Here is a 144,179-nt window from a genome sequence, read left to right as displayed (position 1 = left end):
AATATTCCGATTCTAAAAGATTCCCAATAATGATTTAAAAAGTAATCATGGTTCAAAACTTTTTCAAGTCTCATTTTGTGGATTTTTCTTGGAAGACTCTCTCCAGATTTTCCTCGATGTTCTGCCATGCAAACACATTTCCAGGAAGGTACATTTGTAGGATCTCTTGAGCTGGACGTCTCTGACGCAGTCCTAGCTGTTGAAAATGTCCTGATTTATACCCCAAAACATCGGATTATTTCATTGACTTTAATATTATCAAAATGTGAAGTTCACACCTGATTTTGATTTCGGATCTTGATTCATAATTTAAGCTGATGGAAATCGAGCTCTGGTGGTTGTTTCAAACAGATATCACATTGTTCCCTTGGTCAGAACAGGTTGTTCTGTGTCCTTGCAAGCTTTTCAACTCTTTTTTTCACACAACGTTCATAACAATACACTAGTCCAGGGTCTGGAGTTTTATATGCCTTTTACATTTTCTGAGATATCCAGCACTTATATTCCTGTAATATGAATTGTTTATCGGTATGTATTTCCACGATTTCTGTAGCCTCCTTATGTCTAACATATCCTCGGCGAACAGACTTCGCAAACTGAGCTGTTCCACCTTGCTTGAATCCCTCTAAATACTTTCTCTTCATCTAATCGTCCAAATGTCTTATAAAATAATGTAACAGTACCTCTACATACCAGTTGCTCTAGCAGTGGATTCCATGTGCAAGCCATCCTCTGTGTGAAAAGGATGTCTTGTCATGCGATGTAAATCTTACGAGGTGTGGACTCCCGGATCCAAGGGAAAAAGAACTTTGCTGTTCGTCTTATCGAGAACACTCTTGATTTTATGAATCTCTATAAAGTCATCTTCGTCCTCCGATGCTGCAGTACGACAAGGCAAAGCCGACACAGTCTCTGCTCGTTATATTAAAAATCCAGTCCTGAGTACATGTAGACTCTTTATTGCATGAGGCCAGACAGAGTCGAATGTTATCCAGCCGCTAGAAACATCACCGAATCTCAAATTATTAATGCTTGGTCATATAGTTTCGGAAAAGGTATCGTCCTCTTCACATATGGAGAGTGAACATTTGGTCTCGCTGTCTCCACAATAAAAAATGACGTGAAAAATTCGTTTAATGCCTCTTCCATCTGCTGAGCTCAAAAGCAATATCAACCTCCTTGATCTTTCAGGTAATATTTTTCGCGTTGTTCTCTTGCCAGATATGTACTTGGAGACCCTCTTTGGATTATCTTCAGCCCTGGCAGATTAAATTATCTCATATCCCCTCTTTCCTTCCTGGTCTGCACTTTATTGACGTCGCTACAAGAAATTCACTTGAACCCTGTTGTCTGTCTAATATAGAATACTCTTTCGATTTGATTTGTTCCTCAACACCTTTTTTCAATAATGGTCACGTCTTATGAGTGACCAGCCTGACAAATTCAGCTCAGGTTGACAGCATATCTGCCACTGGGAAAATGTTCGTCTGTGATTAAAGTTGGAACAACAGAGCATTAAAAATGCATTACAGAATAAAATGGATTCCGCATGGCTTTGAGCAGATGAAATCAGACCTAACACGTTTCCAAGTATTTTCAGATCGTCACAAGCACAATACATAAAGGGGAATGCAGTAAATGGAATATATCTGAATTTCTAAAATATTCAGAAAGGTGTTTTATAGGATCGCACTTCACAAGCATAGAACCATGAACCAACACAGTTGGGGGTATGTATTAGTAGAGGATTGGGGAATGAATGGAGAGGCGAGGTAATGAGGGCATTTTCATGATATTAAGTTGTAACTTGCAGATTCCCGGAGCCAACAATATTGGTGCCACAGCTGTTGACAACATGTACTAATCACTTGTACAACATAAGTTAATGGACTGTTGCTCAGTTTGGAGATGACACAAAATAGATATGGATGCAAGTAATGTGGGCGGCACAGCAACATTTTGGACGGACAGAATTAGGATAAACAAGTGGACAGAAACGTAGCAGCATATAACATGCAAAAAAAAGAGGTTTATGCGTTTTGGCAGGTATAAATATTAAGTGGGGAAATACACAGCACAAAGCATCAGCATACAGAGCACTTCGCTTCCTTGCACATGAAATATGAAAAGGTAGCATCCAGTTTCAGCAGGTAATCGGAAAGTTAAATAATTTTGTTTCACTTTATTTAAACGGAATGGAGACATATGTATTTTTTTTTCCAAAATGCACATGGCATTAGTCAGATCAGAGCTGGATTAATTTGAACAAATTTAGTCCCCCTATTTTAGGAATACCAGTTTCGGGGAAATTTAACAAAAATCATCCTAGATATGGGAGGATATTCTCGGGAGATGAAACTGAGAATATTGCCCCTATACTCATTGGAGTGTAGAATAATGTAGCAAGACTTTACTGAGATACATTAGATTATGAGGGACATGATAGGATAACTTAGGAGAGAATGATTCGCCTTGTCTGAGAATCGAAGACCAGAGAACATAATCTCAGAGTAAGTACTCACCTATTTAAGAAAGATGTTGAGGAATTTCTTTCTCTTCGAGCCGACTGAATATGTGAAAATATTTACTGCAGGCCGCTGTAGAAATTGGCAGCTCAGTGTATCCAAGATTACACTGAGATTAGGGAGGGAGGTAAAAAAGGAAGGGGTGTGGCGTTGCTAATTAGAAATGGTATAATGTCTTCAGAAAAGCAGTTCGAGGGGGATCTGCCTTTGGAGGTAGTATGGGCTGAAGTCAGAAATAGGAAAGGAACAGTCACCTTGTTGGGTGTTTACTATAGGTCCGTCAATAGCAGCAGAGATGTGGAGAAACAGATTGGGAAACAGATTTTGGAAAAGTACAGAAGCCACAAGGTAGTAGTCATGGGCGATTTCAACTTCCCAAATATTGATTGGAATTTCTTTAGATCAAGTAGATTGGACGGGGCGGTGTTTGTGCAGTGCTTCCAGGAAGCTTCTCTAACTCAGTATGTACATTTTACGACCAGAGGGGAAGCCATATTGGATTTGGTACTCGGTAACGAACCGGGACAAGTGATGGGCTTGTTAGTGGGTGAGCATTTTGGTGATGGTGACCACAATTCTGTGACTTTCACATTGGTTATGGAGAGAGATAGGTGCATGCAACAGGGTAGGTTTATCAATTGGGGGAAGGGTAAATACGATGCTGCAAGATAGGATCTGAGGAGCATAAGTTGGGAGCAGAGGATGTCAGGGAACGATGTCATTGAAATGTGGAACTTTTTCAAGGAACAGATACGACGTGTGCTTGACATGTATGTACCTGTCAGGCAGGAAAGAGATGGTCGTGTGACGGAACCTTGGTTGATGAGGGAGTTTGAATATCTAGTAAAGAGGAAGAAGGAGGCTTAGATAAGGCTGAGGAAACAAGGTTCAGACAGAGCAGTGGAGGGATACAGGATAGCTAGGAGGGAGCTGAAAAAAGGGATTAGGAGAGCTAAGAGAGGGCATCTTTGGCGGGTACGATCAAGGATAAACCCAAGGCCTTTTATGCGTATGGGAGAAACATGAGAATGATGAGAACAAGGGTAGGTCAGATCAAGGACAGTAGTGGGAGACTGTATATTGAGTCGGAAGAGATAGGAGAGGTCTTGAATGAATACTTTTCTTCAGTATTTACAAATGAGAGGGACCATATTGTTGAAGAGGAGAGTGTGAAACGGACTGTTAAGCGAGAGGAGATACTTGTTAGGAAGGAAGGTGTGTTGGGCATTTTGAAAAACTTGAGGAAAGACAAGTCCCGCGGGCCTGACGGGATATATTCTAGGATTATGTGGGAAGCAAGAGAGGAAATTGCAGAGCCGTTGCCAATTATCTTTTCGTCTTCACTGTCAACTGGGGTGGTACCAGGGGACTGGAGAGTGGCGAATGTTGTGGCCCTGTTCAAAAAAGGGAATAGGGATAACCCCGGGAATTACAGGACAGTTAGTCTTACTTCTGTGGTAGGCAAAGTAATGGAAAGGGTACTGAGGGATAGGATTTATGAGTATCTGGAAAGACACTGCTCGATTAGGGACAGCCAGCACGGATTTGTGAGGGGTAGGTCTTGCTTTACGAGTCTTATTGAATTCTTTGAGGAGGTGACCAATCATGTGGATGAGTGTAGAGCAGTGGATGTAGTGTACATGGATTTTAGTAAGGCATTTGATAAGGTTCCCCATGGAAGGCTTATGCGGAAAGTCAGGAGGCATGGGATAGAGGGAAATTTGGCCAGTTGGATAGAGAACTGGCTGACCGCTCGAAGTCAAAGAGTGGTGGTAGATGGTAAATATTCCACCTGGATCCCAGTTACAAGTGGAGCTCCGCAGGGATCAGTTCTGGGTCCTCTGCTGTTTGTAATTTTTATTAATGACGTGGAAGAGGGAGTCGAAGGGTGGGTCAGTAAATTTGCAGACGATACGAAGATAGGTGGAGTTGTGGATAGTGAGGAAGGCTGTTGTCGGCTGCAGAGGGACTTAGATATGATGCAGAGCTGGGCTGAGGAGTGGCAGATGGAGTTCAACCCTGCCAAGTGTGAGGTTGTCCTTTTTGGAAGGACAAATAAGAATGCAGTATAAAAGGTTAACGGTAGTGTTCTTAGTAAGGTGGAGGAGCAAAGGGATCTTGGGGTCTATGTTCATAGCTCTTTGAAAATTGCCACTCAGGTGGATAGAGCTTGTAAGAAGGCCTATGGTGTATTAGCGTTCATTAGCAGAGGGATTGACTTCAAGAGTCGTGAGGTGATGTTGCAGCTGTACAGGACCTTGGTAAGGCCACATTTGGAGTATTGTGTGCAGTTCTGGTCGCCTTACTTTAGGAAAGATGTGGAAGCTTTGGAGAGGGTGCAGAGGATATTTACCAGGATGTTGCCTGGAATGGAGAATAGGTCGTGCGAGGATAGGTTGAGAGTGCGAGATCATTTCTCATTGGAACGGCGAAGGATGAGGGGTGACTTGATAGAGGTTTATAAGATGATCAGGGAAATAGATAGACTAGACAGTCAGAGACTTTTCCCCCGGGTACAACAGAGTGTTACAAGAGGATATCAATTTAAGGTGAAGGGTGGAAGGTATGGGGGGTATGTCAGGGGTAGGTTCTTTACCCAGAGAATGGTGGGGGCATGGAATGCGCTGCCTGTGGGAGTGGCAGAGTCAGAATCATTGGTGACCTTTATGCGGCATTTGGCTATATACATGGATAGGTGCTTAAGCTAGGACAAATGTTCAGCACAACATTGTGGGCCGAAGGGCCTGTTCTGTGCTGTATTGTTCTATGTTCTGTGTTCTAAGACTGTCAGAAACAGATTTTAATCAGCAAGGTATTCAAAGGTTAGGTGCTATTGCAGGAACTTGAATCTGAGGATTATCAGATCAGCTGCAGTCGCACTGAATGGTGAGAGCAGACTGCACAGGTTTAATTGACGACTTCTGCTCTTGCATCTTATTATCTTTCCTTTCTGGACTTTCAATTACTTCTGTTTTTCCTTTATCAATGAATTTACTGGGCATTAGAAGAAGAAGGTTTACAGTGCGAAGGCTAAAATCCAAATATCACTTCAGTATCTGATGGTGTTGTCCAGTTGATTGTTGCCTGACTATGATTCGCTTTTGAACATGAAAGGGAAAAGCATCATTCACCGTGTGGAGAAACTGTACACGTGTTGTACGTGTGGGCAGGGCTTCACCAGATCATCTGCCTAGTCAGAACATAAATACAGTCAGACGAGGGAAAGACCATTCGTCTGTTTCGTGTGTGGGACAGAATTCACTTGATCCACTACGTTGTTATAACAACAGCAAGTCTGCCTAGCGGAAATGTTTTTTAAATGCCCTGAACGTGGGAAGCGGCTTAAAATCTCTGAGAATCTGTTGACCCATCAATATGTTGACACAGATGAGAAACTTCATTTGCTCCCAAACTGGGCCTGGATTAAAGTGGTTAATTGGACTCTCTGTGCACGCGCCATCTCACTGTGGGGCGAGGCTGTTCACCTGCACTGGTGTGGGAGGAGATTTTATGTAAAATCCAACCTACTGAAACAACAGCAAGTTCACAAGGGAACAAAGTGCCTGGTTGTTACTGTGCTTCATCGTGTGTCAAAGTCTCAACCAAAAGTTTTGGTTTGAATTCCAGCTTACTGTGGAGCTATTCCATAGAGTTTAATGTATAGGAAAGGATTAGAAGGTTACGGGGCAATGGCAGGAAGATGGGGTTAGTCTGAATGCACATTTTGGTTGGAATGGGCCAGTTTGGACCAAAGAGTCTGCCTCTGTGCTTTAGGACTCTATGACTCTCACAACCATTGCTTGTCTCCCACTGAATGTCATATTGTACTTTCCCAATTCACTGGAGCGAATTCACTGACCCTCCACCCTGCAGGCTTCCCTGATGTTTGACAATCATGTTCAACATTCGATATTATATGCAGATGCCGTGTAAAATGCAACCTATTAATTTCACATTTCCTGAGAACAAGATTATTAATTAGTCCTTCTGAGCACACATCAGCAAATCCAAACTAACCTTGTCTCTAGTTTGGATTACAACATACTCTTCCAGCTGCCTAATACACACTTCTGTAATTTATTTTTCACAGCATGAGCAGTCACTTAGTTTATGCAGTTTAGATGTAACGTGAGATAATTCAGTATTCCTGCAGCACCAACAATACCAATTTTCCACAGCATAAGATATACAAAATTTGCACGACAATTTTACTAGGCAGAACACACCAATGCCTGTTTCTCATTGCTAAGATCCTCCAAAACCGATTCTGTGGGATCTGAGGGACAGGGTCAGTGGCATTATTAGTGACAGACTTAGAGAAGACGTTCATTGAGGCTCACCACGACGCTGAGATGATCTGAAGAAATGTCCAGGACGTTCTGTATCCTCGTTCTACCAGGATAAGTATAACCGTATTCTCTCTGCTCCCTCACACTCACTGTATATCTGTTATCGCACCTACCCCCGAACAAGGCTTACGCTCTATCTCCAAATAAAGTTCATGCATTTCCAATCTCACTGTTGAATTCAGCACCTTTCTTCCATTATTTTGTCTGTCGCCCATGCAATACACCCGCACCAATAACACCTTATGGATTCTGCACTGTGGACTGACTCCGTCCAGACACCTCACCGTTCAGCAACCCTCCCACCCCCAAAAACCACCTAAAACAGTACGAACAGCTCATTCCCCATTTCCCTTTCTCCCATTCCAGGATAAACAGCCTTGAACAAGACAGAAAGGGCCAAGCCAGGTGGTGGAGTGTCCGATATCCGTTCCCTTTCCCCCCCTCCCCTCTCCCCGCCATGTTGGTAGGACCCTTGCACGAGCTGGAGAGGACCGAGTGAATCGTATGGAGATTCTGTAATATCCACATCCTACCAACTGAGTAAGAAGCAATGTTTTATGGATGGCAATTCTCACTTTAACCGCTCTGTCTTTTCCGCAACTTCTTTCCCTCCCAAAACAACAAATATCTCATTGCAGAAAGATGCAGACACAGAAATACTGAGAGACATATGTAAACACCACAATATACTAACACTCACAGCACATGCAATGAAATGGACCCGCACACATGTGGAGGCATACAGAGACATACACAGTCACAAACAGACTTAAACAGATAAAACGCAGAGGCAAATACATGGAAGAACAAATGTATACACACAAATACACAAACACATGAACAAACACACACGCACGCATGCAGATACACAGAAACGCAGGCACTTGTGTCTCTAAGCCAGAGATAGATAGGTTTTTGATGAATAAGGGTACAAAGGGTTACCGAGAGAAGTCACTAGAATGATGTTGAGAAACCTCGAAGCCAATATTAAATGACATTCAGCTTCGATGTACCCAATTGCCTAATTCTGCTCCCTTTTTTAATGCTCGTGTGGTGTTATGCTATCTGGTATTCTCTTCCTGGAACAGGAGCAGCGTATGAGTTTAATACACATTTGATTGGAAAGAGTCAGTGGTGATGTTGGACAGGTTTAGGGGGCTGTATAAGTCTATTCCTAATTATTCTGTCCTTATGTTTCAAAAAAGGTGACAATTTGATGTTAGTTTAACACAGTTTTAAAATGAGTCCTGCAATGAAATAAGGACGCTCCTTTTCCTTTCGTGTTATGCTATCTGTGGTGCCCTTTTCCTCAGGGAGCACTAAAGACGCATTTTTTTAAGCTATTCAAGGCTGACCTCGAATGATCTTTCCTGGACAGGAGAGTCAATGTTTATTGGGAACAGACCAGAGACAGGTGGTCAGAACATTCAGATCAGCCATGAGCATTCTCAATGGTGCAGCCGAATGACCAACTTCTGTTCCGATCCATGAAGTTAGTCTGCAGATGTAGCAAGTGGTATGAAATGGTGTTGTTTCTGGGAAAGGGTATCCGGTTTAATCGGAGAAATGTTTTACTGCATCTGGACAGCGAGACTGCAGATGCTGGAGGTCAGAGTCGAAAAGTGTTGCCCTGGAAAAGCACAGCAGGTCAGGCAGCATCCGAGGAACAGGACAGTCAATGTTTCGGGCATAAGCCCTTCATCAGGAATGTGCCCGAAACATGCCTCTCCTTCTCCCTGTACACACGTTCCTGGGAGGCCTTTTGATAAGAAGCATTACCAGTTTAGGTATTGGATGCGAAATCTTTTAGAACCATACACGATTTTGTGAAAAAATTAACTGGATACATATTTTACCTTGTTAGACGTTTGAAACTACAGAATAAATGTTAAGAATAAAATGTGTTGATTGATAAAATTGCATAGGCGTGTACTGCACCTTTTAAAGAGAGTAAAAGTTGGCAAGGACTTAACAAACACAGAGCATGCTGAAATTTTTTTTCAAAAAGTAACATTTGACTCAAAGAAACAGTTGAGCTGAGTGCTGTGGTATACAACAAATTCGATTTAGGCCGATCAGTTTAACTTACGCCCAAAGAAACCAAAATCCAAACGAATTTGAATTTTAATGCTATAAAACCAATGAGACATTCTGGTGTTTTGTGGTATAAAATCGGGCATTTTAAACAGTTAGCCAGGGCGGCAAAAAGCACTAATAAATGCAGACTGCCTGCAGAATCACTCTTTGAAAGGTACCTGTTTCTATGAAATCTGTGCAGTTGAAGACCGAAGAAAAGACCCGGGAAAACCTACAGATGAAGATTCACAGGAAAATCGACATAACTCACTTGGGGTTTTGAAGTTCGATTTTTTTTTGTAAATCTTAATCGGGTGGTTTTATTGGATCAGTATATTGCTGTCGAGTAGGAAGTAGATAAACTGATCAGACCAGGATGAGTACAGTGTAGAAAGTTGTTGTTTAATGTTCTCTTTTTTTTTCTTGGAGTGAAAGAATAAACTATTATTGCTTTCGATAGATAGTGAGATTTGGTCATTCTTCCTCACTCACACTTTTAAAGACTATGAGGCGAGGTGATTTTTTTTCTGTTTGGTTTAAATTAGCAGAAGGGCTTCACACTCTGTCGTAACATTTATTTTAAGCAGATATGATGAAGACATCAACCGATTTCTTAAAATTATGCAGACACATGTAAACATGCCATGAAATTATGCAGCTGGGATTTTGTTGTTTTTTTTGCCCAGAAAAGGCACTGTGTCCAACAGCAGTAATGATGCATTTGTATACAGGATCTTATCATCCATTGCACAGAATTTTCAAGGAAATCACAAGTGGTGCTTTTTGGTGTTCAGTTGGCATTATTGCATATTTTAACACAGGGAGGGATAAAAATGTTACCTGCCACAGAAGCAGCAGCCTCGTGCCCCCCTCCCTCATTTTCTTCCACCTGACGAGAAAAAAATCCTGCGTCATCTTTACCAATCGCGTAGGTTTCCTGATGAAAGATTCTTTGGCATCTTTCCACTATCTGATGTAAAGTGAATTGAACCAAATCCAACTGTTCCAGGGAGATAGCCCATTACAAGCAGCTTGTGTGAGTGGAAGAACTTCAGCGGACCGAACAACATTTGGGACATTCTGTCATCTTTCCATTTGTTAAGAGGTCAGCTATTAAAGAACTCTGGAAAGCTTTCTTTTTTGTTTTGTCTTAAAATGTGTGTGTTCATGTGTGCATGCAGCGGCACGTTTGTGTGTTTGTCACATTTCTCTAGAAGGTGATCCAGGCTGATACTTATATCATTGGCCTTATCAGTAAACTTTGAAATTTCTTGTAACCAGTGGATGAGTGTGACTGCAAAAGGAATCAGTGACCCTGTAACATTGTTTGGAACACGAATGAGAAATTCTGAAAGAGCTGTAAAAGTGGGAATTCCCTTTCCCAGAAGTATGTGATGTCTAGGTGTTTGTATTGAACAGAGAAATGAATGAATGGAAATGGTACATACAGAAAAGTGCTGCTAAGGTCACAACCAGATCAGCTACGAACTTAGTACCTGGTACAGCAGTGGCGAAGTGGTTAATGACCCACTCCTGCTCCTCACTCAAATGTTCCAATGTTCTATTCAGCCCCTCACAGGAACATATGGAGGCAACTTGCGCCAAATACCTGGTTCACAGTAACATAGGATATCATTCAGTTCCTCCAGACTGACACACACACAGTATGGTGTGGGTTGGAAAATGTTATTGGGTAATACAAGCTGGGTTTGAAAGAGGCCTCTGGTCTCTTTACAGAGCGTTTCCACTCTGCAACCTGTGGTTCATTTGTTGGTCATGTCGTGGACCCAGATTCACTGTGAATACAACCCACAGACATCACTCAGAGATGATACACAAGATAATTTGCGCTCGCTGACTGCAACATTCAGGAAAATTACAACCGTTAACTTTCCAGATACAGGATATGACAACATAAGGAACAGGATTAGTTAATTCGGCCAGACAATCCTGCTGTGCCATTGTATACCATGATGGCTGATCCACTGTTGGTAGCAATTCCATTCAATTCCCAATTCTTCACACCCTGCAACAAAATGAAAGTGGGCAAAATCCAATCTACCTCCACTGTAACTACTTTCAGTGATCTAGATCCCCGAACTCTATCATCCAGATAGTTCCTGACATGCATTGCCATCAGTGAGAAGAAAACACACCCCACACAGACACAATGACCTATTGAGTTCAAAAGAGATGAACACAGGAGCCCAGCTAAGAGTGGCAGACCCTGATATCAAGGCAGGAGTTGACTCAATGTGGTATCAAGGAACGCTGACTAAATTAAACTTAGTGGGCATCAGCCACAATATCTCTTCTGGTTGGGGTCATCCATAGCACAACGGAAGATATGTGTGATTTGTGGACATCAATCCTTTCAGTTCCAGGACATCACTTCAAGACATCCTCAGGGGAGCTTCCTTAGCACAAACAGCTCCAGCTGCTGCATCAATACTTTCCACCACCATAAGATCAGAAGATGTGATGGTCACTGAAGATCAGACAATATTCAGAATATTTTGTACACTGTCAGCTCCTGAACCAGTCTGCGTCCATATGCAGCAAGACCCGGACAACATTCAGGCTTGTGCTGTTAAAGTGTCGGTAACATTCATGATACAGCAAGGCCAGATACTGCACATTTCCACAGTAAAAATAGGAGCTCATTCAGCATCTCAATGTGGTTGCACCCGGATATGAGGAAGTAATTCAGGCCATTGAAACGAATGAACAAGAAGAGGGACAAACCATTCAATCCTTCTGCCTGTTCCACAAGAAAAGAAGCAGCCTCGTCAGTGTATCTAACTGCTAAACAGGAACGTGAAAAGTCCAATCAGACCCTTGAGCGTGTTCCATGCGACATGGACGAGAACATTCATCCCCTCAAGGGCTTATGCAGAAAAAGGAGGATGTCATTGATGCTCCAACGTGACAAACAAAAGGAGCAGAGACTGCACTCAGAGACGGCTCCATGATGTTCCTCGTAGCCCCATTGCATGTGGAACGTGTGCCATTTTAACATAGTTTCTTGGCAGTGCGGAGAGAAGCCAAATATTTTGTGCAAAGTCTCAAGGACACATCTTCCCCCTCCGAGAAGACAGACCCATGTTCTCCATCCAGGACAGAAGCAGTTGGGAATAGTTAACTGTTTTAGTGTGAAGGTATTTTGGCTGCTCTCGGGATTGTGGGTAACATGACGTTCTGTGCAGAATCACACATACCGAATGCACTATATTAATGTCGGAGACTGTATGCAAAGCCTGAACATGTCTCTGTCAATCGACATGGAGAGTGGGGCTGAAGGAGGAGAAACGTTCTCAGAGGCACTTAAACTATCGAGAATTATAACCCGCATAAAAAAACCAAACAATGGAATTTATTACTTTCTTAGTGTCTGTTTAGAACATAATGAGTGATTGTCCATTCCCCTCAAGTTTCAATGCAATCACCTCTTATTCTCTCACAGAGCTACAGATTAATCTTCACTCACTCCTCATGGTACCATGATCCCAGTGATTAGTCTGTTGACACTCTTTCACACTCTCTCTGTGACGAGAAGATCATTCCCTATAAAGGAGAGAAAATCTGCCCACAATACCCTAAATACTGCCTCAACAACACTCTCAGAGATGATCATAATAATTCCCTTACCTCACTTTGCCGTCTCTGTTTCTTTCCGGTGGTGTGAAAAAGCCATTCCTTCTCTATGCCCTGAGACTGACGTGAAATTTACAAGTTCCTTACGTCTGTACATCAACATCAATAAAGCCACCACCAGAGATGGAGATGAACATCACTCTTGTGAAGAACTTCAAAGAAATAGAATACACCTAAACCAAGGAATGGTCACCTCCCCCAGTGGAAATGAGCTGTGGGAATATGGTAAACAGGCAGAGGGAGGAGCTCTCTTTCCTTTGTTCTTCCCTCACGGGATGTGTGCAGCCCTGGTCAGACCAGCATGTTATACCGATCTGAAACTGAGTGGCTGGTTCAACTGTTCCACAGGACAGTAAAGAGTAAACTACATTGCTGTGGGATTGCAGTCACACTGAGACCTGTCCAGGCAAGGATGACCCATTGTCTTCTCATAAGGACATGAGGCAAGCAGATGGACTTTTTCTCACAAATGATAATGGTTTCATTTTAATTATATCAATTTCTTTCATGAGATGTCAATGGATTATTATTCGATGGCAGTAGGTGAAGCGTCATGGACTTGAGCACTATACACTGTCTTACATCTGACAGATTCTGTGCAGAGAACAAGTTAAACATCTCAAATGCAATTATTTTGTAGTGGACATGTGGTTTGAAGAGATTTGAAGAAACAGCTGTATCGGATTTAACAAAAACACAAACGATGGTTCATTCAGGAATTGCACTGAGGCTGAGGAGACGACTGGGATATCATAATGGTGGTATTGGACAGGATTGGTGGGTGGGGAGGATATGGAAATGTAAATTTGTGCAGGACCGAAAGGATTATGGAGTTTGAGTTCCTTCTCGCATATCAGTGAGTAATTTGTAAATAGTAATTTGCTTTATATATTTTATAAGGAAAGGAACTTTTGATTGGAACTGAAGACATTGATTGCCATTTCCTAATATTTACATATCATGAGCAGAAATTCAGTTCGACCCAGTTTAACAGTCAAAGAGAATGACTTACTAAGAACACCAACTATAGTGAGGATGGGTTAGTAACCACCTTGAATAATCCAAAGGATTTCCTGGATCCGCCATGCTAATGATATCCAAGGCTGAGAAAGAAAGTAAAGACCCAAGGATAAACTCCTGTTCATTGGGGGAACATTCAAGTCTAATGCTCTCAGATTCTGATCCATTGTTGGAACATTCGAGTGTAATGTTCTCAGATTCTGATCTCTCCTCCCTTCCCTTTGGAGCTGCTGATCCCTGTTAGTGCTGTCGGTAATACTCCCTCTCACACTATCGGATGATACATTGACAGAGCCCATTTATCGTATAACGATGGAACCCTCCACTGGGATAATTAGAATCCACAGAGATTGACAAGAATCACAGTCGGTGAACAATTAGCTCCAGTTAAACCCTTTCAATTCAATATTAATTTTATTAAAATTCAAAATAACGTTTAAAATTTTCACAGTCCGCATGGGATATGTTGGAGTGACTGTGGGAATGGATGTTGGAGATGGCAGATTGTTTGTGTGCAATCATTCAATCTGCCTTGGATATGAGAGCAATGACAGAGAATTGTTGGAACATAAACGAGTTTCTCCATTTATCAATAGAAATGATAGCCTGAAATTATTGATCAGTGATTATATTGATGAATTAACTTTGATAGCCCAAAATCTGATGGGAAAATGTGCTTAATATAACATGGATTATAACAGGCAAACTGCGTGGATATGTTAACAGAGAATTGTACATGACAAATACAATTCAGATTGTTATTTGAGGATGAGAAGGGGCAAGTAAGGGTCATGCTGTTGATGTTATTGATGTCAATGAACTCTGATAAAGTATAATTTATTAGACTTCAATTACTGTGTGATTATGACATTGGGGAGGAGACAGAAATCAGAGAGAATTGGAGGAAATGGCTGCTGCGACTGGAGGGAGAGAAAATGATATTGCCAGTCATCAGTATTGGAACGTGCCTCTTTATAAATCATTAGGTCAGAATCATGATGCAGCTATAATAAGGGATGAGGAGAGCCAACATTAACCATAAGATCAGAAGACATAGGAGCAGAAATGTGGCCTTTCCGCCCATTGAGACTGCTCCGCCATTTGATTATTTCTGTTAAGCTTCTCAACATCACTCTCCCCCTTTCTCCCCATAATCCTTGGTCTCCTTGACAATCAAGAACCTATCGAGCTCAGTCTTAAATATACATAATGACCTGGTCTCTCCAGCTTCTGTGGCCGTGAATTCCATAGATCCCCGACTCTCTGGCTGAAGAAGTTTCTCCTTATCTCTGTTCTAAAAGGTCTTCCCTTTATGCTGGAATCTAGAGTCCTAGTCTCTCCTATCAATAGAAACATCTTTCCAACATCTTGTCTGTCCACGTCATTCAGTATTTGGTAAGTTTCAATTAGATTCCCCAGATAATTCTAAACTCCATCATATACTGACCCCGAGTCCTTAAATGTTACACATATGTTAAGCTTTTCATTCGAAAACCATTCCTATGAATCTTCTCTGAAAATCCTCCAGTGTCAGAAAATCCTTCCTGAGATACGGGGCCGAAAACTGCACACAGTGCTCCAAATATAGTCTGACCAGAGCCTTATACAGCCTCAGAAGTATATCCCTGCTTTTATATTCAAACCCTTTTGAAATGAATAGCTTCATTGTGTTTGCTTCCCTTACTAGTGACAACCTGCAAGTCGACCTTGAGAGACTCCTGGACGAGAACTCCCAAGTCTCTGCACTTCAGACTTCTGATTTTACTCTTAATATTGAAAATATTCCATGCCTCTTATCTTTCTGGCAAAGAGCACGACCACACACTTTCGCGGACTGTACTCTATTGACCAGCTCTTTACCCAATCTCCCAAACTGCCCACATCCTTCTGCAGGCGAAGGTGAGGACTGCAGATGCAAGAGATCACAGCCCAAAAGTGTGGTGCTAGAAAAGCACAGCCGGTCGGGCAACATCCGAGGAGCAGGAGGTGTGACGTTTCAGGCATAAGCTCTTTGTCAGGATTGAGGAGGGTGGGCGAAACGGTGCTGAAAGATAAATAGGAGAGGCTGAGGCTGGGGGGATGGTAGCGTGGAATGCGATAGTTCGACGAAGGTGGATCGTGATCGTGAAGGACAGGGAAGATGGAGAGATTGGACAATTCAAAGGGACAGTGCGAAGTTGGAGTGTTCGATTTGAGATAAGGTGCGGAAGGTGAGATGAGGAAATTGGTGAAATTGACATTGATACCATGTGGTTGCACGGTCCCAGGGTGGAAGATGAGATGTTGTTCCTCCAGGTGTTCGGTGACTTGGGTTTGGCAGTGGAGCAGACCCAAGACTGGCATGTCTTTGGCGGATTGGGAGGGAGAGTTTAAGTTTTCGGCCATAGGGTGGCAGGGTCATTGTGTGTGTGTGTGTGTGTGTGTGTGTGTGTGTGTGTGTGTGTGTGTGTGTGTGTGTTTGTGTGTGTGTGTGTGTCCCAGTGATGCTCCCTGAAACGTTCCAAAATTTGACATCCTGTCTCCTCAATGTAAAGGAGACAGGGAACAATGGACAAAGTACAATGTCTACGGGGTGTGGAAGGATCCTTTGGGGCCTTTGATGGAGTTGAGAGGGAAGGTGTGGGCGCGCATTTTACACAACTTGGGATGGCAAGGGAAGGTGCTGGGAGTGGATGATGGCTTGGTTTGGGAGTTGGGGCGTGGACCTAATGAGGGAGTTGTGGAGGGAATGCTCTCCGCAGAATGCTGATCGGGGTGGGGAGAGAAATATATCTCTGGTGGTGGGGTCTGACTGGAGGTGGCAGAAATAGTTGAGGATGATGATTCTATCTGGAGGTTGGTGGGGTGGAACTTAAGGATCATGGCAGTCTATCCTTGTTGTGGTAGGAAGGGTGGGGTTCAAGTACAGAGGTTTGGGAAGCTGAGGAGAATCGGTGGAGCAACTTTCCACAAGCTCACTACCTCTTCAATGCTATCTGACCCTCTTCATATCTTTGTACTGTCTGAACATCAAGCTGTCGGTGGCATGGTGGCTTAGTGGTTAGTACAGTCTCAGGGACACGGGCTCGATTCCCACTTCGGGTCAATGCGAGTTTGGAGTTTGTGTATTCTCCCCATATCTGTGTGGGTTCCCTGTGGGTGTTCTGGTTTCCTGCTGCAGTCCAAACATGTGCAGATTAGGTGAAATGGGTATGTTAAATTGCCCAGATATTACGTTCTTAGTCAGCAGAAAATGGGTCTGCTTGGACTACTCTTCGGAGGGTTAGTGTAGGACTTATTTTGCCAAAAGGCCTGTTTCCACACTCTAGTGATTCTAATACTAAAAATTAGCCAAAGTGCCCTCTGTTCCTTCATCTAGATCGTTAGCTGTATAAGGTGAAATTTGGTGCTCCCAACACTGAGCCTTGTGGCAATGCTTGTCACTGACTGCCATCGTGAGATGGCACATTTTACGCTTAATCTCTGATGGCTTCAATCGATGCTAGCACGTTGCCTCTGACACAATGGGTCCCCTTTCTCTATAACCTCCAGTGTAGCAATTTGTCAAAGGACGTCTTGAGGTGTTGGTAGATAATATCCATTGGCTCTCCTAATCTGCTCAGTACTTCCTCAAAACATTCTAGTATGTTTGTCAGGCATGACTGCTCCTTGATGAAACCAGGCTAACTCTGCCCTATTTTACCATCTACATCCAAGTATTCAGAAATCCCATCCTTCATGATGGATTTCAGAATCTTACCCACAACTGAGGTTAGGTTAATCAGTCTGTAATTTTCTGTCTTCTGCCTTAATCCCTTGTTAAACGGGGTGTCACGTTAGGGATTTTCCAGTCCACTTTGCCCTTTCCTGATTCTCGTCATTCCTGAAGGATCACAACTAACGCTTGCACTACACCTTCAGCTATCTCCCTTACAAGGCTTGGGTGTAGTCCATCTGGTCCAGATTATTTATCTGCATTCTGGCTGTTCAGTTTTCTAACCCGTTCTCTTTGGTGATGACCACCATACTCTGTTCTTCCCCTCACTCTGTTGATTTTTTTGGGAAAGTAATCCTGTCTTCCACTGTGAAGACTGACGCAAAGTTCCTCAGCCATTCCTTTGTTCCCCACCACGACCTCTCTGGCATAATTTCCAATATCTACTTTTGCCTCTCTTTTGCACTTTATATATCTAAGTGGCTCGCTTACCTCATTATTTAATTTTCTCCCTCCTGAAACATTTTTGTTGCCCTCTGTTGGTCTTTATAAGCTTCCCAATACTTTGGTTTCACACTGCCCTTCACCACATTATATAATTCTCTCCTTTGCTTTGATGCTATCCCTAACTTCCCGCGTCAGCCATGGTTGCCTCATCCTCCCTGTACCATGCCTCTTTGTCCTTGCAATGTATCTCTGCTGTGTCTCCTAAATTACTCTTAGAGCCTCCTGCCATTGCTGTTCTACTGTCTTTTCTGCAAGGCTACTCTCCCAGTCAATTCTACCCAACTTCTCCCTTATGCCTCTGCAGTTGCCTTTATTCAGCTGAAGTACTGTTGCCTCTGATTCTATCTTCTGCCTCTGAAATTGTAGTATAAATTCAATCATGCTATCATCGCTGCTTCCGACGGCTTGCGTCAATTTAAGATCCCTTATCTAGTCTGCCTCTTTGCACAACACTAAATCCAGTATTGCCTGTTCCCTCGTGGATTGCACCACAAGCTACTCAAAAAAAAAATCTTGTAGATATTTCATGAATTTCTTTTCTTACAATCCACTACCAATCTGATTTTCCCATTCCCCCCTGAATATTGACATCGCCCATGATCACTGCAACCTTGCTTTTCCTACACATCTTTTCTATCTCCTGATATATCTGATGGCCCAGCTCCTCACTACTGTTTGGAGGCCTGTATAAGACACCAACTGTCGTTGCTTTAACATTGTGCTTCCTCAATTTTACATGTGCAGATGCTGCACCATCTGACCCTATGTTATTTCTTGCTATTGATTTAATTTCATTTCTTACCGATAAGGCAACCCCACCTCATCAGCCCACCAGCGTATCTTTTGGATAGGGTGCATATCCTGGAATATTTAGCTCCCAAACCTGATCCCCTTGCAGCTATATCTCCGTGATGCCCATCACGCCATACCTGCCAATTTCGTTCTGGGTCACGAATTCATTTACCCTATTCCTCATACTGCATGCATTCAGATATAATGCTGTCAGTCCTGTATTAACCATCTCTCTTCTCATTGTCATTCATATTCCAGTGTGCTTGAAGTTTGTTTGTTAATCATTTCTAGATACTCTATGCTATTTATGTCTGTGATGGAGATTTTAATAATCTATCCTGAATTCTGCACTCTTACCTCCTCTTTTAATTCAGGTTTCTAATTACCCCTATAACTGATTCCCGTTCCCCCACTCCTATTCCATTTACATTTCTGTCTATCGCCCTAGTTAAGCGATTCATTCGGACCCTGGTCCCAACATGGATCTGATAAAGGCTGTCCCATCAGAACAGGTACTTTCTTCCCCAGAAATGATATGCGTTTATTCAACACAAAATACAGGGTCACAATGATTTTCTCGACAAACCAAAATATGAAATGTACAAAGAGATAAGATTGTTCAAATACCCTCATGATATCGAGCTGTATGAAGTGAAATGTGGATTACTAAACCATGGAAGTGGGGTGCAAACCTTTTCAGTCATTACTTGACCCATAGCTGAGATGCTGATTTCCCCTCTGACAGTGATCCCCCTCACTGAGATTCTCTCGCTCATTCTCTCGCACAGTGTCTCAGGGGGTTATCAGTTCCTGCTACCATTGGTACAGTCCACCTTCTCTCTGGAGCCAGTCAATTGGTCTATTGGATTCTGTTTAGCTGTCAGCCACTCAACTCTGTGATATTATAGAAGATAAATGATCTGGGATCACAACCAGTATCACCATGTTACTCACATGGTATGGCTCCCAAACAAAGACCTTTTGGTCCAGGGGAAATGTTTAAATAAAACTTCCATGTTCTGTCTATGTCTCCTCATGCTGTCTCCTGATCTACCTAATTTCATCCCCATTTCACACCCCTTCATTTCTCACTCACTCTGTCACTCCGTTTTCTCTCCTCTCCGTTCATCTCCCTTCACATTCTTTCTTTCTATTCATTCTCTCTCTCTCTCTCTCTGTCTATCTCCAATAACCCTCTCTGCTTTCTGATTGCATAGTTGGAGAGTTCGTGAATGTACGAAGGACTGAATGGTTTCCGTCTGTGCTGTATTAATTCTGTGGTGCTCTGACCCACAATAAAAATATTAGTTGCCTGTGGAGCCAATCTGATTCAGTGAAGGACACAGGTCACAATCATCCATTATCTCTTTCTGTTCTCTGGTATACAGCGACTTCGAAATATCTGTTCAAATAAAATAGATTGAAATTCGAACAGTCGAGAGGACGTTCGCCAGATGATATTGCAATCAGGATTTAATAAACAGTTGCCACATACAAAATGTGGATTTGTCTGATAGCTACTCCTCCCAATTAACACTCCCTAGCTCCTGCCTGATACTGACATAACTTGCCTTACTCCAATTCCATAGCTTCTCAAAAGGTCCTGACTTATGCATGTTCTTAGCTATCTTAAAACTGAAGGAGTTTCCAAAATGATTCCTCAATGCTGTCCCCCTGAAATGTCAGTCAACTGTGCAGGCTCATTACCCAATACGAGGTCCAGTATGGCCCTTCCTGGAGTGGACTACCCACATACAGATTCAAGTAACCCGCTTGGATGCACCAAATTCTGCCCCGTCTAAGCCAATTGCTCTAAGGGAGTCCCAGTTAATATTGGGGATTTTGAAGTCAATCACTATGACAACTCTGTTTTTATTACACCTTTCCATAACTGGTTCACACATTTGTTCTCAAAGCCTCAGTGGCTGTTGAACGGACTATAGTATCATCCGAACACAGTAATTGCATCAATCTTATTTTTGTACTCTACTCATATTGCATCAGTGGATGAGCCCTCCAGTACGACCTCTCTGAGTGCAAATGCAACATGATCCCTGATTAGTAATAAAACTCCTCCACCTCTTTTACCTTCCTTTATATCTCATCTAACACTGGAATGTTGAACGCCCAGTCCTGTCCCTCTCCAAACTAAATGCCTGTAATAACTGCAACATCATGGTTCCATGTTTTGAATCAGGCTGTAAGCTCATCTGCCTTACCTGTAATAATCATTGCATTGACATAAACACACTTCAGCCCAATGCCATCAGATCCTGAGTCGATAGGGTATACACAAGAAGGACAGGATGGACCTTAATTGGCAGCAGTCTCCGATATGGGGATCATTGGGATTTGCAGGTCGGTAGGATGTTCGCAAGAAGAACGGGATGGACCTGAACTGACAGCAATCTCCTGGCAGGCAGGTTTGCTGTTGTCAAACAGGAGGGTTTAAGCTAGTGTGGTCGTTGGGGGGAGGGGGAAACAGTGGGTACCAGAGCCGTAGGTCCACAAGTAGACGACTGAGGCGGGGTTGGTGACTAATCCCAGTACAACTAAGACCAACAACAAACAGACAGAGGTTACTGAACACAATGAGCCTGGCAGTCTGAAGTGCACTGATTATAATGTGAGGAGTATGACAGGCAAGACGCATGAACGTGGAGCTTGGGTGACTATATATCAATGCTATGTTAATATTATAGAGATTTGTTTGAGAGATGGACTTGGGAATCCCAATGATAAACATATCGGAAGTGCTGCCTCCTCTACCAGTTCTTTACCATGCCTCCTCTACCATGTATTTAACTCTACCTCCATCCTATTCCTAACCTCATTGGCGCATTGAATAATCTTGTCGCATGAAAATGTAAATATCACTTCAGCACAACTCCGGCAATTACATTGTCTTTAAAATGGACAGACTTGACAATAAATACTTAAGAGTGAGTTCATTAACTGGGAAAGAGGAGTCCTCTGAATCAGTCCAGTGATTACAGGATCTGATATCTGTCACCTCCACCAAGCCTGCTTGACAACAACCTCCATTTTTCCAGACCGGCGGGGAGAGGAGGAGGAGTGAAGCGAGGGCTGATGGGAAGGTTAGGGCTTAATTTATATCTGTCCTGTGGCTATACCGAGATACTACACGTATATCTCCCTAACGCCCCCCTCCACTAACCAGAAGAAAACGATCCTGTAAGGTAAGGCTTTTATATCTTATCCATCCTTTTCATTTATTTAAGTGCATTGTTTGGTTTTAGTTAGTTCATATAAAGTTAAGCTTACAATGGCAGGGGACCTCAGACACGTGCCCTGTGACTATTGCTTGATGTGGGAGCTTAGGAACGTGTCTGTCGTTCCTGACTCTTACACTTGCAAGAAATGTGTCCAGCTGCAGCTGTTGTTTGACTGCATGATGGCTCTGCAGCTGCGGATGGACTCACTGTGGAGTATCCACGATGCAGAGGAGGGAGTGGATAGCACATTTCGTGAACTGGTCACACCGCAGGTTAGGATTGCTGAGCGAGACAGTGAATGTCTCCAGCTACCACATGATGCAGAAATAACACATCCCCCGACCCACCATCGTTATTGAATTTAGCTAGCACTGAATTTGTTTTTTTTTTCTTTTTAAATGTTTTTATATCTCTACTTATGCAACTTGTAACCAATAGATGAACAAAATTCAATTTAAGGCAGATTCATATTTCGCAGAGTCCCAATTAGCCAATCAAATCACATCCTTCCATGTCAAACTTGCACATTATCATCTGAAAGAATTCTGCCAGACTTGTCAGCGTGACCTCTCCTTGACGAAGTCATGCTGACTCAGCCCTATTTTACTATACACCTCCAAATACTGCATTACAAAGGCCCAGTTTTGCAGCGAAATATCCCAGGCCAAGCCATATCCAGCTGCTTCATCAATGTCCTTCCGTCCACCATAAGTTCAAAAGTGGGAATGTACAATGACAAATGTGCAATTAATGCCACCCACACCTCATCAGTTTAAATTTAACGTAGCACAATCCATTAGAGATTGAGCAACTTTAGATTTAGTCCGAGCAATGAGAAAGTCTAATTGCCAGGCCCCAAGGGATCTTTCCATATCGCCACAAATTCACCTGCACTCCACACATATCATTTACTGCATCCGCTGCACCCGATGTGGACTATTCTATATTGGGGAGACAGGCCGCCTACTTGCGGAACGTTTCAGAGAACACCTCTGGGACACCCGGACCAACCAACCCAACCACCCCGTGGCAAAACACTTCAAATACCCCCGCCCCCCACTCCACCAAGGACATGCAGGTCCTTGGACTCCTCCATCGCCAGACCATAGCAACATGACGGCTGGAGGAAGAGCGCCTCACCTTCCGCATAGGAACCCTCCAACCACAAGGGATGAACTCAGATTTCTCCAGTTGCCTCATTTCCCCTCACCCCACCTTGTTTCAGTCCCAACCCTCGAACTCAGCACCACCTTCCTAACCTGCAATCTTCTTCCTGTCCTCTCCGCCCCCACCCCCACTCTGGCCTATCACCCTCATCTTAACCTCCTTCCACCTATCGCATTTCCAACGCCCCTCCCGCAAGTCCCTCCTCCCTACTTTTTATCTGAGCCTGCTTGGCACACTTTCCTCATTCCTGAAGAAGGGCTTATGCCCGAAACGTCGATTCTCCTGCTCCTTGGATGCTGCCTGACCTGCTGCGCTTTTTCAGCAACACATTTTCATCCTAAATTATTCACAAGGTTTATAAATAAAACATGCAGAGCTGGCAGAGCGTACGTAAAAGGAGAGTTCAGCTCTGTGTTCAAAATGCTACTTCAGACTCCCTCAGAAATGACCTTAACTACATCACTCTGTACATTCCCCCCAAAATAAGAACAGCAAGAGATTGTCCCACTAATTCCATCGCTGTGAGCATCATGTGGGGAGGAATACAATCTCCAAGGTTACACAGCATCCTGGCTTGAATCAATATCATTGTCCCTTCACTGTCACTTGTTTCGAATTCTGTGGCTCTCTTTGAAACATATCAGTTAGTGTCCCTGCACCACGAGGATCACTGGGGTTCACCACCATATTCTGAATGGAAATTAGACATAGGCAATAAATGCTGGTCTTGCTAACGGAATTCACCTTACAAGAACAACTGACAGGAATCTGCTCAATTAACGGCACCCATTCTAACCGATCTGATTTCTAACGCAGTTTTAATGAGGCTTTTACTTTGACCTAAGCATCTGATCTTTCTGTAACTCCATGAAACTTCCACGAGTGCTTTCTCAGTGCTGATTAAAAATCACATTTGCAAGTTGTGCTCATCATTCTGAAAGGGAGAGCCTTTTTTGCATTTGACAATGCTTTCATTATTTTTTCAGTATCTAACGGCAATAGCAACAAAGAAAGTAAGATCAGGAGTAAGTGATTGGACAACTTGAACCAAGTCTGCAATGTGATAAGATCATGGATGATCTGATTGTGGCTATGCCCTATAACTTTAATTCATAATTCATAGCCAATAAACTGTCTGACTGTGTCTTAGAATATTCATTGTCGTACCTTTCATCACTCTCTGGGAGGGAAGTTCCCACAGACGAAGAACCCTTTGAGATGGTTAAAACAATCACCAACTCCTTCACTGGGATATTCTCCAGTTTCCAGGAGTCCATCCATTTCTGGAAATCTCTCGCACAAATTGAAATATTGTTTCAGCATTCAACTTGAATAGACTACTCAGAATATTATGGGTTTAAAAGGGATCATGCATCATTTGCCTAAACCCCAACTGATCCAAGGCCAATCTGACAATGTTCGTCCAGAGATAAATGCTCCTCACAGGAATCAGTTGAATGAATCTTCTCTGGACTGCTTTTTATGTCATTGGGCCCTCAGCTCTCCTAATGTGGTCTCACCGTACCCTACAAAACTGTAGGATATCTTCCCTACTCCTGAATGTATTCTCTTTCAAAAGGTTTGAAAATTTATATCGCCTCCCTATGATGTGCACGCACTGTGATTTTTTTTGTTATCCAGGTGTCTGATTCCTCTGTGCCTCAGCTTTGCGATCTCTCCATTGGATTAATGCACTTTTTTTCATTCAAATCACCAATCTATTCAAACACAGACACATGTTTCCTGCTATGCCCCATATACCAATATATCATTCACTTGACCCACTTCGAACTCTCTATAATATAACGAAGTGGAGGTCAACATCCATCTGATAATTAAAAGCAATGCACCCAGCGAAGAGAGTGTGACAAGTGATGTAACCCACCTCCTTTTTGACAACCCAGTTTGTTATAAAGGAATGGTTCAATGAAATGGAATCCTTTCACGCATTCTGTAATTAACACGTACTATTTGCTTGTCTAGGGGTGACACCGTGGCTCAGGGGCTAGCACTGCTGCCTCATAGTGCCAAAGACCCAGGCTTGATTCCAACCTCGGGCAACTGTCTATGTGGAGTTATCACAGTCTACTCGTGTCTGCGTGGGCTCAAACACGTGCTCCTGTTTCCTCTCACAATCCAATGATGTGCAGGTTACTTAAATTGGGCATTCCAAATTGCCCGTAGTGTTCATGGATATGTAAGTTAGGTGCGTTAGTCAGGGGTAAATATAGTCAATAGTGTAGAGGAATGCATCTGAGTGGTCTACTCTTTGGAGGGTCAGTGTGATCCTTGTTCGTCCGAAGGACCTGTTTCCCTACCTACATATTCTATGATTCTAACTTTAACACTGAACAAATCACTTACAAACTGAACAATCTCTCTGTAACTAATTACGTTTTCCGGAAAAAAATCAAGATTTTCCTGATATGCTGTTTCACTAATGCAGATTCCACTGATAAATCCATTATTACTAAGAGTAAAATTAAAACTTAGTCTCTCAAAGTTCATCCAGTATGGACTGTCTTGAAATTTCTGTATCTTATTCCCTCGTCTTTCTCTGTCTGAAATGCCTTCTCAGTTGTTTTCTGGTTTCAAGAATATTTGCTCAGCGTGTTGTGTACCTTTATTGATGGATAGAGCTTTTTAGGCAGAGCATGGAGATTTTTTGTGAGACCCCAATATTTCTTTCACAGATGACACTTCCCTGTCATCGTTTTTTGAGCTGGCAGTGGACTCTTCCCCTCTGTCCAATTGCCTCTCTGTTATATATATCTCCTTGACACAAGAAAATCTTAGTATATGATTGGTTTCATATTGTTAACGCTAAAATGGATCCTTAATCTCCAAGTGCCGTTTTAAGTTAATTGGCAGCATTTGAACTGTTGCCTGGATAAAAGTGCTGTTTGGGCCTGAAAACTGAACGGGTTTGATCCATTCTGTCAATTTGGGCACCTGGAAACTGCTTACCCACAGACATTTGTTCTTCTGTTTAATCACCGAAAAGCACCGAACCTTGTCAAAGGTCATCATGGTATTGCCCAAAATTTTGCAAGTTCACCGTTTTTACGCACCAATAGACTGATATGCACACGGATACCTCCACCTCGATAATAATAGTCCGATCAAAAAATCCTGATCAAGATTTTTAAAAAACTCTTATTTCAAAACCAGTCAGCTGTCGATTCTTCTCCATATTCCTTTCTTCTTTTCTTATTCTGGGGGATTCTGCTTCCCTGGTCTTTGGTTGATAAAGGTCCCTGTCAGAGAGCAAATCTTTCTGCTGCCAGGCTGGACTTGTTAGCGGCTTGCTGCTCTTTGCCGCTCTGACCAACTATTCAAAATGTTTGATATTTATACCCCAAAAGTTTGGATTGTTTCATTGGTTTTAATATTTTAAAAACACTAAATACAAACTTGATTAGCATTTGGCATCTTGGCACATTATTTAAACTGATTGGCTGAATCTGAATTTGAATTTGTCTCATAGCAACCAAGATCCTGCTAGCTGTTTGGCCAAATATTACATTTTTAATTGTTCCAGTACTCTGGCCAGCCTTTCAACTCTCTTGAAGGTATAGTACACTTAAAAATTCATAACACTGTCCACCCTATCTAACCCTCTGATTATCTAATGTAGATCAATTCAGACAGCTCTCATCCTTCTTCTCTCGAATGAAAACAGCGACAACTACCTCAGACTTTCCTTATAAGACCTTTTCTCAAAATCAGGCAACATTCTTGTAAATTTCTTTTGATCCCTTTCCAAACGTTCCACGTCCTTCCTGTAATGCAGCAAGCAGAAATATACAGTACTGCAAGTGCAGCCACATCGGAGTTTTGTGCACCTGCAGTATGATCATGTGGTTCCAAAATTCTATCCCTCTTCCAATAAAAACTAACATACAGTACGCCTTCTTAACAAGCCTATTAAACAGATTGGCAACATTGAGTGATCTACGTACATTGACACTGAGATCTCTCTTCTCATGGACATTGCCAAGAATCTTACCATTGGCCCAGTACTCTTTATTCATTTTGTTACTTCCAAAATGAATCACCTCACACTCTTGCACATTAAACTGAAGTTGCCACCTCTCAGCCCAGCTCTGTAGCTTACCTATGTCCCTCTGTAACCTGCAACATCCTTCACCAGTATCCACACTTCACCAACCTTAGTATCATCATTAAATTTACTAACACATCATTTTATGCCCTCATCTAGGTAATTTATTAAAATCACAAACAGCAGTAATCCCAACAAGTTCCTCTGTAGGAACTACAGTTTTTAGTGTAGTCTGTGAAAACAGAAAACATTGCTTTTGTGCCTCTGCCATTTTTGAGTTTTTCATCATTATCTTGTCAGTTTCATCATGCAAAGAGCCATCACTTAGTTTCACTCTGTGATTCTTTTTTATCTACTAGTGAAAGCTAATGGTATCAGTATATATGTATCTGTTCATTTCTTGTCATAGCTTCTTTTAATTTTGTGTGCTAACCTTTTGCTGATTTTTTTTGTTGTTTTCATTAATTCACAGGAAGAGGGCATTGCTGCGTAGGCCGGTATTTATTGCCTATCCTTGATTTCCCAGAGGACAGTTAGGAGTTATCTACATTGCTGTGGGTCTGGAGTCACATATCGGCCAGACCAGCGAAGGATGGCAGTTTCCTTCCCCATAGGACATTAGTGAAACAGACATTAGCTTCTCCTGACGATCTATTCATGTTCACCATCAGTTTGTTAATCCCAAATTTGAATTCAAATTCCACCATCTGCCATAGCAAGATTCGAATCCAGCTCCCCAGAACATTATCTGGGTCTCTCGATGAGCGGTTTAGCTGTAATGCACTAGGCCACCGCCTTACCCAATCCCCGAAGCATGACTAACTTGTGCAGTATGATTTGCCCTAGTTTTTGCCGTCATGCTGTCATTAAATTCCTTATCAAGATATGGATAAATTTTCTCTGTCATGCTATTCCTCTTCTCTCACAAATATACTTTACTTGAGACGTATTTAGTATCCCCTTAGGTATTTGCCAAATTTCTTCATCTGTCCGGCCTTTGACTGTTCCACACCCCCACACCTGCCCCCCCCACCCCCCCACCCCAACCACCACCAACACCTTCCTTAGGCCACTGTAAGTATTATTACCCAACACTAAGGCTCTCGTATGTGACTCTTTCTCACCAGTATGTTGTGGTCATTCTTTCCAAGAGGATTCTTTCCTGCAAGATCCTTTTTCATTCCTTGCTTATATCAAATCTAAAGTACCCTGCTCTCTGGTTAGCTCCATGACATGTGTTCTGAGAAACAATCCTTCATATACTCTATGATTTGTACTTGGAGCCTACCCTTTGCCAAGTTGATTAATTGATTCAATATGCACATTTATCCCACCGTTGTTCCCTTGTCACGAACCCTCATCATTTCCGAACTCAGAAGTACTTTGGGGAGACGGTGGCTGAAAATTACTCTTCCAAAGAGGTTTCTTCAGTTGCTTTTTATTTGCAGCTGGACTGAATTTAATTTGTTCCCTTGTGCCAATATAATTTCTTAATATAGCCTTGATATCATCCTTCACCAATACACCAATTCCACCTCCTTTACCTTCATGTCTATCCTTTCGGAATACGGAGTACCCATGGACAGTTCACTGTCCAGTCCTGATCTTCCTGTAACCATGTTACAATCATCCTTATCAGGCCATACCCATTTATCTCAGGACCTACTGCCAGCTCATCAATCTTGTTCCAAATACTGTGTGCTTTTAGGCCTAAGGATTTTAAATAAGTCTTTTTCGATTTATTTTTCCCCGTTAATTGTTTGAGTACGAGCTTCCTGATCTCAAACACCTCACTCCTTCACGAACCCCATACATTCCATCTTCATTTGTTAATCGCTGACATACATCTCTATCATTTATTCCAATCTCCAACTCACATTTTGGACTGATTTGATTCCTTCTCGCAGCATGGTTATGAGACTGGCTGTGCCTGATGTCCTACTTACCTCGACATTCTGCTCTGTTCCTGACCTGCTGCTTTGTTTCCCAGCCTCCTGGTTTATTAGTTTAAATCCACCCAATTTGCACGAGAAAATCTCCCCACTAGGATGTTGGTGTTCATCCAGTTAAGATGCAATCTCTCCATTTCTTAAAGCCCCCACCTGTCCTGGAAGAGGGCCCAATAATCCAGAAATCTGAAACTGTCGCCCCTGAACTAGCTCTTTCACCATATGTTAATCGTTACCTAATCCTTACCTCTTTTACACGAGGCACTGGGTGTAATTCAGACATTACAGAGAATTGTTTTTTTTTCTCTCTCTCTCTCACACATACACACACACACACACACACCCTTCATTACTTTGAAGAAGAATACCTGGAACCTTATAAATAATCAGAATGATAAGTGGAATGAAGAAATTAGTTAAAGGTAGGATGCGAGAAATTAGAGTAATTAAATTACTCCTGATTGATCAGAACAGACGAAGATGTGAACTTATTGCAGTGATCAAAATTATGAAAAAAAGGGTAAAATAAGAATACTTCGTTTCTCTTAGCTGGCATTACAGCATCCCATTTTCAAGATCATCGGCACAAGACCTTGGAGTGAGATAAGGCAAAAGCTGTTTACTGAGAGAGTTGTTAGGATTTGGAATGCCCTACCTGGGAGATTTTTAAAGAAGACTCAAGAGGGAACTGGATATATATTTGAACGTTCCGAAATTAAAGGGCAACAGTGATAGACGTGGCAAATGGGAGGATTTGGGAGACATTTCACAAGCTGATGCATACACAGTGGCCAAATAGCCTCCTTGTGTACATTACAGTTCTGGACTCTATCATGTACAGATGCAAGTCAAAGCCAGTATCAGATTATTTCCAGCTGTAAATGTTGGCAAATATCTGATCATTTTGCTGCAGCATAACCATTTATAATGCAAGTATTGCAAATCCAGCTTGATGATGAAGTCTAATTAGTACTCAGCGCACGAATATTTTAAATTTTGTATCCCAACAGATAAAACAAATATTTCCTTTGCTTTGCCACAAACCTCTTTTGAAAATGTCTAACTGTTCACTCACATGGTTATGTTCTTCATTCTTTTTCACATTTCACATTAATACCATTCATTCTAAAAATTGCAAGGTTTCAAATTGTTGTTCACTTCAATTTAATAACACAAATCATTTATTTAATCTAATATTCTCTGTTCATATTGAATTATTGTCATTTTTCAATTGTTGGAAAAGAACTGAAGCTCGCACATTCAGTGAGAAATTAAACTGATCGATTATGTATAAATATGTAAGAACGCAATTTCTATATGACTGTTCAATCGTTTTCTCACTCGAAAAATACAATCATTCAGACGCCAACGACTTTCCAAATGTTGGAGCAACAATGTATACAATTGAATACTGACAATGAGTAAGTAATTGTAGCGAGTTTTGAGAAGATTTGTAGCTCAGGTTGAAGTTTTGGATGTAGGCTTCTTTGCTGAGCTGGGAGGTTCATTTCGAGATGTTTTACCATCTTCATCTTCAGTGGGCCTCAGGGGAACCAACGCTGAATATTCCTGCTTTCTATTTATATGTTTGAGTTTCTTTGGGTTGGTCATGTCATTTCCTGTGGTGAAGTCACATCCTGCTCCTTTTCTCAGGGATGATAGTTGAGGTCTAACTCGTGTTTTTGTTGATAGACTTCAGGTTGAAATGTCATGCTTCTAGGCATTCTCGTGCGTGCCTCTATTTAGGTTTGTCCTAGGATGGATGTGTTGTCCCAGTTGAAGTGATGTTCTTACTCATCCGTTTGTGAGAATACTAGAGAGAGGATGATGTATTTTTGTGGTTACTTGATGTTCATGCATGTAAAAGCATGTAATTGTGATCAGCACTATAGTCAGATAACATGTTCTTTGTTCGGTATTAAATAAAACATACAATCTTTATTTTTGTATCATAAAATGTTGGCAGGAAAGTATCTTTTAGGCTGATGTTATATTTATGGAACTAATTGTTTTCAGAGGTGATGCAATTATTGTTTGGTTGAATAATGATATTTCACACTTTTGTGAATCACAATTCACGAGCATAGCAAATATCTGATTTTTTCAGATCAGATTGCAATCATAACCTACATTGAAAAAAGACTTTAAAAGATTTGAATTCAGTCACAGCTGCCTGTGATACTGGGTAAGACATTTGTCTGCTCTTAAATGAATCCAGAGAGCTTCCACCTGGGTCACGGCAGTCATTCAAACATTATTTCACAACAAATTATTTCGACTCCATCTTCGGTCTGAGCCTTGACTGGGGGCAGATGAATGGACATGGAATGTCAGAATCACATCGCACAAGTTAATTATGGTGATGATATCTGGCCTGCCTCCCAAACTCCAAGCTATTTGGACCAGACACTAGGTAAAGATGTTAACAAGGTGACAGTATTCTGCAGCACATTGTGTCTCTCAAATAAAGCTCCAAAACCGTGTCCAATAAATGTCACCTTCACATTCACCAGTATACAATTGTACAAAATTGTACATCTCTGTTGATGGAGAAAAATTAATACATGGGTCAACCAACAAAATCTATCTGAAGAACACAGCAGCAAATGACAGGTCCAGAATCACCTTAATAACAGAACTGATCTCACACACATCACTCTCTCACACATTCAACAATTGAAAAGAATCCACATGCTGAGTGAAACATAGAACAGTACAGTGCAGACCCTTTGGCCTTGACGTCCTGCCGACTCTTTATCCTACTCTAACATCAGACTAACCTACATACCCTTCATTATGCTATCATTCAATTGCCTATCCAATGGTCTCTTAATATATCCCCAATGCAGCTGACTCTACTACAGTTGCCAGCAGTACATTCCAACCATCCACCATTCTCTGTGAAAGGAACCTACCTTTGACATCTCCATTCAACCTTCCTCCACTTACCTTTAGGTTTTTCTCCCTGATGATAGATATTTGCACCATGGGAAAAAGTATCTGGCTATCCACTCTATCTTTGCCTCTCGTCATCTTATACACCTCTATCAAGTCATCTCTCATCCTCCTTTGAATTCATCAAATGCAACTTTCCTGAACTAAGTAATGGAGAAAGTGAGAACTGCAGATCCTGATGAACTGCTGATGCCCAAAGCTTTGACTCTCCTGTTCCTCAGATGCTGCCCCACTGGCTGTGCTTTGCCAGCGCCACATGTTTCGACTCTGATCCCCAGTACCTGCAGTTCTCACTTTCTCCATTACTTAGAGCTCTCCCCTCTGCACACTGAACAGGGAATTAATCAGCAGAAACCCATTGCATGTGAAGCTGCCTGCTTAATTCTGGGAAGTTGCATTTGATGAATACATTTATTAAAAGAGAAATTACAATTCATTCCCAGAGTTACAGTTTTTGTTCATGAATTGGGCAGCGTGAGAACAAACAATGAATGACTAAAGAACTCCGCATTATAGAGTATTCTAGGTGTTATATTCCAGGCTGGATGTCGTTTACTTTAATGCTGGGAATATCGGATAAACAGATGTGATAACGGAATGAGGTGAAATCGGGAAGTGTGACATTTTTTGCCTTCACAGAGATGTGTTTGAGGGAGGTCAGAGCTGACAACTGAATATCCTGTGATACAAGATCTATAGGCACGACACGAGCCGTGGTAAAAGAGGAAGTGAGGTGGCATTACTAATTGTGGAGTTAGTTCCTGCAGTAAGAATGATCTAATGAGGCTTGGTGGTTAGAGCTCAGGATCAAAACCATGAAGACACACCGCTGGGGATAAATTATAGACTCTCAAACAAAAGAAAGTACAGGAGCTGATATAGAACCAATTTACTGAGGTGTGCTAATACAATAATAGGATCATTATATTCAGGCATTTCACTTCCAAACATTCATTCGGGCAGTGATAACATTTTTAAGAGGGGACAGATGCCTTGAAATTTATTCCTGGGAGCTTGTTATATCAACGTGTAGCAGATACAACAATGGGCGGGGCTGTGCTGGGCCTCACCGTGGGGAACGAAGCCAGTCAGATGTTGCAGCAGGGTTGGGGTGAGCATGAAAGGACCAGTGACCGTGACTCCTATGTTTTGGGTTTGCTGAGGAAAAGACCCAAACATGTTTTAAAAATAAAAGCTTTTTGGATTTGGGAGACCGATTTTATGAAAAAATATGACAGGATCTGGCCAAAGTGCAGATGCTTCTGGGTGCAACTGTAGCAGAACAGCGTGGGGCGCGAGTTAGGGGGTCACTTGAGCAAAATATAATTGATGACAGTGTCGGCCCAGCATGTTAAACCGAAGATGAATTTTAGGAATACAAGCCCAGAGAACCTCGGGTGTCGACACATTTTCGAACAGAATTAAAAAGGAAAAAGAAGCTTAAAGTAGTTACAAAGTGAGCAGGTCAACGGAGGTCCGAAAAGAATATAAAAAGTGTAGGGCAAAACTTAAAAAGTCAGTAGAAGAACAGAAGTGGTGGCGGGGAGTTAAAACATTCGAGGGTAGAGAAGAGCAAGAATTCAAAGACATTCTTTCGGGTTATTAAGGGGAAGAGGATAACGCGGGAGAGAATGGGGAATATTCGGGACCAAGGGGGCAGCCTGTGCACGGAGCCAGAGAATATGTTAAACACTGACTTTCTTCCGATCTTCTGTTTGAAGAAGGAGTTCCTGGATTCAAGGAGAGTGACCGTGTGATCCTTGAGTGAATTGATACAGAAGCTGACAATGAATTGGAAGTTTTTGCGGGATAGAGAGTAGGCAAATACACAGACCAGGATGAGCTGTATCTTAGGCTGACGTGAGGAGATTACAGTCTCTTAACTTTCATTTCTGTTTCGCCTCTGGCCACAGAGAAGGTGTGATAGGACAGGATAACATCTAATATTGGATACAACTTTCAAACAGAGTGCTAGAAATACCGCATGGGGTTAAAGACCACCAAGTCTCACATCAGTGAGAGGGAAATCATTTTCGAAAATTCTTCGGGCTGTTGAGGCTGGCTCAGTAAACATCTTTAGGATTGAGGCAGACTGATTTTATGGGGAAAATATAGACAAGTGGAATGGGGGATTATCAAAATCGTTCTCACCTAATTGAGTGGAAAAGCAGACTCAGTGAGCGGATTAACATATTGTTGTCCCTCTGTCGAATTGTATCATTTTTACAATAGCCTTGTATTCACTGGAACTTCAAACTCTCTCGCTGTGGAGTGGGACACAGTTTGGAATGCAGTCGACGGATTCAAGGAATTAATAAATGCAGTACTCTTAAACAGAAAGGATCAAGGGACTGTGACAACGCAGATTGGCTGTCGGGGTGAAGATTAGCATCAGCACAGTTAGCACTACCAGAAGGAAAATCTCAGTAAGACATCTTCCAAGGCCAATCAGTGATCTTGGATGGAGAGCAGGTAGTCAGCAGCCAGGTGTCAAGGAGTGCTTAATGCCCAAATGCTACATCACTGCAGTGTCTCCCTCCTTCCCTAACCAAAACTAAATGTGAAGGGGTAGAGAGACATGCGGTTGGTAGCAGAGTCAGTAGTAATGTTTGGCTCAAGAGGTTTTGGACAGCAGCAGCTCAGCGAAAACTACAGGCAAGCTCAAATAAAGTCCTTTCAACTTTAGTCTTGCAGCAATGGAGATGGCAGTTAGGACTGTTGAACGTTCCTCCTACGGGATGTGGGGAGCTCAGGGAAATTCCCACAGTCCCTGGTAACTACACGTGTGGAAAATGTACCCAGCCGCAACTCCTGGGAGACCGTGTTCGGGAGCTGGACCTGGATGCACTCACGATCATCTGAGATATTGAGAACTTCATAGATAAGAGCTTCCGTGCTGTGGTCACACCCAAGACTCGCTCCAATCATGTTTCTGTAATGACTATAATATCCCCGTCCTGCGTTAAGATCCATGCTATGAGTACATCAGGCTTACCTATCTGTCCTGTTGAATTTAAATAAAGGCAATTTAATCCAACAGGAGTCCTTACTCCCTGTTGTGTTCAAGACAAAGAGGAAGTTGGTGACCACCTGGAATGGCGAACGGAGTAGGCAGAGAATGCAGGAATCCCCCATGGCAATTCCCCGCGAAAACAAGTACACCGTTTTGGATACTGTTCAGGGGAAATACATTCCAGGGGAAAGCAGCAGTAGCCAGGTTGATGACACTACCATTGACTCTGGGCACTACCATTGATTTAAACTATATTGGCGAGGAGCAATACCATCATGATCAGGGAGGCAAGAACGAGGCTGGTAGGAGATACAGTAATCAGAAACAATAAAGTGAAGAGACAGGTCAGGCTGGAACATGATAAGGAGTAAGGAATGCCTGTTGGATTAAACTACTTTTATTTCTGTGCAAGAGGGTTGGCAGGTAAGACCAATAAATTAATGGCGTGGATAGGAACATGGGATTGGGATAATATAGCCTTTATAGAAACATGGCTAAGCGAGGGTCAGGACTGGCAGCTTCACGCATCAGGTACAGGTACTTTAGGCGGGACAGGGATGGTGGAAGGAGGGGAGGAGGAGTTGAATTTTTGATTAAGGGGATTATCACAGCAGTAATCAGAGATAAAATAACTGACCAATCATCCAGTGAGGCTTCGCGGGTGGAGCTAAGAAGTAGGAAGTGGATGATGATGCCACCGGGGTTGTACTATAGGCCTCCAAATAGTCAACGTGAATTTGAGTAACAAATATGCAGGGAGAAGGGAGACATGCAGGAGCAATATGGTCATAAGAGTGGATTTTAATTTTTGTAACAGACTGAGACTGCCAGAGCGGGAAGGGATTTGATGGAGTGGAATCCGATAAGTGAATTCAGGAAAGTTTCCTCCAGCAGTATGTAGAGGGTCCTACTTGGGAAGGGGCAAAACTCGAACAACTCTTGGGAAACAGAGCAGGACAGGTGACTGAGGTGACAGTGGGGGAGCACTTTAGGACCAGTAACCATCGTCCTATTAATTTACAAATAGCTATGGAGAGGGACAAAGCTGGTTCACAGGCTCAAGTTCGAAATTGGGACAAGGGGAATGTTGATGGGATTGGACAGGATCTTGCAGGGGTCGACTGGAGTAATTTGTTTGCAGGAAATGGCCCCCTGGCTAGTGGGAAATGCTCCTCTTCAAATCGCCCTGCCCCCACCCAGGAAGAGGACATGTCCATGCGCCTCGCTGTACCTTGCCCCCAATAAAGATGGTGGCCATAACCCAGGACCTATCATTGCCTGAGGGCCACAGACATTTTCCCATTTGCTGCAAACGTGGGAGCAAGAGTTTCCAATTCAGGACTAGCGACCTGTACAGAGTGGAATTAAACCCCTCCCAGTCTAAACTGATACATTTAATTCGGTTTCCGCTGCCACTCCCCCTTTCCCGTTTCCACCTCCTTCACACACCAAGTGTCATTCCGGTACCTGTGACCCTTCCTTAGATCCGATTGTAGGAATTCTAAATTTTCCCAGCCACAGTGTGGAAACAGGGCCATCGGCCCAACAAGCTCACACCCACCCTAACCCATTCCCCGACCCTATTACTCTACATTTCCCCTGACTAATGCACCTAAACTATGCATCCCAGAACACTACGGGAAATGTAGCTTGGCCAATTTAATGAACCTGCATATCTCTGGACTGCAGAAGATAGCGGATAAAGAGTAAATAATAGGTTGAGATGGAGTGCAAAGAGAGACAGGAATATTTGGAAAGACAAAGGAGTGAATTACGATCTGGCTGGGGGGGTGCATAGCTGTTAATGGAGGAGACAGGAACCTGTGTCTGGCAGCATTTCAGTGGAGGTGGTGGAAATGGTGGCTGATGATCTACGTTCTGCTGCAAAAAAGACCCTGAGCTTCCAGTTGCTTGCTCTTTAACACACGAGCCTGTTCCCTGGGCAACATCTCTGTCTCAAGCTTACTGCAGTGTTCCAGTGAAACTTGATGCAAGCTGGCAGAACCCTCCAGAACATACCAAATTACCTCCTCTTTCAAGGATTCACAATTTCCCCTCCCATGTGGTCAACAATGTTCTCCAGTGTATCTCCTCCACTTCCTGCACCTCTACTCTTGAACCCCACACCTCTAACCGCAACAAGGATAGAACCCCTCCAGTCCTCACCTTCCACCCAGATACAACACATCATCCTCTGCCAGTTCCACCACCTACAATCAGACCGTACCATCAGAGCTATATTTCCCTTCCCACCCCTTTCAGCATTCCACAAAGACCATTTCCTCTGCGACTCCCTCATTAGATCCATGCTCCCCACCAACCCACCCTCCACTCCCAGCACCTTTGATTGCCAGTTCAAGAGGTGTAAAACCTGTGCCCACACCTTCCCCTCACGTCAATCACGGCACCAAAGGATCCTCCCACATCCAGCAGAGATTTCCCTGCACGTCCAGATACCTCACCTATTTTATCCTTTGCTCTCGATGTGGTCTCCTCTACACTGGGGAGTCAGGACGCCAACTTGATTCAGAGAACATTTCTGGAACACATGCACCAAACAACTCCACCACCCTGTGTCCGACCACTTCAACGCCCTCTCCCACTCCACCAAGGACATGCAGGTTCTGGGCTGCCTCCATCGCTAAATCCCAGCCATCCGACGCCTGGAAGAATAACAGCTTGTCTTCCACCTTGGGACCCTTCAACCACACGGTATCAAGGTTTGCTCACCTCCCCTCGCCCCACCTTCTCTCAGATCCAACCCTCCAACTCGACACTGGCCTCTTGAACTGTCCCACCTGTCCATCTTCCTTCCCAATTATCCACCCCACCCTCTCATCATTACCTCCCATCTACATCGACCTATTGCCTTCAGAGTTCCCATCCCACCAACCCCACACACCCCTCTTATTTACCTCTCAGCCCTCTTACCTTTGGAGAGCTGATGAGTTAAGCAGCCTCCTTTCTGCATTAACAATTGTGAACATTTCATTCTGAGCCCTCTAAGGGAATATCAGGGCAGGGTTTGTAAAGAGGTCAGATTGAATGAGGGTCTCAGTGAACAAAAGTGAGACACAGATACAGAGGTTTTGTGATGGATTGAATCAAATGTTATCAATTTGCACGGCTGCCAGCATTACAGCAGTTACAGATGAGAGTGATCAAGAGAGTGGAATTAGAGCAGCAAATAAATCTTAAACATTTATGCAGCTAAAGGGGATGCTGGGTAAAGATACCACAGTTAGTGCTGATTTCATTCCAGACACACCAGCCAGGGCACACATTCTTGCTGTGTCTACCATATTGATCTCTTTAAGATTTCTGTTCATTTGAAGTGTTTCATGTTTAGATAGTCCAGAGAAGACAGTTTCATTCTCCTCAACTTCTTCTGCCAAGGCAATGCTGCTGTTAGAATTCAAGTCACAATGGCATGTTACTGGCTACTTCAAGGACTGGAACTGGCAATTGAGACTGAAAGGTTACTGTATAAAATATCTTCGATTGTATTGCCAGATTGCCAGACACATGAGGGGCTTTAAGAAAAATAACTTAAATGATGGGCACTGAGTGTCAGAGTGCCTACTGTTGTGGGGACATTCTGTTCAGATACAATCTATTGGTAATTGTTAGAATTGACTTATCCTGGCTCCAGAGAAGTGGGCAGAGCATTATAACGGTCATCGAAGATGGGAACAAATTTCCCAGAGGTTACAAATCGTAAATGACAGAGTAGGCATGAGTTCTGCTGGTAAAGTGTATAAATTTATTCAAAATGGCTCCAATTTACTTTCAGAAAACAAGTGAGAGAAAAGCACATTACTGAGGTGCATTAGTCCAAATTTAGAAATTCAGGAGAGCTGAAGGGAGAGCTGGTGTTGGGAGTTGTAGTAATGATAGGGAAAAACTTGTTTCACAGATAGAGAGAGAGTTCACGATGAAAAACTCAGCTTTAACATCACATCAACTGCAGAATCGTCCAATTCTGCAGGTCCTGCTCCTTATCAGTAATATAAAAGGGGAAAGCATCATTCCTAGCTCAGAGAAATCATTCCCATGTTAGGCAGCTGGTCGAATATTTAACCGGTCATGTGATCTGGGAAGACACCAATGTAACGGGACCAGGGCGAAGCTGTGTAAATGTGGGGACTGTGGGAAGAAATTTACTTACCCCTCCCAGTGGGACACTCACTGACACAGTCACACTGGGGAGAGGCTGTTCACCTGCCTCACGTATGGGAAGGGATTTACTCGATCTTACAATCTACTGAGGCACCAGAGGGGGCACAATGGATTTAGATCCTTCACCTGCTCCGTGTGTGGGAAAGGATTCACTCAGTCCTCTGATCTGCTGAAACACCAGTGAGCTCACTCTGGAGAATGACCATTCACTTGCTCCCAATGTGGGGAGAGATTCACTCAAATGCACCACCTGCTGAGACCCCAGTGAGCCCACACAGGGGGAGAGGCCATTCAGATGGTCAGTGTGTGAGAGGGGATTCAGTGATTCATCCTGACTCCCTGAGACCCCAGTGAGCCCACACAGGGGAGAGGCCATTCAGATGGTCAGTGTGTGAGAGGGGATTCAGTGATTCATCCTGACTCCCTGAGACCCCAGTGAGCCCACACAGGGGAGAGGCCATTCAGATGGTCAGGGTGTGAGGGGGGATTCAGTGATTCATCCTGACCCCCTGAGACCCCAGTGAGCCCACACAGGGGAGAGGCCATTCAGATGGTCAGTGTGGGAGAGGGGATTCAGTGATTCATCCTGACCCCCTGAGACCCCAGTGAGCCCACACAGGGCAGAGACCATTCAGATGGTCAGTGTGTGAGAGGGGATTCAGTGATTCATCCTGACCCCCTGAGACACCAGCTGGTTCACACTGGGTAGGAGCTGTTTCCCTCTCTGTGTGACAAGGGATTTGCTGAGACTCAACATGACTGAGAGCCCAGTGAGTGTACACAGGGAAGTTGTCATCCCCCTGCTCCGTGTGGGGTAGAGTTCACACATCACTGCAGGACTCGGATTCTGCAGTTACTGTCCATCAGAGTCAGGAGTGGACCTGGTACATGATGACACTGCTGGAGTATTGATGTTGTTGTTGTTAACCACATTAACTGGGCTTGAGGTTACTGAATTTATATTGCCACTTTCTGAACCTCAGGATGTCTCTCTGGGCAGTAAGTCTCCACAAACAGCAATGTGACAAGGAGCAGGATTCATCTGTATTGATTTAAAATGTGATCATAGCACTGCTGTTTCACAGCACCAGGTAAAGGTTTGGAGTCCAGCCTTGGTCAACGGCCTATGTGGGGTATCCACATTCTCCCCAAAATAGTGTAGGTCCCCTCCATGTGCGCTGGTTTTCTCCCACAATTCAAAGATATGCAGGTTAGGTGGATCGGTCGTCATAAATTGTCCACAGTGTTCAGAATTTGCAGACTAAGTGAATCAGCCATGGGAAATGCAGTGTTACAGGGATGGAGTGCTCTGGGCGGGATGTTCTTCAGATGGTTGGTGGGATTTGATGGACCAATGCTCTCCTTCTACACTGTAGGGATTATATTCTATGATTGAGGATAAAGAATATTCTCAGGGTCTCCTTGGAGGAGGAGCATGTGGAGTGTTTCAATGCTCTCTATGCCATTAGATAGAGGTGGGCACCGCAGGGGATACAGTGCATTATCTCCACCGCCACCACCACCCCCTCACCCCCAACTCTACTTTGATTTAGTCCCTTCCCACTCTGTCACTTGTAATGGTTTGTTTTGCCCATAATGGGCTTTGTTTGTAAATATTCAACTGATGACACTGGTGTGCTCCTGCTGGTGATTATACGTCAACAAAAAGCAAAATACTGGAATAATGATGTTGATGGTGGGAAGGTTGCTCAGCTGGGTGAGATAACACTTCTGGGTCAGAGAAATGGGAGAAAAATGCTTCACAGCTCACAGAACGAGAACTGAAAGTAGTTAAATCAAACCAAAGGTTCAGAGAGGCAAGGAATATTTCCCTGGAGTTTGAGGAACTGAAAAGTGATGGGGTCCGGGAGTAGACAGGATTTTGTTTAAAGGGCATTTGAAATTTTAAAAACTGTTATATGCCGATAGTTTCCATTCTTAAAGTTTTATTTATTGTGGAATAAACTTGTACTTTAAAAAAAAAACAAATTCACAAACCTTGCGTTAAAGACAAATGTTAAATAAAATCCATCAAACCACCCCTCACTGAAAACTGAGGTGGAAGTGCAATCTCCTGCAGAATCCCTGCCCTGACTACTTCTTCCTACCCGGGCTCCATGGCTATATACATACCTGGGAGATAGCAGCAGGAAAAGGCCATTCAATCTTTGAATCTGGCTCCACCATTCAATGGGAAACAGCTGACCATCCAGCTCAGTCTCCTGTTCCTGCTGTGTTCCAATCCCCTTTCATGACTTTACCTTGAAGAACAATATTTCAGTCCTCCTTGGGCTTCACTGCCTTTTATACCAGCGATGTTGCTGTGTTACTGTGTGGGTGTAGGCAGGGTTAATGTGATGGTGATCTTCCTGGAGGACACACTCAGCGTCCCTCATCATCCTGCAGTAACATCAACTGGGTTTCAGCAACTAAAGATAGAACCCATTTCCAGGATATGGGCATCACTGGCTCAGCCAGCATTTATACCCCATCACTAGGTACCATTGAGAAGATGGTCGTGAGCTGCTTTCTTGAACCATTCGCAGTCCATTTGGCGCAGATAGACCAACAATGCTGGGAGGGAGAGTGTTGCAGGATTTTGGCCAAATGATTTTCCATCTTTGGTTCTTCAAATGCTGGTTAACTTAATCATAATCTGCACATGATTTTGAGATTTCAGTCTGCAAATCTTCACTATCTAGCACCCTGTGTAAAGGAATATGTACAGATTAGAAATTCAGAACAGACTATTCTAGTTTCTCTGGAATATCTTTTTCCCCTTTCTTCCCCCAAAGCTGTAACCCTCCAGCCCACTTACTCTCTCCCACCATTCTGACTCTGCTGCCCCTAATATACACCCTCCTCATTCTCATGGAGTTACTGATAAACAGATCCATGCCACCACTTCCCATCCCTGGTTAGACTCTGCACCCTTTCTGGGTTCACTTCCTTTCCCTTCAGTTGCTGCAAGTCAATAATGTAAGAGCAGAATGAAACAGACGGAAACAGAAAGGGAGGTGGCAGATCCTGGACAGAAGAGGAACCTTCAGTCTGGGAGAATGGATCAGATTCTTCATTGTTTCCCATTAGTTTATTCCCAGCATGACAATAAACTGGGGATGGAGAGTGGTCCCACGAGAGTGTAGTGACACTTTGACCCCCCAATTGATCAATAATACAAACAGATACGTTCCTCCTCTAGCCAATCACGGTGTGAAATACTTTCCCCTAATTACCCCAAAACATGTGCTCCAAAACCCGCCCACATTCTGTACATATACAGTGCTGGGTTTTCCAGTACACCCGTGGTTCCTGCCTCAGGAATTATGGGAGTTGCAGTCCCCATGAAGTCACTGGAGCCCTGTCTCTGGAAAGTGAATGAAACGTGTGGGGTGGAAGGGTCTTATGTATAGGATCCCCATTCTGACAGACAGGACATATGGCTTGTCACTGGATTTTACTGAGACATCTGGTTAGACAACCCAATTTTTGACGTAAGGAATATAGATTCAGTCAATTGCGGGGTGGAGGGATCAATAAGGGGAAGCAGTTTTAGGCAGAGCTGGCTCAGTGGCTCGCCCCTCTGCCTCACATCTTCAGAGACCCTGGTTTGATTCAAGCCTTAGGTGACCGTGTGGAGTTTACATGTTCTCCCAGTGGCTGCATGGTTTTGTTCTGTGTGCCAGTTTCTTCCCAAGTCCCAAGATGTGCAGGTTAGGTGGATTCGCCATGCTAAACCACAGTGTCCATGCATGTGTAGGTTAAGCCATTAACCATGGGAAATACTGGGAATGGGTGAGTCTGAATGGGCTGCTCATTATAGGATTGGTGTGGACTCGATGGATGAATACCCTGCTTCTGTACTGTAGGGATTCTATTCTAGTCTCATGAAGAAGAATGTACCTATCTCGATGTGTTGTGAATCTGAGGAATTCCCTATTCAAAACAAAGTGGATGCCAAGACAATGAGCAAATTTAATGGACAAATACAGATTTTTAATTTGCAATGAGCTGAAGGGTGAGAGAGAGAGAGAGAGCAGTCGGGAAAATCCAGCTGAGACCGAGGTGAGCTCAATCATCATGGTATTAAATGGTGGAGTTGATTCGAAGGGCTGCATTGCCTCTCCTGTGCCCAGGGCTTATCTTCTTACGGTAATAACTGGAAAGCTGAATCCAAAACTCACCACCTTCACCAAAGGAGATTTTCAGAAAATGTAGGATCGTCAAGTGGAATAGTATTCAAAACTGAGATAGTGAGGAAGTGTGTACAAGATAATGATTTTGCAATTTTAAACTGAGGGGTAACAATGATTTATGGTTATAGACTGTGTAGTACATTCACACCGTCCAGAATACTCTGTGGTGAATATCTATTCTGTAATTTATTACAAAGCCAAGGTCAATGATAATGAAAATAAAAACACCCAGGAAACAGCGCCTCACCTCGTAATCTGACAAAAGACATGTGATAAATCTGGTTGAATTTAGAACACAGATGGAAAGCGGGTAGATTAAATCCAGTCCGAAGATCCTGTGCTAAAACAAAGAAGACTACAATAGGATGAGGCAGGAGTTGGTAATGTAGACTGGGATCAAAGACTTTACAGTGGGATAGTTGACAGACAGTGGAGGAATATCAAAGCAATTTTTCGAAGTGCTCAGCAAAAGTATATATCAGTGAAAAGGAAGGACTGTCGGAAAAGGAGTAATCTGCCATGGGTGTCTAAGGAAATAAGGGAGTCTATCAAATTGAAATAGAAGGCATACAAATTGGCAAAGACCAAGGAGAAATTAGGAGATTAGAAAAACTTCAAAGGTCAACTGAAAGCTTGATGGGATTGGGTGAAAATAGTGATGAGTAGCAATGCCCAGGGCCAGAATAGCAGTTTACACTGTTAGAGGGAAACCTATTGTTTGGTGAACATATGGCCTCTGTAATTGTTGAAGCATTTAACAGTTACCAGAGAGATAATCCTGATCACGTTAAAAATCACAGCACACTCCAAAAGCTTGTACTTCCAAATAAACCTGTCGGACTATAACCTGGTGTTGTGTGGTTTTTAACTTTGTCCACCCCACCCCAACTCCGGCTCCTCCACATCAGAATCCTGATAGACAGCCCCACTGAAACTGAAGCGCCGGTCAGGTACTTGAGGGAGCCACGGGGGTGTGGGGGAGGGGTGTGTGGTTTAACCACAGAGTTGAACTGAACTAGACTTTTTAAACTGTTGTTGCCATGGAGATAATCATGAGAGACAGTCTCTATGCAAAGTCAGAAATCACAAAGGTAGAAGAATGGGAGCCGTACATCGAACCTGATGCTGCCGAAAGGCGTTTTGCACGTAAAATACCCAGGTAACTACCATGTCTCATCAATAAATACTCAAAGAAGACCTCTCAGAGTTCTGTGCCTTGTAATTCCTATCCAGCAGGGTTCAGGAAGATGAGGACACAGCAGTCAGTCTTCACAATGGAGGATACGAAGAACATGCCAGTAATTGATAACGAGACTGAGGAAGGTGAGGACCTAGATAATAACCATTATCGTGAAAGACTTAGAGCTGGGCAAGGTAATGGAGTTAAAGGTACACAAGTCTCATTGCCCTGATGGAATACATCCCAGGATACCAACAGAGTTCATGGGAGAAATAGCAAATGCACTTAGTTACAGCATCCTACAGCAGAGACAGGCCCTTTGGCCCAAAATGGCCCATGCTGATCAGAATGTCCATCCACGCTGACCCCATTTCCCTGCACTTGGCTCATCTTCCTCTGAAACTTTCCTATCCATGTATTTGTCCAAATGCCTTTTACATGTTGTTAGTGTACCCGCCTCAACCACTTCCACTGGCAGCTCATTCCATATGCATACCACCCTCTGTGTAAAACAGTTGCCCCTCAGCTTCCCTTTTATTCTTTCTCCTCTAACCTTAAACTGATGCCCTCCAGTCCTTGGTTCCCTGGGAAAAAGACGGAGTGCATTCACCTTACCCACGCCTCTCATGATCTTATACACTTCTATAAAATATTCCCCCCCGGTTTCCTCTGCTCTAAACAAAAAAGCCCTCACTTGTCCAACCTCTCCCTGTAACTCAGACCCCTGAGCCCTGGCATCATCCTTGGAAATTTCTTCAGCACCATTTCCAGTTTAATAACTGAAACCTACACTGCATTCATCACATTTCCAGTGTTTCCTCATGGCAATGGAACTGACGGGACGCCAATGGATTACAATCAATGATCGATAATTTACCCCATTACAACAATCCCATTTTCATAGCTTCGTCCATGATGCAGGAATCCTTTTGTCTTCTGGTTTCATGGTTAATTGTCCTCATACAAATCCAGTGGCTTAACTGTTCCTGGGAAACGTGCCATGATTTTTCAGACTTTCAAAAACAAATGAAATCTCTCTCCACACTCACCATGCTGACATGGACTTGGCTGTGTCTCAGTAATTTTTTCCCAGTCACACTGAGATTTGAAATATTCGCCCACGGACAGAATGCACACCTTTCCATCCAGATGAAAAGGCCAATGATATTCAGATTGGCAGGGATCAAGTAACTGTCATCTCTGAAAATGAAATTCAATTTGTATTTCTCATCTGCAAATCCACCCTTCCAGTACCATACAACAGAGAAAACTGAAAGTGCTGGAAATCCTCAGCAGGTCTGGCAGCATCTGAAATGCTGACGGATGCAGGAAACATTGCAGCCTTGAAGAAGTGGTTAGATTACCACACCAGGTACGTGCGCTTGATGGCCAGTTTGTACAAGATGGGGGCATTGTGTTCAACAGTTTCATACCAGAGACTCTGACCTCATTTGATTCCATGTTTCTCTGCGATTCCCTCTTTTCTGAAGCATGTAGGAGTGGGAAGCAATGGAGAATGTAAATGATGGGTGATCTTCCTCGTGAGAGGATTCGTGTACAGTAGCAGGCATCCATTTCTGGAAGGGCCTTGGTGAGACCACACCTGGAGTACTGTGTATACCTTTGTTCCCCTTTCCCAAGGAAGGCTCTCCTGGTTATTGAGAGAGTAAAGGAAGGTCACCAGCCTGAGTCCTGGGATGCGCAGATAGTCAAGGGCTGCAGATGCTAGAAGTCAGAGTCTATACAATGTGGATCTGGGGAAGTGCAGTAGGTCAGGCTGCATTGCAGGAGCAGGAAGGTTGATGTTTTGGGTCGGAACCCTTTGTCAGCCCTGATGAATCGTCCTGACCCGAAATGTCACGTTTCCAGCCCCATCGTATTCATGCTGGTCATCAAGCACCTATTAATTCTAGTCCCACGTTCTGGCGCTCAGCGTGTAACCGACATTGTAGTGCCTGGTGTGATCATCTAAACACTTCTTCAAGGCTGCTATTTTCCTGCATCTGTCACCATTTTGGATGCTGCCCGACCTACTGAGGATCTCCAGCACTTTTTGTTTTTATTGTAGATTCCCCCCATTTTGCTCAAGCACGTAGAGTCAGAGAGCTGTACAGCTCCGTATTTTGCTGACTATAATTCCTGGCATGGTAGGACTGATGGATGAAGAGGGACTCAATCCTCATTTCATCCTCCTTTCCTTTGGCTTTCTGTGCCGCTAACTACATCACTAATATTCTACCTCCCATTCCCTGTCCTGAATCTGACCCATCTAAGCCTACACTTTAGTTCCCATCCCCATGTTAGACTAGTTGAAACCGCACCAATGGGACTGGCAAAAGCCTCCACCAGGAGATTTCTCCCAGCTCTGCCCAGGGGTAACCGGTCAGGCTGGTACAGGACCCACCCAGAAACGGTCCCAGTGCCTGAAGAATCTAAAACCTTCTGTGGTCCACCATTTCACCAGTCACACCTCCAACTGATCTGTCCTCTTATTCCTGCTCTCACTAGCACATGGCACTGTCAGTAAGTCTGATATTATTTTATTTCAGGAGCTACATTTTACTGTATCCCTGATCTCCCTATATCCAGCTTTCAGGACCTCATCCCTTTGTTTAGTGATGTCATTGGTATCGGTGTGTTCCACAACCACTGACTTTACCCTCCAGCTCCAGAATGTCCTGCAGCTGCTCCATGATAATCGTGGATCCTGGCACCAGGGTGGGAACATACCATCCTGGATTCATGTCTGTGGCCACAGAAGTGCCTGCCTGTACCCCTGAACATTGAATCCCCTGTCACTATAGCCCTGCCACTGTCTTTCCTCCGGTTCTGTACAGCAGAGCTATCTGTGGTATCATGAACCTGACTGTTGCTGATTTCCCGAGAAGCCACTCCACGCATTCACCCCCAACAGAATCCCAACCAGGATTCAGTACCTTTTTGAGAAGTGGATGATCACTGGGGATTCCTGCCCTGCCTTCCTGAGCCTTTTATTTGGTTTGATGGTCACCCATCCCCTTTGTGCCTGTGTAACCCTCACCTTGCAGTGTGACGAACTCACTAAATGTGCTGTCCATAACATTCTCAGATGCTCCACAGTGAGTCCACTCATAACTCCAGGTCTGAAAAGCAGTTTCCCAGCAGCTACACGTGGGCCCACTTCCTGCACACATAGCCGTCAGGGACACAAAGTATCCCTTATTTCCCACATTGTACAAGAGATGCACACCACGGGTCTGAGGGCTCCTGTCACAACGTCTCTCTAGATTCAGCTAATTAATCCCATTAAGAGAATTTAAAAGAGCTTTCAACCTTCCTTCACTTCAAACACTTCCAATATATATCAAAAGCCCCAATCTTTACTTAAGCTGATAAGTTTTTAAAATATAACGTAACAAATACTCTGCAGGTATCACTTCCAAATTGGCTGCTTCCATTGGGACCATGTGAACACTCCGTGCAGACCCGTCATTTTCATTGTCTGGTCACACCTACACTGCCCTCAGCCTCCTGTCCTGTTCCAATGCATCTCAATGGGAGCTCAGGAACTGCATCTCATCTTTCAGCTCAGCCCTTTGTAACCCCAGAGTCAACATGGACCTCAGCAGTTTCTGGATGAACAGACAGTTGTCAGAACCTGGAACATTCCACCTGAAAATGTGCTGGAATTTGAGTTCACAAAGAATTTTAATGAGAATTTTGCAGGGAGTTGAAAATTAGGAGTTTACAGGTTAACATCATGAAGTGAGTGATTGGGACTAAATCTGACAGTTCCTGCAAAAAGACTAGGTATAATCTGGATAAATCTGTGCTCCCACTCAGGCCAAATCGCCCATGGGGATCCAACCACAAATTTGAACATCTTTCTGCAATGTTGCTTCACAGACGTATTGGAGATATTTTCCCAGAGACAGAACAGACAGCCCTTTCTCTTTCCACAGTAAAATGCTAATGATATTCAGATCCTGATGACTCCACTGAGTGCAGAAATCTGCTATTTTGAGATCCCGTCCTCAATTATTCTCATTTAATATCCAATAAAAAGAATTCACAAAACAAATCTCAGCCAGTGCAGGATGAATTGAAAAGACAAATATTTCTCTGGTATGTGTCTGATGTGGAAACACTCCTCTTCAAATCCTCCCCCACCCAGGAAGAGGACATGTCCATGCACCTTGCTGTACCGTGCGCCCAATAAAAATGGCGGCCATAACCCAGGACCTTTCACTGACTGAGTCCCACAGCCGTTTTCCCATTTGCTGTAAACATGGGACCAAGAGTTTCTAATTCAGGACTAACACCATGTACAGACGTGTAAATAAAACCTCCCAGTCTAAACTGAATCATTTTCTCCCGGTTTCCGCTGCCACTCCCCCTTCCCAGTTTCCGGCTCCTGCACACACCAAGGGCCATTCCGGGTCCAGTGACCCTTCCTCAAAACCGATAGCAGCTGGGAAAATTAGACTCCCTACAGTGTGGAAACAGGCCATTCGGTCCAACAAATCCACACTGACCCTCTGAAGAGTATCCCACCCAGACCCATTCCGCTACTCTGTTATTCTAAATTTCTCCTGAACAACGCATCTCACCTACACATCCCTGAACACGACGGGAAATTTAGCTTGGCCAATTCACTTAACCTACACATCTTTGGACTGCAGGGGATGGTATAAAAGAGTAAATAATAGGAGGGATGGAGCGACCCTTCAACAACATGGCAACATTTCCTCATTTCCTCTCCCCGACCTTATCTCAGATCCAACCCTCCAACTCAGCACCGCCCTCAAACTGTGCCATCTGTCCATCTTCCTTCCCAATTATACACTCCACCCTCTCACCATTACCCCCACCTGCATTTTCCTATCGCCTTCCCAACTACCTTCCCACCAGCCCTATACACCCATCCTATTATCTGTCCTCTTCCCCACCCTCACATTCCTGAAGAAGTGCTTCGGCCCAATATGTCAATTCGCCTTCTCCTTGCATACTGCCTGACCTGCTGTGCACATCCAGCGCCACACTTTAACACAAGCTGGAAGAACATCACCTCATCTTGTACCTGGGGATCCTTCAGCCCTCTGGCCTCAATATTGGATTCCATAATTTTAGGTCCGAAGTCTCCTACGTACTAGTGTCCTAGCCCCCATCCCATAGACCAGGCCCTGTAATTATATCGCCTGCAATTACACACTACCTGTGGTTAGTCACTAACAGTCTCCATAAACAGCTATTCACCCTCCCCCAGCCAGATCGTTATCCACTCCTTTGTCCAACTGCTCCCATCGCGTTCTTTGGAATCTATCATCACCTATCATTTACTCCTTAACCCCTACCTTCTGCATATAAACCGACATTGTTTCTCAGGAACATCAGTTGTGACGAAGGGTCATTGGATCAGAAATGTTCACTTTGACTTCTCTTCACAGATGCTGCCAGACCTGCTGAGTATTTTCAGGATCTTCTGGTTGTTGTTTCTGATTTACAGCATCCGCAATTCCTTTGGTTTTCATTTACTGGGAGTTTGTAATTCAGGTCCAGGAGCCAACAGCGTGTGTTTATCAACCCACCCAGTACACAAACTCAATTTCTCTCCCAGTCTCTGCTGTCTCTCCCACTCCCTTCACACTCACTGGGTGTCCCCTCACAGTGACATTGCACCTGCACAGCTCATGGTCACATGTTGGCCTGCTGGCCACACCCCTCATTCACTCCCATTGGCGGGAGGATTACACCAACTCCCCTATTGGTCTGAAGCTGCCATCAATCAGCCAGGTCCCATTGTGACTTGAGTGGGAGGAGGCTGAGGGGTGATCTCAGAGGTTTATAAAATCATGAGGGGCGTGGATGGGATACAGAGACAAGGTCTTTTCCCTGGGGTTAGGAAGTCCAGAACGTGGGGGCATAGGTTTAAGGGGAGAGGAGAATGATACAAAAGAGACCCAAGGGGCAACCTTTTTCATGTGTGTGTATGGAATCTACCGTCAGGGAAGTGGTGTAACGAGACAAGCTTTCACCATCTGAAAGGCAGCTGGATGGGTATATGAATAGGAAGGGCGTAGAGTGATATGGGCCAACTGCTGTCAGATAGGACTAGATTAGGTTGGGATATCTGGTCGGTGTGGACGAGTTTGACTAAAGGGTCTGTTTCCTTGCTGTACATGACTGTGGCTCTGCCCTGGGATGAGCTTCATCATTCAGTGAATGAGGCAGTATCACAGAGCACAGGGGCTGGGGGCTATTCAGCCCATTGGAGCTGTACTTTCTTCCTCTGGAGATGCTGCCAATCTGCACTTACTCCACTCCTATTTACCAGTAGCCCTCCACATTTATCCTCAAATAGTTAAATTCCAAATCTGTTTTGACAAGAACAAAAGCTGCATCCAGCTGTGATTCAAACTGTTCTAGATGCTCAGAACCAACTGAGTAAAATAACCTTCACATTTTTAACCTGCATTATTTGCCAATTACCTGAAAGTAGTTACTAAAAATTGTGACAATAATTTCTCTCTGTGTCTCGGTAAATTAAATATCCTGGAAACAAATCTGTTTCTGGTTGAAATCACTGCTTAAGCTTCTCAGCTCCAAGGAAAATTGTCAGGTCTTTTGCTAACTCTCCATAAAAGAGAAATCTATCATAATTTTAATTTATTTGTGTCATAGAGATGCACAGCACAGAAACAGACACTTCGGTCCAACTCGTCAATGCCGCCCAGATATCCTAAATTAATCTTGTCCCATTTGCCAACACTTGGCCTATATCCTTCTAAGTTTCCTAAACACGTACCCAATCAGATGCCTTTTAAATGTAATCGTACCAGCCTCCACACGACCTCAGGCAGCTCATTCCATACACGTACCATATTCAGCTTGAAAACATTGCTCTTTAGATCGCATTTAAATCTTTTCCCTCACACCTCCCGTCTGTGCTCTCTGGTTTTGGACTCCCCTAACCTGGGAATAAGACCCTGGCTGTTCACCCTAACCATGTCCTTCACGATTTATCAACCTCGAAGGTCAGCTCTCAGCATCCAATGCTCCAGTGAAAACAGCCCGAGCCTATTCAGCCTCTCTGTATGGGTCAAACCCTCAACCCTGGAAACATCTTTGCACATCTTTTCTGAATCCTTTCAAGTTTTATAATATCATTCCGATAGCAGGGAGACCAGGACTGAAAGCAGAATTCCAAAAATGGCTGAATCAATGTCCTGTACAGCTGCAAAATAATGTCGCAACTCCGATACATAATGCACAGACCAATAAAGGCAAGTTAACCAAACGCTTTCTTCACCACCCTGCCTATTCCACTTTCAAAGAACTATGAACCTGCACCTCAACATCTCTTTGTTCAGCAACACTCCCCAGGCCCTTCCCTGATTTGTTTTTCCAAAATGCAGCACCTCACATTTATCTGAATTCCACTCCATCTGCCCCTCCTCAGCCCAGTTGATTGAAGTCTCATTGTACTCGGAGGTAACTTTCTTCCCTGTCCACTGCATCTCCAATTTTGGTGTCGATGTAAAGTCACTAATCATAGCTCAGATATTCACATAGAAATCATTTATATAAATGATGAAAAGCAGTGGACCCAACACCAATCCTTACACCATATTGCTCATCACAGGCCTCCAGTCCGAAAAGCAACCCTCCACCACTATCCTCTGTATCCAATTTTCCAGCCAATTTTGTATAATTTGTTAACCGGTCTGTTATGTTGAATCTGTTGAACATCTTTCTGAAGACCAAGTTAGTGATTTCCATGCACAAAGCCATGCTGACTATCCCGAATTATTTCTTGCCTTTCCAATTACATCCAAATCCTGTCCCTGAGAAGCCCTTCCAACAACTTGCCTGTCTTCAGGCTCACTGGTGTATTGTTCCCTGGACTTTCCTCATCACCTTTCTCAAATAATGGCGCCCGTCTTACAGCACCTCACCTGTGGCTATTGGTGATACAAATATCTCAGCGAGGGGCCCGGCAATCACTTCCCTAACTTCCCACAAAGTTCTGGGACACACCTGATCAGGTCCCAGGGATTTATTCAGCTTTATGTATTATAAGATATCCAGTACCTCATTCTCTGTAATATGGAAACTTGTCAAGTTATCCCTATTTATTTTTCCAAACTGTCTCACTTCCACATCCTCTAAGTAAAAGCTGACATGAAATCCTCCCACCTCCGATGGTTCCACAGACAGCCTTGCTGATCTTTGAGGGTCCCTAATCTCTGCCTGGTTACTCTTTTGTCCTAGGCGTATTTGTCGAATCTCTTTGGGTTCTCCCTTAAACCTATTTCCCAAAGCTATCTCATGTCGCCTTTTAGCCCTCATGGTTTCCCCCGACTATACTCCTACTGCCCTTTTACTCCTGGAAGGATTCACGCAAACCCAGCTGTCTGTACCTGCCATATCCCTCCTTCATTTTCTTGACCAGGCCCTCAATTTCTCTCGACAGGCAGCATTCCTTACACCTCCCAGCCTTGGCCTTAACAAGAACATACTGTCTGTGTACTCTCGTTATTGCAGGCCTATGGATGCAAAGGCAGATGAGGACAGAGAAGCAATCATTCTCAGTAAAGAGGTGGTGCTGGGAAAGATAACAGTCTAAAGGTAGATGGGTCGTCTGGCCGTGATGGAGTGCATCCCAGGGGACTATAACAGATGGCAGAGGCTAAATAGCAAACGCACTCGTGATAATTCACTAAAATGTGCTGGACTCTGGGACGGTTCTGACAGATTAGATAGCTGCAAATGTGATGCCAATATTTTAAAATGGACCTGTTAGCATAACTTCTGTAGTGGGGGAAATGCTCGATCGCTCAAGGAAGAAATAGTGAGCTATCTGGATCGAAATTGTCTCAGAGCAGACACAGCATCGATTCATGAAAGGTAGACAACACTAAGCTGAGTGGTAGAGCAATGTGTGCAGAGGCCAATGTAAGTCTGCAGAGGGATACGGATAGGTTAAGTGAGTGGGTCAGGGTCGAACAGATGGAGGACAATGTTGGGAAATGTGAGGTCATCCATTTTGGTCGGACGAACAGCGAACTGATGAAATACAGCAGTCTGCTGTGCAGAGGGAGCTGGGTTTCCTTGTACATGAATCAGAGGAAGTTGGTTTGAAGGTGCAGCAGGTAAATAAGACAGTGAAGGGAATATTGTCCTTCATTGCTAGAGGGATGGTTATGCTGCAGCTGTACAGGGTGCTGGAGGGGCCACACCTGGAGTACTGTGTACAGGTTTGGTCTCCTTACTTCAGGAAGGATGCACTGGCACTGGAGAGGGTGCAGAGAAGGATCACTAGTTTGAGTCAGGATTTCAGAGGGTTGACGTATGCGGAGAGATTGAGAAAACTAGTTCTATACTCATCGGAATTTCGAAGTATGGGGGGTTGGATAGGAAAAAAATTGCAATTATGAAGGGAGTAGATAAACTAGAAGCAGGGAGGTGATTTCCACTGGGGACGGAGCAAACTAGGGAGCAGAGAGTCAAAATAAGGGGATATCAGATTTAGTACTGAGTTCAGGATGGACTTCTTCAGATAAATCTGTGAATCTGTGGAATTTGCTGCTGAGTGCAGCAGTTGACGTTATCAATTTGACTATCGTTAGGTCAAAAGGTAGATTTGTGAGCAGGAAAGGAATTAAGGGTTATGGTGAGAGAACAGGAAAGTGGAGCTGAGGCCATGAAAAGATCAGCCCTGATCTTATTGAATGGCAGAGCAGGCTTGAGGGGCCAGGTAGCCTACTCCTGCTCCTATTCCTTCTGTTCTTATGTTCCCACTTTCCAGCTGTCCCTTTACCTGGGAATAGCAAAGAAATATTGAAAGTTCTCGCCTTGTACCGTCAAAATTCGAATTGTCCAATTTAGGACACCATTTAGATCTGGTTTATTATTTTCTGTAACTATTTTAAAACTAGTAGAATTATCAGAGAATCCGGAGAGTGTGGAAGCAGGCCATTCGGCCCATCACATCCACACTGACCCTCAAAGCCTCCTACCTTAAACCTGTAACGCTGCATTTCCCATGGCTAATCCACCTCGCGTGCACATCCCTGAACAATATGGGCAATTCAGCCTGGAATATCCACCCAACCTGCATATCTTTAGATAGTGGGAGGAAACCACAGCAAACAGACGAAACCCACACAGGTAATAACAACAAGGTGATCATCCCTTTCTTATTTCCCAGGTCAACCTAAATAACTTCGCTGGACGTAATCTCAGAATATCCTCCCTCAGCACAACTGTAATGCTACCCCTAATGAAAAAGGCCACTCTGCCTCCTCTCATGTCCCCCTTTCTATCCTTCCTCTTGCATCGATACCCTGGAACATTACGCTGCCAGTCCTACCCATCTCTGAGCAACGTTTCTGTAATACTCATGATATCTCAGTGCCACATTCAAAACCATACCCTGAGCCCATCTGCCTTCCCTGTCAGGCCTCTTGTTTTGAAGCAAATGCAGTGTAACTTGTCAGTTCTACCTGGTTCTGTGCCTTACCCTTGCCTGGCTTGACTGTCTGACTTCTGAACTGTACCAGCCTCAGACTTACCTCTTTTCTCACTATCTCTTTGAGTTTACCCACACTCCCTCACTGGTTTAATGACTCCTGAGTAGCACGAGCAAATCTCCCTGCCTGGATATCTGACACCTTCCAATTCAGGTACAATCCATCCTTCTTATGCACATCAACTCTACTCAAGAGGAGATTACAATGATCAAAAGATGTGAATCCTTCTGCCCTACACCAGCTCCTTAGCCAATCATTCATCTCCTCCATCCTGCTATTCCTAGTCTCACGAGCATGTAGCACCTGGAGTAACCACATATTATGACCGAGGACCTGGTTTATTATATTCCAGGCTAATTTGCTATATTCTCTCATCAGGATCTTTTCCCCTTCTTATGTCATTGGTACCAATGTACAATGACCTCCCACTGGTCATTCTTTCCTTTGAGAATATTCTGCTACCTGTCCGAAACATCCTTGACCCTAGCACCAGGGAGGTACCACCCCATTCTGATGACTCACTGTCAGCTGCAGAAACAGCAGTCTGTGCCCGACTAGAAAGTCCCTTGTCATCCTTGAGCGTTTGGAATCTGATAGACCTCTCATTATAGTGGAGCCAATCTCAGTATCAGTCACTTGGCTGTCAGTGCAACATTCCCTCAAAGTCTATGATAACCTACATTATCCAAAACAGTAAACTTGTTTGAGATGGGGATAGCCACAGGAGACCCATGGCTGAAAAAATGTGTTGCTGGAAAAGCGCAGAAGGTCAGGCAGCATTAAAGGAGCAGGAGAATCGACGTTTCGGGCAGAAGCACTTTTCGAGCAAAACATTTTTCAGCTCTGATCTCCAGCATCTGCAGTCCTCACTTTCTCCACAGGAGACTCATGCTCTACCTACCTCCCTCTCCTACCTTTCCGAGAGGGAACCCATCTACCTGACTGTATCTGCAGTTTTCCGGCCTGAAACTGCCACCTATCACACACCCTGACTCTTGTAAATTCTTCATTACCATTAACCACCGCTCCATCTGATCCATGTGATCTAATAGGATTTGCATCACTTCCTGCAGGCTATCATCAGGATCATTCAAACTCCCCCTACTCTCCTCCAGGAAGCGCACATCACTGTACAAATGGCCATCTCTGCACCTTAATCTGTAGACCCATAAAAAGGCAGAGTCTTACAGCTTTACAAAAGACTACTCTCGAATACATTGGTACCTGTGTTTTACATTTAAAACATTCAACCAAAACATCATAACAGAGGCACTTAAACTCGTAAACACTCACCCTACTGAATGTTCCGGATTTTAAAAGTAAAGCAGAGTAAGATTTACCTTTTAATAGACTGAAACCCACTGAGCTGATCCCCGGCTGCGAGTCACAGACATACAGCACGGAAACAGACCCTTCAGTCAAACTCTTCCATACCGACCAGATATCCAAACCTAATCTCGTCCCATTTGCCAGCACTTGGTCGATATGCCTCTAAACCCTTCGTATTCATATACCCATCCAGATGCCTAATAAATGTTGCAATTGTAGCAGCCTTCACAACTCCCTCTGGCAGCTCGTTCCATAAACGCAACACCGTCGCATGAAAACGTTACCCCTTAGGTCCGTTTTACATCTTTTCCCTCTCATGCTAAATCTATGCCCTCTAGTTCTAGACTCCCTCACTCCAGTGAAGGTACCTTGTCTATCTATCTGATGCATGCTCATGATTTGATCAACCTCTGAGATCACTCCTCAGCCTTTGACACTCCAGGGAAAACAGCCCAAGCCTGTACAGCCTCTCCCTAGATCTCAAACTCTCCAACCCTGGCAAGATCCTTATAAATCGTTTGTGAACCTTTCAACTTACACAACGTCCTTGTGCTAGGTGGAGAACAGAATTGCGCACAATATTGCAAGAGTGGCCAGACCAATGTCCTGAACAGCTGCAACATGACCTCCCAACTCTCGTACTCAATACGCTGACCAATAAAGGAAATCTTACCAAACACCTTCACGAACCTATCTACCTGTGCTTCTAATTTCAAGGAGCTATGAACCTGCACATCAAGGTCTCTTTGTTCAGCAATACTCCCCAGGACCTGACCATGATGTGTATCAGTCCTGCGAAGCTTTGCTTTTCCAAAATGCAGCACCTCGCACTTATCTGAATTGAACTCCATCTGCCACTGCTCAGCCCATTTGCCCATCTGATCAAAATCCCATTGAAATTGGAGGTAACCTTCTTCAGTGTCCACTACACCTCCAATTTTGGTGCTATCTACAAACTTACTAACTATACCTCCTGTGTTCACATCCAAATCATTTATATAAATGATGAAAAGTAGTGGACCCAGCACCGATCCTTGTCGAACGCCTTCCTGAAGTCCATATAGATCACATCTACTGCTCTTCCCTCCTCAATCCTCTTTGTTACTTCTTAAAAACCAGATCGAGTATGTGACACATGATTTCCCATGCAGAAAGTTATGCTGACTATCCTTAATCAGTCTGTGCTTTTCCAAATACACGCAAATCCTGTCGCTCAGGGCTCCCTCCAACACCTAGTCTAGCACAGCGTCTGTAGTTCCCGGGTTTGTCCAAACCGCTCTATTCACCAAAGCGGTGTCCTGTCCCCTTTTTGCCTTTCTGATTTTACTCTGAAGTATGCTCCTCTTGCCTTTATACTCGAAGGATGTTTGTGATTTTTGGATTGGAATAAATGCAAAATATTACATCTTTGTAAAACTAACGAGGGCAGGAATTACACTGATTAAAAGTTGGGCCTCGGATCGTGATTTGGAACAAAGAGACCGAGGGGTTCAGATCTTTGAACTATGTGTCACATGCAGACAGGGTGGTTCAGAAGGGCTTTAGCACATTTGCCTTCATTGCTCAGATTTTTGAATATAAGAGTTGGGACGTTATGTTGAGGTTGTACAGGATGTCGCGGAGGCCTCTTCTGGAATTCTGGAATACTGTCCCCAGTTCTAGTTGTGCTGTTATAGGAGGAATATTATTAAATCGGAGCAGGTTCAGAAGAGATTTACCAGGATGGTAATGGGAACGGAGGGATTTAATTATAAGCAGAGTCTGGAGAGGCTGGGTCCTTTTTCACTGGGGCACAGGAGGCTGAGGGGTGATCTTATGAGAGGTTTATAAAATCCTGAAGAGTTTCAGTAATGTGAATAGCAGATGCCCTTTCCAGGAGGGCCGCGATTCAAGATTGGGGACATACTTTTTAACGTGAGAAAAGGAAGGCTTTAAAAAGAATTTCTGGATTTTATTTTTGGTTTCTGCACACAGAGTGGTTCACACGTGGAATAAACTTGCAGAGGACATGGTAGCTGTGAATATATTTACAATTTCAGTGTGGCACAGTGGCTCAATGGTTAGCACTGCTACCTCTCAGCGCCAGGGACACAGGCTCAATTCCTGTATTGGGTGACTGTCCATGTGGAGTTTGCATATTCTTCCCCATGACAGCGCGGGTTCCTCCAGGTGCTGCCGTTTCCTCCCACAATCCACAGATGTACAGGGTAGGTGAACTGGGCGTGCTCAATTGCCCATAGTGTTCAGGAATGATTGGGTTGAGTGAATTAGTCAGGGTTAATTGTAGAGCAAAAGGGTAGGGGAATGGGATTCTATTAGGAAAAAAACATTTGGACCCGTATATCAATAGGGAATGCTAGGATGGACTTGGACCAAGTGGAGGCAGGTGCGATTAGTTCAGTTCGAATTTATGGTCGACACGGACTGGTTGGACCACAGGGTCTGTGTCGATGCTGTGTAACTTTCTGACTCGTTATCTCTGTAAATTCCTCTCTGTTTGGAACTCTCCCTATCAGTGCCACCCCATCCAGCCTTACAAATCCTCCTCATCTCTGTAAGTCCACTCCAGCCTCAAAATCAAAAGAACCTCTATCACAAATATCTCTATCTCTGTAACATCCTCCATCCTCACAATCCTTTCCAACTTGCATCTCCTCCAGCTTCATTATCCTCCCCATGTCTAATCCCCTCCAGTCTCTCAAAGCTCTGCTATATGTGCCTTTCTTTATTTCCAGCTTTCAGGATGCCCAATGTTTATTTCTCACTTGATGATTGCCCTTTACAATTCCTGCGCTGAGCTTCTGAATTTGCTTTTAAACCTCTGTGTCTCACTTTCCTTCCAAACATATCGACCAATCACGTGTCATCTATTCTAGTATCACCTTTTCTGACCTGATGTCCAATGGAGCCTGTCATATTCCTATAATAAACATCTCAGTGGTCTACAGAACAGAAAAACGCTCTGGTGGTCCATCAGGTCTGTGAAAAAGAAAACTACCACCATACTACTATCCTCATCTATTTTCCAGTACTTATGGAAAAGTGTCAACTATCATGGCACAGCAAGTGCACACTAAATACATCTCAAATGTTTTGGGGATTTGTGTCTCCCACCCTCACAGACAGTGAGGTTTAGTGCAACTGGTGCTCGATGATGACATCACCCACAGGAACACAGAGCAGCTGGGTCTGTGCAAACCAGAGATCGCCCACACATTGGGAAGGATGGCAGGGTCCCTGAGAGGGGGCACAGGAGAGTTACCAGGATGGCTCAAGGAATGGGGGATTTTAGTTCCAGGGACATGGGTGTTGTTAATACAGATGGACTCCCATTCTCAACCTCTCCCCTTGCCTGGGCTGTGTTAACCTTCAGGTTAAACCACCACCAGACATCTCTCCCTAATGAGAGAGCATCCCTATGGTCTGGTAGGACAATGCTGACTTTACCTTTTACACAGTGATGGCACTGTGCATCGGGGGTGGAGAGAGGAAATGCTGAAGGTGGTGGATGGGACACCGCTCAGGCACAGTGCTTTGTCCTGGAGGATGTTCGCTTTCTTTAATACTGTTGAGGGCTGCACTGATGAAGGCAAGTGGAGAATGTTCCAACACGATCCTGACGTGTGCCTTATAGAGAGCAAACAGACATTGGGGAATCAGGGGTTTGGGAAAACAGATTGTTCTCCTTGCAGCAAAGGAAATTGAGGGGAGCTGAGAGACAAGTGCTTTCAAAACATATACATCAGGATGTTAAACCTTACACTCATCAACTCATCATAAAAGGATGACTGGACATATATTGAAGATTTTGGGGAGATCTATTGACAGGACGGTTTGATTCAAAGGAGAATTTTTATGCAGAAAATGGAATTGAGCTGGAACAAAATACTCACACACAGTGCAAATATCCAGGTCCTGATGAATGGAGTAATTCAATCAGAGTTTGGCGTTACAATGACTGAGATTCCTATCTGAACATCCACCTGTAGTATCCTGTAGTACAAGTTTATAAAATCTGTCACTGTCAGTTCAGGTTAGAAACTCACACCATCCCCTCCTCCTGGTCCAGGATGACTGTACACATTACCCCTTGTGGAGATCAGCAATCAGTTCAGGGGGAAATCTGTGTGGGTTTCTATGAGTTTCCACCTTGGGACTTCATGTGACTGAACAGGGCAGATCTTTGACACATGGGACAAACTGTTTATAATCCTTTTGGAAGTTTACTGTTCTACATTTTCTAGGAGATTCCCCTCTCATTCTTCTAAATCTTTCCAGGGAGCACCGGGCAGTGGGAAGCATGCTGAGTTGCTGTCAGTGAGATGCGGAGAGCAGGATTTGCTTCCTTTTCTTACCTTCCGTGCTGCCACTGTGCCTCATCAATAAGACATGGAGGGTGAAAGGCTCATGCAGCTTGATGGGCAAGTTGTCTCCATTCTGACCAATGGGCAGCAAGATCCTCCCAGTCACTCCAAAGAGTCTCTCTGAAAACACAGCAAATCAGCATGCTTCCCACTGTCTGGAGCTCCCTGGAAAGATTTAGAAGAATGAGGGGGGAATCTCCTAGAAAATGTAGAACAGTAAACTTCCAAAAGGATTATAAACAGTTTAAAGAGAGGGATTCGGAGAAGTGGACAAGTTGGTAAATGGAGCATAACTTGGGATAATGTGAAGTTGTTCATTTTGGAGGAGGTAATAAAAGAACAGAGGACTATTTAAATGGTGGAAACTGTAGGAACCTGCAACACAAAAGGGACCGGGGGTAACTGTGCAGGAAACACAGAAAGCTAGCACACAGTTACAACTGGTCATCAGGAAGGGAGATGAAACGTTGTTCCTTGTTTGAAGGGATTTGCAGTATAAGAGTTGGGTGTATATACCTGAGAGCCACATTATATAGTGCGAGTGAGACCACATATGGAGTAATGAGAGAAGGTTTGGTCCCTTTATTTAAGGAAATACATCACTTCATCGGAAACATTCAGAGAAGATTGACTGGGATGATCCCTGGTTTGCAGGGACTCTCTTTGAAGAAAAGGCTGAAGAAGTTGGGACTTGACTCATTGGATTTGGGGAAGAATGAGAGGGGATCTTATTGAAACATATAGGCTTATTAAGGGGTATGACAGTGTAAATACTGAGAGGATGTGTCCCATCATGAGGGAACCTGGAACCAGTCTCTGGGTCAGTTACAGAATCAAGGGTTCTGTTTTAGATTTGTCAACATTAATGCAACACAGACATGGGTAAGGGGTTTCAGTAGCAATGGAGCTGGGGTGAGGTGGAGAAAAGCAACATTTTAGAGATTGGAATTCCTGGTGTTTGCGATTATGTAGATGTCTGATTAGAAGGTCACTTTGGGGTCAGGATATGAGAGCAATATTGTGAAGTTCTGCCTCAGGCATTTCCCAGTAAGAGGGAGGGGCTCAGCAGTAAGGGAAAGGAATAGCAACTGAAGGCAATGGGTTTAACCATTGCAGTGTTTCATTGGAGGAAATTGCAGCCAATCGAGTTGTAGGCGTTTGGTAAGCAGTTTGATGAATGGGTAACAGTGGAGCAATGGAGAGGGATGATCGGGAGAGAGAGCTGGGCATTGTCAGTGTACATGTGAAACCAATACGATGTCACCTCCTGGCAGTGTATAGGTGAGATACAGGAGGGAACAAAGATAGATCCTGGATGGACACCACATACGAGGAATTCAGAAAGGAAAGGGAGAGTGGAGATGGAGCAGGATTTTCCAACAACCTTGAGGTCAAATATTAGTTCTTAGCAGAATTAGAGAGAAGGACATAACCAGAAAAGACAGACAGAACAAGGAACAATATTTGTGAATTGGGGAGGGGGAGTGATGGGGAGGAGCCCGACTCCAAAACTGCTATTTCTACATCAGTGACATCACCCAACTCCACCCTAGTCTCAGCTCATTTACTGAAATACTCATCCAGCCCTGTGTTATCTCCAGACTTCGTTATCCAAACACAGTCCTGGCCAGCCTCCCACATTCAACTTACATCTAGGCTCAAGAGTATCTAAAACCCTACTGCCCAAGTGCTCACTTGTACCAAAACTTGTTGATCCATCAAAAGGCTCCTATTAACAAGCAACAATTTAATATTCTCTCCCTTGATGCAATTCCTGGCTGTGAACATCCCTGTCTCCCTGCACCACACAACCTGAGAGACCCCGATAACTAATTTTCTTTCAGACTCCCAAAGATGCATTTATTCATTGCTTCACCGGTCTGGCTGTTTCGACACGGTCAAGGGAACACTGTCTGGAATTCGCACCCTGACCCTCTCAGACTTGCTTTCCTCCTTTAAGGTATTCCTGAAAACCTGCTTATTTGGCAATACTTTTGATCACCTGACCCAATATCCCCATCAGAATGGGGACATGTCAGAAATTCTCAATTTCTGTGAAATTATAAAAATACAAACCGTTGTTGATTTGCACACACATTGTCAACTCTTCACTGTCGCTGAGTGAATAATCTGCAACATCTCTTACCCAAGTTAATTGTGGGAGCACATTCACCACACGAACTGCAGCTGGACAAGGAAGTCAAACATCACCCTCTCCACAGGCAATGGGACTCTGGCATTAATCACTGGTGTCTGTGGAGGGAGAAACACATAGTTGATATTTCAGGGAGTGCTAAATGCATTACAGGAAGTGAGAATGTTGCAGAATTTGATGGTCAGAAATGGAAGGAAAATGCACTCTTTTGTTGAAAAAAAGAATTATTCACTATCCCAAGATACTGTGGAAAATTTAGTCCGTTTAGAGAGCAGCACATTGTCAGGGGTTGGGCAGCAGAGGAAAATTAACTTACAAAAGGTCTGTGAAAGTAACAGTAAAACACTAAACAAGCCAAACTGCCTGTGCCCAAAGACTTTAACTCCCCTTCCCGCTCCACCAAAGATATGCAGGTCCTGGGCCACCTCCACCGCCAAATCCCAGGCATCTGATGCCTGGACGAAGAACGCCTCATCATCTGTGTTCAGATCCTCCAACCACATGGGATCAATGTGGATTTCACCAGTTTCCTCATTTTCACTCCCCCACCTTATCCCAGATCCAGCCTTTCAACTCGGCACTGCCCTCTTGAGCTGTCCTACGTTTCCATCTTCCTTCCCACCAATCGGCTGCTGCCTGACCTGCTGTGCTTTTCCAGCATCACACTCTTTGACATTGAAAACATCCTGACTCTGACACTGTGTAAATCCTGCCCTATCACTCCCTACCAAGGAAGGCTGCGCATGCGTCCCCCTACAGCTTGCCCCTCTCAAAGTTGGCGGCCACACACGTGTCCCGTGGATCACTGCCCCCAATAAAGATGGCGGTGATCACTCACACCTTTCACCATTTGAAGCATTTTGCCATTTGCCACAAACACGGGCCTGGGATTTTCTAATTTGTGTTTTCCGATGTGCACTAAGTTCTGTAAAACGTCTCAGCCCGTTCCATTAAAATTTCCTTCTCTTCCTGGTCAATATGTCTTTCCTTAACCATGCCCTGCACCTTCACACATTTCCAATGCCTTGGTCACAACATCACAGTGCTGCCAGTGAAGCTTATCACGTGGTATCACTTTATTCCTGATGAAGGGCTTTTGACCGAAACGTCAATTTCACTGCTCCTTGGATGCTGCCTGAACTGCTGTTCTCTTCCAGCACCACTAATCCAGAAGCTTATCACGTGGGTGAGTGTAGCCACACCCCTCATTCACTCAGACCAACCGGCACGACCTTGTCTTCCAGCCCCATCCCCATCCTCTTATTGGTCCTGTACTGAGATCAATCACCAGAGGCCCTTTGTGGGTTGGAGCATGCTCAGTGCTTCCTGCTTTTGCTGCTGTTCATCAGGTATAAGAGAGAGTGTTCATTCCTGTTTCTCCTCATGTCAGACATTAACAACAACGACCTGCATTGGATGGAGCCTTTCGCACTGACAATTCTGCTAAAGTGCTTCACGAATGCTGGAAACATTGATTAAAGAGAACAACTTTAAGGAGGAGTACAGAGGGGGTTGGGAAGGATATTGAAGAGTTTTTTAGATCAGACAAACCGTCTAAAGAGCCACCCACCCAGACCCATTTCCCTACATCTAACACTACGGGCAATTTAGCGTGGCCAATTCACCTAACCTGTACATTTTTGGACTGTGGGAGGAAACCGGAGCACCCGGAGGAAACCCACGCAGACACTGGGAGAATGTGCAAACTCCACAGAGACAGTTGCCTGAGTTAGGAATAGAACCCAGGTCTCTGGCGCTGAGAGGCGGCAGTGCTAACCACTATACCACCGTGCCGCCCATCTGCAGCTGTCCTCTGCAGCTCCAATCATGGAGTGATGTCTGTGGGAAACAGCTTACAACGGAGACAGTTAGTGGCTGACCATAGTTTAACAACCCCATGTCCTAGCCCCCCTACCCCCACACACCAGACCTTGTTCTCACAGCCTGCCATTACATACTACCAATGGTTAACCACTAACAGGCTCCAGTAACAGCTAGTCGCCCTCCCCCAGCCAGATCGTTATCCACTCCCTTCTTCTCGCTCTATCCCCACCTATCCTTTAATCCTTACATCCTCCCCTAAACCCTACCTGCTGCATGTAAACCAACATTTTTTCTCTCATTATCAGTTCTGAGGAAGGGACACTGGGTCTGAAACTTTAACTCTGATTTCTCATCACAGATGCTGCCAGACCTGCTGAGCTTTTCCAGAACCTCCTGGTTGTTGTTTCTGATTTACATCTTCCACAGTTCTTTTGGTTTTTATTTACCGGGAGTAATTCAGGTCCCACAGCCTCTGTCCCAGTCTCTGCTGTCTCTCCCAACCCCAAACAGTGACACTGCACCTGCACAGCTCATCGACAGGTGTCATCTTGCTGCCACACACCTCATTCACTCTTATTGGCTGCAGGACCACACAGACTCTCCTCCCATTGGTCTGGAGCTGCCGTCAATCAGCCAGGCCCCATTGTGATGAGAGTGGAGGGCTCCTCCCTGTCTCTGCCCTGGGATGAGCTTCATCATTCACAGTGAATGGGACAGTATCACAGATACACACATCACAGGGCCTGGGGGCTATTCAGCCCATTGGGGCTGGACTCTCTCCCTCTGGAGATGCTGCAAATCTGTCCCAATTCCCCTTCTATTTGCCCACAGCCCCGCAAATCTTTCCTTAAAAATTAAAATTCCAAGTCTCTTTCAGAATGCCTGCTGAATCTGTGTCGTTCAGACTGTTCCAGATGCTCAGAACTTACCGAGTAAAATAGTGTTCACATTTTCACTTTGTATTATTTGCCAATTACTTGAAAGTAGTTACTAAAAGTTGGGACAGTGTTAACAATTCCTCTCTCTCCACAAATTCAAGACCTTGGAACCAAATCTGCACCAGGTCAAAATCACTGCTTCACCTTCTCAGCTCCAAGGACAATTATCTGTGCTGCAGCTTGCTCTCCACAAAAGAGGAACGCATCTTAGTTTATTAACGTCATAGACATATACAGCACAGAAACAGAACTTCGGTCCAATTCGTCCATGCCAACTAGGAATCCTAAACTACTGGAGTCCCATTTGCCAGCTATTGGCCTGCATCCATCAAAACCCTTCCTGTTCACGTACCCAATCGGATGCCTTTTAAATGTTGTGATTTTATCAGCCTCCACTACTGCATCTGGCAGCTCATTCCATACACACACCACACTCAGCTTGAAAACGTTGCCCTTAGATTCCTTTTAAATCGTTGCCCTCTCAACCATGTGCTCTAGCTTTGGACCCACCTAACCTCAGGAAAAAGAACCCCGGCTGCTCACCTTATCCATGCCCCTCGTGATTTTATAAACCTCCATGAAGTCACCTCTCAGTCTTGGACTCTCCAGGGAAATTAACCCCAGCCTATTCAGCCGCTCCCTGTAGCCCAAATCCTCCAAACCTGGCAACGTTTTGTAAATCTTGTCTGAACCTTTTCACGTATCACAACATCCTTTCCAGAACAGGGAAATTCAAACTGAAAACAGAATACGAGAAGTGGCTTAATCAATGTCTTTTAAATGTTGTAATTGTACTAGCCTCCACCCCTTCCCTTGGCAGCTCACTCCAAACATGCACTGCCCTCAAACTGTCCAACTCTGGCAAAGTCCTTGCAAACATTTTCTGAAATGTTTCAAGTTTCACAACATCATTCCTGGAACAGGTAGATTGGAACTGAAAACGGAATTCCAGAAGAGGCTTAATCAATGTCTAGTACAGCCACAACATGACGGAGAGCATAACAAAGACTGCATTCACTCCCTTACCTACATGTGACTCTACTTTCAAGGAACTATGTACCTGCACTCCAAGGTCTCTTTGCTCAGCAACACTCCCCAGGACCTTACCAGTAAGTGTATACGTCCTGCCCTGATTGGCCTTTACAAAATCCAACAGCTAACATTTATCGAAATTTAACTCTATCTGCTATTCCTTGCTCCACTGGCCCATCTGATCAAGATCCTGTTGTATTCTGAACTAACCTTCTTCGCTGTCAACTACACCTCCAATTTTGGTTTCTTGTGTAAAGCTACTAACCATACCTCATATATTCACATCCAAGTCATTTATTTAAGTACCCAATAATCGATCCTTGTTGCACACTGCTGCTCACAGACCTCCAGTCCACAAAGCAAATCTCCATCATCACCCTCTGTCTCCTACCATGAAGCCAGTTTTGTACCCAAATGGCTTGTTCTCCCTTCATTCCATGTTATCTAACCCTGCTAACCAGTCTGCTTTGTGGAACCTTGTCGAATGTCCATATAAACAATGTTCACAGCCTGGTTTAATCAATTTTCTTTGTCACTTCAAAACACTCACTCAAGTTAGTGAGACACGATTGTGCACGTACAAAGCCACAGTGACAACAGTCAATGAGTATTCCTTACTTTTCCAAATAGATGGACATCCTGTCCCTCAGAATCCCTTCCAACAACTTGCCTGCCACTGACTTCAGGCTCACTATTCTCTTGTTCCATGGCCTCTCCTTATCACCTTTTTAAAATAATGGCACCTCAGCTGTCGCTATCAATGATACAAATACCTCAGGAGAGGCCCAACAATCACTTTCCTAGATTTCCAGACAGTTCCGGGATACATCCGATCAGGTCCCAGGGCTTTATCTACCTTGATGCGATTCAAGACGTCCAGGAACACCTCCACTGTAACATGGATACTTTTCAAGTTCTCTCTGTTTATTTCCCCAAATTCTCGAGATTCCATATCTTTCTCCAGTAAAAAGGACGTGAAATATTTGCATATCTTTCCCACCCCCCGGTGGTTCCATAGACAGCCTCGTTAATCTTTAAGGGGTCCTATTCTCTGGTCCAGTTCAACTTTTGTCTGTGATATATTTGTTTAATCTCTTTGATTTCTACTTAAACCATTTCCTGAAGCTATTTCATGTCAAACAGCATCAGCAGCAAGCAACAGAGGTAAACAAATCCCACAACCAATAGATCAGATCGGAGCTCTGCAGTTCAGCCACACCCAGTTGTGAACGGTGATGGACAATTGAACAACTCTCTGGAGAAAACATCACAGATATCCCCACCCTTACTGATGGAGGGGTCTCACACAACCACGCACCAGATAAGATGACAGCATTTGCAGCAATCTGCAGCCAGAAGTGCAAAGTGGGATGATCCATCTCAGCCTTCTCCAGTGGTTTCTAACATCACAGATGTGAGTTTTAAGCCTGTATGTTTCAGTGCGAATAACATCAAGAAATGGTTAAGTAGTGCAAAGGCTACGGGCCCGACCAATATTCTGGCAATAATACTGATGGTTTGAGCTCCAGAACTTACCACCCACCAAGCCAGGTACCGCTCCAGCACTGGCATCTACCGACAATGTGGAACATTGCCCAGGAATATTCAACACAAAAACACAGGGCAACCCAACCCAGGCAATTTCCATCTATCAGTCCACACTCGATCAGCAGTAAAGTGATGGAAGATGTCATCGACAGGGCTATCAAGCAGCTGCTGCTCAGCAACAGCCAGCTGAGTGACACTCATTTTAGGCTCCACCAGGGCCACTCAGCTCCCGATTGTGTTACTGCCCTGATTCACAACCTGGCAACTAACTGAATCCCAGAGGCGAGGTGTGGGTGACAGCCCAGTCCCACTCCAAGACTACGATTTCTAGTTGTGTAAAACCCTTGTCTCAGCTCATACACTCTCATCCACCCTGTGTTATCTCCAGACTTCAGTATCCAAACACACTCCTGGCCAGCTTCCCACATTCAATCTCCCTGTAATCTTAAAAACTAAATCTCTGCTGCCCAAGTACTCCCTCGTACCAAAACTTGTCGATCCATCAAAAGGCTCCTATTCATAATCAACAACATAGAGCCAAAGAGATGTACAGCATGAAAAACAGATCCTTCAATCCAACCCGTCCATGCCGACCAGATATTCCAACCCAATTCCGTCCCACCTGCCAGCATCCGGCCCACATCCCTCAATTTAAAATTCTCACCCTTGATTTAATTCCTGGTTGTGATCATCCCTAGCTCGCTGCATCTCACATCCTTGAAGATCTCGACAACCCATTCTGTTCGAGACTCCCAATGACCTGTTAATTGATTACTTCACCTGTGTGGCTGCTTTTACAGTTGCCAAAGCAACATTTTCTGAAATTCGCAGCCAAAACCTCACAGGTCTGCTTTCCTCCTTTAAGACATTCCTCAAAGCCTGCTTATTTGGCAATGCTTTTGGTCACCTGACCTAATATCATCCTTCTCTGGCCTCATGTCTAAAGTTCCCAATAATATTTTTGTGAAATTATAAGCAGGATAATAAAACTACAAACTGTTCTTGATGTGGACATTACCTTCAAATCATCACTGTTGCTGTAATGAATACTCTGTAATGTCTCTTACCCAACCACATTGTGGGAGCACCTTCACCACTGCAGCTGTACAAGAAAGTCAAACATCACCCTCTCAACAAGCAACAGGGCTTTGGCATTAATCACTGGTTTCTGTGGAAGGAGAAACACAGTTGATGTTTCAGGGAGTGCAAAACAGATGACAGGGAATGAAAATGGTGCAGAATGTGATCGTCAGAAATGGAAGGAAAATACACTTGCTTATTGGAAAAATGAATTCTTGACTGTCAAAGATTTTCCAGAAAAAAATTAATAAGCAGCACATGGTCAGGGGCTGGGCGGCAGAGAAAAATTAACTTACAAAAATGTCTGTAAAAGTAATTGTAAAATACTAAACAGACCCAAAATACACCCATTGTTCGGTACTGAGCAAGCTAGATATTGACAAAGTGGTCATAAGGGAGCCCAGAGATGAAGCAAAGCTGTATAAGCTGTTATGATCCCACAGTCATCGAGATGTATAGCACCGACACAGACCCTTCGGTTTAACTCATCCATGCCAACAAGGTATCCGAACCTAATCCATTCCCATTTGTCAGCACTTGGCCCATATCCCTGTAAACGCTTCCCAATCATATCATATGTCCATTTAGATGCCTTCAACAAGTTTTAATTGTACTAGCCTCCACCACTTTCTCTGGCAGCTCATTCCACTCACTGCATGAAAGAGTTGCCCTTCAGCCCCCTTTGAATTTTTGCCCCGTTCACCCTAAAGCAATGTCCTCTACTTTTGGAGACCACTACTCCAGGGAAAACATCTTGTTCATTTACCCTGTTCATGCTCCTCATGATTGTATAAACCTCCATAACATCACCGCTCAGCCAATGGCACTCCAGGGAAAACAGCCCCAGCCTTTTACGCCTCACCCTATAGCTCAAATCCTCCAACCCTAACAACATCCTTGTAAGTCTTTTTTGAAACCTTTCAAGTTTCACAGCACCCTTCTGATTGGAGGCAGGCCAGAACTGCACACAATATTCCAAAAGTGGCCGAACGAATGTCCTGTACAGCAACATGACCTCCCACATCCTATACTCAATGCTCTAACCAATAAAGGAAAATATACTGAACACCTTCTTCATCATCCTATCTACCTGCAAATTGACTTGCAAGGACTATGATCGTGCAGTCCAAGGTCTCTTTGTTCCGCAAGGGTCTCCAGGGCCTTGCCATTCAGTGTATAAGTCCTGGGCTGAAAAACGTGTTGCTGGAAAAGCACAGCAGGTCAGGCAGCATCCAAAGATCAGGAGAATCGACGTTTCGGACATGAGCCCTTCTTCAGGAATCCTGAAGAAGGGTTCATGCCCGAAATGTCGATTCTCCTGATCTTTGGATGCTGCTTGACCTGCTGTGATTTTCCAGCAACACATTTTTCAGCTCTGATCTCCAGTATCTGCAGTCTTCACTTTCCCCTAGTGTATAAGTCCTGCCCTGACTTGCTTTTCCAAAACGCAGCACCACACATTTATCTAAATTAATCCGTATCTGATCAATATCTCACTGTAACCTGAGGTAACCTTTTTCACTATGCACAATACCTCCAATTTTGAATGACATGCAAACTCAGTTACGACAGCAAGTCATTTAAATGAATGACAAAACAAATCCAGAAATAAACATCCATTACTCTGAGTGTGAATGTGTTCTGTGTAAATCCTGCCCAATGACTCTGTACCAGAGAAAGGCTGCACATGCGCCATGCTGCACCTTTCCCCCTACAAAGATGGCGGCCGCACACGTGTCCACTGAATCGTTGCCCCGAATAAAGATGGCGGCGCTCACTCAGGCCTGCAGCCGCGCTGAGGCAATTCCCCGTTTACTACAAACACGGGACTGGGTTCTTCAAATTTGTGTTTTCCGACGTGCACAACATGTTTGTAAAACCTCTCCGCTCATAGTAACACAGTTTTTCTCCCGTTTCCCTCTGTTTATTTATTTCTTTCCTTACCGTATCCTTTCGCTCCATAACTTCCCGATCATTCATTACAGCGACTCTCCTCCGCGCGCGAGGGTGATCACGTGGTTTAGTCTAGTTCTGCCTCTAGTTCACTTTGATTGGTTGGAGGACCACCCTCCCGCCAGGTGTCCCATAAAACATCACGAGGGGTATCTTGGTAATTGATTACTCTACTGGTGACTTAATTTTCCTATTTTCTTGCAAACCATCTCTTTAATTGTGAGCATCAGAAAAGGCTTTGTTTTGCCAGCAAGAAATAAATATGTGATTAACCTTTGTTCGTTTCATGTATAAGAACACTGAGACTCCTCTGCACCGCACTTCTTTTTTTATCGATCGATTTTAACACTCGTGTGTCTTTTGATTCTTCCCAACAAAGTATATGACCTCGCATTCCCTACATGAAACTGCATCTGCCAAGAATACTCTAATTGTTGGAGGGAATCCTGAGGAACAGAATGTACATGTATTTGGAAAGGCAAGGACTGATTCGAGATTATTAACATGGCTTTGTGCGTGGGAAATCATGTCTCACAAACTTGATAATTTTTTTGAAGAAGTAACAAAGAAGATTGATGAGGGCAGAGCAGTAAATGTGATCCATACGGTCTTCAGTAAGGTGTTCAATAATGTTTCCCATGGGAGACTGATTGGCAAGGTTAGATCTCATGTAACAGCAGTGGACCTAACACCAACCCTTGTGTTACGGCGCCAGGACCTAAACTCCAAGAAGAACATGTTACATCAACTACAACACTGTTTTCTGTTGGCAAGCCAATTACTGATCAAAGCTGGAAACTCTCCCATAATTCCATTCCTCCGCATTTTGTATAAAAGCCTATTGTGGAGAAACTTATCGAACAACTTGCTGAAACCCATATACACCACATCAACCGGGTTACTGTCATCTACCTGTTTGGTCACTTTGTCAAAAAAGTCAACGAGATTCGTTAAGCAAGGCCTAACCATCACAAAACTGTGCTGACTGTCCCTGATCAGATTATTCTTTGCGAGATGGTCATAAATCCTATCTATAATAACCTTTTTCCAACACGTTACCAACAACTGCAGTGAATTCACTGGTCTGTAATTATCAGGGTTGTCTCTACGAAACCTTTTGCACAAGAGAACAACATATGCTATGCTCCATTCCACGGGCTCTATTCCTGTAGACAACGATGATTTGACGATCAATTCCAAAGGCTCATCAATGTCTTCCCTTGCTTCCCAGAAGGTTCCTAGGACAGATCCCATCCGGACCAGGGGACTTGTCTGTTTTCACAATCTTCAGTATTTCTATTACCTAATCCTTGTGAACCTCAATCTCTACTACACTAGACGCAAGTATCTCTGTATCTTCCTCGCCAACGTTTTCATTTCTATATCGAACACTGTCGAAAAATATTAATTTAGTGCTTCCCCTATCTCCTCTGACTCCACACAAAACTTCCCACTATTATCCTTGATTGTCCCAAATTTAACTCTCGTCATTCTTAGAGATAATGCTTTAAATACAGAACATTTCTGATGAAGAACTCGAATTTCCCAAGTCTAATCAAATTACCGGTCTGGTTTGCAAGATAAGCGTTCTGAACATCGAGTAGAAATTGTTCCAGCGGGAAAGCATTCACAACGTACGTCAGCAGGACACGAACCGACGTGGGGAAACCCCAAAGAACTTCTCATCATTCAGCTTAACCACGCGGCCATGACGACAGACAAAGCTGCATCGTTGAGCAGTGACCAAATCAGCCGATATCTCATTGAAAGCTGTCGCTGACTTGATGAGTTAAATGCTTCCACCTCCTTTCATACCTTTGCTGTCATTTGTAAGGTGCGAGACACCAATGTAAAAGAAGAAAAGCACAATGTTTGGAAAAGATATTTGCAGCAAACTGAGTCAAAATTATTTATTGAAAGGAAAATCACACTTGGCAATTTGCTAGACCTCTTTGCGAACATGACCAGCAGAGGTAATCAAGGGAGCTATTGATCTGAGTATTCTTGGCCATGAAACAAACAAAGGTTAGTGACATATTCATTTCTCTTTTTAGCGAACGAAATGGTCTTTCCTGATGGTTACAATGAAAGAGTTGGTTCCCAATAAAAGACAGAGATTAAGTCGCTTGTAGATAAACTTCAATGTGATACGATTCACTTTCAGCCCCTAATTACCCCAGAGATGGAGGGGGTGAGTTACTTTTCTTCAATTTTCTTGAATTGGGAACCAGCGACACTGAAGGAACTAGGCAAAAGTGAGGACTGCAGATGCTGGAAGCCTGATTTTAGATCAGAAAATTTTGGAAAAGCACAGCAGCATCCGAGGAGCAGGAAAGTCGATGTTTCTGTTGCCAGTCTTTCTGCGTTCCGCAATCAATTTTCGTTTTTGGCTCAGATTTCCAGCAACTGCAGCTATTCGTATTATGTTAACATTCATAATGTTTTGGACAAAACCAATGACCTGCTAGCATCGGAAAATCGGCAGAAGTACTGGTACACCGACATGTTAGCTGAACAATACCAGCATTCCATGAGCCGGAATACGATCCGGGCCACGGTTCTGAGAGTATGGAATCCTCACAAGTAAATAACAAGACAAGGCGATAGATACTGTCGTATTTGGTGTAAATAAAACACCCTTTATGAACATTTTCCTTGCAGATTATTTTCAACTTGTCTTCGTAGATGTACAAAGTGGGAAAAGGCCATTCCACCTGTGTGCATCGCGGCTAATCAGAGAGCCAATCATTCCAGTCGCAGTTTCCAACTTTGGCCCAAAGTCCCGTGTGTTCTAATGTTCCCAGTGCAAATGTCAATGACTTTATCCTGTGTTCTTAAATGGCACAATAATGGGGCAGATGTGTGACCTTTGCACAGCGACTTGTAACTCTTTTGAGGAACTTATGCTCATTTTCACCCACAAAGGGAGACACACAGAAAGATACCCCCAAAGCGACAGAGGTCTCCGTTGTGGTGAGCTGGAATTTGAAATGGATAATAGGACAAATGCAAGTTCCAAATGTGGAAGCACAGAAGCGACGTCCCGGCCGGACATCACAGGGGACCGTCAACGTGGGGCACGGTTAAAGTCAGACATTCCCCTCAAGCCAGGTAGGACTCGAACCTACAATCTTCTGATCCGAAGTCAGACGCGTTATCCATTACGCCACTGGCCCAACAGACACGCACACCGCTGGCAGAATGTCGATATGTAATGCCATTGACTTTCACGGAATCAGAATTAAAAAGGTGAACAAGCAGTGAAGAAAATCACCAACACTGCTTCACTTCGAAGTTTCCAATTTGTGAAGCAGTGACTTTCACTGGCAAAGGAGAAACATTTGTCCTCAGCTGCCTGCTTCGGGGTCGCCTCCTTCTCTGCTGGAAGTTTCCATCGTTTTATTCGCAGTCCCGACGCGAATTCATGATCCACTCCAGTGAAAACCTGTCATGGTGTCGTCTAAGCAAGACCCTGCCGAAACTCTGCGAGAGACATCTGGTCATTTCGAGCTCAGGATGTGGAATTAGACGAGCTGCGTGACACCTTTTATTGGCGCCGCCACTTCACTGCAAATTAGCGGCTCAAAACGAGCCGTTGTTAGCATCAGCTTGATTTGTACCTTCCTGTCGTGCATTTGCTGAACAACATCAGATAGATCCCGTCCGGCCCAGCTGACTTATCTATTTTCACACTCTGCAGTATTTCTAATATCTCTTCCATGTGAACCTCAATCTCTTCTGGTCTAGACGCAAGTATCTCTCTATCTTCCTCGCCAACATTTTCATTATCTATAGCGAACTCTGTCGAAAAATATTTATTTAGTGCTTCCTCTATCTCCACTTACTCCACATACGACTTCCCACTATTATCCTTGATTGTCCCAAATTTAACTCTCGTCATTCTTTTAGTGCTCACATACCTATCGAAAGCCTTAGGGTTAACCCTGATCCTATCTGCCAACAACTTCTCATGTCTCCTCCTGGTTCTTCTCAGCTCTCTTTTTAGGTCTTTCCTGATATCGTTGGAACCCTCGAGCGCTCGAACTGAGTTTTCACGTTTTCTCCTAACATAAGACTTCTTGTTCTTCTTGACCAGGGTTTCCACTAGCTTAGTAAAGCACGGCTCACGCGTTCTATATCTTACTCCCTCCCTGACAGGTACATACTTATCTAGGACACACAGGAGCTTTTCCTTGAATAACCTCCACATTTTTAATGTGCTCACCCCCTACAGTTTCCTACCCCACTCTACGATTCCTAAATCTTACCTCATTGCATCGTGATTTCCCTTCCACCAGCTGAAACTCTTGCTCCGTGGAGTACACCTATCCCTTTCCATCACGAAAGTAAACCTGAGAGAATTGTGATCGCTGTCTCCACAGTGCTCACCTACTTCCAAATCTAAAACCTGGCCAGGCTCACTACCCAGTACTAAATCGAAAGTGGCTTCTTCCCTTGAAGGCATGTCTACATACTGTGTCAGGAAGCCCTCCCGCACACAGTGGACAAAAACTGACCCATCTATAGTACTCGTACTGTAGTGATCTCAGTCAATATTTGGATACTGTCTTGAGTGTTCCAGAGTTTTTCATTATCCCACAGTCCAGATGAAGTTTGTATTCCTCGCGTACGGGAGCGAGAATTCTTTCAATGTCTCAGATCAGTTCCTGTGCCGAGAAGATCAGAGTCAATGTCCCTTCCTCTACTCGGACTGACAATTTACACTTCTTGTATCTCCTATGATTCCATTTCCCAAAGGGTTTCTCAAGATTTCCAAAGCTGGAGCCTAAATTATACGGTTTGCTTCCTAATCATTTTTCCAACTGCCAACTGACAATATTTTCACAGTAACTCTTCACAATCCTCTGGCTTGCACAATGTCCAGGGATGAGAAGTCCCGTTTGGTGGAGAGAGTTCCTAGGCTGGTGAGTTTCACTTTGGAACAAAGATGGTTAAGTGGCAATTTCCTGCGGTCGTTTGTAATGATGGGAGAGGGAGCGGTGGGGAATGAGCACTCTGACGAGCAGGAGGAAGTGTTGCCAATGACCAGAGTCAGAGAACAGAGGACAAGGGATGAAAGGAATCTAATGAAAAGCAGCACTTCTGCTCAGGGCGTTCAATAACAACTGCAGAAACCCGATGTGTCGAGCAGTGTATCTGGAAAGAGAAACAGAGATCATGTTTTAAACGTGGAGCATTTCTGATGAAGAACTCGAGTTTCTCAAGTCTAATCAAATTACAGGCCTGGTTTGCAAAACAGGCTTTCTGAACTTTGAATAGTTCCAGCAGGAAAGCGTTCATAACGTAGTCAGCAGGATTCGAACCTACGTGGGGAAAACCCAATGGATTTCTAATCCATCGCCTTAACCACTCGGCCATGACTACAGACAGCACCGCCCCCTGAGCATTGACCAAATCAGCCGTGATCTCATTGAAAGCTGCCGCTGACTTGAGTTACATGTTTCCATCTCCATTCATACCTTTGCTGTCATTTGTAAGGTGCGAGACACCAATGTAAAAGAAGAAAAGCACAAAGTTAGGACAAGATATTTGCAGCAAAATTGGTTCAACATTATTTCTTGAAAGGAAAATCACACTTGGCAATTTGCTAGACCGCTTTGCGAACATGACCAGCAGAGGTAATCAAGGGAGCTATTGATCTGAGTATTCTTGGCCATGAAACAAACAAAGGTTAGTGACATATTCATTTCTCTTTTTAGCGAACGAAATGGTCTTTCCTGATGGTTACAATGAAAGAGATGGTTCCCAATAAAAGACAGAGATTAAGTCGCTTGTAGATACACTTCAATGTGATACGATTCACTTTCAGCCCCTAATTACCCCAGAGATGGAGGGGGTGAGTTACTTTTCTTCACTCTTCAACTCGACAGCATGGAGGTACAGACATGAAACCGCTAGAGATGGAGTTCTTGAATTGGGAACCAGCGACACTGAAGGAACGAGGCAAAAGTGAGGACTGCAGTTGCTGGAAACCTGATTTTAGATCAGAAAATTTTGGAAAAGCACAGCAGCATCCGAGGAGCAGGAAAGTCGATGTTTCTGTTGCCAGTCTTTCTGCGTTCCGCAATCAATTTTCGTTTTTGGCTCAGATTTCCAGCAACTGCAGCTATTCGTATTATGTTAACATTCATAATGTTTTGGACAAAACCAATGACCTGCTAGCATCGGAAAATCGGCAGAAGTACTGGTACACCGACATGTTAGCTGAACAATACCAGCATTCCATGAGCCGGAATACGATCCGGGCCACGGTTCTGAGAGTATGGAATCCTCACAAGTAAATAACAAGACAAGGCGATAGATACTGTCGTATTTGGTGTAAATAAAACACACTTTATGAACATTTTCAACTTGTCTTCGTAGATGTACAAAGTGGGAAAAGGCCATTCCACCTGTGTGCATCGCGGCTAATCAGAGAGCCAATCATTCCAGTCGCAGTTTCCAACTTTGGCCCAAAGTCTCGTGTGTTCTAATGTTCCCAGTGCAAATGTCAATGACTTTATCCTGTGTTCTTAAATGGCACAATAATGGGGCAGATGTGTGACCTTTGCACAGCGACTTGTAACTCTTTTGAGGAACTTATGCTCATTTTCACCCACAAAGGGAGACACACAGAAAGATACCCCCAAAGCGACAGAGGTCTCCGTCGTGGTGAGCTGGAATTTGAAATGGATAATAGGACAAATGCAAGTTTCAAATGTGGAAGCACAGAAGCGACGTCCCGGCAGGACATCACAGGGGAGCGTCAACGTGGGGCACGGTTAAAGTCAGACATTCCCCTCGAGCCAGGTAGGACTCGAACCTACAATCTTCTGATCCGAGGTCAGACGCGTTATCCATTACGCCACTGGCCCAACAGACACGCACACCGCTGGCAGAATGTCGATATGTAATGCCATTGACTTTCACGGAATCAGAATTAAAAAGGTGAACAAGCAGCGAAGAAAATCACCAACACTGCTTCACTTCGAAGTTTCCAATTTGTGAAGCAGTGACTTTCACTGGCAAAGGAGAAACATTTGTCCTCAGCTGCCTGCTTCGGGGTCGCCTCCTTCTCTGCTGGAAGTTTCCATCGTTTTATTCGCAGTCCCGACGCGAATTCATGATCCACTCCAGTGAAAACCTGTCATGGTGTCGTCTAAGCAAGACCCTGCCGAAACTCTGCGAGAGACATCTGGTCATTTCGAGCTCAGGATGTGGAATTAGACGAGCTGCGTGACACCTTTTATTGGCGCCGCCACTTCACTGCAAATTAGCGGCTCAAAACGAGCCGTTGTTAGCATCAGCTTGATTTGTACCTTCCTGTCGTGCATTTGCTGAACAACATCAGATAGATCCCGTCCGGCCCAGCTGACTTATCTATTTTCACACTCTGCAGTATTTCTAATATCTCTTCCATGTGAACCTCAATCTCTTCTGGTCTAGACGCAAGTATCTCTCTATCTTCCTCGCCAACATTTTCATTATCTATAGCGAACTCTGTCGAAAAATATTTATTTAGTGCTTCCTCTATCTCCACTTACTCCACATACGACTTCCCACTATTATCCTTGATTGTCCCAAATTTAACTCTCGTCATTCTTTTAGTGCTCACATACCTATGGAAAGCCTTAGGGTTAACCCTGATCCTATCTGCCAACAACTTCTCATGTCTCCTCCTGGTTCTTCTCAGCTCTCTTTTTAGGTCTTTCCTGATATCGTTGGAACCCTCGAGCGCTCGAACTGAGTTTTCACGTTTTCTCCTAACATAAGACTTCTTGTTCTTCTTGACCAGGGTTTCCACTAGCTTAGTAAAGCACGGCTCACGCGTTCTATATCTTACTCCCTCCCTGACAGGTACATACTTATCTAGGACACACAGGAGCTTTTCCTTGAATAACCTCCACATTTTTAATGTGCTCACCCCCTACAGTTTCCTACCCCACTCTACGATTCCTAAATCTTACCTCATTGCATCGTGATTTCCCTTCCACCAGCTGAAACTCTTGCTCCGTGGAGTACACCTATCCCTTTCCATCACGAAAGTAAACCTGAGAGAATTGTGATCGCTGTCTCCACAGTGCTCACCTACTTCCAAATCTAAAACCTGGCCAGGCTCACTACCCAGTACTAAATCGAAAGTGGCTTCTTCCTTTGAAGGCATGTCTACATACAGTGTCAGGAAGCCCTCCCGCACACAGTGGACAAAAACTGACCCATCTATAGTACTCGTACTGTAGTGCTCTCAGTCAATATTTGGATACTGTCTTGAGTGTTCCAGAGTTTTTCATTATCCCACAGTCCAGATGAAGTTTGTATTCCTCGCGTACGGGAGCGAGAATTCTTTCAATGTCTCAGATCAGTTCCTGTGCCGAGAAGATCAGAGTCAATGTCCCTTCCTCTACTCGGACTGACAATTTACACTTCTTGTATCTCCTATGATTCCATTTCCCAAAGGGTTTCTCAAGATTTCCAAAGCTGGAGCCTAAATTATATGGTTTGCTTCCTAATCATTTTTCCAACTGCCAACTGACAATATTTTCACAGTAACTCTTCACAATCCTCTGGCTTGCACAATGTCCAGGGATGAGAAGTCCCGTTTGGTGGAGAGAGTTCCTAGGCTGGTGAGTTTCACTTTGGCACAAAGATGGTTAAGTGGCAATTTCCTGCGGTCGTTTGTAATGATGGGAGAGGGAGCGGTGGGGAATGAGCACTCTGACGAGCAGGAGGAAGTGTTGCCAATGACCAGAGTCAGAGAACAGAGGACAAGGGATGAAAGGAATCTAATGAAAAGCAGCACTTCTGAAAGAGCGTTCAATAAAACTGCAGAAACCCGATGTGTCGAGCAGTGTATCTGGAAAGAGAAACAGAGATCATGTTTTAAATGTGGAGCATTTCTGATGAAGAACTCGAGTTTCTCAAGTCTCATCAAATTACAGGCCTGGTTTGCAAAACAGGCTTTCTGAACTTTGAATAGTTCCAGCAGGAAAGCGTTCACAACGTAGTCAGCAGGATTCGAACCTACGTGGGGAAACCCCAATGGATTTCTAATCCATCGCCTTAACCACTCGGCCATGACTACAGACAGCACCGCCCCCTGAGCATTGACCAAATCAGCCGTGATCTCATTGAAAGCTGCTGCTGACTTGAGTTACATGTTTCCATCTCCATTCATACCTTTGCTGTCATTTGTAAGGTGCGAGACACCAATGTAAAAGAAGAAAAGCACAAAGTTAGGACAAGATATTTGCAGCAAAATTCGTTCAACATTATTTTTTGAAAGGAAAATCACACTTGGCAATTTGCTAGACCGCTTTGCGAACATGACCAGCAGAGGTAATCAAGGGAGCTATTGATCTGAGTATTCTTGGCCATGAAACAAACAAAGGTTAGTGACATATTCATTTCTCTTTTTAGCGAACGAAATGGTCTTTCCTGATGGTTACAATGAAAGAGATGGTTCCCAATAAAAGACAGAGATTAAGTCGCTTGTAGATACACTTCAATGTGATACGATTCACTTTCAGCCCCTAATTACCCCAGAGATGGAGGGGGTGAGTTACTTTTCTTCACTCTTCAACTCGACAGCATGGAGGTACAGACATGAAACCGCTAGAGATGGAGTTCTTGAATTGGGAACCAGCGACACTGAAGGAACTAGGCAAAAGTGAGGACTGCAGTTGCTGGAAACCTGATTTTAGATCAGAAAATTTTGGAAAAGCACAGCAGCATCCGAGGAGCAGGAAAGTCGATGTTTCTGTTGCCAGTCTTTCTGCGTTCCGCAATCAATTTTCGTTTTTGGCTCAGATTTCCAGCAGCTGCAGCTATTCGTATTATGTTAACATTCATAATGTTTTGGACAAAACCAATGACCTGCTAGCATCGGAAAATCGGCAGAAGTACTGGTACACCGACATGTTAGCTGAACAATACCAGCATTCCATGAGCCGGAATACGATCCGGGCCACGGTTCTGAGAGTATGGAATCCTCACAAGTAAATAACAAGACAAGGCGATAGATACTGTCGTATTTGGTGTAAATAAAACACACTTTATGAACATTTTCAACTTGTCTTCGTAGATGTACAAAGTGGGAAAAGGCCATTCCACCTGTGTGCATCGCGGCTAATCAGAGAGCCAATCATTCCAGTCGCAGTTTCCAACTTTGGCCCAAAGTCTCGTGTGTTCTAATGTTCCCAGTGCAAATGTCAATGACTTTATCCTGTGTTCTTAAATGGCACAATAATGGGGCAGATGTGTGACCTTTGCACAGCGACTTGTAACTCTTTTGAGGAACTTATGCTCATTTTCACCCACAAAGGGAGACACACAGAAAGATACCCCCAAAGCGACAGAGGTCTCCGTCGTGGTGAGCTGGAATTTGAAATGGATAATAGGACAAATGCAAGTTTCAAATGTGGAAGCACAGAAGCGACGTCCCGGCAGGACATCACAGGGGAGCGTCAACGTGGGGCACGGTTAAAGTCAGACATTCCCCTCGAGCCAGGTAGGACTCGAACCTACAATCTTCTGATCCGAGGTCAGACGCGTTATCCATTACGCCACTGGCCCAACAGACACGCACACCGCTGGCAGAATGTCGATATGTAATGCCATTGACTTTCACGGAATCAGAATTAAAAAGGTGAACAAGCAGCGAAGAAAATCACCAACACTGCTTCACTTCGAAGTTTCCAATTTGTGAAGCAGTGACTTTCACTGGCAAAGGAGAAACATTTGTCCTCAGCTGCCTGCTTCGGGGTCGCCTCCTTCTCTGCTGGAAGTTTCCATCGTTTTATTCGCAGTCCCGACGCGAATTCATGATCCACTCCAGTGAAAACCTGTCATGGTGTCGTCTAAGCAAGACCCTGCCGAAACTCTGCGAGAGACATCTGGTCATTTCGAGCTCAGGATGTGGAATTAGACGAGCTGCGTGACACCTTTTATTGGCGCCGCCACTTCACTGCAAATTAGCGGCTCAAAACGAGCCGTTGTTAGCATCAGCTTGATTTGTACCTTCCTGTCGTGCATTTGCTGAACAACATCAGATAGATCCCGTCCGGCCCAGCTGACTTATCTATTTTCACACTCTGCAGTATTTCTAATATCTCTTCCATGTGAACCTCAATCTCTTCTGGTCTAGACGCAAGTATCTCTCTATCTTCCTCGCCAACATTTTCATTATCTATAGCGAACTCTGTCGAAAAATATTTATTTAGTGCTTCCTCTATCTCCACTTACTCCACATACGACTTCCCACTATTATCCTTGATTGTCCCAAATTTAACTCTCGTCATTCTTTTAGTGCTCACATACCTATGGAAAGCCTTAGGGTTAACCCTGATCCTATCTGCCAACAACTTCTCATGTCTCCTCCTGGTTCTTCTCAGCTCTCTTTTTAGGTCTTTCCTGATATCGTTGGAACCCTCGAGCGCTCGAACTGAGTTTTCACGTTTTCTCCTAACATAAGACTTCTTGTTCTTCTTGACCAGGGTTTCCACTAGCTTAGTAAAGCACGGCTCACGCGTTCTATATCTTACTCCCTCCCTGACAGGTACATACTTATCTAGGACACACAGGAGCTTTTCCTTGAATAACCTCCACATTTTTAATGTGCTCACCCCCTACAGTTTCCTACCCCACTCTACGATTCCTAAATCTTACCTCATTGCATCGTGATTTCCCTTCCACCAGCTGAAACTCTTGCTCCGTGGAGTACACCTGTCCCTTTCCATCACGAAAGTAAACCTGAGAGAATTGTGATCGCTGTCTCCACAGTGCTCACCTACTTCCAAATCTAAAACCTGGCCAGGCTCATTACCCAGTACTAAATCGAAAGTGGCTTCTTCCCTTCAAGGCATGTCTACATACTGTGTCAGGAAGCCCTCCCGCACACAGTGGACAAAAACTGACCCATCTATAGTACTCGTACTGTAGTGATCTCAGTCAATATTTGGATACTGTCTTGAGTGTTCCAGAGTTTTTCATTATCCCACAGTCCAGATGAAGTTTGTATTCCTCGCGTACGGGAGCGAGAATTCTTTCAATGTCTCAGATCAGTTCCTGTGCCGAGAAGATCAGAGTCAATGTCCCTTCCTCTACTCGGACTGACAATTTACACTTCTTGTATCTCCTATGATTCCATTTCCCAAAGGGTTTCTCAAGATTTCCAAAGCTGGAGCCTAAATTATACGGTTTGCTTCCTAATCATTTTTCCAACTGCCAACTGACAATATTTTCACAGTAACTCTTCACAATCCTCTGGCTTGCACAATGTCCAGGGATGAGAAGTCCCGTTTGGTGGAGAGAGTTCCTAGGCTGGTGAGTTTCACTTTGGAACAAAGATGGTTAAGTGGCAATTTCCTGCGGTCGTTTGTAATGATGGGAGAGGGAGCGGTGGGGAATGAGCACTCTGACGAGCAGGAGGAAGTGTTGCCAATGACCAGAGTCAGAGAACAGAGGACAAGGGATGAAAGGAATCTAATGAAAAGCAGCACTTCTGAAAGAGCGTTCAATAACAACTGCAGAAACCCGATGTGTCGAGCAGTGTATCTGGAAAGAGAAACAGAGATCATGTTTTAAACGTGGAGCATTTCTGATGAAGAACTCGAGTTTCTCAAGTCTAATCAAATTACAGGCCTGGTTTGCAAAACAGGCTTTCTGAACTTTGAATAGTTCCAGCAGGAAAGCGTTCATAACGTAGTCAGCAGGATTCGAACCTACGTGGGGAAAACCCAATGGATTTCTAATCCATCGCCTTAACCACTCGGCCATGACTACAGACAGCACCGCTCCCTGAGCATTGACCAAATCAGCCGTGATCTCATTGAAAGCTGCCGCTGACTTGAGTTACATGTTTCCATCTCCATTCATACCTTTGCTGTCATTTGTAAGGTGCGAGACACCAATGTAAAAGAAGAAAAGCACAAAGTTAGGACAAGATATTTGCAGCAAAATTGGTTCAACATTATTTATTGAAAGGAAAATCACACTTGGCAATTTGCTAGACCGCTTTGCGAACATGACCAGCAGAGGTAATCAAGGGAGCTATTGATCTGAGTATTCTTGGCCATGAAACAAACAAAGGTTAGTGACATATTCATTTCTCTTTTTAGCGAACGAAATGGTCTTTCCTGATGGTTACAATGAAAGAGATGGTTCCCAATAAAAGACAGAGATTAAGTCGCTTGTAGATACACTTCAATGTGATACGATTCACTTTCAGCCCCTAATTACCCCAGAGATGGAGGGGGTGAGTTACTTTTCTTCACTCTTCAACTCGACAGCATGGAGGTACAGACATGAAACCGCTAGAGATGGAGTTCTTGAATTGGGAACCAGCGACACTGAAGGAACGAGGCAAAAGTGAGGACTGCAGTTGCTGGAAACCTGATTTTAGATCAGAAAATTTTGGAAAAGCACAGCAGCATCCGAGGAGCAGGAAAGTCGATGTTTCTGTTGCCAGTCTTTCTGCGTTCCGCAATCAATTTTCGTTTTTGGCTCAGATTTCCAGCAACTGCAGCTATTCGTATTATGTTAACATTCATAATGTTTTGGACAAAACCAATGACCTGCTAGCATCGGAAAATCGGCAGAAGTACTGGTACACCGACATGTTAGCTGAACAATACCAGCATTCCATGAGCCGGAATACGATCCGGGCCACGGTTCTGAGAGTATGGAATCCTCACAAGTAAATAACAAGACAAGGCGATAGATACTGTCGTATTTGGTGTAAATAAAACACACTTTATGAACATTTTCAACTTGTCTTCGTAGATGTACAAAGTGGGAAAAGGCCATTCCACCTGTGTGCATCGCGGCTAATCAGAGAGCCAATCATTCCAGTCGCAGTTTCCAACTTTGGCCCAAAGTCTCGTGTGTTCTAATGTTCCCAGTGCAAATGTCAATGACTTTATCCTGTGTTCTTAAATGGCACAATAATGGGGCAGATGTGTGACCTTTGCACAGCGACTTGTAACTCTTTTGAGGAACTTATGCTCATTTTCACCCACAAAGGGAGACACACAGAAAGATACCCCCAAAGCGACAGAGGTCTCCGTTGTGGTGAGCTGGAATTTGAAATGGATAATAGGACAAATGCAAGTTTCAAATGTGGAAGCACAGAAGCGACGTCCCGGCAGGACATCACAGGGGAGCGTCAACGTGGGGCACGGTTAAAGTCAGACATTCCCCTCGAGCCAGGGAGGACTCGAACCTACAATCTTCTGATCCGAAGTCAGACGCGTTATCCATTACGCCACTGGCCCAACAGACACGCACACCGCTGGCAGAATGTCGATATGTAATGCCATTGACTTTCACGGAATCAGAATTAAAAAGGTGAACAAGCAGCGAAGAAAATCACCAACACTGCTTCACTTCGAAGTTTCCAATTTGTGAAGCAGTGACTTTCACTGGCAAAGGAGAAACATTTGTCCTCAGCTGCCTGCTTCGGGGTCGCCTCCTTCTCTGCTGGAAGTTTCCATCGTTTTATTCGCAGTCCCGACGCGAATTCATGATCCACTCCAGTGAAAACCTGTCATGGTGTCGTCTAAGCAAGACCCTGCCGAAACTCTGCGAGAGACATCTGGTCATTTCGAGCTCAGGATGTGGAATTAGACGAGCTGCGTGACACCTTTTATTGGCGCCGCCACTTCACTGCAAATTAGCGGCTCAAAACGAGCCGTTGTTAGCATCAGCTTGATTTGTACCTTCCTGTCGTGCATTTGCTGAACAACATCAGATAGATCCCGTCCGGCCCAGCTGACTTATCTATTTTCACACTCTGCAGTATTTCTAATATCTCTTCCATGTGAACCTCAATCTCTTCTGGTCTAGACGCAAGTATCTCTGTATCTTCCTCGCCAACATTTTCATTATCTATAGAGAACTCTGTCGAAAAATATTTATTTAGTGCTTCCTCTATCTCCACTGACTCCACATACGACTTCCCACTATTATCCTTGATTGTCCCAAATTTAACTCTCGTCATTCTTTTAGTGCTCACATACCTATGGAAAGCCTTAGGGTTAACCCTGATCCTATCTGCCAACAACTTCTCATGTCTCCTCCTGGTTCTTCTCAGCTCTCTTTTTAGGTCTTTCCTGATATCGTTGGAACCCTTGAGCGCTCGAACTGAGTTTTCACGTTTTCTCCTAACATAAGACTTCTTGTTCTTCTTGACCAGGGTTTCCACTAGCTTAGTAAAGCACGGCTCACGCGTTCTATATCTTACTCCCTCCCTGACAGGTACATACTTATCTAGGACACACAGGAGCTTTTCCTTGAATAACCTCCACATTTTTAATGTGCTCACCCCCTACAGTTTCCTACCCCACTCTACGATTCCTAAATCTTACCTCATTGCATCGTGATTTCCCTTCCACCAGCTGAAACTCTTGCTCCGTGGAGTACACCTGTCCCTTTCCATCACGAAAGTAAACCTGAGAGAATTGTGATCGCTGTCTCCACAGTGCTCACCTACTTCCAAATCTAAAACCTGGCCAGGCTCATTACCCAGTACTAAATCGAATGTGGCTTCTTCCCTTCAAGGCATGTCTACATACTGTGTCAGGAAGCCCTCCCGCACACAGTGGACAAAAACTGACCCATCTATAGTACTCGTACTGTAGTGATCTCAGTCAATATTTGGATACTGTCTTGAGTGTTCCAGAGTTTTTCATTATCCCACAGTCCAGATGAAGTTTGTATTCCTCGCGTACGGGAGCGAGAATTCTTTCAATGTCTCAGATCAGTTCCTGTGCCGAGAAGATCAGAGTCAATGTCCCTTCCTCTACTCGGACTGACAATTTACACTTCTTGTATCTCCTATGATTCCATTTCCCAAAGGGTTTCTCAAGATTTCCAAAGCTGGAGCCTAAATTATACGGTTTGCTTCCTAATCATTTTTCCAACTGCCAACTGACAATATTTTCACAGTAACTCTTCACAATCCTCTGGCTTGCACAATGTCCAGGGATGAGAAGTCCCGTTTGGTGGAGAGAGTTCCTAGGCTGGTGAGTTTCACTTTGGAACAAAGATGGTTAAGTGGCAATTTCCTGCGGTCGTTTGTAATGATGGGAGAGGGAGCGGTGGGGAATGAGCACTCTGACGAGCAGGAGGAAGTGTTGCCAATGACCAGAGTCAGAGAACAGAGGACAAGGGATGAAAGGAATCTAATGAAAAGCAGCACTTCTGAAAGAGCGTTCAATAACAACTGCAGAAACCCGATGTGTCGAGCAGTGTATCTGGAAAGAGAAACAGAGATCATGTTTTAAATGTGGAGCATTTCTGATGAAGAACTCGAGTTTCTCAAGTCTAATCAAATTACAGGCCTGGTTTGCAAAACAGGCTTTCTGAACTTTGAATAGTTCCAGCAGGAAAGCGTTCATAACGTAGTCAGCAGGATTCGAACCTACGTGGGGAAAACCCAATGGATTTCCAATCCATCGCCTTAACCACTCGGCCATGACTACAGACCGCACCGCCCCCTGAGCATTGACCAAATCAGCCGTGATCTCATTGAAAGCTGCCGCTGACTTGAGTTACATGTTTCCATCTCCATTCATACCTTTGCTGTCATTTGTAAGGTGCGAGACACCAATGTAAAAGAAGAAAAGCACAAAGTTAGGACAAGATATTTGCAGCAAAATTGGTTCAACATTATTTATTGAAAGGAAAATCACACTTGGCAATTTGCTAGACCGCTTTGCGAACATGACCAGCAGAGGTAAGCAAGGGAGCTATTGATCTGAGTATTCTTGGCCATGAAACAAACAAAGGTTAGTGACATATTCATTTCTCTTTTTAGCGAACGAAATGGTCTTTCTTGATGGTTACAATGAAAGAGATGGTTCCCAATAAAAGACAGAGATTAAGTCGCTTGTAGATACACTTCAATGTGATACGATTCACTTTCAGCCCCTAATTACCCCAGAGATGGAGGGGGTGAGTTACTTTTCTTCACTCTTCAACTCGACAGCATGGAGGTACAGACATGAAACCGCTAGAGATGGAGTTCTTGAATTGGGAACCAGCGACACTGAAGGAACGAGGCAAAAGTGAGGACTGCAGTTGCTGGAAACCTGATTTTAGATCAGAAAATTTTGGAAAAGCACAGCAGCATCCGAGGAGCAGGAAAGTCGATGTTTCTGTTGCCAGTCTTTCTGCGTTCCGCAATCAATTTTCGTTTTTGGCTCAGATTTCCAGCAACTGCAGCTATTCGTATTATGTTAACATTCATAATGTTTTGGACAAAACCAATGACCTGCTAGCATCGGAAAATCGGCAGAAGTACTGGTACACCGACATGTTAGCTGAACAATACCAGCATTCCATGAGCCGGAATACGATCCGGGCCACGGTTCTGAGAGTATGGAATCCTCACAAGTAAATAACAAGACAAGGCGATAGATACTGTCGTATTTGGTGTAAATAAAACACACTTTATGAACATTTTCAACTTGTCTTCGTAGATGTACAAAGTGGGAAAAGGCCATTCCACCTGTGTGCATCGCGGCTAATCAGAGAGCCAATCATTCCAGTCGCAGTTTCCAACTTTGGCCCAAAGTCTCGTGTGTTCTAATGTTCCCAGTGCAAATGTCAATGACTTTATCCTGTGTTCTTAAATGGCACAATAATGGGGCAGATGTGTGACCTTTGCACAGCGACTTGTAACTCTTTTGAGGAACTTATGCTCATTTTCACCCACAAAGGGAGACACACAGAAAGATACCCCCAAAGCGACAGAGGTCTCCGTTGTGGTGAGCTGGAATTTGAAATGGATAATAGGACAAATGCAAGTTTCAAATGTGGAAGCACAGAAGCGACGTCCCGGCAGGACATCACAGGGGAGCGTCAACGTGGGGCACGGTTAAAGTCAGACATTCCCCTCGAGCCAGGTAGGACTCGAACCTACAATCTTCTGATCCGAAGTCAGACGCGTTATCCATTACGCCACTGGCCCAACAGACACGCACACCGCTGGCAGAATGTCGATATGTAATGCCATTGACTTTCACGGAATCAGAATTAAAAAGGTGAACAAGCAGCGAAGAAAATCACCAACACTGCTTCACTTCGAAGTTTCCAATTTGTGAAGCAGTGACTTTCACTGGCAAAGGAGAAACATTTGTCCTCAGCTGCCTGCTTCGGGGTCGCCTCCTTCTCTGCTGGAAGTTTCCATCGTTTTATTCGCAGTCCCGACGCGAATTCATGATCCACTCCAGTGAAAACCTGTCATGGTGTCGTCTAAGCAAGACCCTGCCGAAACTCTGCGAGAGACATCTGGTCATTTCGAGCTCAGGATGTGGAATTAGACGAGCTGCGTGACACCTTTTATTGGCGCCGCCACTTCACTGCAAATTAGCGGCTCAAAACGAGCCGTTGTTAGCATCAGCTTGATTTGTACCTTCCTGTCGTGCATTTGCTGAACAACATCAGATAGATCCCGTCCGGCCCAGCTGACTTATCTATTTTCACACTCTGCAGTATTTCTAATATCTCTTCCATGTGAACCTCAATCTCTTCTGGTCTAGACGCAAGTATCTCTCTATCTTCCTCGCCAACATTTTCATTATCTATAGCGAACTCTGTCGAAAAATATTTATTTAGTGCTTCCTCTATCTCCACTGACTCCACATACGACTTCCCACTATTATCCTTGATTGTCCCAAATTTAACTCTCGTCATTCTTTTAGTGCTCACATACCTATGGAAAGCCTTAGGGTTAACCCTGATCCTATCTGCCAACAACTTCTCATGTCTCCTCCTGGTTCTTCTCAGCTCTCTTTTTAGGTCTTTCCTGATATCGTTGGAACCCTCGAGCGCTCGAACTGAGTTTTCACGTTTTCTCCTAACATAAGACTTCTTGTTCTTCTTGACCAGGGTTTCCACTAGCTTAGTAAAGCACGGCTCACGCGTTCTATATCTTACTCCCTCCCTGACAGGTACATACTTATCTAGGACACACAGGAGCTTTTCCTTGAATAACCTCCACATTTTTAATGTGCTCACCCCCTACAGTTTCCTACCCCACTCTACGATTCCTAAATCTTACCTCATTGCATCGTGATTTCCCTTCCACCAGCTGAAACTCTTGCTCCGTGGAGTACACCTATCCCTTTCCATCACGAAAGTAAACCTGAGAGAATTGTGATCGCTGTCTCCACAGTGCTCACCTACTTCCAAATCTAAAACCTGGCCAGGCTCACTACCCAGTACTAAATCGAAAGTGGCTTCTTCCCTTGAAGGCATGTCTACATACTGTGTCAGGAAGCCCTCCCGCACACAGTGGACAAAAACTGACCCATCTATAGTACTCGTACTGTAGTGATCTCAGTCAATATTTGGATACTGTCTTGAGTGTTCCAGAGTTTTTCATTATCCCACAGTCCAGATGAAGTTTGTATTCCTCGCGTACGGGAGCGAGAATTCTTTCAATGTCTCAGATCAGTTCCTGTGCCGAGAAGATCAGAGTCAATGTCCCTTCCTCTACTCGGACTGACAATTTACACTTCTTGTATCTCCTATGATTCCATTTCCCAAAGGGTTTCTCAAGATTTCCAAAGCTGGAGCCTAAATTATATGGTTTGCTTCCTAATCATTTTTCCAACTGCCAACTGACAATATTTTCACAGTAACTCTTCACAATCCTCTGGCTTGCACAATGTCCAGGGATGAGAATTCCCGTTTGGTGGAGAGAGTTCCTAGGCTGGTGAGTTTCACTTTGGAACAAAGATGGTTAAGTGGCAATTTCCTGCGGTCGTTTGTAATGATGGGAGAGGGAGCGGTGGGGAATGAGCACTCTGACGAGCAGGAGGAAGTGTTGCCAATGACCAGAGTCAGAGAACAGAGGACAAGGGATGAAAGGACTCTAATGAAAAGCAGCACTTCTGCTCAGGGCGTTCAATAACAACTGCAGAAACCCGATGTGTCGAGCAGTGTATCTGGAAAGAGAAACAGAGATCATGTTTTAAATGTGGAGCATTTCTGATGAAGAACTCGAGTTTCTCAAGTCTAATCAAATTACAGGCCTGGTTTGCAAAACAGGCTTTCTGAACTTTGAATAGTTCCAGCAGGAAAGCGTTCATAACGTAGTCAGCAGGATTCGAACCTACGTGGGGAAACCCCAATGGATTTCTAATCCATCGCCTTAACCACTCGGCCATGACTACAGACAGCACCGCCCCCTGAGCATTGACCAAATCAGCCGTGATCTCATTGAAAGCTGCCGCTGACTTGAGTTACATGTTTCCATCTCCATTCATACCTTTGCTGTCATTTGTAAGGTGCGAGACACCAATGTAAAAGAAGAAAAGCACAAAGTTAGGACAAGATATTTGCAGCAAAATTGGTTCAACATTATTTATTGAAAGGAAAATCACACTTGGCAATTTGCTAGACCGCTTTGCGAACATGACCAGCAGAGGTAATCAAGGGAGCTATTGATCTGAGTATTCTTGGCCATGAAACAAACAAAGGTTAGTGACATATTCATTTCTCTTTTTAGCGAACGAAATGGTCTTTCCTGATGGTTAAAATGAAAGAGATGGTTCCCAATAAAAGACAGAGATTAAGTCGCTTGTAGATACACTTCAATGTGATACGATTCACTTTCAGCCCCTAATTACCCCAGAGATGGAGGGGGTGAGTTACTTTTCTTCACTCTTCAACTCGACAGCATGGAGGTACAGACATGAAACCGCTAGAGATGGAGTTCTTGAATTGGGAACCAGCGACACTGAAGGAACGAGGCAAAAGTGAGGACTGCAGTTGCTGGAAACCTGATTTTAGATCAGAAAATTTTGGAAAAGCACAGCAGCATCCGAGGAGCAGGAAAGTCGATGTTTCTGTTGCCAGTCTTTCTGCGTTCCGCAATCAATTTTCGTTTTTGGCTCAGATTTCCAGCAACTGCAGCTATTCGTATTATGTTAACATTCATAATGTTTTGGACAAAACCAATGACCTGCTAGCATCGGAAAATCGGCAGAAGTACTGGTACACCGACATGTTAGCTGAACAATACCAGCATTCCATGAGCCGGAATACGATCCGGGCCACGGTTCTGAGAGTATGGAATCCTCACAAGTAAATAACAAGACAAGGCGATAGATACTGTCGTATTTGGTGTAAATAAAACACACTTTATGAACATTTTCAACTTGTCTTCGTAGATGTACAAAGTGGGAAAAGGCCATTCCACCTGTGTGCATCGCGGCTAATCAGAGAGCCAATCATTCCAGTCGCAGTTTCCAACTTTGGCCCAAAGTCTCGTGTGTTCTAATGTTCCCAGTGCAAATGTCAATGACTTTATCCTGTGTTCTTAAATGGCACAATAATGGGGCAGATGTGTGACCTTTGCACAGCGACTTGTAACTCTTTTGAGGAACTTATGCTCATTTTCACCCACAAAGGGAGACACGCAGAAAGATACCCCCAAAGCGACAGAGGTCTCCGTCGTGGTGAGCTGGAATTTGAAATGGATAATAGGACAAATGCAAGTTTCAAATGTGGAAGCACAGAAGCGACGTCCCGGCAGGACATCACAGGGGAGCGTCAACGTGGGGCACGGTTAAAGTCAGACATTCCCCTCGAGCCAGGTAGGACTCGAACCTACAATCTTCTGATCCGAAGTCAGACGCGTTATCCATTACGCCACTGGCCCAACAGACACGCACACCGCTGGCAGAATGTCGATATGTAATGCCATTGACTTTCACGGAATCAGAATTAAAAAGGTGAACAAGCAGCGAAGAAAATCACCAACACTGCTTCACTTCGAAGTTTCCAATTTGTGAAGCAGTGACTTTCACTGGCAAAGGAGAAACATTTGTCCTCAGCTGCCTGCTTCGGGGTCGCCTCCTTCTCTGCTGGAAGTTTCCATCGTTTTATTCGCAGTCCCGACGCGAATTCATGATCCACTCCAGTGAAAACCTGTCATGGTGTCGTCTAAGCAAGACCCTGCCGAAACTCTGCGAGAGACATCTGGTCATTTCGAGCTCAGGATGTGGAATTAGACGAGCTGCGTGACACCTTTTATTGGCGCCGCCACTTCACTGCAAATTAGCGGCTCAAAACGAGCCGTTGTTAGCATCAGCTTGATTTGTACCTTCCTGTCGTGCATTTGCTGAACAACATCAGATAGATCCCGTCCGGCCCAGCTGACTTATCTATTTTCACACTCTGCAGTATTTCTAATATCTCTTCCATGTGAACCTCAATCTCTTCTGGTCTAGACGCAAGTATCTCTCTATCTTCCTCGCCAACATTTTCATTATCTATAGCGAACTCTGTCGAAAAATATTTATTTAGTGCTTCCTCTATCTCCACTTACTCCACATACGACTTCCCACTATTATCCTTGATTGTCCCAAATTTAACTCTCGTCATTCTTTTAGTGCTCACATACCTATGGAAAGCCTTAGGGTTAACCCTGATCCTATCTGCCAACAACTTCTCATGTCTCCTCCTGGTTCTTCTCAGCTCTCTTTTTAGGTCTTTCCTGATATCGTTGGAACCCTCGAGCGCTCGAACTGAGTTTTCACGTTTTCTCCTAACATAAGACTTCTTGTTCTTCTTGACCAGGGTTTCCACTAGCTTAGTAAAGCACGGCTCACGCGTTCTATATCTTACTCCCTCCCTGACAGGTACATACTTATCTAGGACACACAGGAGCTTTTCCTTGAATAACCTCCACATTTTTAATGTGCTCACCCCCTACAGTTTCCTACCCCACTCTACGATTCCTAAATCTTACCTCATTGCATCGTGATTTCCCTTCCACCAGCTGAAACTCTTGCTCCGTGGAGTACACCTATCCCTTTCCATCACGAAAGTAAACCTGAGAGAATTGTGATCGCTGTCTCCACAATGCTCACCTACTTCCAAATCTAAAACCTGGCCAGGCTCATTACCCAGTACTAAATCGAAAGTGGCTTCTTCCCTTGAAGGCATGTCTACATACTGTGTCAGGAAGCCCTCCCGCACACAGTGGACAAAAACTGACCCATCTATAGTACTCGTACTGTAGTGCTCTCAGTCAATATTTGGATACTGTCTTGAGTGTTCCAGAGTTTTTCATTATCCCACAGTCCAGATGAAGTTTGTATTCCTCGCGTACGGGAGCGAGAATTCTTTCAATGTCTCAGATCAGTTCCTGTGCCGAGAAGATCAGAGTCAATGTCCCTTCCTCTACTCGGACTGACAATTTACACTTCTTGTATCTCCTATGATTCCATTTCCCAAAGGGTTTCTCAAGATTTCCAAAGCTGGAGCCTAAATTATATGGTTTGCTTCCTAATCATTTTTCCAACTGCCAACTGACAATATTTTCACAGTAACTCTTCACAATCCTCTGGCTTGCACAATGTCCAGGGATGAGAAGTCCCGTTTGGTGGAGAGAGTTCCTAGGCTGGTGAGTTTCACTTTGGAACAAAGATGGTTAAGTGGCAATTTCCTGCGGTCGTTTGTAATGATGGGAGAGGGAGCGGTGGGGAATGAGCACTCTGACGAGCAGGAGGAAGTGTTGCCAATGACCAGAGTCAGAGAACAGAGGACAAGGGATGAAAGGAATCTAATGAAAAGCAGCACTTCTGAAAGAGCGTTCAATAAAACTGCAGAAACCCGATGTGTCGAGCAGTGTATCTGGAAAGAGAAACAGAGATCATGTTTTAAATGTGGAGCATTTCTGATGAAGAACTCGAGTTTCTCAAGTCTCATCAAATTACAGGCCTGGTTTGCAAAACAGGCTTTCTGAACTTTGAATAGTTCCAGCAGGAAAGCGTTCACAACGTAGTCAGCAGGATTCGAACCTACGTGGGGAAACCCCAATGGATTTCTAATCCATCGCCTTAACCACTCGGCCATGACTACAGACAGCACCGCCCCCTGAGCATTGACCAAATCAGCCGTGATCTCATTGAAAGCTGCTGCTGACTTGAGTTACATGTTTCCATCTCCATTCATACCTTTGCTGTCATTTGTAAGGTGCGAGACACCAATGTAAAAGAAGAAAAGCACAAAGTTAGGACAAGATATTTGCAGCAAAATTGGTTCAACATTATTTATTGAAAGGAAAATCACACTTGGCAATTTGCTAGACCGCTTTGCGAACATGACCAGCAGAGGTAATCAAGGGAGCTATTGATCTGAGTATTCTTGGCCATGAAACAAACAAAGGTTAGTGACATATTCATTTCTCTTTTTAGCGAACGAAATGGTCTTTCCTGATGGTTACAATGAAAGAGATGGTTCCCAATAAAAGACAGAGATTAAGTCGCTTGTAGATACACTTCAATGTGATACGATTCACTTTCAGCCCCTAATTACCCCAGAGATGGAGGGGGTGAGTTACTTTTCTTCACTCTTCAACTCGACAGCATGGAGGTACAGACATGAAACCGCTAGAGATGGAGTTCTTGAATTGGGAACCAGCGACACTGAAGGAACGAGGCAAAAGTGAGGACTGCAGTTGCTGGAAACCTGATTTTAGATCAGAAAATTTTGGAAAAGCACAGCAGCATCCGAGGAGCAGGAAAGTCGATGTTTCTGTTGCCAGTCTTTCTGCGTTCCGCAATCAATTTTCGTTTTTGGCTCAGATTTCCAGCAACTGCAGCTATTCGTATTATGTTAACATTCATAATGTTTTGGACAAAACCAATGACCTGCTAGCATCGGAAAATCGGCAGAAGTACTGGTACACCGACATGTTAGCTGAACAATACCAGCATTCCATGAGCCGGAATACGATCCGGGCCACGGTTCTGAGAGTATGGAATCCTCACAAGTAAATAACAAGACAAGGCGATAGATACTGTCGTATTTGGTGTAAATAAAACACACTTTATGAACATTTTCAACTTGTCTTCGTAGATGTACAAAGTGGGAAAAGGCCATTCCACCTGTGTGCATCGCGGCTAATCAGAGAGCCAATCATTCCAGTCGCAGTTTCCAACTTTGGCCCAAAGTCTCGTGTGTTCTAATGTTCCCAGTGCAAATGTCAATGACTTTATCCTGTGTTCTTAAATGGCACAATAATGGGGCAGATGTGTGACCTTTGCACAGCGACTTGTAACTCTTTTGAGGAACTTATGCTCATTTTCACCCACAAAGGGAGACACACAGAAAGATACCCCCAAAGCGACAGAGGTCTCCGTCGTGGTGAGCTGGAATTTGAAATGGATAATAGGACAAATGCAAGTTTCAAATGTGGAAGCACAGAAGCGACGTCCCGGCAGGACATCACAGGGGAGCGTCAACGTGGGGCACGGTTAAAGTCAGACATTCCCCTCGAGCCAGGTAGGACTCGAACCTACAATCTTCTGATCCGAAGTCAGACGCGTTATCCATTACGCCACTGGCCCAACAGACACGCACACCGCTGGCAGAATGTCGATATGTAATGCCATTGACTTTCACGGAATCAGAATTAAAAAGGTGAACAAGCAGCGAAGAAAATCACCAACACTGCTTCACTTCGAAGTTTCCAATTTGTGAAGCAGTGACTTTCACTGGCAAAGGAGAAACATTTGTCCTCAGCTGCCTGCTTCGGGGTCGCCTCCTTCTCTGCTGGAAGTTTCCATCGTTTTATTCGCAGTCCCGACGCGAATTCATGATCCACTCCAGTGAAAACCTGTCATGGTGTCGTCTAAGCAAGACCCTGCCGAAACTCTGCGAGAGACATCTGGTCATTTCGAGCTCAGGATGTGGAATTAGACGAGCTGCGTGACACCTTTTATTGGCGCCGCCACTTCACTGCAAATTAGCGGCTCAAAACGAGCCGTTGTTAGCATCAGCTTGATTTGTACCTTCCTGTCGTGCATTTGCTGAACAACATCAGATAGATCCCGTCCGGCCCAGCTGACTTATCTATTTTCACACTCTGCAGTATTTCTAATATCTCTTCCATGTGAACCTCAATCTCTTCTGGTCTAGACGCAAGTATCTCTGTATCTTCCTCGCCAACATTTTCATTATCTATAGAGAACTCTGTCGAAAAATATTTATTTAGTGCTTCCTCTATCTCCACTGACTCCACATACGACTTCCCACTATTATCCTTGATTGTCCCAAATTTAACTCTCGTCATTCTTTTAGTGCTCACATACCTATGGAAAGCCTTAGGGTTAACCCTGATCCTATCTGCCAACAACTTCTCATGTCTCCTCCTGGTTCTTCTCAGCTCTCTTTTTAGGTCTTTCCTGATATCGTTGGAACCCTTGAGCGCTCGAACTGAGTTTTCACGTTTTCTCCTAACATAAGACTTCTTGTTCTTCTTGACCAGGGTTTCCACTAGCTTAGTAAAGCACGGCTCACGCGTTCTATATCTTACTCCCTCCCTGACAGGTACATACTTATCTAGGACACACAGGAGCTTTTCCTTGAATAACCTCCACATTTTTAATGTGCTCACCCCCTACAGTTTCCTACCCCACTCTACGATTCCTAAATCTTACCTCATTGCATCGTGATTTCCCTTCCACCAGCTGAAACTCTTGCTCCGTGGAGTACACCTGTCCCTTTCCATCACGAAAGTAAACCTGAGAGAATTGTGATCGCTGTCTCCACAGTGCTCACCTACTTCCAAATCTAAAACCTGGCCAGGCTCATTACCCAGTACTAAATCGAAAGTGGCTTCTTCCCTTCAAGGCATGTCTACATACTGTGTCAGGAAGCCCTCCCGCACACAGTGGACAAAAACTGACCCATCTATAGTACTCGTACTGTAGTGATCTCAGTCAATATTTGGATACTGTCTTGAGTGTTCCAGAGTTTTTCATTATCCCACAGTCCAGATGAAGTTTGTATTCCTCGCGTACGGGAGCGAGAATTCTTTCAATGTCTCAGATCAGTTCCTGTGCCGAGAAGATCAGAGTCAATGTCCCTTCCTCTACTCGGACTGACAATTTACACTTCTTGTATCTCCTATGATTCCATTTCCCAAAGGGTTTCTCAAGATTTCCAAAGCTGGAGCCTAAATTATACGGTTTGCTTCCTAATCATTTTTCCAACTGCCAACTGACAATATTTTCACAGTAACTCTTCACAATCCTCTGGCTTGCACAATGTCCAGGGATGAGAAGTCCCGTTTGGTGGAGAGAGTTCCTAGGCTGGTGAGTTTCACTTTGGAACAAAGATGGTTAAGTGGCAATTTCCTGCGGTCGTTTGTAATGATGGGAGAGGGAGCGGTGGGGAATGAGCACTCTGACGAGCAGGAGGAAGTGTTGCCAATGACCAGAGTCAGAGAACAGAGGACAAGGGATGAAAGGAATCTAATGAAAAGCAGCACTTCTGCTCAGGGCGTTCAATAACAACTGCAGAAACCCGATGTGTCGAGCAGTGTATCTGGAAAGAGAAACAGAGATCATGTTTTAAATGTGGAGCATTTCTGATGAAGAACTCGAGTTTCTCAAGTCTAATCAAATTACAGGCCTGGTTTGCAAAACAGGCTTTCTGAACTTTGAATAGTTCCAGCAGGAAAGCGTTCATAACGTAGTCAGCAGGATTCGAACCTACGTGGGGAAAACCCAATGGATTTCCAATCCATCGCCTTAACCACTCGGCCATGACTACAGACAGCACCGCCCCCTGAGCATTGACCAAATCAGCCGTGATCTCATTGAAAGCTGCCGCTGACTTGAGTTACATGTTTCCATCTCCATTCATACCTTTGCTGTCATTTGTAAGGTGCGAGACACCAATGTAAAAGAAGAAAAGCACAAAGTTAGGACAAGATATTTGCAGCAAAATTGGTTCAACATTATTTATTGAAAGGAAAATCACACTTGGCAATTTGCTAGACCGCTTTGCGAACATGACCAGCAGAGGTAAGCAAGGGAGCTATTGATCTGAGTATTCTTGGCCATGAAACAAACAAAGGTTAGTGACATATTCATTTCTCTTTTTAGCGAACGAAATGGTCTTTCTTGATGGTTACAATGAAAGAGATGGTTCCCAATAAAAGACAGAGATTAAGTCGCTTGTAGATACACTTCAATGTGATACGATTCACTTTCAGCCCCTAATTACCCCAGAGATGGAGGGGGTGAGTTACTTTTCTTCACTCTTCAACTCGACAGCATGGAGGTACAGACATGAAACCGCTAGAGATGGAGTTCTTGAATTGGGAACCAGCGACACTGAAGGAACGAGGCAAAAGTGAGGACTGCAGTTGCTGGAAACCTGATTTTAGATCAGAAAATTTTGGAAAAGCACAGCAGCATCCGAGGAGCAGGAAAGTCGATGTTTCTGTTGCCAGTCTTTCTGCGTTCCGCAATCAATTTTCGTTTTTGGCTCAGATTTCCAGCAACTGCAGCTATTCGTATTATGTTAACATTCATAATGTTTTGGACAAAACCAATGACCTGCTAGCATCGGAAAATCGGCAGAAGTACTGGTACACCGACATGTTAGCTGAACAATACCAGCATTCCATGAGCCGGAATACGATCCGGGCCACGGTTCTGAGAGTATGGAATCCTCACAAGTAAATAACAAGACAAGGCGATAGATACTGTCGTATTTGGTGTAAATAAAACACACTTTATGAACATTTTCAACTTGTCTTCGTAGATGTACAAAGTGGGAAAAGGCCATTCCACCTGTGTGCATCGCGGCTAATCAGAGAGCCAATCATTCCAGTCGCAGTTTCCAACTTTGGCCCAAAGTCTCGTGTGTTCTAATGTTCCCAGTGCAAATGTCAATGACTTTATCCTGTGTTCTTAAATGGCACAATAATGGGGCAGATGTGTGACCTTTGCACAGCGACTTGTAACTCTTTTGAGGAACTTATGCTCATTTTCACCCACAAAGGGAGACACACAGAAAGATACCCCCAAAGCGACAGAGGTCTCCGTTGTGGTGAGCTGGAATTTGAAATGGATAATAGGACAAATGCAAGTTTCAAATGTGGAAGCACAGAAGCGACGTCCCGGCAGGACATCACAGGGGAGCGTCAACGTGGGGCACGGTTAAAGTCAGACATTCCCCTCGAGCCAGGTAGGACTCGAACCTACAATCTTCTGATCCGAAGTCAGACGCGTTATCCATTACGCCACTGGCCCAACAGACACGCACACCGCTGGCAGAATGTCGATATGTAATGCCATTGACTTTCACGGAATCAGAATTAAAAAGGTGAACAAGCAGCGAAGAAAATCACCAACACTGCTTCACTTCGAAGTTTCCAATTTGTGAAGCAGTGACTTTCACTGGCAAAGGAGAAACATTTGTCCTCAGCTGCCTGCTTCGGGGTCGCCTCCTTCTCTGCTGGAAGTTTCCATCGTTTTATTCGCAGTCCCGACGCGAATTCATGATCCACTCCAGTGAAAACCTGTCATGGTGTCGTCTAAGCAAGACCCTGCCGAAACTCTGCGAGAGACATCTGGTCATTTCGAGCTCAGGATGTGGAATTAGACGAGCTGCGTGACACCTTTTATTGGCGCCGCCACTTCACTGCAAATTAGCGGCTCAAAACGAGCCGTTGTTAGCATCAGCTTGATTTGTACCTTCCTGTCGTGCATTTGCTGAACAACATCAGATAGATCCCGTCCGGCCCAGCTGACTTATCTATTTTCACACTCTGCAGTATTTCTAATATCTCTTCCATGTGAACCTCAATCTCTTCTGGTCTAGACGCAAGTATCTCTCTATCTTCCTCGCCAACATTTTCATTATCTATAGCGAACTCTGTCGAAAAATATTTATTTAGTGCTTCCTCTATCTCCACTGACTCCACATACGACTTCCCACTATTATCCTTGATTGTCCCAAATTTAACTCTCGTCATTCTTTTAGTGCTCACATACCTATGGAAAGCCTTAGGGTTAACCCTGATCCTATCTGCCAACAACTTCTCATGTCTCCTCCTGGTTCTTCTCAGCTCTCTTTTTAGGTCTTTCCTGATATCGTTGGAACCCTCGAGCGCTCGAACTGAGTTTTCACGTTTTCTCCTAACATAAGACTTCTTGTTCTTCTTGACCAGGGTTTCCACTAGCTTAGTAAAGCACGGCTCACGCGTTCTATATCTTACTCCCTCCCTGACAGGTACATACTTATCTAGGACACACAGGAGCTTTTCCTTGAATAACCTCCACATTTTTAATGTGCTCACCCCCTACAGTTTCCTACCCCACTCTACGATTCCTAAATCTTACCTCATTGCATCGTGATTTCCCTTCCACCAGCTGAAACTCTTGCTCCGTGGAGTACACCTATCCCTTTCCATCACGAAAGTAAACCTGAGAGAATTGTGATCGCTGTCTCCACAGTGCTCACCTACTTCCAAATCTAAAACCTGGCCAGGCTCACTACCCAGTACTAAATCGAAAGTGGCTTCTTCCCTTGAAGGCATGTCTACATACTGTGTCAGGAAGCCCTCCCGCACACAGTGGACAAAAACTGACCCATCTATAGTACTCGTACTGTAGTGATCTCAGTCAATATTTGGATACTGTCTTGAGTGTTCCAGAGTTTTTCATTATCCCACAGTCCAGATGAAGTTTGTATTCCTCGCGTACGGGAGCGAGAATTCTTTCAATGTCTCAGATCAGTTCCTGTGCCGAGAAGATCAGAGTCAATGTCCCTTCCTCTACTCGGACTGACAATTTACACTTCTTGTATCTCCTATGATTCCATTTCCCAAAGGGTTTCTCAAGATTTCCAAAGCTGGAGCCTAAATTATATGGTTTGCTTCCTAATCATTTTTCCAACTGCCAACTGACAATATTTTCACAGTAACTCTTCACAATCCTCTGGCTTGCACAATGTCCAGGGATGAGAATTCCCGTTTGGTGGAGAGAGTTCCTAGGCTGGTGAGTTTCACTTTGGAACAAAGATGGTTAAGTGGCAATTTCCTGCGGTCGTTTGTAATGATGGGAGAGGGAGCGGTGGGGAATGAGCACTCTGACGAGCAGGAGGAAGTGTTGCCAATGACCAGAGTCAGAGAACAGAGGACAAGGGATGAAAGGACTCTAATGAAAAGCAGCACTTCTGCTCAGGGCGTTCAATAACAACTGCAGAAACCCGATGTGTCGAGCAGTGTATCTGGAAAGAGAAACAGAGATCATGTTTTAAATGTGGAGCATTTCTGATGAAGAACTCGAGTTTCTCAAGTCTAATCAAATTACAGGCCTGGTTTGCAAAACAGGCTTTCTGAACTTTGAATAGTTCCAGCAGGAAAGCGTTCATAACGTAGTCAGCAGGATTCGAACCTACGTGGGGAAACCCCAATGGATTTCTAATCCATCGCCTTAACCACTCGGCCATGACTACAGACAGCACCGCCCCCTGAGCATTGACCAAATCAGCCGTGATCTCATTGAAAGCTGCCGCTGACTTGAGTTACATGTTTCCATCTCCATTCATACCTTTGCTGTCATTTGTAAGGTGCGAGACACCAATGTAAAAGAAGAAAAGCACAAAGTTAGGACAAGATATTTGCAGCAAAATTGGTTCAACATTATTTATTGAAAGGAAAATCACACTTGGCAATTTGCTAGACCGCTTTGCGAACATGACCAGCAGAGGTAATCAAGGGAGCTATTGATCTGAGTATTCTTGGCCATGAAACAAACAAAGGTTAGTGACATATTCATTTCTCTTTTTAGCGAACGAAATGGTCTTTCCTGATGGTTAAAATGAAAGAGATGGTTCCCAATAAAAGACAGAGATTAAGTCGCTTGTAGATACACTTCAATGTGATACGATTCACTTTCAGCCCCTAATTACCCCAGAGATGGAGGGGGTGAGTTACTTTTCTTCACTCTTCAACTCGACAGCATGGAGGTACAGACATGAAACCGCTAGAGATGGAGTTCTTGAATTGGGAACCAGCGACACTGAAGGAACGAGGCAAAAGTGAGGACTGCAGTTGCTGGAAACCTGATTTTAGATCAGAAAATTTTGGAAAAGCACAGCAGCATCCGAGGAGCAGGAAAGTCGATGTTTCTGTTGCCAGTCTTTCTGCGTTCCGCAATCAATTTTCGTTTTTGGCTCAGATTTCCAGCAACTGCAGCTATTCGTATTATGTTAACATTCATAATGTTTTGGACAAAACCAATGACCTGCTAGCATCGGAAAATCGGCAGAAGTACTGGTACACCGACATGTTAGCTGAACAATACCAGCATTCCATGAGCCGGAATACGATCCGGGCCACGGTTCTGAGAGTATGGAATCCTCACAAGTAAATAACAAGACAAGGCGATAGATACTGTCGTATTTGGTGTAAATAAAACACACTTTATGAACATTTTCAACTTGTCTTCGTAGATGTACAAAGTGGGAAAAGGCCATTCCACCTGTGTGCATCGCGGCTAATCAGAGAGCCAATCATTCCAGTCGCAGTTTCCAACTTTGGCCCAAACTTTCGTGTGTTCTAATTTTCCCAGTGCAAATGTCAATGACTTTATCCTGTGTTCTGAAATGGCACAATAATGGGGCAGATGTGTGACCTTTGCACAGCGACTTGTAACTCTTTTGAGGAACTTATGCTCATTTTCACCCACAAAGGGAGACACGCAGAAAGATACCCCCAAAGCGACAGAGGTCTCCGTCGTGGTGAGCTGGAATTTGAAATGGATAATAGGACAAATGCAAGTTTCAAATGTGGAAGCACAGAAGCGACGTCCCGGCAGGACATCACAGGGGAGCGTCAACGTGGGGCACGGTTAAAGTCAGACATTCCCCTCGAGCCAGGTAGGACTCGAACCTACAATCTTCTGATCCGAAGTCAGACGCGTTATCCATTACGCCACTGGCCCAACAGACACGCACACCGCTGGCAGAATGTCGATATGTAATGCCATTGACTTTCACGGAATCAGAATTAAAAAGGTGAACAAGCAGCGAAGAAAATCACCAACACTGCTTCACTTCGAAGTTTCCAATTTGTGAAGCAGTGACTTTCACTGGCAAAGGAGAAACATTTGTCCTCAGCTGCCTGCTTCGGGGTCGCCTCCTTCTCTGCTGGAAGTTTCCATCGTTTTATTCGCAGTCCCGACGCGAATTCATGATCCACTCCAGTGAAAACCTGTCATGGTGTCGTCTAAGCAAGACCCTGCCGAAACTCTGCGAGAGACATCTGGTCATTTCGAGCTCAGGATGTGGAATTAGACGAGCTGCGTGACACCTTTTATTGGCGCCGCCACTTCACTGCAAATTAGCGGCTCAAAACGAGCCGTTGTTAGCATCAGCTTGATTTGTACCTTCCTGTCGTGCATTTGCTGAACAACATCAGATAGATCCCGTCCGGCCCAGCCGACTTATCTATTTTCACACTCTGCAGTATTTCTAATATCTCTTCCATGTGAACCTCAATCTCTTCTGGTCTAGACGCAAGTATCTCTCTATCTTCCTCGCCAACATTTTCATTATCTATAGCGAACTCTGTCGAAAAATATTTATTTAGTGCTTCCTCTATCTCCACTTACTCCACATACGACTTCCCACTATTATCCTTGATTGTCCCAAATTTAACTCTCGTCATTCTTTTAGTGCTCACATACCTATGGAAAGCCTTAGGGTTAACCCTGATCCTATCTGCCAACAACTTCTCATGTCTCCTCCTGGTTCTTCTCAGCTCTCTTTTTAGGTCTTTCCTGATATCGTTGGAACCCTCGAGCGCTCGAACTGAGTTTTCACGTTTTCTCCTAACATAAGACTTCTTGTTCTTCTTGACCAGGGTTTCCACTAGCTTAGTAAAGCACGGCTCACGCGTTCTATATCTTACTCCCTCCCTGACAGGTACATACTTATCTAGGACACACAGGAGCTTTTCCTTGAATACCCTCCACATTTTTAATGTGCTCACCCCCTACAGTTTCCTACCCCACTCTACGATTCCTAAATCTTACCTCATTGCATCGTGATTTCCCTTCCACCAGCTGAAACTCTTGCTCCGTGGAGTACACCTATCCCTTTCCATCACGAAAGTAAACCTGAGAGAATTGTGATCGCTGTCTCCACAATGCTCACCTACTTCCAAATCTAAAACCTGGCCAGGCTCATTACCCAGTACTAAATCGAAAGTGGCTTCTTCCCTTGAAGGCATGTCTACATACTGTGTCAGGAAGCCCTCCCGCACACAGTGGACAAAAACTGACCCATCTATAGTACTCGTACTGTAGTGCTCTCAGTCAATATTTGGATACTGTCTTGAGTGTTCCAGAGTTTTTCATTATCCCACAGTCCAGATGAAGTTTGTATTCCTCGCGTACGGGAGCGAGAATTCTTTCAATGTCTCAGATCAGTTCCTGTGCCGAGAAGATCAGAGTCAATGTCCCTTCCTCTACTCGGACTGACAATTTACACTTCTTGTATCTCCTATGATTCCATTTCCCAAAGGGTTTCTCAAGATTTCCAAAGCTGGAGCCTAAATTATATGGTTTGCTTCCTAATCATTTTTCCAACTGCCAACTGACAATATTTTCACAGTAACTCTTCACAATCCTCTGGCTTGCACAATGTCCAGGGATGAGAAGTCCCGTTTGGTGGAGAGAGTTCCTAGGCTGGTGAGTTTCACTTTGGAACAAAGGTGGTTAAGTGGCAATTTCCTGCGGTCGTTTGTAATGATGGGAGAGGGAGCGGTGGGGAATGAGCACTCTGACGAGCAGGAGGAAGTGTTGCCAATGACCAGAGTCAGAGAACAGAGGACAAGGGATGAAAGGAATCTAATGAAAAGCAGCACTTCTGAAAGAGCGTTCAATAAAACTGCAGAAACCCGATGTGTCGAGCAGTGTATCTGGAAAGAGAAACAGAGATCATGTTTTAAATGTGGAGCATTTCTGATGAAGAACTCGAGTTTCTCAAGTCTCATCAAATTACAGGCCTGGTTTGCAAAACAGGCTTTCTGAACTTTGAATAGTTCCAGCAGGAAAGCGTTCACAACGTAGTCAGCAGGATTCAAACCTACGTGGGGAAACCCCAATGGATTTCTAATCCATCGCCTTAACCACTCGGCCATGACTACAGACAGCACCGCCCCCTGAGCATTGACCAAATCAGCCGTGATCTCATTGAAAGCTGCTGCTGACTTGAGTTACATGTTTCCATCTCCATTCATACCTTTGCTGTCATTTGTAAGGTGCGAGACACCAATGTAAAAGAAGAAAAGCACAAAGTTAGGACAAGATATTTGCAGCAAAATTCGTTCAACATTATTTATTGAAAGGAAAATCACACTTGGCAATTTGCTAGACCGCTTTGCGAACATGACCAGCAGAGGTAATCAAGGGAGCTATTGATCTGAGTATTCTTGGCCATGAAACAAACAAAGGTTAGTGACATATTCATTTCTCTTTTTAGCGAACGAAATGGTCTTTCCTGATGGTTACAATGAAAGAGATGGTTCCCAATAAAAGACAGAGATTAAGTCGCTTGTAGATACACTTCAATGTGATACGATTCACTTTCAGCCCCTAATTACCCCAGAGATGGAGGGGGTGAGTTACTTTTCTTCACTCTTCAACTCGACAGCATGGAGGTACAGACATGAAACCGCTAGAGATGGAGTTCTTGAATTGGGAACCAGCGACACTGAAGGAACTAGGCAAAAGTGAGGACTGCAGTTGCTGGAAACCTGATTTTAGATCAGAAAATTTTGGAAAAGCACAGCAGCATCCGAGGAGCAGGAAAGTCGATGTTTCTGTTGCCAGTCTTTCTGCGTTCCGCAATCAATTTTCGTTTTTGGCTCAGATTTCCAGCAACTGCAGCTATTCGTATTATGTTAACATTCATAATGTTTTGGACAAAACCAATGACCTGCTAGCATCGGAAAATCGGCAGAAGTACTGGTACACCGACATGTTAGCTGAACAATACCAGCATTCCATGAGCCGGAATACGATCCGGGCCACGGTTCTGAGAGTATGGAATCCTCACAAGTAAATAACAAGACAAGGCGATAGATACTGTCGTATTTGGTGTAAATAAAACACACTTTATGAACATTTTCAACTTGTCTTCGTAGATGTACAAAGTGGGAAAAGGCCATTCCACCTGTGTGCATCGCGGCTAATCAGAGAGCCAATCATTCCAGTCGCAGTTTCCAACTTTGGCCCAAAGTCTCGTGTGTTCTAATGTTCCCAGTGCAAATGTCAATGACTTTATCCTGTGTTCTTAAATGGCACAATAATGGGGCAGATGTGTGACCTTTGCACAGCGACTTGTAACTCTTTTGAGGAACTTATGCTCATTTTCACCCACAAAGGGAGACACACAGAAAGATACCCCCAAAGCGACAGAGGTCTCCGTCGTGGTGAGCTGGAATTTGAAATGGATAATAGGACAAATGCAAGTTTCAAATGTGGAAGCACAGAAGCGACGTCCCGGCAGGACATCACAGGGGAGCGTCAACGTGGGGCACGGTTAAAGTCAGACATTCCCCTCGAGCCAGGTAGGACTCGAACCTACAATCTTCTGATCCGAGGTCAGACGCGTTATCCATTACGCCACTGGCCCAACAGACACGCACACCGCTGGCAGAATGTCGATATGTAATGCCATTGACTTTCACGGAATCAGAATTAAAAAGGTGAACAAGCAGCGAAGAAAATCACCAACACTGCTTCACTTCGAAGTTTCCAATTTGTGAAGCAGTGACTTTCACTGGCAAAGGAGAAACATTTGTCCTCAGCTGCCTGCTTCGGGGTCGCCTCCTTCTCTGCTGGAAGTTTCCATCGTTTTATTCGCAGTCCCGACGCGAATTCATGATCCACTCCAGTGAAAACCTGTCATGGTGTCGTCTAAGCAAGACCCTGCCGAAACTCTGCGAGAGACATCTGGTCATTTCGAGCTCAGGATGTGGAATTAGACGAGCTGCGTGACACCTTTTATTGGCGCCGCCACTTCACTGCAAATTAGCGGCTCAAAACGAGCCGTTGTTAGCATCAGCTTGATTTGTACCTTCCTGTCGTGCATTTGCTGAACAACATCAGATAGATCCCGTCCGGCCCAGCCGACTTATCTATTTTCACACTCTGCAGTATTTCTAATATCTCTTCCATGTGAACCTCAATCTCTTCTGGTCTAGACGCAAGTATCTCTCTATCTTCCTCGCCAACATTTTCATTATCTATAGCGAACTCTGTCGAAAAATATTTATTTAGTGCTTCCTCTATCTCCACTTACTCCACATACGACTTCCCACTATTATCCTTGATTGTCCCAAATTTAACTCTCGTCATTCTTTTAGTGCTCACATACCTATGGAAAGCCTTAGGGTTAACCCTGATCCTATCTGCCAACAACTTCTCATGTCTCCTCCTGGTTCTTCTCAGCTCTCTTTTTAGGTCTTTCCTGATATCGTTGGAACCCTCGAGCGCTCGAACTGAGTTTTCACGTTTTCTCCTAACATAAGACTTCTTGTTCTTCTTGACCAGGGTTTCCACTAGCTTAGTAAAGCACGGCTCACGCGTTCTATATCTTACTCCCTCCCTGACAGGTACATACTTATCTAGGACACACAGGAGCTTTTCCTTGAATAACCTCCACATTTTTAATGTGCTCACCCCCTACAGTTTCCTACCCCACTCTACGATTCCTAAATCTTACCTCATTGCATCGTGATTTCCCTTCCACCAGCTGAAACTCTTGCTCCGTGGAGTACACCTATCCCTTTCCATCACGAAAGTAAACCTGAGAGAATTGTGATCGCTGTCTCCACAGTGCTCACCTACTTCCAAATCTAAAACCTGGCCAGGCTCACTACCCAGTACTAAATCGAAAGTGGCTTCTTCCCTTGAAGGCATGTCTACATACTGTGTCAGGAAGCCCTCCCGCACACAGTGGACAAAAACTGACCCATCTATAGTACTCGTACTGTAGTGCTCTAAGTCAATATTTGGATACTGTCTTGAGTGTTCCAGAGTTTTTCATTATCCCACAGTCCAGATGAAGTTTGTATTCCTCGCGTACGGGAGCGAGAATTCTTTCAATGTCTCAGATCAGTTCCTGTGCCGAGAAGATCAGAGTCAATGTCCCTTCCTCTACTCGGACTGACAATTTACACTTCTTGTATCTCCTATGATTCCATTTCCCAAAGGGTTTCTCAAGATTTCCAAAGCTGGAGCCTAAATTATATGGTTTGCTTCCTAATCATTTTTCCAACTGCCAACTGACAATATTTTCACAGTAACTCTTCACAATCCTCTGGCTTGCACAATGTCCAGGGATGAGAAGTCCCGTTTGGTGGAGAGAGTTCCTAGGCTGGTGAGTTTCACTTTGGAACAAAGATGGTTAAGTGGCAATTTCCTGCGGTCGTTTGTAATGATGGGAGAGGGAGCGGTGGGGAATGAGCACTCTGACGAGCAGGAGGAAGTGTTGCCAATGACCAGAGTCAGAGAACAGAGGACAAGGGATGAAAGGACTCTAATGAAAAGCAGCACTTCTGCTCAGGGCGTTCAATAACAACTGCAGAAACCCGATGTGTCGAGCAGTGTATCTGGAAAGAGAAACAGAGATCATGTTTTAAATGTGGAGCATTTCTGATGAAGAACTCGAGTTTCTCAAGTCTCATCAAATTACAGGCCTGGTTTGCAAAACAGGCTTTCTGAACTTTGAATAGTTCCAGCAGGAAAGCGTTCATAACGTAGTCAGCAGGATTCGAACCTACGTGGGGAAAACCCAATGGATTTCTAATCCATCGCCTTAACCACTCGGCCATGACTACAGACAGCACCGCCCCCTGAGCATTGACCAAATCAGCCGTGATCTCATTGAAAGCTGCCGCTGACTTGAGTTACATGTTTCCATCTCCATTCATACCTTTGCTGTCATTTGTAAGGTGCGAGACACCAATGTAAAAGAAGAAAAGCACAGAGTTAGGACAAGATATTTGCAGCAAAATTGGTTCAACATTATTTATTGAAAGGAAAATCACACTTGGCAATTTGCTAGACCGCTTTGCGAACATGACCAGCAGAGGTAAGCAAGGGAGCTATTGATCTGAGTATTCTTGGCCATGAAACAAACAAAGGTTAGTGACATATTCATTTCTCTTTTTAGCGAACGAAATGGTCTTTCTTGATGGTTACAATGAAAGAGATGGTTCCCAATAAAAGACAGAGATTAAGTCGCTTGTAGATACACTTCAATGTGATACGATTCACTTTCAGCCCCTAATTACCCCAGAGATGGAGGGGGTGAGTTACTTTTCTTCACTCTTCAACTCGACAGCATGGAGGTACAGACATGAAACCGCTAGAGATGGAGTTCTTGAATTGGGAACCAGCGACACTGAAGGAACGAGGCAAAAGTGAGGACTGCAGTTGCTGGAAACCTGATTTTAGATCAGAAAATTTTGGAAAAGCACAGCAGCATCCGAGGAGCAGGAAAGTCGATGTTTCTGTTGCCAGTCTTTCTGCGTTCCGCAATCAATTTTCGTTTTTGGCTCAGATTTCCAGCAACTGCAGCTATTCGTATTATGTTAACATTCATAATGTTTTGGACAAAACCAATGACCTGCTAGCATCGGAAAATCGGCAGAAGTACTGGTACACCGACATGTTAGCTGAACAATACCAGCATTCCATGAGCCGGAATACGATCCGGGCCACGGTTCTGAGAGTATGGAATCCTCACAAGTAAATAACAAGACAAGGCGATAGATACTGTCGTATTTGGTGTAAATAAAACACACTTTATGAACATTTTCAACTTGTCTTCGTAGATGTACAAAGTGGGAAAAGGCCATTCCACCTGTGTGCATCGCGGCTAATCAGAGAGCCAATCATTCCAGTCGCAGTTTCCAACTTTGGCCCAAAGTCTCGTGTGTTCTAATGTTCCCAGTGCAAATGTCAATGACTTTATCCTGTGTTCTTAAATGGCACAATAATGGGGCAGATGTGTGACCTTTGCACAGCGACTTGTAACTCTTTTGAGGAACTTATGCTCATTTTCACCCACAAAGGGAGACACACAGAAAGATACCCCCAAAGCGACAGAGGTCTCCGTTGTGGTGAGCTGGAATTTGAAATGGATAATAGGACAAATGCAAAAGCACAGAAGCGACGTCCCGGCAGGACATCACAGGGGAGCGTCAACGTGGGGCACGGTTAAAGTCAGACATTCCCCTCGAGCCAGGGAGGACTCGAACCTACAATCTTCTGATCCGAAGTCAGACGCGTTATCCATTACGCCACTGGCCCAACAGACACGCACACCGCTGGCAGAATGTCGATATGTAATGCCATTGACTTTCACGGAATCAGAATTAAAAAGGTGAACAAGCAGCGAAGAAAATCACCAACACTGCTTCACTTCGAAGTTTCCAATTTGTGAAGCAGTGACTTTCACTGGCAAAGGAGAAACATTTGTCCTCAGCTGCCTGCTTCGGGGTCGCCTCCTTCTCTGCTGGAAGTTTCCATCGTTTTATTCGCAGTCCCGACGCGAATTCATGATCCACTCCAGTGAAAACCTGTCATGGTGTCGTCTAAGCAAGACCCTGCCGAAACTCTGCGAGAGACATCTGGTCATTTCGAGCTCAGGATGTGGAATTAGACGAGCTGCGTGACACCTTTTATTGGCGCCGCCACTTCACTGCAAATTAGCGGCTCAAAACGAGCCGTTGTTAGCATCAGCTTGATTTGTACCTTCCTGTCGTGCATTTGCTGAACAACATCAGATAGATCCCGTCCGGCCCAGCTGACTTATCTATTTTCACACTCTGCAGTATTTCTAATATCTCTTCCATGTGAACCTCAATCTCTTCTGGTCTAGACGCAAGTATCTCTCTATCTTCCTCGCCAACATTTTCATTATCTATAGCGAACGCTGTCGAAAAATATTTATTTAGTGCTTCCTCTATCTCCACTTACTCCACATACGACTTCCCACTATTATCCTTGATTGTCCCAAATTTAACTCTCGTCATTCTTTTAGTGCTCACATACCTATGGAAAGCCTTAGGGTTAACCCTGATCCTATCTGCCAACAACTTCTCATGTCTCCTCCTGGTTCTTCTCAGCTCTCTTTTTAGGTCTTTCCTGATATCGTTGGAACCCTCGAGCGCTCGAACTGAGTTTTCACGTTTTCTCCTAACATAAGACTTCTTGTTCTTCTTGACCAGGGTTTCCACTAGCTTAGTAAAGCACGGCTCACGCGTTCTATATCTTACTCCCTCCCTGACAGGTACATACTTATCTAGGACACACAGGAGCTTTTCCTTGAATAACCTCCACATTTTTAATGTGCTCACCCCCTACAGTTTCCTACCCCACTCTACGATTCCTAAATCTTACCTCATTGCATCGTGATTTCCCTTCCACCAGCTGAAACTCTTGCTCCGTGGAGTACACCTATCCCTTTCCATCACGAAAGTAAACCTGAGAGAATTGTGATCGCTGTCTCCACAGTGCTCACCTACTTCCAAATCTAAAACCTGGCCAGGCTCACTACCCAGTACTAAATCGAAAGTGGCTTCTTCCCTTGAAGGCATGTCTACATACTGTGTCAGGAAGCCCTCCCGCACACAGTGGACAAAAACTGACCCATCTATAGTACTCGTACTGTAGTGATCTCAGTCAATATTTGGATACTGTCTTGAGTGTTCCAGAGTTTTTCATTATCCCACAGTCCAGATGAAGTTTGTATTCCTCGCGTACGGGAGCGAGAATTCTTTCAATGTCTCAGATCAGTTCCTGTGCAGAGAAGATCAGAGTCAATGTCCCTTCCTCTACTCGGACTGACAATTTACACTTCTTGTATCTCCTATGATTCCATTTCCCAAAGGGTTTCTCAAGATTTCCAAAGCTGGAGCCTAAATTATATGGTTTGCTTCCTAATCATTTTTCCAACTGCCAACTGACAATATTTTCACAGTAACTCTTCACAATCCTCTGGCTTGCCCAATGTCCAGGGATGAGAAGTCCCGTTTGGTGGAGAGAGTTCCTAGGCTGGTGAGTTTCACTTTGGAACAAAGATGGTTAAGTGGCAATTTCCTGCGGTCGTTTGTAATGATGGGAGAGGGAGCGGTGGGGAATGAGCACTCTGACGAGCAGGAGGAAGTGTTGCCAATGACCAGAGTCAGAGAACAGAGGACAAGGGATGAAAGGACTCGAATGAAAAGCAGCACTTCTGCTCAGGGCGTTCAATAACAACTGCAGAAACCCGATGTGTCGAGCAGTGTATCTGGAAAGAGAAACAGAGATCATGTTTTAAATGTGGAGCATTTCTGATGAAGAACTCGAGTTTCTCAAGTCTAATCAAATTACAGGCCTGGTTTGCAAAACAGGCTTTCTGAACTTTGAATAGTTCCAGCAGGAAAGCGTTCATAACGTAGTCAGCAGGATTCGAACCTACGTGGGGAAAACCCAATGGATTTCTAATCCACCGCCTTAACCACTCGGCCATGACTACAGACAGCACCGCCCCTTGAGCATTGACCAAATCAGCCGTGATCTCATTGAAAGCTGCCGCTGACTTGAGTTACATGTTTCCATCTCCATTCATACCTTTGCTGTCATTTGTAAGGTGCGAGACACCAATGTAAAAGATGAAAAGCACAAAGTTAGGACAAGATATTTGCAGCAAAATTGGTTCAACATTATTTATTGAAAGGAAAATCACACTTGGCAATTTGCTAGACCGCTTTGCGAACATGACCAGCAGAGGTAATCAAGGGAGCTATTGATCTGAGTATTCTTGGCCATGAAACAAACAAAGGTTAGTGACATATTCATTTCTCTTTTTAGCGAACGAAATGGTCTTTCCTGATGGTTACAATGAAAGAGATGGTTCCCAATAAAAGACAGAGATTAAGTCGCTTGTAGATACACTTCAATGTGATACGATTCACTTTCAGCCCCTAATTACCCCAGAGATGGAGGGGGTGAGTTACTTTTCTTCACTCTTCAACTCGACAGCATGGAGGTACAGACATGAAACCGCTAGAGATGGAGTTCTTGAATTGGGAACCAGCGACACTGAAGGAACGAGGCAAAAGTGAGGACTGCAGTTGCTGGAAACCTGATTTTAGATCAGAAAATTTTGGAAAAGCACAGCAGCATCCGAGGAGCAGGAAAGTCGATGTTTCTGTTGCCAGTCTTTCTGCGTTCCGCAATCAATTTTCGTTTTTGGCTCAGATTTCCAGCAACTGCAGCTATTCGTATTATGTTAACATTCATAATGTTTTGGACAAAACCAATGACCTGCTAGCATCGGAAAATCGGCAGAAGTACTGGTACACCGACATGTTAGCTGAACAATACCAGCATTCCATGAGCCGGAATACGATCCGGGCCACGGTTCTGAGAGTATGGAATCCTCACAAGTAAATAACAAGACAAGGCGATAGATACTGTCGTATTTGGTGTAAATAAAACACACTTTATGAACATTTTCAACTTGTCTTCGTAGATGTACAAAGTGGGAAAAGGCCATTCCACCTGTGTGCATCGCGGCTAATCAGAGAGCCAATCATTCCAGTCGCAGTTTCCAACTTTGGCCCAAAGTCTCGTGTGTTCTAATGTTCCCAGTGCAAATGTCAATGACTTTATCCTGTGTTCTTAAATGGCACAATAATGGGGCAGATGTGTGACCTTTGCACAGCGACTTGTAACTCTTTTGAGGAACTTATGCTCATTTTCACCCACAAAGGGAGACACACAGAAAGATACCCCCAAAGCGACAGAGGTCTCCGTTGTGGTGAGCTGGAATTTGAAATGGATAATAGGACAAATGCAAGTTTCAAATGTGGAAGCACAGAAGCGACGTCCCGGCAGGACATCACAGGGGAGCGTCAACGTGGATCACGATTAAAGTCAGACATACCCCTTCGAACCAGGTAGGACTCGAACCTACAATCTTCTGATCTGAATTTAGACGCGTTATCCATTACGCCACTGGCCCAAGAGGCACACTCACCTGAAACAAACAAAGTTGAATTACATATTCATTTCTTTTTCTGGTGAAGGAACCGATCTTTCCAGATGCTCACAATGACAGAGATTTTTCCCAATTAAAGAGGAAAATAAGTCCCATCTCACGCTGACACCATCGTAAGCGCTGCTGTTTCACAATGCCACAGAGTCAGGGTCAATTCCCGCCTCAAGGAACTTAATGTGTGGAGTTTGCACGTTGTCCCCGTGGCTGCGTGCGCTTGCTCTGGTTTTGTCCCACGGTCCAAAAATGTACCGGTTAGTTGAAATCGCCGTGCTAAATTGACGGGGTTAAAGGAGAGGAATGCATTTGGTCTCGGGCGGGTCGGTGTGGAGTTGCTGGGCCGAAGGGCCTGTTTGCACATTGTAAGTATTCTAATCTACAGTAATCAATGACCAAGGTACAGCGCACGTTGTTCGATGGGCAAATATGACTTTTTGATTGTTTTTCTTCAAAGTTTCTTCCAATTCAAACAGGAGAGGAAGAAGGGAAATGAATGTCTCCCATAATTCTTGCCTTCTTTTATCATTCACAGGCGGTTTTTTTTCCTCTACTTTTTTTTAACACTGTGTTTACTGTTCGTGTTCTTGTCAGCCACACCGGCTGGTTTCCTCTTTCCTCAATGTTCCTCATCTCTACCCAAACACACTTTCCATCCTTATCTCCTGAATCAAAGTAATCTCTAACCATTGCATAATTGCCACGGAAACTGGGCTTTTCACACGCCTGTGTATGTCATTTTCCAATATTAATTGATCGTTTACTGTATTGCAATTGCGCACGAGAAGAGGAAAACAAAATAGAGGCCGGTGATCCTGGGTTTCAAACACACGTAATTGCAGCTAAAACAAAGGTGACTGCACACAATGCGATCACGGAAGCATGCACCAAACCGTCAGGAATCACACAATAAGTGCAATGCTGGATGTCATTTCCGGAACAGGACGAGAAACACAACAGAAATACGTCTCTTGGGTACTATTTTGGATGTATTTCTCAATAAACTATCTTGTGTTACATATGTTCCATCGGGAGGTACCTCACACAAGGAAGTAACCAGTGCTGCAGACGGTCATATAATCCGAGATCCAAGTCCTGGAGTCAGAGACACTCAGATCCCTGTGTGTCCCTGCAAGGAACAGCTGTGCATGGGGTTTACAGGGTAACTGAACTGCATGAATGCGGCTCGATAGTCGTCTGTCTGCTTCTCCTCTATAGTTTTCTGTGCAGTCCCTGCGTGCAATCTTGTCAACTACGTTTGTCCGGCACAAGATGGGCATTGGTCACTTGTCTCTGAGAGAGGCTGTTGGTTTATGTGTTGTCATAATTCCGAGTGTAAGGAGGAATCTGGCTGTCAGTTCCTAGAAACTTACTTTAATAAATGGAAGCGTGCGTTTTAACTTGCCGTGTGGCATATACTCATTGCAAAGTTTGTGCACTGCGAATCACGTTGTGGGACTATCCAATTTTGGCAAAGAATTTGTGTGGCATTCACGAGTTTCCACGACCAGCTATCCCTAGTAGCAATACGGACAAATGGCAAGAACTACAAATTCGATTAGAGCAGCACAAGTTTAATCTGACAGGGCAAACAGAAGGCAGCCAGAAGATTTCTGGGTGTAGGGCAATCACCCAAGGTACCTTTTCATGTGAAAGTCTGTGCATCAGTAGAATCTGGGACCAAAGTAGTCTATGTTGGTTATTCATATTCCAGACAACTTGCGTTGTTCCCTGTTTACTCTGAAAGTGAATAGACATAGTTATTTCACCGTTATTTCGAAAGAAGATCCTGCATTGAATCTGTTCGCCGTTTTTTGATGTTGTGGCGAAAAGGTGGGCAATCGCGATGTGAAACGTTGCTATGCTTTCATTTCCTTCATTACTGTCCAGGTGAGGGAGAAAGGTGATTGGCTCTCTCGATCAGATGGGGGCACCGGCGCATTAATGGCCGAATTTAATCACGGATATACTTGGAAATGTTCACTTTTAATGGTTCGTTGTTGTGTTTTGTTTTATGATACTTGAGCACTTTCTGGGACTTGGCAATACACTAAATCTCCAGTAGGTTTGGAATTGCCTCGCTGTTATTTGTGCGAGCAGTTCATGTCAGAGACGACTCACAGTGCCTCACAGACAGCACTTCAGCTTCGGTGTGTCTGATCATGGTACTGCCTTTTCAGTTTTGATTCTGTTCCCCGATAAGAGCTGTCAGTTTTTGGATCCGCTGGAGAGCAAAGTGGGTAATGCGATACGTGAGGTATTTTTCTTCAGCCAAAATCTTTGATGGTGAACTTGGGAAAGTGTCAAGAAGAATGGTCATTGGCAGGAAATATCCGGAAAACCATCATCTCTGGATCGGTTAGGCTCATCCACCCTCCAAACAAAATAGCCAAGCTCGCTGACTGAGTAACAAACATCATGCGGTTTTTTGCAAATGGTGTATTCAAACCGGTGCCGGTGGCTGGAGCATCTCAGACTTGTCGAGCATGGAAACAAATTCCCCAAATCCAACTTGCCCTTGCTGAATAGATAACCGAAATTAATCCATACATTTCTGCCAATATTTGTGCCTTTTCTCTCCGAGGTCTTCCTGTCTATTCAGATGCCTTTGAAATGTTGTGAGTGCACCAGACTCTGCCACTAAATGTGGCGATTCATTCCACACACACAAAGGTTCTGTGTGAAAAACATGTGTCCCTCACATCCCTTTTAAATCTTTCCTCTCTCACATTTAACATTTACTATGTAGATTTGAACTCGCGTGTCTTGTGAAGAAGTGCTCCCTGACTATTTACTCTGTCTGTCTTCCTCATGATTTTATAAGCTTCTGTGAGGTCATATCTAAGCCCTGAAGCTCCTGGGAATCTGACGAAGCCTATTCAGTTTCGTTCTCATGTCCAAGCACGGCAAACCTTGCAAATCCTTGTAAAGGTTTTCTAAACTTACACTTGCAAGAAGTGTGTCCAGCTGCAGCACTTGTTTGACCGCGTGGCCACTCTGGAGCTGTGGTTGGACTCACTGTGGAGTGTCAGCAATTCTGGTGAGTTATGTTGCCTCCCAGGTGCTCAGGCCAGGGATGTCGCCCATCGGCTGAAGAGCATTCGAAAAGGGGATCGTGAACAGCCAGTTGTCTTGGTGCATACAGGCACTGACGAAAACAAAAACGAGATGAGGACCTGCAGGGAGAATTCAGGGAGCTCGGATAGAAATTAAAGAGGAGGACCACAAAGCTAGTAATCTCAGGATTACTGCCGGTGCTGTGTGACTGCCAGCGTAGAAATGAATTTTTAAAAATGGCACGATGAACACGTGAGTTGAGGAATGGTGCTGCAGGGCGGGTTTCAGATTTGTTGGATTTTGTGACCAGTTCTGGGGAATGTGGGACTATAAGAAAATTGACGATCTACATCTGAACCGTACGGGATCGTATGTCCTTTCGGTAGTTTTTGCTACTGCTGTTGGGGAGGTTTTATACTAATGTGGCAGGGGGCTGGGAAGCACAAGATTAAACAGGTCGGTAGGTGAGGTGGAAACTGGAAACGCCAAGAATCAGGAAGCCAGCATTAATATTGGGAAGAGTAGGCAGAGAGCAGATGAATGCAAAAGAACTGGTGGCCTGAAATGCATCTACTTTAATGCGTCGAGTATAGACAGATGAACTTAGGGTTTAGATTGGTGCCTGGGAATATGACGTTATTGCGATCACAGAGATTTAGTTGACGGAAGGGCATGGTTGGCAACCAAATGTTCTAGGATATAGACGCTTCAGACGGGACAGGGAGGGAAGTAAAAGGGGAATGAGTTGCATTGCTGGTCAGGGATGATATCATGGCTGTGCGATAGGAGGACACCATGTAGGGCTTTTGTCGTGAGATGGAGCAGTGAAATAAGAAGGGTGAGGTTAGATTTTTGGGGCTGTATTACAGTGAGCGTGAGGTGTAAGAAAGAGTAGTTAAACAGATCATGGAAAGACGTAGAGGCAATAATTTAGTGTTGATTGGAGATTTCCGTTTTCCCAACATTGACCGTGATACTCTTAGCGTCAGAGGTCTGGATGGGATGCCATTTGTAAGAAGCCTCCAGGTGAATTTTCTGGAGCGGTATATCAATTGTCCGACGAGGGAATAGGCCATATTGCAACTGATCTTGGGGAATAAGCCAGGGCTGGTGATAGCAGTTGCCGTGGGTGATTTCTTTAGGAAGTGTCCAATATTCTGTAAGTTTTAGAATACTCATTGACAAAGATGAGGGTGGTCCTGAGGAAAGAGTACGAAATTGGGCCAAAGCTAATTATATCCAAATTATGCAGGAGGTCGGAAATGTGGATTGGACACAGCTATTTGTAGGAATATCCACAGTTCATATGTGTCAGGCTTACAAAGCCTCGTTAAATATAGTGCAGGAGAGGCATGTGCCGTTGAAGGCAAAGGATTTGAAAGGCAATATTCGTGAACTGTTGATGACAGGACAATTGTACGACTCGCCAAGAGGAAAAGGGAAGCAAACATAACGCCTCGGCAGCTAACAACATAATGGTCCCCGGAGGAACATGAGAAGAGTAGGACAAGTATGAAACGAGGCATCAAGGGGGTTAAAAGGGGTCATGAAGCAACTTCACGCTAGCACAATTAAGGAGAATCCTAAAGCCTATTATTCATATATACAAAGCAAGCGGGTAGCCAGAGAAAGGATTGGTCCACTAAAGGAAAATTAAGGAAGGCTGTATGTCGAATCTGAGAGAGTGAGTATGATTCTGAATGATTATTTTGCATTAGTGTTCACTGAGGAGAGGAACATGATGAATGTTGAGTCTAGAGTTAGACATTTGATTAATCTGGATCATGTTGACACAAGTAGGGAAGCTGTGTTGGGCAGGCTAGGGGTAATTAATGTGGACAAATCCCCAGGAACGGATGGTATCTATTCCTGGTTCCTGAGTGATGTGAGAGAGGAAATAGCTGGGGCCCTGACAGATATCTTCGTGGCATCCTTCAGCACAGGTGAGGTTCTGGCCGACTGGAACGTTGGTCATATTGTCCCCTGTACAGGAAGGATTGTAGGGATATTCCGGATAACTACAGAACAATGGGCCTAACATCAGTGTTGGGAAAGTTTCTGGAGAAGGTAGTGAGGCATAGGATCTATTCATATTTAGAAAATAATGTGCATATCAGTGAGAGGCATAGAGTTTTTCGGGGACGTGCCCAACTTGATAGATGAAGGAAAGGCTGTTGATGTCATATACATCCACTTCAGTAAGGAGTTAGATAAGGCTCCCCATGGTAACCAAATGCAGAACTTAAAGTAACATGGTATGCAGAGTGTTCTACACTGGTGGATAAAGAACTAGTTGAGCAATGGGGGACAGAGAGTGGCAGTTAAATGGAGTTTCTGGAAATGGAGAAAGTTGACCAGTAGTGCTCCACAGGGGTCAGTGTTGTAGCCACTGTTGTTTGTGATATACTTAAATGATCTGGAAGAGTGCACTGTTGCAATGATCAGAAAGTTTTCAGATGACACGAAGATTTCTGGACTAGCAGAAAGTATAAGTGACTGTTAAAGAATACAGGAGGATATAGATATACTGGAAAGTTGGGCGGAGAAGTGGCAGCTGGAGTTCAAAACAGACAAATGTGAGGTGACGCATTTTGGTCAGTCTAATTCTAGATGGGGTTATACAATGAACAGAAGAGGTTTGGGGGAAAAAAGTTGATGGACAGAGAGATCTGTGAGTGCAGGTCCATTATACACTGAAGTTTGCTGCACAGGTGGATAGAGTAGTCAAGCAGGCATATAGTATGCTTGGCTTCATTGGATGGGGTATTGAATAAAATGGCTGGCAAGTCATCTTAAAATTGAACAATACATTGGTCTGGCCACACTTAGAATACTGTGTAATTTTCTGGTCGCCACATTACCAAAAATATGTGGATGCTTTGGAGAGGGCGTGTAAAATGTTTAAGCAAATGTTGCCTCATATGGAAGGTACAATCTAAGAAGAGAGGTTGAGTAGGTTAGGTTTGTTTTCATTGGAAAAAAGGAGTTTGAGGGAGACCTTTTTTGAAGTTTACAAAATCATGTAGGGTACAGACAGGGTAGATAGAGAAAAGTTTTATTTCCCAGGTTGAAGGATTAAAAACGAGAGGTCACGCTTTCAAGGTGAAAGGTGAAAAGTTTAAGAGGGATACTCGCGGCATCTTCTTGACACAGCGGGTGGTGGGTGTCTGGAACGCGTTCCCAGCAGAGACGGGAGAGGTAATCACGGTAAATACGTTTAAGAGGCGTCTGGACAGATGCATGAGTAGGTGGCGAGCAGAGGGATACAGATGCTTAGGAATTGGGTGACAGGTTTAAACAGTAGATTTGGATCGGCTCAGACTTGAATGGACGTAGGGCCTGTTCTTAGTCTGTACAGTTTTTTTGGTCTTTCTTCTTAAATTATGCCAATTTCATTACAAAATTTCCGAGGTCTAAGTGCCTGAAGTGAATCCATGCTGAAACACTAGTCATAACAAAGCTGAGGGTTGGCTTTGGTGTAGTAGCGTGGTCGAGCGGTCTAATGTGCTGGTATGTAAGTCTCAGTTTCTATCTAATCGTGGCTTCGAATACGAGCATTGAAAATGAGCAACAATGTGGCGATGTAGGTGAGAAAACTGCGCATGTGTGGATGCCTTTTAATTTGAGTGTTTGCAGATCCTCAGTGTGCTTACACTCTCGGTGATAAAATCAGTGACCGTCTCTGAAAACAACGCAAGTTCCTGCTGTCCGACAGATCCTCATATCCCGTCGATAACTTTGCTTTTGGAAATCTGCGTTGCCAGTTTCTGTATCTCAAATGGTCAGCGCAGTTGGCTGAAATGTTGGTGGTTCGAGCCCAGCCAGGGAATAAGCCTCAAATATTTCAGCACAAGCATTTTCCCCGACCATGTATTGAAATTATAACCGGGAAAACTCATCCATGATTCACCCCAAGTCCGCAGGGAGCGAGACGGTGACACGCAGCAGAATACGACATCACTTTCTCCAAGCTCCCGATGCCAACAGAAAGCGGCCACTGCAGCTTCAATCAGCGGCTTTCTGCCAAGCCATGGGAAACAACTCGTGGAAACTGCTCCCTTAGGAACAGCTCTTTCCGTTTGAAAGGAGCAAAACTTTCACTTTAAATTGGAAAGGGCTTCAGGATATTGGAAGGTTGCTCCAGTTCTTGGAACGTGTTATAAATAAAACTCCTGACTTGAAAATAGGAATTGGTAAAGGTTTTAGGTAGAAAGAACAAATAAAGTGTTGATTGAGACGACTCTGTCTCGTCAGCAGATGGGAAATGCCCAAAACTGTAAACGGAAATGATTGGGTTTCCTTAGGTAATTTCCCAAATGATTTACTGTCTGCCAGAGAGATCGGAAATCACATCAGCGACATAAAGGTGAGGGTAAAAATGTGAAGATATTAAGGTTGAATCTTAACTCCCGGGACAAGTGCGGAATAGATTGTAATGCTTTGAAGGAATAACTGAAGTGAAAGGTGTGAATGATATTTTTGTGATTACGAAGAATGAACCTGATCCTAACAAATTGCTGATGAATTATGCTCGCAATGTAATAGCAAACTAATCCACAGTGCACCGTGCTTGGTTAGCTCAGTCGGTGCAGTGTGAGATGCTTAATCTGAGGGTGGTGGGTGCAAGCCTCACAATGGGCGCTTTCACTGCTTCATACAATTCCGGCTCTTCGTTCCACGTGCAGAATTGCAACCCTTCGCAGGGGAATGTTCTTGCTGCTTTCATTGACACATCTGTCAACCTGCTTTTGATCACACGTCGGTTTCTGAGTGAACACTGTTTCCATATTCCTGGTGGCGCCAGAGACAACTTTATAAGTGCAGCCGAAAATACAATGAATGATGTCCGTTTGAAAACGTGAGGTTCCAAACCAACCGTGCACCACCCGAAGTGTTCAAAGGCACGGAAAGCGAATGGCCACTTACGAGGGGTCTGACAGAGACGGATCAATGTCACATGGGTCTTGAACCAATTTTCAGTGATTCAGATCGTTCTGATGGAAACCGAAGGGTACTCTCCCTCAACGTTTTGCTATTGTTCTTCTTGTGTTTAACGAAATGAGCAGTATATTGTCAGTAACGAGAGTGGAGGTGCGGCAGGATCGTGAGGTTTCAGTGTGGGACATAGACACAGTAAGTTAATTATCCCCAGAGCACGGGAGAGTTGTTTGGTCCAGGATCACTGCCATCTTCTGTTTCTAAACTAACAAATGAAATTACTGGAAACTCTCAGCAGGTCTGGGAGCATCTTGGAAATATAAATTGACTTCAGACTTCGGGACTCGTGACACTTCTTTTCCATGTCCATCTCCACCTGCTTTTGCATACTCTTCCTTTTTATTGAACGTCTCCTGACTTCCAACTTTACATTCAGCTTCTCTTTTATTACTTCCTCTCCAACAATTTTCCCAGTCTCCAATTTTGTATCAGAACTGTTCCATCTTTCACATTGCCCAGGACTTCGAACTGAACAAATAACTCTGTTTCTATTTCCTTAGATAGCAGATGGCCAGAGACTGGAAGGCAGTGTGGTTCCGAAAACTCATCCATGATTCACCCCGCGTCCACAGGGAGCAAGACAGTTACACGCAGCAGAATACGACACCATGTTCTCCAATTCCCCCGATGCCAACTGAAAGCGGCCACTGCAGCTTCAATCAGGGCTTCCTGCCAAACCCTTGGACACAGCTCGTGGAAACTCCTTTCTCATTAACTGCTCTTCCCGTGGGAACGGAACAAAACTTCCATTTTAAATTGGAAACGGCTTCAGGAGATGGGAAGGTTGTTCCTGTTCTTGGAACGTGTTATCAACAAAACTCCTGTCTTTAAAATAAGTAGTGGTAAACATTTTAGGCAGGAAGAACAAAGAAAATGTTGATTGTGAGGACTCTGTCTCATCAGCAGATGGGAAATTCCCAATACTGTGGACAGAAATGATTGGATCTCCTAAGGTAATTTTCCGACTGATTTGCTGTCTGCCAGAGTGACTAGAAATCACTTCATATGAAAATATTCGGGTTGAATCTTAAATGCCGGGACAAGTGTTAAATAGATTGTAATGTTTTGAAGAAATAACAAAAGTGAAAGATGTGAATTATGATATTTGTGATTGGGAGGAATGAGCTGGATCTTTGCAAATGGCTGTGCCAGGTGAATTGTGCTCAGAATAAAATAGCAAACTAATTCGTCGTGTGCCAAGCCTGGATATCTCAGTTCGGTGAAATGTGAGGTTTTTAATCAGAGAGTCGTGCGACCAAGCTCCATAATAGTCGTTTTCACTGTTTAATAGAGTTCCAGCTCTTCGTTCCACATGCAGAACTGCAAACCAACGCTGATGGAGCATTCTTGTTGCTTTCGTTGACACATATGTCCTCCTGCTTTGATCACATGTCGGTTTCTGAGTGAAAACTGTCTGCACTTTACTGGAAGCGCCAGAGACAACTTTATCAGTGCAGCTGAAAATACTATGAATGATGTCCATTTCAAAACGTGAGATTCCACTACATCCGTGCACCAACCAAAGTGTTCAAAAACACAGAACGCGAATGGCCATTTGTTAGTGGTCTGACAGAGATGGCTTAATGTATCATTGGTCCTGAACAACAATTAACTGATTTATAATGTGCTGATGGAACGTAACGGAGCTCTCCCCGAACGTCTTGCAATTGTTCTTGTTGTGTGCTCATGTAAGTTGATGTAATGAACAGTTTATTGACAGTAACGAGGGTGGGGGTGTGGAAGGATTCTGAGGTTTCAGTGTGGGACAAATGTGATCTGATCGAACGGGTAAGTCAAATATTCCTAGAACATTGGAGAGCTGATTGGTCCGGGATCACTCCCATCTTCTGTTTCAAAATCAACAAATGAAATTTCTGGAAAATCTCAGCAGGTCCTGTCGCATCTTGAAAATGAAAACCGAATGAGATTTCGGGACTGGTGACACTTCTTTTTCCATCTCCATGTCCCTCTGCCTTTCTGCAAACTTCCTTTTTATTGAATATGCCCTGACTTCAAACTTAATATCCAGCTTCACATTTATTGCTTCCTCTCCAAACATTTTCCCAGTCTCTAAAATTGTATCATGCTTGTTCTATCTCTCACTTTGCCCAGGACTTCCAACTGAACAAATAACTCTGTTTCTATTTCCTTTGATACCAAATGGCCAGAGATTGGAAGACAAAGGAGGACGGTTAGCGCTTTCAGAATATCTGGTCTGCTTCACCATTCGATCTTGGCTAATATCGTTCTTAACCCCATTCTCCAGTCCTCTCCCTGAACACTTACTCCCCAGTCTTAGGATCCAGTATTTTTCCCAGAGTGGGTCCTCATCCGTCCCAAAACCCACCACATGTGTTGGCAGCTGTTCCACCGTGTCTTCGTGTTATCAATCTCAGTTTCAGTGATTCTCGGCAAACACGAACTGTTCTGAGCAGCTCGATCGGGTCTCTGGCCCCACTGTGATCCTGTGGTGGAGCAGTAATCATCTTCATCTCCTACGGAAAGGATCGGCGCTTCAAAAAAAAACGGACAGAAAGAAAGATCGGCTTGTGTGTCAAGATATGTGGAGGTAATTACTTTCTGACCCGGTCAGTAAACCTTACTCTGTATATCCCCGCACATTTTAGCTGTTGTGGTGAAAGGGAATATCAGTCCAATTAATTTCCATCTTCGATTTAATTCGATATGTTTTCTTCCATGTTCTGAATATGTAGGGATGTTTCCAGCACTGATGGTCACCATTTCTAAGTTTGCATGCCGCGAGCCCTGATATTTTCTGGAGAGTAGCAGTATCAATTTGTGCGAAAGTGGCCCAGTACAAAGCTTAGAAGAAACATTGTTGCTTCCTCTTTACGGACGGCAGTCTTTCATATCATGATTGATGGGGCTTTATTGCATACTCATCAGCAAGCCTTGTTTTGAATTTACTCGCCCAATACTACTGTAGCGGTGGAAAGAATATAATTCCGAACACCTGCTGCGTGAATTTCATTTTCAAATTTCTATTCGCAGTGGTCCTTGATATGTGGCGATGTTTCTCTCACTGCTGGCCATCCTGTTTAAGAGTGCAGTTACATATGTTCCTCTGTCTTGGCGCTGCAGGCAAAATTGTCTGCGCCTTTTCAGCCAATATTTCCTGGACATTTCAACATGGAATTCTTTATTTTTTCGATCATGTCCACTTTAAGGACACAGTTACCGGGCACTGATCCTTTCTGTAACAACAGTACCGCATTTGCTTGACATGCGAAGGAGGCCTGGATCAGTAACAAGGAGAACATTTATTTCCTCCTGTCACAGAGAACACTGGATTCATGATGTTAGTCTCTGTCAAATGCATCCGAAAATGTGCTCTGAAAGCTTCATTTGAACGCTGTCTGGCGTTTCTCAACGTGTGTCAACCAAAACCAGAAATCCTCATTCATAGTTTGGAGCAGTTCACATATTCGAGTTTCGAAGTAGCAGACACGGATACAGTTCATTCAGAATGAAAAGATTTACAGGCACAGATGATCTATCGTCTCTTGTTCTCATACTGTGTCTAATATTACCGTGTGGCCTGAAGTCTAAGCCATGTTGCAACTGAAAATGAGGAGATCACAGACAGGCTGCCAAATGACAGTATGTACTTTGTTTTCTTGTTCTCAGAGTTCCAGGAAAGTATGACAGCGAGGGAGAGGATTGCAAGTCACGTGCAGCTCTGGTGAAATACCTTCTGTCTGATTCAGTCATCAACAAGAAACGAGAATGCGACTAAAGCGGGACGCCTTTTCACAACTCGAACAAAGCGCAATCACGAACAGTGACCACTTCTTTGTCATCTCAGATCGCCTTTGACCTTCCCTGAATATGTATAGGAACTAATTTTTGCACACCTCAAAGTGAGAACTGTTTGATTTACCCACCATAAGTGAGTCACATGTCCTTGATTCCCACATAGGTTTCCAACTCAGCTTGCAGCCAGGTGGCAGTTGTTCATGGCTCTGCTGGATAATGCACTATTATGGAGTAATAACATGAAAGTTGGAACTCTTATTGGCTCTGGGTTTCGAATAATCTTGCTACGTGTTCTGCCATTCTCGATTCCAGTGCTAAACAAGTTTTTCAGTTCATCTGAGCAGCAGGAGAGTCGGCGTTTCTGGCAGGAGCAGAATTCATCATCTCCAGTGATCACTTTATCTGAGGGGAGAAAATGAGTAAAGTTTTATACAGCGAGTAATCGGAATTGCATTCCGTTTCAGCATGGCAGCAGATATGGGCTAGCAAATTCAAAGCCATAGTTTCTGATGAGAACAACAAGTACGACCGATCAGATAGAGCAATTCCTCCTCACCGCTTATTCTGCAGAACTGGTACAGTTGCTGTGAGTATGCTGCATGGTATCATCAGGTACATGCTCTTGGGATTCTGGTTTTGGCCTATGTGCTCGCTTGGCTGAGCAACCTGAGACTCTGATTTCAGATTCCACTTCTTAACAAGGCTTAACAAGCCTTGTGTTTGTATCCCAGCGCGGCCACGTGTGCTAATGGATTAATCTGGCAACGTTTTGCAGGGATGAGTTTTGTTAAAGTTGAACAGAAAAAGTAGTCATTTCTACGAACCCGGCTGTGATGTGGCACAGCAGAAAACAACCAACATGTCAGTTCCCACGCTGGTTTCCCCTTCTGCTGTAGTTGTCACGTTCCCCTCCAGCTCGAAAGGCCACCAGCATAATATGCGACTTAAAAACAGGCTGCGCCAAACTTTCATATTCCAGACAATTTGCATTTTTCACAGTTTCTCTGGAAGTGAATGGAGATATTTATTTCCCTGTTGATGTGAAATTAGGTTCTACATTGAGTCTGCTCACAGTTTTCTGTTGTTGTTGCGAAAAGGAGGGAAATTGCGATACGAAACTTGGTTACTTTTCCATAATTTCCTTAATTTCTGTCCTGATGAGAGAGGCTGGTGATTGGTACTCTAGATCCGGTGGAGACATCAGCCCAATTGTTCACCTCGTCTAATCGAGACTAATTGGTAATCTTCACTTTTAATGGTTCATTGTTAGTCAGTTCTGATTCATGTTACTTGAGCACTTTCCTGGCAGTATTGGTGCTCTAAGGCGCCAGTACGTTGAAAGCACCATTTGGAATTGACTCGCTGCAATTTGTGTGAGCAGCTCATGACCCAGACGACTCGCTCTGCCTCACAGACAGCATTCATGAGTCCGTGTGTATGAAAATATGTTCTCTTTGTCAGTTCTGTTTCTGTTCATGAGTTGTCAGTTTTTGGTTTCGCTGGAGACACACACACAGACAAAGACCCACACACACACATATATTTTGTGTGATGATTTTTTTTGGTACTTTCAGAGTTACATTGCACTTTGCTCAGAAACTACATACATTCATGTAGAACTCTGAGCTCAAAAACTGCATGAAATTACGTAAAACTCTGTTATCTCACTTTTTGGATTGGAATCAATCTAAACATCAGGTCATAGACAGAGAACGCAGGGGCTAACGCCTTCAACATATTGTCTAGCTATTACCATTGTTAACAGCTAACCCGAGAATGCAACTTTTAAAAAAAGGCTTAACAGACAATCAATTCTTCAATGTATAATTTCAGTTACATCACACTGCAAATCTTTGCTATAAATTCTGTGTTACGATCGAGCCCTCCACAAACACCTAATGAAGGAGCATCGCTCCGAAAGCTAGTGTGCTTCCAATTAAACCTGTTGGACTATAACCTGGTGTTGTGTGATTTTTGACTTGGTACACCCCAGTCCAACACCGGCATCTCTGAATCACAACTTATTCCCGACAGCTTGCAAGTGTTCCCTTAGAAACTGCAGCTTTTGGAAACGTATTACTGGGACAAAGTCATTGCTCAATGTGATGGGATGCACCGTCAATCCCTAATTACTCGAGAGATTGAGATTTTGAGTTACTCCACAGAACCCTGGATGTCCTGAGTAGCGGGGTACAGGCATGATGACATGAGGCAAGGATTTGGATGAAGTGACTTTGAAGAAGCAGCGAAACATTTTCAACTGGGAAACGCGAGAACCTTGGAGGGGTAATTGCGGTGATCGCTTTCGCTTGTATTTTTGCCATTGTCCTTCCAGACAGATGCTGATCGATCACTGAATTGTTCTGGCAGGATCCGTGTGTGTGTTCTGGGTGCAACCAGGATTTAGTTTTCCTTCGGATAATTCACAAGAAGAGAATTAAATCTTCATTTCCTGGCATGGAATGAAAGCCTGTTCTGGGCAATGCAAACTCAGACTCGTATGCAGGGATGTCCATTGATACTGCAGTAGCCTTTGGGACCTGTACAAACTCTAGTGCCTGCTCTTCACGTCATAATCGTCTTCGTCAGCAGTGTTTCTCTCTCCAAGTTTCCAAGTCGGTTCATATTATCACCCTTGGTTTCAATGTGAAGAAGGCAATGCTGTGATAATCTGATGTTGTTCAGCAGATATATTGCAGCAAGTTAAGTAAAGACTGATGCTAACACGAGCTCGTTTTGAGCTGCGCTGATGTGTTGGCAGCAAGAAAGGCAACGTTCAACTCGCCTCATTCCGGATGATGGGCTCGAAATGACCAGTGGTTTCTCGCTGAATTAGTTCAGGCTCTGGAATGTAGAAAACTTCAAGTATGAAAGTACAGTGAAAGGAAATGTTTCACAGAGTGGGGCATTCCAAGTGAAACAGTGACGGTGATTATGTTTGCTGATTTTTCACCTTGTGAAAGCTGTTTCCCTGAGGTGGACGTTTACATTGCCTATAGACAAACTGTTACAGCCAGACCTGGTCTTTGGGTCAGTGACGGAATTGGTAACACGCCTGACGTCGAATTAGGGATTGTCGGTTCGCATTTAAAATCACGAGGATGCAGCGTGCTAGTCCATTCCTGTTGTCTGTCAGGAACGGAAGGGTTTGGGTTTTCGAATTTACAGTTTCTTTCGTCCACTTCAAATTCTAGCTTAGAGCAACCTCTCTCATTGTCTGTAGAACTGGCTTTGGTTTAACCAAAAGCTGCCTATTGGCGGTGGAACTTGCATGTTGGAGCGGACATCTGAAGTGAAGCCCAAGGAGCTGGTCAAATCCAGAGAACTATGGACTCTCGGGGAATGTGTCTGTGTGTCTCTTTCTGTGGGTAATAACACAGTGTGCCTATGTCAAACGTCAATCCCATTGTTGTGTCATCTAAGATCAAAGCGAGAACCTCACTGCCATTTGCACTGGAAACATCAGAACACATAAGGTTATGGATCAAAGCTGGAAACTGGGAATAGAATAGATGAATGTCTTTAAACCAGACTGCACCATGGGCCAAATGGGATTTTCCATTCTGCAAAACTTGAAGACGATTAGAAACCCATCTGCAGTGAAACTGATCATAAATAGAATGGAAAATCCATTTCATTGAGAATAAGTGCAAGAGCGTCTGTCTTCATTCCGTGTAATCTCGTAGTTAGGATTTGGAATTCTAACCGCAGTCGTGTTGGTTCTATTCTCGGACAGGGAATGCATGTTTTATTGTGCAAATATATCGTGGTACCAGTATTTCTTACCACTGGTCAGAACCTGGTAATGCTTGGTTTTGTGCCAGGTTATGAAAAATCAAAAAGATACAGGTTTTGGAAATATGAACTAAAAACGAGAATTGATAGAGAAACACTCTTCAACTGGCAACATCTGTGGAGAGAAACAGATTTTTTTTTTCCTTAAGATGGACAGGAAACAGGTTTGTTATAGATTTCTAGATTATACTGTTGGGAAAATGATAATCTTACCTGTCAAATCAGGATATTTATCAAAGTCACTCTTGAGCTTACAAACATCGAATTTACAATCTTAAAAGGACTTAATCAGCTGTCATGCTACTTTCATTTTCCTGAGCTGGTGGAAGGCTATGTTTCAATGGCCACTTTTTGGATTGAGGATTGGCTGTCTAACAGAAGGCAGAGAGTTGGGATAAAAGGTTCTTTTTCAGAATGGCAGCCGGTGACGAGCGGTGTCCCGCAGGGTCCAGTGCTGGGGCCACAGCTGTTCGCATTATATATTAATGATTTGGATGAGGGAACCGGGGGCATTCTAGCGATGTTTGCCGATGATACGAAGTTAGGTGGACTGGCAGGTAGTACTGAGGAAGTGAGGAGGATACAGAAGGATCTAGACAGGTTGGGAGAGTGGTCCAGGAAATGGCTGATGGAATTTAACGTGAGCAAGTGCGAGGTCTTGCACTTTGGCAAAAAGAATAAAAGCATGGACTACTTTCTAAATGGTGAGAAAATTAATAAAGCCAAAGCACAAAGGGATCTGGGAGTGCTAGTCGAGGATTCTCTAAAGGTAAACATGCAGGTTGAGTCCGTGATTAAGAAAGCGAATGCAATGTTGTCTCTTATCTCAAGAGGGTTGGAATATAAAAGCAGAGATGTACTACTAAGACTTTATAAAGCTCTGGTTAGGCCCCATTTGGAGTACTGTGTCCAGTTTTGGTCCCCACACCTCAGGAAGGACATACCGGCACTGGAACGTGTCCAGCGGAGATTCACACGGCTGATCCCTGGAATGACAGGTCTAGCATATGAGGAACGGCTGAGGATACTGGGATTGTATTCGTTGGAGTTTAGAAGATTAAGGGGAGACTTAATAGAGACGTACAAAATAATACATGGCTTGGAAAAGGTGGATGCTAGGAAATTGTTTCCGTTCGACGAGGAGACTAGGACCCGTGGACACAGCCTTAGAATTAGAGGGGGTCATTTCAGAACAGAAATGCGGAGACATTTCTTCAGCCAGAGAGTAGTGGGCCTGTGGAATTCATTGCCATGGAGTGCAGTAGAAGCCGGGACGCTAAATGCCTTCAAGGCCGAGATTGATAGATTCTTGTTGTCCAGAGGAATTAAGGGCGACGGGGAGAACGCTGGTAAGTGGAGCTGAAATGCGCATCAGCCATGATTGAATGGCGGAGTGGACTCGATGGGCCGAATGGTCTTACTTCCACTCCTATATCTTATGGTCTTATTTCCTTTTAGTTTCCGTTATTTAGCAGTCAGGCCGAATGGAGAATTGTTTCTTTCAGTGTCTGCCTCAATATGTGTCTTTTTTTTTATATTTGTCTCTGTATCCTCCTGGGCCTTTTTCACATTCTCCGACTCTCTGGCTGTCCATATCCCTCATTTCCCATTTCTGCTCTTGAAAAGCCTGACATTCAGAGACAGTTTGAGATTCGAACTGCTGAGAGGCTTTCTGACGCCTGGCTGGAGTCGGTCGAAGTAGTCTCACATTCTCTGGATCATGCGTCTGTCACTTCGACCTGAGGCAAGGAGACATTTCTTCCTCAAAATCTAAAGACTCTTTTCGAAGTTAAAGTTGAATTCCTTATCCAACAGAAAAAGAAAGTAATTACATGATAGCTGAAGAAGAACAACGATGCATTTACTGTTGGTGCACAACGAATGAATGGTGACAGCAGAGAATGAGGGTGATCATGTCGTGGTGTCAGTGCCATTACCACAACATTTCCCGGGAATGCTGCAGTGTCTCCTGCCCCACCACTTAATTTCCACAAAACTGGGAATGAAGGAATGAGAATAAGAGGATGAGAAGCAGAAGTGCTTGTGGAACGGCGGGAAGAATCTCCAGGTTAAAATACTAGTTAAAAAGAGCAACCTACACTACTGGATGTAAACCAGGAAAATGAAGCCGGAACACGAAATCAGAATGTACAGCAATTCAAACAGGACACTGAGTTTCTCGATCAGCAACACAATACTTGCGAGTAATAACGAGCTTTCAATACAATGAGCAGGCACCAGTGTGATGGGAGCTGCTTTCACCAGCTAAGCCATGGCGCCATGTTAAGAGCCAGATTTCTCGTCCATATGTGCAATGCCTGAACCACTTGATCACAGGAATTCGAAAACGCGTTTTCTGTATTAATGTTGCTCAGTATGAATGGCAATCAAACTCTGCTTGTGCAAAAACAGACATTTCAATGCTGAGCATGCCCCACTATAAAGGCACAGAAAAAGACAGTATCCTCTTGCATTGGCATCCAACAGATATTTTCGTCTGTTTAAACTGACAGAATAAAGAGGATGTGCTCATCTCCTCTCGCGTCTCATTAACCACGTTAATACACACACAGGGATTTTCAAACCAAGATGAACAGGCTCATTGTTGTGAATTGACAGCAGTGGTGTGTGAGTCATTGCGAACAGTGAGCAATAAATGCTGAACCAATAGCACTGACACTGAGCCTTGCACCATCAGCTCCACACTCACATCTTGTGTCATGTCTCCTAGGCATCAGTGCATTTGACTTTAATTATTCTACCCTGCACCTCTCCTCAATTTATTCCCGACCGCTTGCAGTGTCGAATTACAACATGCAATTAGTTTGGAGGGACTGACAAGAAACCACTAGAGATGGAGTTCCAGGATTGCGGAGAGCAGACAGACCCCAAACTGCTAACGTAACTCACCCAGGGAAGAGCAGATGGACCCCACTCTGTCAATGTAACTCAACCAGGGGACGGAAGTCTGACATCACACGATCAATGTGACTCAATGAGGAAATTATGGCCTGACCGCACTCTGTTAATGTAACTCACCCAGGGAAGAGTAGACTGACGCCACTCTGTCAAGGTTAGTCTTCCAGGGAAGAGCAGACGGACCCAACACTTTATATGTAACTCACCCAGCAAATGGCAGACTGACACCACTCAGAGAAGAGCAGGCTGTACCCATTCTGTCTCTGTCACTCATCCAGGAAAGAGCAGGCTGATCTGATTCTGTCAATGAAACACAAGCTGGGAGACGAGCCTGACCCCACTCTGTCAAAGTAACTCACTCAGAGAAGAGAAGACTTTTTCCATTCTGTCTATGTGAATCATCCAGCGAAGACAGTGATCAAACCATACTTGCTGTTAAACTCAGACAGAGAAGAGCAGACTCTCACGATTCTGAGAAACTAACACGCCCATGGAGGAGCAGACAGACACCACTCTCTTAACGTAGCTCACCCAGGGAAGAACAGACTGAGTGCACTCTGTGATATTACTCACTTAGAAAGGAGCAGACTGACCCCATTCTGTTAATATGACTCTCCCAGGGAAGAGCAGACGAAGGCCAATCTGTCTATGTGACTCAACCAGGGAAGAGCAATCTGACCTCACGCGATCACTTTAACACAACTAGGAAATTGCAGACTGACGCCACTCTGTCAATGCAACTCACCCAGGGAAGAGCAGACCGATCCCACACTGTCCAAATAACTCACTCCGTGAAAAGGAGACTGACGCCACTCTGTCCATGTAACTCGAACAGGAAAGAGTAGACTGATGCCACTCAGTCAGTGATACTCACCGAGGGAAGGGCAGACTGACCCCACACTCTCAGTGTAACTCAGCAGACTGATCCCACATTCTGATATTCTGCATTCATCCCGGTTTTTACCTAATCATATTTCTGACTTTACAAACTACGTCATAACAGGTTGACAACTGCAGAATGAGCTGTGTTCCGTTCCCCACTGATGTTTGCAGTATTCATTCAGCATATTCGAGTAGGACTTGATGCGCTTGAGGGTGGTGTATTCGCGGCATTATGGCTTTTCTTTTCGTTTTCGGTCTACTATTACGAGTTCATTGCGCAGACTTCTGAAGAAGACTTTTTGGAGTCGAAATGGTAACTGTGTTTTCTCTTGAAAGACAGACGTAGCTTTATTTCTGTTCTCTTATAAATTGATCTTCTTCTGATCTTTGCAAGTGAAATAGGGTGCATTACTATTGCTCGGTTTTAGTTTCAAAATCAAGAGAAACATGAAGGAGACAATATCAAAGAACACAAAGTTCTGATTTGTTAAGAGAATTTTTGCAGCAATGGTGGACATGAAGGTCAAATTAAGATAACGGTTCAAGAACATTTAGTCTGGAAGTAATATGTGACTTTAATTCCAAATATATGTTTCCGTTCTTCCAGTACATCTTTTTGACTCCCAGAAAACATTGATTGTTTTCTGTATTCACTTTGTTTCACGATATCCGTCTTCTGGTCGACCAGAGACAACTTCAATTTGCGTCAGCATTGAATAAGATTTCGCTCTTTCTTTCGAGAAGCCATCCTATGCATTACGTAACATTTATCATGCTGATGGCTAAGAAGTTCAAAATGAATTACGGTTTATGGATCGTGAGCAAGAATGAAGTGATCCACTTGTGAACAGATGTCACCACGCCCTATTCCTACATTGGGCCTGAACGGTCCAATGGCAGAGTCTGCAGAAAGGAAATGTCTAAGGGAACTAGTCCTTTGTTCAGTTTGATTTGATACCAATGGTAGTGCTGTGCTGGGGCAGAAATGTGTCAACATCTCTGAAGTTAGAGTCAAAATTTAAGTCACATCTACTCCATGGAGTGTCCTCTCATATCGGAACATGCTGACATGAAAACATCTAGCACTGATAGCAAAGGTTTTTTCATTAAATCGGGAGTCTGTTTAACTGAGCAATTCAGACAGCCAAGATGAATAATTGGCACTTGGTTCTTCAAGCTGAGCTCTCCACACCAACTGCTCCAACGGAGGTCGTGGATAAGATCCCCATCGATTATTTTGGTCAATTTTAGTCTCAGCAACAACCTATTTTTCTGAACAATACTACACCACAAACAGAGGGCTAAGTCTGATTTTCATCGTTAATTTTCAATTTCAGTTCTGAATGCACAGTTTCTTACGAATGTGGACAGCAGAAGACTGTTAACATTCCATTTCTCATATTTCCAGAAAATTCTACTCCGCTGATAACGCCTTGCCTTATCACACCTCAAGCCAGGAACCTGGACCAGTCGAGTTCCTTTCCACACATCGAGTTGTTTTTTCTAATTCATTGACTGCTGACATAATAGATAATTGCCCTTGAGAGTCAGCTGTAAATTAGGTTGAACTTTCTCAGCTTGACTTTCAACTGATCCTAAAAAAAACTCATCACCTGCAGGTAAATGTATTGCATTGCTTCTTGTTTTGCTTAATTTCACCACCCCAACGCCTCCCGCCTCCCGAACATCCAAATTTCACGATAGTTCGACAAATGTTTGGAAACTGATTCGTGTTGGAAGTTGATGGCTTTTTGTGTCTCGACATATAATTTATTCAATTAGACATCTTGAAGTTACTTCGGATCTTCACAGTTGAAAATTTACTTTCGATTGAATGCAAAGCTCAAGCTCCACGAAATCCAAGTTCTGCAAAGGAATTAATTACTTTTAAAAGAGTCAACGCTGTGAGCAGGATTCGAACCTGCGCAGGGAGACCCCACTGGACTTCAATTCCAACGCCTTATCCTCTCGGCCATCACAGCTGCATCCACATTACCAATTTTCATAGTAAAAGAACTGAATTCATGAAATACGAAATTTGTTTGAAGAATAAATTGTCAAGACCCAAAGATTTCGCCAAATCCTTTGCAAAGACCCAGACGAACGTTACCTTAGCAGATTGACAGGCTTTCACCGCAAACTAGATCCTGACACAGCTGAAGTTGTGGAAATGATTCTTCATTGAATTATAGAGTCACGGATGTACACCACACGAAGTGAGGATCATTGTCTCACTGCGTCCGATCGATTTTGACTCAATTGCTCGTCATCTGGTGCCGAAGTAGATATGCTGTTGTGTTTTAATATTCATCGAAATATAGTATTAGAAATATTGATGCTAAGTCCATAAACACTAGCTACATTCGTAAAAAAAAAATCGGAATTAGAAAGAATGCAGAACCAATTTACAGAAATGGATCCAGCAACTAATCCGTAAGTTCTGACATCAGGTAATGAACTTGTGAGCACAAAAGAGGAATATTGACCGAAGATTTGGAACTTGAAATCGTCTTGACGGAATTATTTGAAAAGTTTTTGCGATTGTTCTAGAGTCATCAAGTTCTTGAACAATACAACATGGAAAGTGGCCCTTCTTTCCAACTTGACCATGGTGGACAGTTATCCCAAATTAATAGGTCCCATTTGCCAACATTTGGCCCACAACCCTCTAAACCTTGTTACTCATATATCCATCCAGATGCCATTAAATGTTACAGTTGTATCAGTCTCCAACAATTTCTCTGGCAGCTCATTCTGGACACGACTGAAAAAGTTGCCCCTGACGTCCCTTTTAAATCCTTACCAACTAATTTTAAAACAATGTTTTCTAAATTTTGACTTCCTCACCAGCAGGAAAACACCTTGATGAGTCAACCTATCCATGTCCCTCATGATTTAATAAATAGCAACGATTTGACTTTATCACACTTGTCAGGAGGGAAATGTGTGGAGATTATTATCGAAGGTTTGAAGTAGAACGTCTGATGTACAGATTTTTGGAATTGCATCTTGGAGAAGTGTTTAATAAGTCAATGAAATCTAGTAGCAGTTTTAGAAGTCTGTTGTGAAAGCTGCAGAAGGATTTCAGAGCACGAGAACAAAGTATTATTTCCAATGTATTGTGGCTCAGTTCGACCGCACTTGGCCTACAGTATGAGGAATTATAATCCTCAATTTAGGAAAGATACTAATGCCATATGAGGAATACCACGAATAGCGATTAGCCTTGATATCATGGATGAACATTAGTCCTTTGTATTGAAATTGGGAAAATCCGGTGTTTTTTAACAGTTTCAAAACAAGAGAGGTAATCTCATTTAGAGTTGCAAAATATTTGAAGTGATAAACCGGGTGGTGCAATTGAATTTTGTTCCCTCATTGGTGAATCGAGAAGCAGGAGAGGACAATTTTAAAATGAAGCATTGTGAATTATGACCAGGATGAGAACTATTGATTTTTGTCTTCGCCTTGAGAAGTCTCGCTATTCAGCACTACAGTGAGCCTTGGATATTTGGTCTTTGAATGCATCACTATCAGCCTGACCCGCCGACACTTCCTGCATCACTATAGACCTGACCCCTCGCACTTACCGTCTTAATATCAGTGTGAACCCCTCAAACTTACTGCATCACTATCCATCTGGCGTCCTCACATTTACTGCGCCACTTTCACTTCGAGACCATCATTTTGACTGCGTCACTATCAGCCTGAATGCCAAACACTTACTTTGTCACGATCAATCACGCCCTTAAACTTCCTATGTTACTATTACCCTGACTCCTGACACTTACTGTGTCACTATCAGCCTGACTCCATCACACTTATTATGTAAGTACCAGACTGACGTCTCACACTTACCGTGTCACTACAACACTGCTTCCTCAAACTTACTATGTCACTATCACCTTGACCCTCTCACATTTACTGCGCCACAATCACACTGACCACCTCACACCTACTGCTTCACTATGAGCTTCAACACTCATACTGACAGCGTCACTAACATCCTGACCCCCTCATGCTTACTGCGTTGGTATCTCTCTGATCCCCTCAGAATTACTGCATCATAATCATTCTGACCCCCTCATACTTAATGCGTCACTATCCCTCTGGCACCCTCATACTTCGTGCATCACTCACACCCTGACACATGCACACCTACTGCATACCTATGAGCCAAACCCCACTCACTAACAGCGTCACTCTCTCTCTAACCTGCTCACACTTAATGCATCACCATCACCTTGACGTTCTCTCACTTAGTGCATCAATATCAGCCTGACCCCCTCACGCTTACTGCATCACTACCAGCCTGATCCCTTCAAATGTACTGTGTCACTATCAGACTGACCCACTCATACTTACAGCATCACTATCACCTTGACCCCGCAAACTTAGTGCGTCCAGATCACACTAAACCTTTCACTCTCCTTGCGTCACATTCAGCCAGACTTTGCACACGATCACTCTGACCTCCTCATTCTTGCTGCATCACTATAACTCTATCCCATTCACGCCGTGTGTGTCACTATCACCCTGACAACTCATGCTCACTGCACCACTATTATCCTGACTCCATCACAATTAGTATATCATTATCAGCCTGACCTCTTACACTTACTGTGTCACTCTCATCCTGTCCCCTCACATTTCCTGTGTCACTCTCAAACTGAAACCCTCAAAGTGTCTGTGTCACTGTCACCCCAAAAACGTCACACTTACTGCATGGGTGTCTACCTGAAACCTCATGCTTATTGCATCACTATCATCCTGAGCGGCTCACAGTTACTGCGTCACTAGCACACCAACACTCTTACCATTACTGCGTCACTATTGGCCTGACACCTCACACGTACTGCATCACTATTAGCCTGACCCGCTCACACATTTTGCGTCACCACTACCCTGACCCCCCCTCACAATTGCTGTGTCGCTATTAGCCTAAGCCCCTCACTATCATGCTGATCAAGCTCATAATTACAGCATCACTATCAACCTGAACCCCTAACACTTTTTCTGTCATTATCACCCTGACCCTCTCACATGTAATGCGTCACTGTCACACTGAGGCACTCACATTTTCTGCGTCATTATCAGCCGGACCCGCCGGCACACAGCGTCACTATCAACCTAACCCCTCACACTTGCATGCCTCAATATCAGCGTGAACCCCTCACACTTACTGCATCACTGTCCATCTCCCATTCTCACACTTACTGCACAAGTTTCACCTTGACATCCTCATTTTTACTGCGTCACTATCAGCCTGACAGCCACACACATATTGCGTCACTATCAGTGATGCCCTCGCACTTCCTATGTTAATATCACCCTCACTTCTAAAACCTACTGCGTCACTATCAGCCTGACTCCGTCACACTTTTTGTGTCAGTACCAGACTGACGCCTCACGCTTATCATGTTACTAAAACTCTGCCCCATCACACTGACTGCGTCACTGTCAGCCTGACCCCTCAGACGTATTGCGTCAATATCACCCCGACCCACTCACACTTTTTGTATCAGTTTCAGTCTGACGCCTCACACTTACTGTATAACTAAAACTCTCCCCCCTCACAATGACGGTGTCATTCTCAGCCTGACCCCTTCATACTTACTGTGTCAATATCAGTCTGACCCCTCAGACTTACTGTGTCACTCTCACTCTGATCCTCTCTCATTTACTTCGTCACTCTCACCCCGACCTCCTCACATTGATTGTGTCACTATCACCCTGGCCCACTCACACAGTCTTTGCCATTTTATTGCGTCCCCATCAGCCTAACGGCCACACACTTGTTGCGTCACTTTCAATCGCGCCATCACGCTTCACATGTTACTATCACCCTGAATCCTTACACTTATTGTGTCATTATCAGGCTGACCCCTCACACTTACTGTGTCACTATCAGCCTGACTCCATCACATTTATTGTGTCGGTATCAGACTGACGCCTCACACTTATCTTGTCACTAAAACACTGCCCCGTCACATTGACTGTGTCACTATCAGCCTGACCCCCTCACACTTACTGCAACACTATCGCAATGCCCCTCTCTCACTTACGACTTCATTTACACCCTGACAAACCCACACTTGCTGTGGCAGTATCACACTGAGGGCCGTACACTTAGTTTCACGGTCATCCTGACCCCTTACACTTACTGCATCACTATCACACTGGTATCTCACACCCACTGTGTCACTATCATCCTGAGCCGCTTACACCTATTGTGTCACTATCACTTTGACCCCAACACACTAACTGCATCAATATCAGCCTGACCATATCACACATACTGCGCCAGTACCAGGCGAACTCCCTCACATATACTGCATCACGATCAGGCTGACCCACTCATGCTTACTGCGTCACTATCTCCCTGACTCCCCACTCTTACAGCGTCAAGAGCATTGTGCCCCACACACTTACAGCGTAACTATCATCCTGACAACGTCACACTTACTGCGTCAAGATCAGCCTGATGCCCTCAAACTTAATGCGTCACTATCAGCTTCGACACTCACATGTACGGCGTCACTTCCAGCACTACCCCTGCACACTTACTACATTCCTAACTGCCTTACCCCCTCGCATTTACTTCATCACTATCAGCCTGAGACACTCACACTTCCAGCTTTACTACAACCTGTCCCTATGAGTGCATCTACATCACTGTCACCCTGACCCCTTGCCCATACTGCGTCACTATAAGCCTGGCCCCTCAAATGTTCTGCATCACTATCACACTGATATCTCACACTCACTGCGTCAGTATCACCCTGACCCCTCACAATTACTGCATCACTACAATCTGACCTCCTGAAAGCATCTGCGTCACTGTCACCCTGACCCCATCACATTGCCATGTCACCATCACAATGAGAGTCTGCTTCACTGTCATCCTGACACCTCACACTCACTGGACCACTACCATCCTCCCCCTCATAGTGACCTGTCACTATCATCCAGAGCCGCTCACACTTATTGCATTCCCATCAAACTGCTCCCAACACACTTACTGCGTCACTATCAGCCTGACACTCGCACACTTCCCGCATCACTATCAGCCTGACCCCTCACAATTTCACCGTGTGTATCAGTCTAACTCCTCACATTTCCTGCATCACTATCACCTTGTTACTTAACACTTACTGGCCAGTATTAGCCTGACGCCCTCAACATACTGCATCAATATCAGTCTGAACACTCACACTTACACTGTTAGAATCACGCTGATCCCCTCACACTCACTGCGTCACTATCACCCTGTCCCCTCTCACTTCTTGCATTAGGATCACTCTGACTCACTGACACTTACTGTATCACTATCAGCCTGACACCTCACACACACTGTGACACGATCAGCCTGACCCCACCACACTTGCTGCATCTCTATCAGCCTGACCCCCTCACACTTACTGCTTCACTATGAGACTGACCCCTCACACTTACTGCATCACTAACAGCCTGACACCTCACACTTGCTGCGTCACTATTCCCCTAACACCTCACTTTTATTGGCCACTATCTGCCTGACGCTCTCAACCTACTGTGTCACTACCAGCCTGAACGCACACACTTACTCCCTTACTATCACCCTGACTGTCTCACACTCACTGCGTCAGACTCTGCCTGACCCCATCACACTTACTACGTCACTTTCACCCTCCCACTTTATGCGTCAGGATCAGCCGACACAGTAACACTTACTGCATCACGATCAGCCTGATCTCCTTCCAATTACTGCGTCACTATCAGCCTGACCACTCACTCTTACTGCGTCACTGTCACACTGACCCCTCACACGAAGTGCTTCACTATCACCCTGACCACCTCACACTTACTGCGTCACTATTGGTCTGATCCCTCAGACTTACTGCATCACTATCACTCTGACCCCTTCACTGCGTAACTATCGGCCTGATCCACTCACACAGTCTGCATCACTACCACACTGACACCTCACCCTCATTGTGTCACTATCATGGTCACTCCATCAGTCACTGTCAGTCTGATCCCCTGTAATGGAAAATTATAATTTTTTGTGAAATCTGTGAAAGCATGGTTGAAACAAAGAAGTATGGACCTAACTTTGCAAAAAGACAGAAAAAAATGTAAAGTTCAACCTAATTTACAGCTGGCTCTCAACGCCAATAATCTATTATATCAGCAGTCAATGAATTAGAAAAAAAACAACTCCATGTGTGGAAAGGAACTCGACTGATCCAGGTTTCCGGCTTGAGGTGTGATATGGCAAGGTGATATATCGTATAAAGGGAATATGTGAAAACCGTCAGGCTCCATTTTATGAGGCGTCTTGCAAATGTGTCGGGTCCATTCCGCAAACATCAAAAATAAACTTTTTATTTGCTCTTGGTAGCATTTGCGTCGAGTCGATTTAAATTCCACGGCAGTAATCTCGTCTGGGACCCTGCGACTGGGTAAGATTTTGAAGATTCCCAGGAGGTGTACGCACCACTGCCTTGAAGGTCTTTCACTTCATCTCGAGCGCTGAATTGGCCCCTTTGAGTGAGAGGACGTGGGATAAGTGGATCGCCGCAGAGTCGCGTTCCGAATCAAATCGGGTCAGGTTAAGAGTTGTGGCTAAAGTAATCCAACATAGAGACTTTTTCGAAGAGAATATACGAACCAGGAAGAGGAACTAGTGAACTCTCGCACAGTATTCGAGAAAAACTCAAGGGAAAGGATTGCCGTCTCAAGAGAGGTTAAGTGACAGCAAGATTAACGTTGGTTTGAGACTTGGAGTAACCATGGGCCGCGTTGGAGTCGCCAAAGCTGTACCGGTTATGTGGGTTCTTGGTTTGTGAAAACCAAGGCAATTAGGCCGTCATGCCCAATGAGAGGGGACCTCTGGGAGGTAAAAGCAAGTTATATTGGCAAAGAGAAGATTATGGTATCCTGAGAGAGAGAGAGAGAGAGAGAGATAGACAGATAGACAGACAGAGAGACAGGCAGAGAGAATGAACACTTTTCCAATATCCATGAAAATCGGCTCCAGCAAGAGCAAACAAAAAGAGGGTCGACAGACAACTCGGAATGGTCAAAAAAAATACAATATATGCTAAATAATTATGGCCCAGTTTCTGTAAAGCAGTTAAAAATGTAAATCAAGGAATGTGTTTTTCTGGAGGAAGGAAGTCTTAGTAATATTCAGTTGCAAATGCTGAGGTCACCGTTGGAGGAGAGAGAGAAGGAAGCGGAAGTGGCAAAGACAAGCCACTATAAATGCCGGAGGAAACAGCACAGAAGCGCTTCACAGGAGGCTCCCAAGCACTGAGGATGTCACCTAGACAGGGGACGAAACGTTTGCAAGACAAATTCCCAGCTCGGCGAACAGAATCACAACAACGAGCACCCGAGCTACAAATCTTCTCCCAAACTTTGAACACCTATGGGCGGGAGACGCTAAGACAAACTAGGAAATGGGAATCCTGTGCCAACCGCCTAAGCGCCACATACGAACAACTCCGGTTCCTGCATGAATGCTACAAAGAATCGAATACTTCCACCATGTGTCAGATACAGACCACCAGTCAACAATCCACAAGCCAGGGACACAGCCA

General features: G+C 44.2%; 23 non-coding genes across 23 annotated transcripts; all 23 read right to left on the bottom strand.

The window, feature by feature from the left end:
• Positions 1–74,392: 74,392 nt before the first annotated feature.
• Positions 74,393–74,465, bottom strand: trnar-ucg (transfer RNA arginine (anticodon UCG)). The gene has a single exon. It is a non-coding gene; the product is annotated as a tRNA-Arg (tRNA).
• A 2,127-nt stretch (positions 74,466–76,592) lies between these two features.
• Positions 76,593–76,674, bottom strand: trnas-aga (transfer RNA serine (anticodon AGA)). The gene has a single exon. It is a non-coding gene; the product is annotated as a tRNA-Ser (tRNA).
• A 1,417-nt stretch (positions 76,675–78,091) lies between these two features.
• On the bottom strand, positions 78,092–78,164 carry trnar-ucg (transfer RNA arginine (anticodon UCG)). The gene has a single exon. It is a non-coding gene; the product is annotated as a tRNA-Arg (tRNA).
• Positions 78,165–80,289: 2,125 nt separating this feature from the next.
• On the bottom strand, positions 80,290–80,371 carry trnas-aga (transfer RNA serine (anticodon AGA)). The gene has a single exon. It is a non-coding gene; the product is annotated as a tRNA-Ser (tRNA).
• A 1,417-nt stretch (positions 80,372–81,788) lies between these two features.
• On the bottom strand, positions 81,789–81,861 carry trnar-ucg (transfer RNA arginine (anticodon UCG)). The gene has a single exon. It is a non-coding gene; the product is annotated as a tRNA-Arg (tRNA).
• Positions 81,862–83,987: 2,126 nt separating this feature from the next.
• On the bottom strand, positions 83,988–84,069 carry trnas-aga (transfer RNA serine (anticodon AGA)). The gene has a single exon. It is a non-coding gene; the product is annotated as a tRNA-Ser (tRNA).
• A 1,417-nt stretch (positions 84,070–85,486) lies between these two features.
• trnar-ucg (transfer RNA arginine (anticodon UCG)) lies at positions 85,487–85,559 on the bottom strand. Its single transcript has one exon. It is a non-coding gene; the product is annotated as a tRNA-Arg (tRNA).
• A 2,126-nt stretch (positions 85,560–87,685) lies between these two features.
• Positions 87,686–87,767, bottom strand: trnas-gga (transfer RNA serine (anticodon GGA)). The gene has a single exon. It is a non-coding gene; the product is annotated as a tRNA-Ser (tRNA).
• Positions 87,768–89,184: 1,417 nt separating this feature from the next.
• Positions 89,185–89,257, bottom strand: trnar-ucg (transfer RNA arginine (anticodon UCG)). The gene has a single exon. It is a non-coding gene; the product is annotated as a tRNA-Arg (tRNA).
• Positions 89,258–91,384: 2,127 nt separating this feature from the next.
• On the bottom strand, positions 91,385–91,466 carry trnas-aga (transfer RNA serine (anticodon AGA)). Its single transcript has one exon. It is a non-coding gene; the product is annotated as a tRNA-Ser (tRNA).
• A 1,417-nt stretch (positions 91,467–92,883) lies between these two features.
• On the bottom strand, positions 92,884–92,956 carry trnar-ucg (transfer RNA arginine (anticodon UCG)). Its single transcript has one exon. It is a non-coding gene; the product is annotated as a tRNA-Arg (tRNA).
• Positions 92,957–95,081: 2,125 nt separating this feature from the next.
• trnas-aga (transfer RNA serine (anticodon AGA)) lies at positions 95,082–95,163 on the bottom strand. Its single transcript has one exon. It is a non-coding gene; the product is annotated as a tRNA-Ser (tRNA).
• A 1,417-nt stretch (positions 95,164–96,580) lies between these two features.
• Positions 96,581–96,653, bottom strand: trnar-ucg (transfer RNA arginine (anticodon UCG)). Its single transcript has one exon. It is a non-coding gene; the product is annotated as a tRNA-Arg (tRNA).
• A 2,127-nt stretch (positions 96,654–98,780) lies between these two features.
• trnas-gga (transfer RNA serine (anticodon GGA)) lies at positions 98,781–98,862 on the bottom strand. Its single transcript has one exon. It is a non-coding gene; the product is annotated as a tRNA-Ser (tRNA).
• A 1,417-nt stretch (positions 98,863–100,279) lies between these two features.
• Positions 100,280–100,352, bottom strand: trnar-ucg (transfer RNA arginine (anticodon UCG)). Its single transcript has one exon. It is a non-coding gene; the product is annotated as a tRNA-Arg (tRNA).
• A 2,127-nt stretch (positions 100,353–102,479) lies between these two features.
• Positions 102,480–102,561, bottom strand: trnas-aga (transfer RNA serine (anticodon AGA)). Its single transcript has one exon. It is a non-coding gene; the product is annotated as a tRNA-Ser (tRNA).
• A 1,417-nt stretch (positions 102,562–103,978) lies between these two features.
• Positions 103,979–104,051, bottom strand: trnar-ucg (transfer RNA arginine (anticodon UCG)). Its single transcript has one exon. It is a non-coding gene; the product is annotated as a tRNA-Arg (tRNA).
• Positions 104,052–106,176: 2,125 nt separating this feature from the next.
• On the bottom strand, positions 106,177–106,258 carry trnas-aga (transfer RNA serine (anticodon AGA)). The gene has a single exon. It is a non-coding gene; the product is annotated as a tRNA-Ser (tRNA).
• A 1,417-nt stretch (positions 106,259–107,675) lies between these two features.
• On the bottom strand, positions 107,676–107,748 carry trnar-ucg (transfer RNA arginine (anticodon UCG)). Its single transcript has one exon. It is a non-coding gene; the product is annotated as a tRNA-Arg (tRNA).
• Positions 107,749–109,875: 2,127 nt separating this feature from the next.
• On the bottom strand, positions 109,876–109,957 carry trnas-aga (transfer RNA serine (anticodon AGA)). Its single transcript has one exon. It is a non-coding gene; the product is annotated as a tRNA-Ser (tRNA).
• Positions 109,958–111,361: 1,404 nt separating this feature from the next.
• On the bottom strand, positions 111,362–111,434 carry trnar-ucg (transfer RNA arginine (anticodon UCG)). The gene has a single exon. It is a non-coding gene; the product is annotated as a tRNA-Arg (tRNA).
• Positions 111,435–113,561: 2,127 nt separating this feature from the next.
• trnas-aga (transfer RNA serine (anticodon AGA)) lies at positions 113,562–113,643 on the bottom strand. The gene has a single exon. It is a non-coding gene; the product is annotated as a tRNA-Ser (tRNA).
• A 22,849-nt stretch (positions 113,644–136,492) lies between these two features.
• On the bottom strand, positions 136,493–136,574 carry trnas-uga (transfer RNA serine (anticodon UGA)). The gene has a single exon. It is a non-coding gene; the product is annotated as a tRNA-Ser (tRNA).
• Positions 136,575–144,179: the final 7,605 nt, after the last annotated feature.

Source organism: Chiloscyllium punctatum, chromosome 29 (assembly GCF_047496795.1).
Source record: "Chiloscyllium punctatum isolate Juve2018m chromosome 29, sChiPun1.3, whole genome shotgun sequence".
Taxonomy (NCBI): Eukaryota; Metazoa; Chordata; class Chondrichthyes; order Orectolobiformes; family Hemiscylliidae; genus Chiloscyllium; species Chiloscyllium punctatum.
Note: the sequence above shows the minus strand (reverse complement) of the source record. Positions and strands in the feature narration are given on the sequence as shown.